Source organism: Gouania willdenowi, chromosome 17, assembly GCF_900634775.1.
Source record: "Gouania willdenowi chromosome 17, fGouWil2.1, whole genome shotgun sequence".
Classification (NCBI taxonomy): Eukaryota; Metazoa; Chordata; class Actinopteri; order Blenniiformes; family Gobiesocidae; genus Gouania; species Gouania willdenowi.
In genome coordinates this window covers 31,268,800-31,412,978 of record NC_041060.1, presented here as the reverse complement: position 1 = coordinate 31,412,978, position 144,179 = coordinate 31,268,800, and the positions used below count along the sequence as shown (strand labels likewise).

Below are 144,179 nucleotides of genomic sequence, written 5' to 3'. Positions count from 1 at the left end.
GAAGCAAGCTCTTAAGTGCAGCAAGTCTGTCAAAGACACAGTGGTGAGGTTAACTCCACACAGCATGGCCTGACCCCATCTTTGCTGTTCATACAAAGCTCATCAACCATGGCTGAAGAAACTACAAAAGCACCAAGTGATTTATTAAACCACAGTGAACTATTTTATTTAAATGGTGCCACGTTTATTCTGTCTAAGATTTGTCACATATAAAGAGTACAGTACGAGTACCGGGTGGGACATGCACACAATGCACTTCCCTACCACTACTACATTACCCATAAGCCACCACGCTTAAAGGAGCAGGCTCAGGCACAGCTCACATCCACCAATATTGTGATTTCCACGAGTGGAATTTTCTTATATTTGGTAATCCAGACATCACCAAAATGTAATCACCCGTTCCTTGTCCCAGTATCAACATTTACTGAAAAATTCATCCAAATCTGTTCATAACTTTTAAAGTTATCTTACTAACAGACAGACAGACAGACAGACAGACAGACAGACAGACAGACGCAGGGTAAAACACAAGTACAATGACTCAACTAAAAGTATTAGGCAGTACTTCAGCTGACTCAGCATAACCTGCACAGATTTATTTAGAACAGGCAATGTTGACATCAAACATGTTCTAATGTACCAGTAATCATCACTGTATCGTATGACTGATGACATCAACAGTGATGATATCAGAATTTTCCAGAAGTTCCACAGTGTGGATGGGAAAATGATATATATATATATTGCTAACTGACAGATAAACGCAGACAGATAAACGCAGGGTAAAACATAACTTTGCCGCTTCGCACCTGGCAGAGGTAATAAAAAGTATATTTGGACTGTCCTGAAATGATGTACCTCTGAGTGTAGGTTGAGTAAAGACCCTGCAGGCCTCCCAGTTTTTGGTTGATTATTTCTAGCTCAGAGCGGAGGAACTTGGCTTGCTCTGAATCTTGGGGTATTCCCTCCAGTTGCTTTATGATCTTCTCTCTTAGGCGCAAGTACTCATCATGGATAGAATCCAGATCTTGGTGCACACCCTGGAACAATATCAGATCTAACTTAATAAAGCCGTCACCATGTTTTATTCATTAACTAGAGTGACTCTTGCACTTTCCTTTCTAGTTTACCAGAACATAAAACACTTGATACCTGCAGTTTCTGGATGTGCACTGAGCACTCGTGCACAGAGTTATCCCCCAGACGAATGTGGAGATGGTTGGTGAGCCCAGACTCAGCCAGTTCCAGCCTGCGGCGAAGCTCCTGCAGACTAGTAAGGAGTGTAAGGCTGAGGGTGGAAGTGGGAGGCTGGGCGCTGCTGACTTTGGTCACAGTGGTCTTCGTGACCTTGGAGGTCTTGCTGGAAGTATCCTGTTTCGGAGGTTCAGATTTGACCGTTTCTTCCACTTTAGTGGTGGCTGAAAAGGTTGGGAACAAATAGAAGTTTTCATGTGACTTTTTTAGGACTCAGTTATGGAGATTTAGGAGGAAAAATGCAAAAAGTGTTTTTACAATTAAAGATTCATGACTTTTTCTTTACAGGCTACTGTCAGAGCCGTATAGAGAGAGAGTTGCAACAACAAAGTCCAAAATGCTTGACCGTCATGTGATTCATGTTAGACTAAATTTGGTCCCACAAGTTAGTGGTGGCCCATTCCAATCCATTGATTCCTTGCGACATAACTGGGATTTTTGATAATTTGTCATCAATAACTGCATTGATTGACAATATTTATACAGTACGCCGTCATATGTATATATGTTTATGTCATTCCATAGATGGTTCTTTTTCCCTAACGTAAATTCGTATTAATGATTAGTGTAAACAGCTAACTTACCTGCTTTTAGTTAAGGCCAATATTAATTTGGTTAAAAAATGTAATATGTATTATATGCAGTATGTATTGCTTTGAATTTTCTTTTTAATTGTGAGTCATTTTGTCTGTTTATGTGGTATTTCCTTATTTCTATGTGTTTTTGGAGTTATTTTAAGTGTTTTTGTTGTTATTTTGTGAGTTTTTGAAGTCATTTTCTGTGTATTTAAGGGAGCTTAATAATTGATGTCATCATTTAGGTTGTTCCATATTCCGACACCCTGAACTGAAATGCACCTTTCTTTTGTAACTGTTCTCAATTTTGTGTTTTTTTTTTAAATATCTGTATTCCTCACTATAGAAGCTAGCGCACCTGCTTTTATGATGTAGTTAAGGCCAACATTCATTTGGTTAAAAAATGTGTTAATAAGTATTGTATACAGTATGTACTGATTTGAATTTTCTTTAATTTTCTTTAAAAAAAAAAAGAAGTCATTAAAAAACACCACACGTTAAAGTTTAGATACACGGATAATAATAATAATAATAATAATAATAATAATAATAATAATAATAATAATATCAAATATGATTATTTAAACATCTTAAAGTTCAAAAGTGCATCACAAACTGTCTCATCCGCTATAGCTTCAATGCGCTACACTCCAGAAGTGAGCAGTAAACTGATTCTGGGACAAAATGTGAGGCTAGTGCTCAGGGCACTACACTAACGTTTCCAGTGGTGGCACTGGTGCGACTAACTTTCTCAGTTGGTCGCACCAGCACAGAATTTGGTCGCACCTTTTTTTCCTTTTTTTTGAACGGGGGTGGGGAGAGTGTACATAGTCATGCATGCTAATGAACAGTTGACTTAACTGGCGTAACACAGTTTTGTATGAAGTAAAGATTGACAATGACTCAAGATATATTTGCTAAATGTTTTCAGGTTTTAGTGTCAATATTAAGTTTTTTCTGCAACAAGCAGTGGCTGAAATAACAGGTCATTTATTTTATATAATTTTAAAAGAAGACGTAACAATTTTTTTTAAATAACAGCAAAGCATAACAACAGGTTATATGTATTCTGTTTTTTTATTTTGCAGAAATGCTGTACTTGAATTAACTTAACAGTAGCATAACCAACTTAGCATCTGCATTGCTTTACTGCATGGAATTAAATTCAGAGGGTCCAGTTCTTATAGTGGGGTCTCCTAACCCTCTTCCCCTGGTCAGGGGTCTGCAACCTTTACTCTACAAGGAAACATTTAACCTCACCTGGATAACGTCACCCTATACGAACTCGCACGAATGTGACCAGATAAAATTTTCACTCACTCACACACCCACTGAAAAAATACTCGCATATGCGACCATTTTGGTCGCAGTCTCGAGCCCTGTTGCTGTAAAAAAAACAAACCATTGGAGTGAGCGGAGATGTCGCAACTCTCTCTCTCTCTCTCTATATATATATATATATATATATATATATATATATATATATATATATACGGCTCTGGCTACTGTATCTTTAAAAATCTGTTGCACCCCTTAAAATAAGACATCCAGACATATACCGCACTTATATCCACACTTACCGTAAGTCGGTAGCTGCACTATCAGTGTATCATAGTGAGTTTGGGCTTGATCAATATGACCCTGAATGACTTTTTTCTCTTCATCGCCAAACATTTCAGAGCCCTGACTGTGGCGCAGGAACTCCTGGTAGTGGGTCTCCAGCCTTTTGAGGATACTGCGGTACTCATCAGGACGCATCTTTGACAGCTGTAACACAGTAGAGAGAGTTTAGATTCAATAAATGACTCAGCAGATAGTTCAGATGAAAAAACTAATAACTCATGCGTTATTTTCTGTGGTTTTATTGCATCTTACCATGCTCATAGTTAAAGTATTGATGTAATTGATGTCTTTGACACAATACTGCCATGAGATCAGACTCTTGATGTTGATGAAGAGCTGATTCCAAATACCCATGATGGCTTCGTAATACTGCTCATTCCTAGAAGGCAATACAAGCCTCGGATTAATTTCCACAACATACAACATTTCTGGGAAAAAGTCCACTAAAGGCTTAGTAGATTACGTCAAATATTTGAAGACAAATTCTACCCCACAGCACGAGCACACTGAACATTTACTAATATTTACTGATATTGATCCACTTGAGTGTTTCTTACTTGTTGGCGAGGCCGATGCTGAGTGGGTTTGGTGGTGGGATGAGCAGACACACAGAGGGAATGGACATGTCCAGACCTCCAGGTCCTGTCACAAGCCACTTGCTGCGTTGCGAGTTGTCCTTCAGGATGCCATCGTCCCCTTTCAGAATACCTTTCTGCAACACACAACAAAAGATACATTTAAAGGACAAACTCAGATATAGTTCTACATTTCCCCTAACACTGTGAATGATTTTACAGTTTCTGTAACCGTGTTTTGCGTGAGCATGCTAAGTATAGATTTATGAAAAAGTCACTTTATAATGGTTTTGCTACAGTGATATACATTCAGCTCCAAACGGGCAAGTTGGATTTTTCTCACGTTATGACATCATAACGGGGAAACTCCTCCTGACAATCCTGGCTCCTCCTACCCTACATAAGAATGTGAGAATGTGAGCTCCCCCCTCCCTAACAACTTCACAGGTAAAACAAACATAATGAAGGCAGGTTGATATTACAATTAATATCACAGTTAATATTTTTACAGTCAGTATATAGATAATCCAGTATATAGATTAACCAAAGAGCTCTCACAATCATTTTCACTTTTAGTAGCCGTTACACCACCTCATATCGCCTTTATGGGAAGATCTGATGTGTTTGTGACTTAATGCGAATCAGCGGTTGGACAAAACAATGGACTATTGTCTTAAATGAAGTATTTCTGTGGTCAGAAGCGGTGAGGATGACAAGAAAGCGACGTAGCAGCTCATGTGCGTGTTTGAAACAGATGACTCAGCTGATAGTTGAGCGTTTACTTCGCGGCGCAGAGCAAGCACTCACAATCAGTTCCACTTTTAGTAGCCGTTATACCACCTTGTATCACTTTATGGGACAATCTGACGTGTTTGTGACCCAATGTGAAGTAGTGGTTGAACAAAACAATGGACTATCGTCTTAAAGGGACTATTTTTGTGGTTAGCCGAGGTGAGGAGGAGAAGGAAGACTGTTAATGATCTACTGCTGTGATAAACACACGCTGAAGCAACGTGTGTGTTTATACATGAAGGCCCAAAAAACAGCCTGTTTTAGGAGCGCTCTGAAAGTGACTTTTCAGAGGCTAAAACTCAAGAAAACAGGCGAGTTTGGGAAAATAAACCTCAAACACTATGTTGTTGGGGTTCTTAGAACAATTGGAGATGTATGAAAAATAGCATAATACTGGATCTTTAAGGGCAGCCTGATCCTAAGGTGATATTTAAGGGGGAGCATGTATCCCACCTGATCTTGTTTGAAGTCACATAGAGCCTCGACGATGACAGGGCTGCTGCTCTTCTCCTCAGGGTTGCGAGGTTTCAGCCTGACGACAGACTTGGACTTGTTGACCAGACTTTGGACGTTCCTCTTATTCTCCATGATTCGTGATTTTTCTTTCTGAGAACAAAGAACCAGAAGAGCTTTAAACAGGACATAAATATTCAAACAAAGGTCTGACTGTTGCCTCCTTCAGAGTTCAAAACTCCCCAGAAGAGACAAACAAGCCATGTGTTCGACCTCTTCGACAACCAGCATAACCAGTTCACAGCGTGCACCATTTGTTGACAATCATCTACATTTTCACACGTGTAAGCAGATGCTGAAAGATGAGAAACTTATAAGAATCTAATGAGTGATACCTCCAGGTTTTGAAGCAGCTCTAACAGGTTTTCCAACGAAGTGTTCTTATCACACTTGAACTTGCTTTGGATTGTTTCGTGCTCCTTCTGTAGCTTGGCGTAGGTCTCGTGGGCATCCTTGAAAAACTAAGAGAACACTTTTGACTTAGTGTTTGCCTTTAAAATAAAAAAGCACAATGTTTTTGACTGAGCACAGAGGACCTACTTGGCTGTAGGCACAATTTTCCTTCAAATGTACGTGGATGCATTTTGTGATTTGAAGAAGCCAGCTCCACTGTGTCTGCAGGGTTTCTGTATAAGCCTGTGGGAGCAGAAAATACCATCAGCCACCGGGAAACCTATACATACGACCTTTCAAATGAAAAGGAAATGGAATTTTAGCATTTTATGTTAAATAAAATGGGGGGTTACACCAAGAATGTACACAAAATGTGTTTATCACATGTTGATACTTTGCGGAAAACATAAAAATCCTGCAACGTGAAAAGGAGAAAGCGAATCAGAAAAGGGATGGATGGCAATGAAAAAAAATCGTTAAAGGCTATAAACCAATGTTTTTCAACCTTGGAGTCGTAAAACCCATGTGGGGTCTTTTATTCTTTTTCAAATCAACACATTACACACACAATATCAAACAACTGTATTTTATGCTTCAACGTCAACAAATCTAGTTTAAATAAAATGCAGTATAAAAATATCTGAGGTGGCGCATCTTTGTGCACTAATCCTGGCTACTCTGTATTTGTGACATCATAACAAACATGATCAAAAAAACTAGTTCTAGAAAAAAAACATGTCTCTGGGGTCTCCAGAAATTCATGATATCAAAATGGGGTCGTGACCAGAAAAGGGTTGGGAACCTCTGCTATAAACAATGATGCCCTTACATAGACTGCCACATTGGATAAACTCATCACAGATAAACATGACTTATCTTAATCAAGCACAAGTTTGATGACTCAGCTCTTCTCTGTCTGGCAAAAGAGCAGGTGATTTGAATTCTAAACTTAAAGCAGTAACATTTAATTGAAAACTATCATTATACAGGTTGTTAGGGCCACTTATAGTAAGCCTGTGTTAACATACTGTATTTCCAAGTATTACTACTAATAATTATATAAATTTGGGTGTTCGAATCCCACTCTATCCAAGTCTTTGCCGTTGTGTTGTTGTGTCCTTGGGCAAGGCACTTTACACACATTGCCTAGTATGAATGTGGTGTGTGAGTTATTGTTGGTGGTGGTCGGAGGGACCGGCGGCGCACTATGGCAGCCTCACTTCTGTCAGTCTGCCCGATGGCAGCTGTGGCTACAATAGTAGCTTACCACCACTGTGTGTGGAGTGAAAGAATAATGCACATCAATAGCTTGGTTTACATTACAGATTTTCGCAAAATAAAAAGCGATATTTCTAAATGTTGACAAAGTGTAATTTCCCGTGAAATGTCATCCCGCGAGACTTCGCTGCAGGAAGACGTACGCTCCAAACCTCCTTATAACACACTTAACGTATAATGCTAAGTAATGTCCCGGTCTCCTTTTCTGTCTATACGTACTGCGTCTTATTTTCTCGGAGAGAAGTGGTCATGTGACCAGGTACGTCACGTTCTGTGACGTGTATTTGCGGAAAAAGTGTTTCCATAGCGCTTTTGCGACAAATTTCAACATCGAAACGTCTGAAATTCCTCCTCATGAAAGCGTCAAAACTTTTTAGCGATATTTGAGTGATTTTTAGAAATCCAGGTGTTTCCATCACCAGTTTTTATTGCTCTATTTAGAGTTTGCACATTCCCAAGGGTATTGGAAACGCAGCTAGTGTAAAGCGCTTTGAGTGTCGATGAAAATCGCTATATAAAATTCAATGTATTATTATTACTATGATTAATACTTCATTATTGCTTATTAGCCATGAGAAATAAAAAGACCCTTTTCAGAGCTTTACATTGACCATTTGTATGATCTTAAACGTTATGGTAATATGATTGATTTGCCTCTGTAAGGTTTTGATGACTCATGAAAGATATTGTAGGTTTAGAAAACAAAGCCATGGGGGCCTAGAAAGCAGTACAATCTTGCATGTACAGTATACTAAGGCTGAATAGTGAGCGAATACTTCACCATAATCTTATCTTTAGCAGGATGATTGTTGCTCAACAGACTGTCTGCCTTGACCTTCAGCTTGCTGAGCTCCTTCTCCTTCTCCTCCAGGTCCCTCATCAGCCTCTGTTCAACCAAACACAAAGTGAGCATTCAAATAGCTCGTGGAAACACCTAAAGTGGGACAAAGCTTTTCAGAGTGGGACTCCTACAGAATAGGCTTCCTGCTTCTTGGGGATGTAGTGGTCGATGTTCTTGTCTCCCCAGTCAAACACAAGCTCCTCCTCCTCCTTCTCATTCACCCACATGATGGCCCGGGAGATCTCCTCAATGATGTTCTGCAGGTCACGCAGCTGACTCACACGCTGGTGAGACATTTTCTGCAACAAACCAAAGTTGTTGTTTTTGGGAAGGTTAAATGGAGCAAATGATGCAAAATAATCTAGATTTTGACGTCAGAGCAGCTTTACCTGGAGGCTGTCCCATTCTTGCTCAAGAATGGAAAGGTTGTACTTATCACCTCTCCCATTCTAAAGAAGCACATGGTTTCCCATTAGTTTTGACATGAAGCTGAAAACATCACAAGTGAAAGAGAAACAAAGAAGGAAAGTGCTTTCAAAAGAAGAAAATGACGTACGAGTTCGTCCCTGGCGCGGTCCACCTCTGAACTCCTCTGGATGGAGCTGTGATGTTTGTTGTGGCTCATGATTTGCTTTTCAATGGTTTCAGGGTCGTCTCCCCACGGGGCCGTCTCGATCATGCGCTGGAATATGCAGAGCAATGGGTTGAATAAATGACCACTAAGAATAGTCCCAGGGAACCAACTCACTACAACTAACCAAGTACAGTTTGGCACATTTTATTTGTGTTTAACAGTTATTTTAAGATTACTGCTCGTCCACAAATGTGATGTTTTTGATTATACAATTTTTCATTTCATTTTACTTCATTCTATGCTGTCAAAAGATGGATGACAACCATCTGCAGAGTCCGATCAACCAAATGATTTCACATATTTTAAGATATTTCACTTCAGTGCTGTGACATCACTTATCCATCCATAATAACGTACAGAGTTCCTGTTTTCTGGGTCGCAGGGTGAGTAGAAGTCATTTTTAGTAAACTTCCATTTAGAAAACACATCGAACAAAAATAAAGTCCTGGTTTTTAAATTATAAATATTTAGCAAACTTTAGTTTTATAGTATGTAATAATACACCATGCAGGGTTGGAGCCAGTTACATTTTTTAATTATCCATGTTCAATTCCAATACAATTATGATTACGGTAACCAGCATTTTTTTTCAATTACAAATAAATTAGAATGATCATTTTTCCCCTGAATGTCAATTACAATTATGTTCTCAATAACGAAAGATCATATACAATTTTACTAACTTTTATTTATATAGTGTTGTGATGATTGTATGTGTGTACTGTCGTTTTATCATCTTTACATTTTTTATGCATTAATTATGATATCTTATGTAAAAGCCCAACTAGAGACAAGAGTTGGAATACTATAAAGTCTTTATACGTAACATTAGTTACATTTACAGTATTGTTACTCTGTATAATTGTATCGTCCCTATTTAAAATAAATTATATTATATCCTAACTTTAACCCCAAACTCATCTAACCCGAACCACCTGTTTGAGTGTGAAGACACTGACACATAGTGAGAATGAAACACATTTTATTATTTAACTACTATGTGTACGCCATAAAACTGTTTTGCATTTAATCAAATTATAACAGAATTTTTATTGTAATTACAATTACAAAGTCGATTATCTTAACTCAAATTTCAATTTAAATATGATTACAAAAGCAACAGATTCTTTCAGTTACAATTACAATTATAATGACGTTATAACTGTGATTAATTATCAATTACGCAACTACAATTATAATTGGGCTCAACCATGACTGCAGATGAATTAGAGTTGCACAATTAATCGAAATCACAATTTTGGTTACCGCAATTAAACACATTTGATCGTCTGCAATATTTATATTTAAAATATGGGCTCTGTAGTAATGTGTTTATTTCATCAGCCTTTGGTTCATTTCAAATTCTTGGTTAAATTGTTTTTATTTTTGTACAATACTTAAAGCTTCATTTTGCAACGTAAACCATACACATATTGTTTGTTTAAACGTAGTGTAATAAAAACAGATTTTTTTCCCTAACATAGTAATAATAATTGTGATTATAATCGTGATAACAATATTGATCAAAATAATTGTATCATTTTTGCCACAATCGTGTAGCCCTAATAAAATGAATGAACATTATTGGATAATTGTGACCATCACCAGCCCCCCCTAAGGAAGGGTAACAAACACTTTATTAAAGGGTGAATATAAAAAGAGAGGGCAGTGTTACACCGAGGTGAAGGGGGAAGGGAACAGGGAAGAGGGAGTCAGGGTAGAAAAAATGACCGTTTTAAAGTGAGTGAAATGTGATGTTATAGTTGTGCATATTGTGTGCAAGCGCAACTTAAAAAAACAATCTGTGTGTAATTTTCCACCTTGTCCTCTAGATGTCACTCTATCACCATGAGGTTTAATGTGGCGTAAGATGCTATTCCAGCTATTCCATCTCTTGTTCAAAGCCCTGAGTGTGAGATAAGAGCTGTGCCTGCAGACTAACTCAGCTACCCCCTAGCTCTCTATTCCCTCTGAGGGCTTTTGTTCACCCACCCACCCACCCCCTCCCTTTCCCCCCTGAATACCTAACTAAAGCTGCACACAAACACGTCAAACTGTCAGTTATAAAACTCATACATGACAGCAAAAGTCAGAGTGGATCTTTACAGTGAAACACTGATACAGGATATAAAAGCATGACCAACAGCACAAAGAAACTGTCTAACAAACACAGGTGATTCAGGAAAGGATGGTATGAGGTGGAGAAAGAGCCGTTTAAACATGACGGGCTGAGACTGAAAGTGATAAAAGTATGGCAGGGTGTGGATGGGAGGGCTGGGGAGAAAGGGCAGGGCGTTTTCCCATGAGCGTGTCAGAGGTCGACTCAACTTCCCGGTTGCATATTAACTGACTCAGGGGAGTGTCACATATCACACTGCATTCGTTTTTCTTCGCATTTTTTTGCTTCACTGCTCCTTTAACAGCGTCACCACAACACGCCTCGTTACACACTCTACTTCCCTCCACTTTCAGCTCACTGGCCACAGTTACATGATGTTTTTCAATTCAGAATTAGTTATTACGAATTAAATTATTAAAAATTGAAGTGTTCTGCTTCGTGTTTACATGGAAATAAAAATTCCGAATGGAGGTTTACATGGAAAACCTGTTTATTCGGCTTTATTCAATTCCTCTTTAGGTCTGGGGGTTGGGAAGGGTTCTGATTGGACAGAGGGCGAACGTGAAGTATTCATGTCTATCAGTAAAAACACACAATAAAAACTAGGGTTGAACGATTAATTGCATTTGCGATATTATCTCAATATCAACAAACCTTTTCTTTGTGGCTACAACACAGAAGACCACACACGAGAACTATTTTCACTTTTATTTTGTAGTTTTGAAGCAGCAGCTGGACAATAACACACAGTTTCACTTTGGTCCACTGAGCAGGAGAAGGAGCTAGAAGTCGTACTTTGGTCAATCAGAGATGCTCTACCTCCACTATACAGGACGGTGAGTGAAAAATGAACTTTATAATGATCCACGCGTCATTAGTGAAGCTCTGGTGAAGCCTGTTCTGTTTGCTGAGGTCCGCGTGTGTGTGTGTAATAAGTCTGTGTGTGTGTGAATGTCCCCATATTATCCATATCTTTTAAGGCTCTTATTAAACAACAAGACATAGTCATCAACATCCCCCACCAGATTGGTTGTCATTATAACTCATAACCTTTTCCTAAATCTCCTAAATCTAAGAACTTAAATGTATACATAAAAAAATATTATCACATCAGAATCTATCTTAAACAGTTTCTAAGAAAAGCTGTCTCCTTTGAAGATACCTCAAACAGAGTAAAGAAAAACGAAACAAGGGCTAAAACTCCAGAAAAAATAATTGCGCGCTTCTCATTTTCGAACTCCATCAAGGTACTGATACCATGAAGCCACACACTGAATTTGGTTATCATATCTAAGAAAAGCTGTCCCCTTTAACTCAGACGGATGGAGAGACGGAGCTCAAACCTATATGACCCTTCCACATTTGTGGCGGGGGATAATACAAAACCTCGGCTGGAGTCCGGGCGGCCATCTTGGATAATCTCGTCACCATTGCGTCATTGCGGCAAGTCGAGCATGCACAGAACGACCGGAACTAACTTAAAGGGGAATTAAGTGTTTACAAGATAGAGCAATTATTTAATTTGGAATTAAAATCGGAAAAAAACAGCCACCCATTTCGGATTTTTAATTCAGAATTCTGGTGATGGTCACAATTACGCAATAAAATAAATTCATTTATTTAATTGCAATAACAAAACATGCATTGCTGTCTTAAAAAAAGTGCACTTCTTGTAATGTTGAGCTTTGACAGCATGTGCAGACAAAGAGAAAAAAAAAGTTTGATTTGGAATTAGATTTGCATTGAACTTTTATTCTGAATTAAAGAGGACTTAAAGCTCCCATGTAAACGTGGACATTATCTGTTTGAAAAAGCAGCTCAGACGTGTTCTTTGTTTCAGTCGCTCTGCTTCTCTCACTCACGGATCAGGTTTTGGGAACAGGTCCAGATGGTTTCAGTTACAGGGGGTCAGACTAAGGGATATGTTGAGAGCATCCCCTCCTCTACCTTCTCCTCCTCTCACTACACAATAAACAGTGCACCCACATGTGCAGGAATATGTTGCACCTTTTATTATTATTATTATTTCACTCTGAGAAACAACTATCAGGGTGGTTCCCACACTTTTTCACAATGATTTTTCAAAACCTTTGCAAAAATTGTTACTAAATTTCCACGACTCAGTTCTGAACCGCTAAGATCTATTCAAAGACCATTAGAGTGCAAAAATAAGTGGACCTTTCCAGTGTACTAGTGTAACAGAGGTAACTAACTACCTGGAGAGTGAATTCACACTTTCACTTAGAGATAATGCTGAACATATTTGGGGTTTAATATGTTTTAAACAATAAAATGAAATAGGCTGTATTTCTTTTCTAAAACTTACATTATTATTCCATTTTTTTTTTCAATTTCCATAACTTTTCCAGGAATTTCATGACCGTGGGGACCATGAACTATTTCAATGGCTTAATACAGAGTGCTGGGCACTTTTGGATTGAATTTTTTCCAAAACAGAAAATCATATTGCACTGTTTAACAGAATACCATTTGATTTAATCAGCAGATCAGTCCCATAATGCTTTGCTTTTGGTTTCTGGCTGCGTGTTACATGATCTCACATCATTCTATCCTGCTCCTCTATCTGACATCACGTACACGCATACAAAGCTCCAATAGTGGAGATCACTTCAGAACTTCCACCAACTGATCGGATCTGATTGGAATTTCAATCAGTGATGCTTCATTTGGAAAATCCAGCTGTTTTGGCACATCATAGAGTAAGAAATTAACAAAATCCTACATATTAATACATATGGTGGCCCGAAATCAATTACTTCTTGGTATATCTGATACTTTTATTACTGACAGATATAAAAGGGAGCTCTATACTGAAAGTATTCTTTTAAACTGGATCATGAACAAGGCCCCTTCCAAGGTACAAATACAAAGAGTCATAATTGATTATGTTCCACTGGACTACTCAACATGAAAACTACACTATAAAGATGATGTCTTCCGCAGAACATGGGAACCCTTTCTGGCATATATAGGACTAAATATTTCCACTATTCTTACAAGAGGCTTTGTGCAATAAACACAAACTGTTGTTCTTTATTTTTTTCTATTAACTAACTCTCTTTCTTTACTGATGCAGTTGTATAGTACATGATACTGTATATATAATGTATATAACCTGAGCCTGACAGCTGGTTGATTTTGAATGTCTATCATAATGTATCAGCCAAGTGTGTGTGTTTTGTTAAGCTGTTAAAAACCTAATAAATATACAGTATAATAAAAAAGAAAGAAAGAAAAAAAAGAGAGAAGCTTAATTTAATCAGATCAAAGTGGTTACATGACAAAACTTTATGTCTGTGTAAAGCAGAAATAAATGTGTGTTATGAGTTTGTCACACCACAGAAACATGTGTCATTGACCACTGAGCCAAATTAGAAAGATGAAAAAAATCACTAAGTATATAAACATAGGTCTCAAGATCATGGAAAAACAAGCACTTCTCTCAGCTAGGACTGTGTCAGTTAGAGACGCTGGACCCACGCGTGGGAAGGAAGGCGCCGCCTCCGTGTATTAACCCTAACCCTATGGGAGAGAGCAGTGTGAAGACCAAAGAAAAACTTGTGAAAAATCAAAAAATGCTCAAATCGAGCCAAACGAGGTGTCAGAGGAAAGGTATGCTCCGCCCGAGTCCGAATATGTGCATCCCTCCCGGGTAGATTCAAAACCCGCTAGAGGCGAAAAACTAAATCGCGGTGCACAAACGCGCTCATTTCATAGAAAATGTTGCACCAGCTGACGCGTTTAATTCACGAGTCTGAATGTGTGGTTTATTTTTGGCTAGGGGTCAAAATGCGCCCGCTGCAGGCCACGGAAGTTTGGTGTGCTTCAGCAGCAGGGTCGGGTTAATGCTAATGATGTCTCCGTTACGTAACGCGGCTATGATTTCTGACCCGCCCATTAAATCCTGAACACTGAAATTTGAAACACAGTTTGTGAAACCCAGCTCCACAATTACATTCTAAATGGTTGAATGGCTTTTTACATGTTTTAATGAATACATTTATGACCTATTTAATGTGTTTAGAAGAAAATGTCAGAATGTGCTTTAAATGGTCTTTAACATAATTACATATTTTCTTTTAAAATGCAGGCAGTAGAATTGTTTTCACAGTATCCCAAACTCACCTTCTGCTGGGCAATCCAGGACATGGCATCATTAAACACCCTCCCTCCATCCAGGGAGCCCACACTGCCTCTGCTTCTTCTCATGCTTACAGTACCCATAAGTTGCTGTTGGATACCAGCGTGCATGTGCTGAAACTGCTCCACACTATGGAGATGGACATAAAAGGAGAGATTTATTGGTTCATCTTCTAAAGGAGCGTAGATCAAACGCACCAGCTGGGAAAGAAGGGAAGGCGGGGTCGTAAACTGGCATTTTTCCAAATGTGTTTCCCTTTCAACTGTTTTTGTTCAGGTGCTTATTCATGAATACAAGCATGCATATTCACTTTAGGGTCACCTGCAGCTTGCACACTCATTGTTCTTACTTTCGGTAAACATCGTTCGGGATGCGCATTTGCTGCAGATCTCTCCCGCAGGCTTTCAGCTGCTCCATGCTTTCTGCGTTCATCATCAACAACCTCTCCACCTCCAGTTGTGGACCCCCCTAAAACAATTCAAAGAGATGACACTGATGAGGTGCTGCAACATGCAAACTGATAAAACACCAAACAACGTAAGGTGGATTTATTAGTTGCCTACACACATTTAATCTTACTATCAATATAAAAAAAAAAAAAAAATACCATTTTAAAAAGCAAAATGTCTATGAGAATCAATGCCTTTTTCTTTTCCCGGTCCCTAGAACTTTTACCAAGTGTGTGTAAAGTATGTGAGTTGAACTTACACTCTGTGAGATCATCTTAGCTCTCTGCAGGAACTCCTGACACTGGTTCATGAGGAGAACCGTTTTCTGTTGAATAGCATGCGCACTGCAAAAGAAAACAGTGACATCAACCAAAACAATAAGTAGGCATTAACAAAGATTATTAATTCATTTATTTCAGTTATTAGTTGAATGTGTAAGTTGTTCACATTTCTCAAACAGCAAATCAGCCTTACATTTTGATTTTAGAAACATTTGATCCAAGTAGAGCTGGGCAATATATCGAGATTAAATATATAGAGAATTTTCTGTTTTGGCAATATACAAAATTACAATATCACCTACAGTATAATGGTAGATATTTATTTTAAAGCTTATTTTGTATTAACATACTTGTTTCCTATTCCCCTAAACAAGCCACACTAGAAAACTCACTCACACGTGCTGTCCCTTACAGGAGACAAAGCTAAAAGTGGCACATATTGAACAGCTATTTGTTAATAAATGTGTCTGTGTGGGATTTTACATCAGCAAATTTAACCCAAAATTTGTTTGAATCGAAAATATTGAGATTTATATCATATATCATCATTTTGAGAAAAAAATATTGAGATACGAGTTTTGGTCCATATCGCCCAGCCCTAGCTCCTAGGTTGGTTGACTAGTTACCCAACTGTTATAAACACTGGTAAATGTTTGTAAAGGTCCGACAAAAAGGAATAGCAATATTGTATTTCTCAAAGAGAGAGAATTGTGAAGTTTAAAGTAGGGATGTCCTGATACAACATCTTCACTTCTGATACGATGCCGATATTGCAGCCTTGAGTAATGTCCGATATCGATCCGATACAATATCAGCACAAATCATAAATACTTTTATTACTTATTTTGTAGTGTGGAATATTAGAAAAGACTTGATCAAGTGATGTTACTCAAACAGAGAACAGTAGTCAGCAACAGCAGCGATGAGAATAACTGACCTATTTATTATTAACTAATTGGTTACATACATTTTAACCCTTTAAGACAATATCTACAGTATTCTACAATTGAATTAATAAAATATAATATATATATATCGGAGATTTTAGATTCAGGCCGATAAAGTCCGATACTCGTTTTCTGGCTGATATCGAACCGATATCCGATATCAATATCGGATCGGGACACCCTGGTTTAAAGTGGTGGAAGAAGTCTACATGTAAGAGAAAAGATGCAAACATGGAGAATTTAAATATTAATAATAAAATAAATACACAGTATAAATATGGATGTGGTGTGGTAACAATGGGAAGAAGTAGGGATGTCCCGATACAACTTATTCACTTCCGATATGATACAGATATAACATTAGAAAAGGCCTGATTAAGTGATGGTACTCGAACATAGAACAGCATCAGCAACAGTAGGTTACATTGTTGGAGTGTGAACCACGGTCACCTATGGATAGAAGTGTTGGAGCTTAACATTTTATCGGAGAGCTTATATCGGTGATTTTAGATGCAGGCCGATAAAATCCGATATTCGTTTTCTAGCTGATATCGGACTGATATCCGATATCAATATCGGATCGGGACACCTCTATTAAGAAGTGTGCATTGGTTTTAGGAGGGGGGGGGAGCTATTATGTCAAGGTCAACTGACTGTATCTGTGCATTATTCAATCATCTTATTGAATGTTTGTAATGTTTATTATCATAACGCACACATTTGTTTTTAGAGGAGATGTATGTGAAACTGTGATTCTTTCCTTTGCTCATTAGTTCAACATCAACTTTCTCTTTCTGTTTGCATGTATTTCTTCAGTTTCTGGGTCACCACTATTAAAAAAATGTAATCAGTCTCGATCATCTGTTGCAATGAACTTCACCAGGACACACAGAATAACATCCTGGCTTTAATTACAGCTGTTTAAACTGCTTTGTGACAACAAAGCAGATAGAAAGGAAAGGATACCAGTGCACATAGAGAACTTGGAAAGGCTATAAAGGCTTTTTTTAATCAGGAAAAGGAGGTGAAAGCAGCATCTGGAAACATTACTGTAGGCCTGAAAACACGGTCGGACTGAGCTATGGCGGTGCTGAGCTAGCAGAAATAGCACTCAAACCTGTTTGGAGACATTTTCCAGTTTAATAGTTGCTGTCAACTCATCTCTAAAAGTCATTCTCACCTGCTCTGGTTTCAGGATCAAACATTATCTTTATATAACAAACCATGATCTGAACTAAGAAAACTTCCACTTTAATATAACTATCAATATACAGGACGGTTTATACCTGACAGTCAGAGGTGGCAAAAGTACTAGTCCTCAATACGCAAGTAAAAGTATAAATACTTGAATGAAAAATGACTCTGGTAAAAGTAAAAGTATTGAAGTTGCTCACTTACTTGAGTAAAAGTAAAAAGCTACATGCTACTAAATGTACTTAAGTAAAAAAACAAACAAATGCCCCTTCAATAATAAGACTGTATTTAAACCAGCAAATGCCATATATTTTATTTTTTTTAAGAAATTGTAGAAAACTGGTGAAACAAGTTAAATCTGTTACCTTTGAACGCCTGGAGAATTTAGCACTCATAATAAACACAATTTCTGAATAAAATGTGTCAAGAAAAAAAATATGCAAATGTTCAATTAAACCCAGATTTAACATTTTCAAAAACGTGATAATGTTTGCGTCTTTTTACATGGTGGCGTCGTATAAAAGCTCTTTTTTAAATGTACAAAGTAGAAAGTAGAGATATTTTTTTTAAAAGGTAAAGAGTAAAAGTTAAAAGTTGCCAAAAAGAATAAGGCTGTGGCTATTGATATGGAAACGTATGAATAGACTGCCACTCTATGCATATGCAGCGCCCTTCATTGGCCAGTTTAGGTCACGTGATAGGTGCACCACGTGACTTAAAGTTCCGTCAGTTTTACTTTAGCTCATATTTATTTTTAGCTACCCTGCTAACCCTTTTATTTGAGCCCTAACACTATCCCTAACCCAGTAAATACCCTAAAATGTTTATTTTCTTTCATAAATGTATTTTTAAAGGTGGAATTTGCCGTGTTAAATATGTTAAAATGAAAAAATATATATGACAAAAGTGAGATTTGAACCAACGGCAAAGTACGGATAGCAGAAAAAACTACTTAAGTGCAGTAACTAAGTATTTGTACTTTGTTACTTATCTCCTCTGCTGAGATGTCACAGCAGGAGAACAGAACATAAGTCGACTCATCAACACTTTCATGAATTTATGGCAAAAATAATAAAGAAAATCTGGAAAAAGTGCAATTAAAAAAAGAGAAAACAATGGAAATGTTCTATAAATTGGTTACTAAACACTTAACCTCAACTGTAATAAGTGTGAAGAAACGTTATAAACCAGACACACTGAAAAAGGGCTCGCGACCAAAATTTGGGCCCCAATCCACAAGTTAAGAACTATTAGTCTGGCCCCAGAACAAGCTCTGCAGCCTCGACACAACCATTACAGCAATAGGGCAGACATAAGCAACTAGCGGCCCGGGGGCCATATGCGGTCCTCAGTCTAGTTTTACGCGACCCCCAAAGTAAATACACAAAATGACAGAAAAATGCACAAAATAAAACCTAGACTACATTCAAAAACACAAAGAATTACAACATTGCAAGAAAATGCAGTAAAAGACCAGATAAAAACACCAAAAATACTCCAAAAACACAAAACTACTACAAAAATGAACAAAACGACAACAGTAATACCAAAAATTACTCAGAAAAATATACAAAACTATAGAAATTGACAACTAAAGTACACAAAAACACAAGAAAAACACAAAAAATGACTCAGCAAAACCACAGTACTCATAAACACTCCATAAATACACAATATGACTAAAAAAAACAAATATTTAACAGGAATAAAGCATTAAAGGACAACAGAAATGCACAAAATGCCTCACAGCGAAACATAAACATAATGACAGTGTTGTTATTTCCTGTATTAATGCTCAGATCGCTCTTTATTCTAAATGCTGACATGAATGTTGATCACTTGTCCCTCAGATCAAATAAACGCATTTTGTGGCCCTGCTGTGGTAATAGTTAACGACCTCTGCTGTAGCTACATTCATAGTTTTATTTTTCTACCTGTAGCTTATGAAAGAAAGAAAAACGCGTTCCTTTAATGATGAAGTAAAAGTAAAGGCAACCGGTGTGAGTAAAGGACCATCCTCACCTCATTCCAACACCACCACCGCCACCTGCAACCATGCTGTGAGCCTTCGGTGGAGCTCCAAGGCCGCCGCCGTGCATGGAGCTCCTGGTGAAGGTGGAGGAGTAGTGGACTCCGTCTCCTCCGTACTCCCCGTGGAAGCCGTTTCCACTGGTGAACACGTCGTTCCTATAGGTCGCCAGGTCCGGCCTGGAGCTGCTCCTCTGACCCATGGAGGCCAGTTTAGGGTTAGAGCCGTACATACTCATGTTGGCCCGAGATGTTTGATGTTTTGGGATAAAGTCAGAAAGTTCCGTTCCGGGCCGGGCCGGGCCGGGCCGTGCTGCTCTGACAGCGGACGGACTGTGCGCCTCTCCCCGCTCCGCCTCCCCCTGCCTCTCTGCCTGTCTGTCTGTAGCACTGGGAGCTGTGGGAGCTGTGGTACCTGGGACTGTTGGTGCTGCTGGTACCGCTGGTGCCGCTGGTGCCGCTGTGCAGTGAATAGGCGGAAGCCGCTGCTTCAGGGAAGGAAAACCACACCTTGTTTTGTTTACGAAACACTAACGAGTCCTGTCCTGTGTGGGAAGAACGAGGCTGTCACTAGTTTAAACTGGTTCGTTCAGCAGCATATCATTCAAATAAACACCTTTCATGAGGAAGAAGATGAAAAGTACCATAACATTTCTGATAAAAAAAAACAATCATATCTGTCAAGTTTTTGGATTTCAAAACAAGAGAAGTTTTCAGTCCCACCACCACAACCAAGCTCCATTATTCCTTATATTTAAAACAAGTGTACAATAAATCTAAAATAACCACTTACTAAATATAATGATGTGATTAGAGTCTGATAGGTCGACCTTTATTAACATTAAAATGCTGTGAACATTCCTACTAGGGCTGGTGATATGGACCAAAACTCATATCTCAATATATTTTCTCAAAATGGTGATATATACGTTATTAATCTTAATAAATTTATTTCAAATGAAGTCTGACCAGAAAGACAATTCTGCCACACAGGCTCATTTATTAACAAACAGCTGCACACTATGTGTCACTTTTGGCTTTTTCACCTCTAAGGGACAGCACGTGTGAGTGAGTTCTGTAGTGTAGCTTGTTATGGGGAAGGTCTGGATTAGGACACACTCAATAATCCATCTAACTGAGCTTTACATGTTGATCTGAGAAGTAAAAGCAGCGACTCCTAAAACAATTTTTTTTTTTTTTTTACAAAATACAATATATAACAATATATGTGATATTGTAGTTTTCTATATCGGCAAAATAGAAAACTCGATAAATCTTGAATCTTGATATATCACCCTAATTCCTAAATTATAATACATGTAGCCTAAATAAAAACATAAATGTGTATATGAAGCACATGTGTTTATTTAATATCCTTACATTTCATATACAAGTCAACACGTATATTTACGGTTAATTTCACATTGCTTGTCTTTAAGTTAGACATTAACATTTTATTTTCATTACATATTTTCTGATAATTTCTCATGCTCACTCGTGGTTCTCTGGTATTCACTAATGACTTATTAGACACATTTGTTGCAGACTTTACATCCTTTAACACTTTTTTAAAACAGTGTATATTTGTGGCGCTTGTGATTGGCTGGTTTTTCTTGGTGACTGATGTGGTTCCTTTTCCCGTGGGAGACGCTAAAATATCACAAAAGGTCACTTCAGTTGACAGTTCTCACAAGACTAGTGACAGCATTCAGTTTAGAGAGAGACAGAAACGTTTTTATTCATTTATCTTTTTATTATGATTACATTAAAATACGAGATATTTACGAGAAAATACTAATGGGGGAAAGAGGGGTAAAATATGGGAATTTCACGGCCAAAACGGGATACTTGACAGGTATGAAAACAATTAATCAAAAACAATCATCAACTACCCCAGTGGTTCCCAAATAGGGGTACGCATACCCCTAGAGGTACAGGTGCACATAGAGGGTTTTCACCTACGTCACGTTCTGGGCAGTAACCTGGATCCGCGGCCATATTAGAGGCACTCGGAGGTAAACACTGCGATGGATAAATGTCCGAAACCACAAAAAAGCTCCTCAAAATGCGTGACAGATGCAAAGGCATACAGAGAAGAACTCGGACCACAGGAAAGCGCACAATATTTGGAAAAGTTATGGTTTATTGGTGGTGCAGATCCATTCCAGTTGGCTCCCTCGCCTTGTATCAATGACGACCAGTGACGTGCAGTCAGGGTAGGCAAGATAGGCAGTGCCTACACAAGCGTGAATTGATATTTTGATTATTTGTTTAAATTATAATATAATTATAAATTATTATTGTTTCTATTTTCAATAGCCTACAGTACCTATAAGTTTGAAAGTGTAAGTATTTTGTGCATTTCATAGCCCAAATTACTAAACTGCGCTATTTCCTGGAACGGCTGCACAGTCTCACTCCACTGTAAGGCAGGAGGAGGCCACGCCCCCTCCCAAAAGCACATTGCTGCTTTGCCTCTGTTCTCATTATGTATTTTTATGTGTTTGCGCATGTGCAGTCAGTTCCCCAAGATGAAAACCATTTACGTCCAATGCTATGCTAAATGCTATACCTAAGTTCACAGTGCATTAGTGAATTGATCCCATGTGACCGCTGCTGCTACGTTCTCTCTCGCTCTAGCTAGTGGGCGGGATAACACTACAGGCAGGATGACAGGGCTAGAGATGATAGAGAAACTTTTTTTTGAGGAAAAACGACAGCTTTTAAAAGATGGAGACCAACACCTGAGCTACTAGACCAGGGATCTGCAACCTTTACTCTCAAAGGAGCCATTTTACCTCATCTCACCTGGATTAAAGTCCTCCTGGAGCCGGAAAAAAAACCTTCTCAATGAAGACAATACAGTGAATTAAATTCTATACAGTTAAAATGACATAGAATAATGTTTGATTTCATGATTTGATTTATATTGATCATGTAAATGGCAACTTAATAACAGATTGAAATATAATGAAATAAATTAACATCAAGAAATAACAACTAAACAGTATCTTGCATCTTCAAATTCTTACACATCTCAGTTTACATAAACACAATGTTATAGAAAGAAGATTATTTTTAGTTAATGTATTTAAAGGGCTACAAAGAGTAACTTGAAGTTTGATAACACATGATCATGTGATCAACATATGCTAATTTCTCATTTCTTGCCACACATAAAACATGCACCTGTACATTGGTGGTTAAATGAATCTGTCTCCACACAATTAAAATATCTATTTTCTTCCAGAATAGTGTTTTTGTTGGTTTAGTTATTTACCAGGGATTTAAAACTTAAGGTTAGTCACAGGTGGAGGAAAGTTGATGATCTGTAGATGTTGTAGGAGGTGAAGTAGGAAAGTGCTGAGTCATTGCACAATGTGATTTATTTTTAGGTTAACAAATTGTTATATCTTGATTTTATTTGTCATTGATCAATAATAGCCTCTGTTGGAAAATAACAACTCTTTATTTCAATAGGTTTTTTTTTAAAGCTATAGGGAGCCATTGCAAAAGAGTCAAAGAGCCACATGAGGCTCCAGAGCCGCAGGTTGCAGACCCCTGTACTAGACCTTCAGCAAAAGGTAAGGTCAGAAAATACTTGTATTTTCTACTGTGAAAGGTAGGATTGGCTTAGTGGATGCTCCTCACTGAGGCTGTTCTGAGTTGTTGTTGTCTTTTTCTCCATGTTTCTGTTTCCAACACAAACAACAGATGTGCTGCCGTGTCATGAGATATATCTTGTTGGGAGAGTATGGAGGCTATATTAAATAATTGTTCATGTTTCTTTAATTGTGTTTTACGATGTTGATTTTGTTAGATGGCTAAATGCTTGTTCATGTGGATCTTGTTGGGTTTTTTCTTACTTATTATGAATTTTATATTTTGATAAGCGAATTGAGATGACTTTGTTGTAAATTGCTTTATACAAAAAAAGTTGATTTGAATTGAATTAACACTTCACAGCAGAAACACATTTGCAAAACTCTGCCTACCCAACCCTAGTGGTCACGGCACGTCACTGATGACGACCCGGAGAGTCTGATATCATCCACTACCTGGTTTTAACCCTAACTCAATCTGGGTTTGATAAAGATCTGACCTTTTACCTGGAATACAGTGAGAAATACAGCACATTTTAGCTCTACATTTTAACAACTGTGTTGCTACTGTAGCAGGCTATTAAATGTGATTATATTAAGTCAATAATGCTACATGCAGTAGCTTGATATGAATTATATTATTATCATCACACTAGAAAATGAGTTAAAAGCCGCTGCTGTCAACAATTCAGTTACCTGACAAGAAATGGGCCCAACATATTTAAATGTTTGCCTCGTAGATCCTGGTTTAGCTTCGCTAACCACAAGCTCCTCCTTTCCTCTGATAACTTTTGACATTGTTTGTTATAACTTTTGGACGTCTATAAAACTCCTAATGTTTTTCACGGTCTGACCGATTGGTACAGCCAAAAACACGGCAATAATTCACCATTTCCTTTCATTTGATGTTCGGGATCTGCTCTGTTTATCTGCTGAGTACCTCCAATATGGCCACTTCTGGTTTGATGACGTGCCATGAAAGCCCCCTATTGCAGGGGGTACTCAGAAAGATCTAACAATGTGTTTAAAAATAATTTGGAAATGTTTATAGCTCCTTCTTAGGCTAAACTAACAGTACTATTGCTCAATGACAAACGATATTTCCTGTCATTTATTAAAACAGAATATTTTATGCTCTAGAGGCTATTTTATCACACTTTTGACAATAGGAGACAGTAATTAGCCACATTTTACACAGGAGACCGTGTTTACTTATACTATTGAAATAATCACATAAAAGTAGCATTTCTTTAAAATAAATTTCACTCATTGTATTTAGAATGTGTGGATTAAGCCTGAGGATACCAATGCTCCAGACACAGTTAGGGGTTTAGGAGGTTCTGTTTGCTTTGTGTTTAGCCCTTTTGTTCTGAGTCTTTGTTTATTCTGTTTTCTAGTGTAACTCTTGTCTCTGTGTTCCAGGGATTCCTGCTTGTGGCTCCACCTCCAACCTGGTTTGTGACTGATTAGCTCCCTCAAGTTTCCATTCAGGTGAGCCCTTGAACACTGAAGGTGTGCTGGTTCATTGTGTGTTGTCAACCCTCCTCCTGTCCTGTTGTGTTTTGTTCCCTGTACCTCCTTGTGTATTTTGTATTTTTGGTTACGTTGTTAAAGTATGGATTACTACCAACGCTACAGCTGCCTGCTTCCTCCATCGCTCTCTGCATTTGGGTCCACACTTACATCAAACCATGACACGCTGTTTCACAAATAAAGAAATATATATAGAAAACCAGAATGTTTTGCTTTTTGAAAAGTGTGGGGCTAGTTAGAGAAAGACGGAATAATAATAAAGTTTGCATATGCCATGCCCCCTTACTAATTATGGAGAGGGTACTTATGATATAAAGAGGGGGCACACATGATTTGACAACATTTGTGAAGGGAGTACAAGGGGCAAAAATGACTGGGAACAACTGAAGTAGCCAATTTAACTTGACTGGAGGAAACAGAACCACCGAGGAGTTCAATCGATACGTAACAACGACCCGAAATGTTATTTTGAAAAAAAGTTTAAAAAAAATAATAATAATAAAACCCATAATGTAAAAACTGGTCAATAAGAACAATGTTATTACATCATAGAGTGAGTCAATGATTTATGGATTAAAAGGGTTATTACAAAGAAGAAGAAGAAAAAAAAGGTATATACATATAAAGGTTAAAAAAAAATAAAATATTTATGTAGTGATACATTATGGACCGGTTATTACATTTCTTTTTATAACAATTAGGGTCTTGTTACATTTCAGGCTCTAACATTATTGTACATCAACTTTTTAGTGTTTTTCTGGGGACTCAAAGTCACTATACAATAAAGGCAGCAGTGTTGGGGTTTGGTGCCTTTCTCAAGGGCACCTCGGCAGTGCCCTGGCACTTCTCCAGCTACCAGAACAACTTCCGTTTTTTTTGGTCTGAGCCAGGGCCAATATCTGTCCAAACTCAGTCCTGGATAGACGCTGTTCTGTAGGCTTATTATGATCTGATTGACAAAGTTATCCTGTGTAAAGTGTGAACATATAGTCCCTTCCATTTTTTACATATCAGATAATTATCAAAGTAGGGGAAGTAGTTCTCCTAATATTAATAATATATGAATATCATTGTTTTTCTTGACAATCACATTGTTATTAATATAAATTCTTGCTATTATTTGATCAACACGCACAATCACTTCATCTTAAGAAATTTCAAAGAGATGTTTTTTTTCACTTTTTACATGATTTAGAGAAATCAACATGAATAATGTATTTCTTAATTAATTGACTTGTTTATTTAACAATTTTTAATTGATTAATTCTAGTTAATTTACACTTATTTATGTATCCATTTACCCCTGGATAAACAGAACATCCCTTTCCCACAGAAGTGAACAGAGATAGTGTGTGCACAAAGAATTTATCTGATTGAGTTCAACATTCTTGAGGTCTGAGTGGATTAATTTAAAATGTCAGCCACACATAAAGTCTATGACTAAAGAGCCTGAAACTGTTTTTTTTTATTTTTTTTTATTGTATACTGTTGTTTTTGTTTGCTATCACTTGCCCAATAGGGGAGTGGAAAAATTAAGAGGAATGAGATGATGAAATGGAAAAGGGAGTGTCACACACACACGCATACACACACTTGTGTCAGTATGAGGTCATGTTGAATAAACGTGCTGATAAAAACCGTCCGTAGTGAAACTGCAGAGATCAGCAGTTGTGTATGAATATGTTCCTGACAGATGAAGTATTTGGCCTGTGAAATGTTGTCCTCTGTTAATAAATGAGGTCAACCAGTTGCTCCGACTGTGGAGGCCTTGTTTGTTTGGCTGACGGACATACGAGCCCTCTGGTGTTTTGGCTCTGACCTGTATCCGCACAAATACTTCACCTCTCACAGAGGTGTGAGAGTGGAGAGAAAGAGACAAGAAAGAGAAGAGGAAGGCATGATCATGGGTAAAAAACCTACCCGGTGACTCCAGCAAACAACGCCCTGACTTGGAATCTTTAAGCTCATTAAGTTTTTAACTCCTTTTGTTTCTATGTGTTTGCTAAATATGGATCAAGTTGTCTGTACTGAGGTCATCATTTCACTCTTTTCTGCTAAATGACAGTCAGTTTGTAATAATGACAGGTTGTACATTTTTTTTTTTTTTTACTATAATCTCAAATACCAACTGCACCTTCGGTCACACCCCACATATTTTCCTCAGGTTTGGGTGGGTTTGCTTTGTGTGCTTCTGTTTATAACTCCCTCCTGGGACACACGCTTTTAAAACAGCAAGATTGAACACGCACAGCTTTCCAAACTTTCAGTTTTAGAGCCAAAACAGTTGGACTGAGCAGCAGGACAGTGACCTTAAGAGATTCATCAAAACCAGTCACTAGTAAACTTCCTCCAACGAGAAGAATCTCCCTTATCTTGTAAAAACACTGACAACTTAAATGAAACTTTTCTCTTACACTGCCATTCATTTCCTATGATAGAACTTTCTGAAATTGTTGTTTTTGCAGGTATTTAGCTGTGTCCGGGAACCACCCATCATTCTTTTGTCTCTTTTTCAGGCTTTCTCAGAACAGTTTGAAAAGAAAGTGTCGGCCTTGGACACACACAGACTCCCTTTGTGCTGTAAATCAGACAGGCAACTGGCGGCCCCCAAATGTACAAAATGACAGAAAAATACACAAAACAAAAGCAAGGGTAAATTAAAAAAAAAAATCATAGAATTACAACATTGCAGGAAAATACAGTAAAAGACAAGGTAAAAACACAGAAAATATACCAAAAAACACACAAAACTACTGCAAAAATGAACAAAACGACAACAGTAACATCCAAAAATGACAGAAAATGATGACAAAAGCACATAAGACACACATGAAAAATGACTTCACAAACCCACAGTACTAATAACAAGAAATACACAATATGGCTCCAAAAAACATATTTTACAGGAAAAATACACGTAAGGACAACGGAAATGCTTAAAATGCCTCATAATGAGCAAGACAACAACAATATAAAAAGACACAAAATTACCATAAAAACATTTTTTAACCCTCAGACTGCTCACTATTCTAAATGCTAACATGAATGTTGAACATGTGACCCTCTGATCAAACAAACACATTTTTTGTGGCCCTGCTGTGATAAAAGTTGCTTTAATGATTAACTTGAAGTTTGATCTCTTCACTCAAATGCAGTGAGAGTTCAATTGTGTTTCCCGCTTATGAAGAAGAAAAAAAGGATTAAGTGCAAAGGTGACTTAGTTACACAAACACAGAGTCATCAAAAAGAAAAGAAAAATCAATCAAATGACTAAGCGCGCAAAACAAAAAAAGTACAAGGAAAAAACATTCATCAAAATATGAAATATTTGTCAAAATGAGTGTTAACGGATTCCAGTTTCTTAGCTTATGCTATGATACATGATAAATCACCAACCTGTTGTTACTGGCCTGTCTATAAACATATTTATGATATCAATATCACAAAGTGATGCCAACATGATTCACTGAGTACACAATGAACCAAAACATCCACAGCTGGTTTAAGAAGCAGCAGACGTTTCACACAGACATGATTATTAACGTCATACCTGTGAACGTATTAGTCACACTTTCACTGCACTGCAGAGCACAGTGGAGTCAAAATGTTCAAGCAAGTCAATCAGGGTTGGGGTCAATTATCATTATATAATTATTATTAGAATTGTAATTTTAAACATCTGTTGCTGTTGTTATCGTAATGAAATTGTAATTGAGTTCAGACAATTGACTTTGTAATTGTAATTGCCATGAAAACCCTAAAAAAAAAAAACATTGTCATTTATAATTTAACGCAAAACCAGTTCTATGTAGTTTTCACTTCCGATACAATACCGACATTGCAGCCTTGAGTATTGGTCGATACCGATGTTGGTCCGATACGATATCAGCACGAATCATGCATACTTTTATTACTAATTTTATAGTGTGCAATGTTAGAAAAGGCTTGATTATTAAAAAAAAAAAAAAAAAAAACTGACTAATTTATTATAAACTAATGGATTATATATAATTAACCTTGTAGAATAACAATATTCTATGATTGAAAAAATAAATAAAATAGAAGATATTGAAAAAAACAAACAAAAACAAAACAATATATATTATATCGGAGATTTTAGATACAGTCCGATAAAATCCGATATTCGGTTTCGGATATCGGACCAATGGGCGACCGTGGCTCAGGTGGTAGTGGGTCGTCTTCTGATCGAGAGGTTGGGGGTTCGATCCCAGTACCTGACTATGTGTCGAAGTGTCCTTGGGCAAGACACTGAACCCTAAGTTGCTCCCAGTGGTCGACTAGCGCCTTGCATGGCAGTCCTGTCCCACTGGTGTGTGAATGAGCTGATACGTAAAGTGCTTTGAGACTGCTTCAGTGTGGTGATAAAGCTCTATATAAAATCAAGTCCATTTACCATTTACCAATATCCGATATCAATATTGGATCGGGACACCTCTAGTAGTTAACAATTATTAAAATAGGTTTCATATCAAGCTTTCCCACATTTTGCCCGTTAAAAAAAATTGAAATTGAGGGGTATACTGAGATAAAAAAGGTTCAGACACCTACATCAAAAATATTAAAACCTATATTTTTATTGCTAAGGAAGACTAATAATGTAATGAATACATAGGAAAGATGATAGATATATGTTTTTAGTGTATTTTACAGCTGATTTATGACTCGTTATCCTAAGGTTAACTTTCATTAGGTTATTCATTTTAGGCTCAGTAATTGTCATTAATTGTAATTGAACTTTAGCAATTGAGAACATAATTGTAATTGACTTTCTGAGGATAAGAAATAATTGTTATTTAATTGTAATTGGAAAAAAATGCTGGTAACTGTAATCGTATTTGAATTGTAATTGAACATGGGTAATTGAAAACGTAATTGTTACTGGAAAATGTAATCGACCCCAACCCTGAAGTCAATGAAACCAGTTACTGTACGTAGTCATTTTGCATGAGTTGCTGATATTTTTTCGTCAAAACATATCATGAAACATGTAAAGTCTTTAACCCTTTACATGAATATCGTCTTATTTTGTTTTATTCAGGTGAAAAATGCAGTAAACTAAAACTGGTATGAAAGTGATTAGTCATCGAATACAAAACTGTGGAACTGTGTTCTGCTTTTGACCTTTTTTAAACTATTAAAAGTTTTTTTTCCACAAAAACAGCAGAATTCTCTGAACACCAGACAAGGGGAGCTTTTGGTCTGAAACTCCTCCTTTGGTCATTAAAACTTTCCCAAATTCCTTCAGACTGTTCTGGAGAACATGACCTTGGCCTTCCAGTGGGAAACAAGCCCTTTGTAGCTTTTGTCCATCAGTGTTGTCTCATCTGCACGAACATGAACTCAGAGCATTTGACTGGATGGATGTGTGTCATGAAGTGCTTATGTTGGTGGTGTGGTTAATGAGATTTACAGCCTCTGTCTCAGCCAGTATCTACATAGATACTATCTTCAGTGCAATAAATGCCTTTTTATTATCTGTTGGACTTTGAGACATAGATTACACATACGTATAGTAACAATTATCAAAATATTATAATTAACATCCAGCTTACCTGTTCGTTCTTTTGACAAAGATTTAAGAATAATAATCATTTAAATCGAGGGGTATACTGACACAAAAAAGGCTTAGAGGTCCACACAAAACATATTAAAATTAATATTTAAATAGATTAGGAAGCCTAACAACCCTGGTGAAAAATAAATGTTTTCAGTGTACTTAAATTTAGCATACTTTTGTGTACTTGAAGCCACACTAATCATTGTTATACTTTAAGTGTGTCAATGGTTAGTTAACTTAAACCATGCTATTTAGGAACAACTCATTTTGCACTAAATATATTTGAATTGCAGTTAAATTATATATAAAATAAGTTCAACTTGAAGTGTTTTGTGTATTTTTACGTGCTAAAATGTATTTAGTATGACTTAAAAATGTACTAATTTCTACTAAATTAAGGGTTGAAATGCATGTTTACAGTAATACTGTTAAACACTTTCCAAATACATTTCTTAAGGTACAAGATAACTTCTTAATTAGACTCAAATGTAACTTAAAATACGTTCAAACCTATTATCAGAGTATTAATATTAAAATGTGTACTTCTGAAATATGCTCTCAGTGTATGATCAAATGACAGTTTTAAGCATCAATTTTAATAGTATAAAAATGTGTAAAACTAAGTAAATAAGTACACTTTAAAATGTACACATAATGTATATTTTAGTAGAATACATTTTTTTAAAAGTGTGATAAAGTACTTTTTTTTTAAACTTTGGTAAAAGTGTTTTTGCGAAAGTGTGACGTTAGTATACTTTTTATATATTTACATAAAAGTACAATTTGTGTAAGTGCATTTTCAATATACTAGTGCAAATGTTAACATACTTAAAATACAATAAAGTAGTGTTTTTTTTTTTCTTCTGTTAAACCACACCTTAGGTCAGGTATAGTGACACTATCAGTCTGTGTGGGAGTGTCAGTGTGTGTTTTCTCACAAAAGAACAAGTGAAAACTTTGGCACACCTCATTTTTTAGACGCTTTACACCTCGTGTGTAACCAGTCCAGACACACACACACACACACACACACACACACACACACACACACACACACACACACACACACACACACACACACACACACACACACACACACACACACACACACACACACACACACCTACCTGGTGACTCACATGAGGCACACCTGTGGTTGGTTGCCAGGGAGGATAATAAGCAAGTTTGAATGATAACAAAGTGTGTGAGATAGTGTGAGAGCACAGTGATCCACTGGTTTCTGTTGGCCTTCAGCCTTTGAATTAAACTCCATACAATGGAAAGCACTGTTAGTGATCACTGCAGAAAGGAGGCGGTTACTGTCTAATGATTCATTATATAATCTAACTTAAATAACAAAACAAAAGCAAGTCTACCACTTAAAATACATTTCATACCAATTTATTTAAGGAGCAAGTTTCCAGATATTTGTTCATTCATTACAGTACTATGAATACTGATTTAGTAGAGATTAGTGTTTTGTTTTGTTAAATCGCTGCAAATAAATCCTACAAACACTACATTAAAGTTTTCATAAAAATGTTTACTATTTAAGTTGTCAAATAAAATTGAAAAAAAAAAAAAAACATCTAAATTTAAATATATTTATTTTAAGGACAAAACAACAAAGCTGAGAAATGGATTTTATTCAAATCAATGCACTCACCCACTTCTGCCTCTAGGAGGCAGTAGTGTAAAGCAAATGAAAACAGGCCACTGTATTATTATCATTGATGGCAGACATTTCAGATTTCCACATAAAGGAACCTTAATGAATGCAAACCCTTCAATAAACACGACTCTGTTCGATATCCCTTAAAAATCACGAGTCATAGAGTAAATGTAAATAAATAAATATACATGCAATCTCCAAACTTACCATTGTGTGCAACATTGCTTTACATTTATATATATATACACTTTAATAAGGCATTAATAAGTACTTAATAATGACTAATGAATGGTTAATAGCGTTAATGGACTTACAATTGGAGCAGAGATCTAAGAATCTAAGAATCTTTTTAATCCCAGTAATTCTATTCCAAAATAGCCAAACTTGTACTAACACATGGTGGCCTGCAGGGTGAAGCATCACTAAACACTGGTTTGTTTTACACAGGGGTCACATGGTCAGATAAATGAGCTTCTGTCAGCAAATCAAATTTGAACAACATTAAGTCACTGGGATCATTTATTTTTCCCTGGCTGATTTCATTAGACGTCAGTGACTAATAAAATGTGTATTAGATCATATATTATATATGTACAGTGGGTCATCAGGTCTGAGAAGTGTATTTAAACAACCGTATCAGCTATTTCAACACACGTGTGTATTTAGTTTAAGATGCTCTACATGTCTCTTTTTTTAAAACGAATAGAATAGAATAGAATAGAATAGAATAGAATAAAGTGTAGTCACTGACTAAAGTGCATCACACAATAAGAAGAAATGAGTCGTCGTCTTGAAATAAGAATGGATTGGGAAACAGAGGTTTGTGTCCATGGATCTATGGGATTGGGGGAATTTAAAATAAATGAATGAATGTGATGGTTCCCTCCACAAACTTTAACTTCAAATAAATATGCAAAGTTGCATTTAATTTGTATACATAAGCAAGCAATAAGTGATCACAAAATGTGTTGTTTTACTTATAAAATGCAATGATTTCAACTCAACTTTATTGTTCGAGCACTTGAAAAGGAACCACAGCTGAACCACTAAACATAGTTTTAGTTTGAGTCGCTATATAAAACGGATTTATAACCATTAAATATTTTAAGTAGCAAGAACACATTCACATAAAAGTGTAACTCATGCAGTGCCAAAAGCCATAGATCAGATCCAAGGTGCAGGCTTGGAGATGGTCCTGCACAGGGGTCAACCCTAACCCTAAACTGATCTACATCATAGATACTGTATATAATCTGAACAGCTACCAATTAGAAAAGCACTTTTTCAAAACTACATTTTCACGGTTTCACTTTAATTTGAGGTTATGATAATAAAAAAGACTAGCAGTAACTTAAAAAGGACGGAAAAGTTGAGGTTTCAACATGAAACACTTTATTTCTCCTAATTTTTGCAATAGTTTCATTTTCATTACATTTAATAGAAAATCCACCTTGCTTTTTAAAAAATATATATCTTATATACAGTGTTGGCTAAGTTACTCTAAACTTGTAATATATTTATATCACTAGTTACTGGGATAAAAATGTAATATATTTGTATTACAATACTACTGTTTTTTTTTAAATGTAACTACTTTACGTTACTTTTGGTCCAGAACACTTATTATATCACACTGATAGTGTTTGAATAACCTCGCTCTAAGTTTTGTTTCAAATACTTCTGCTGTTTCAGGAGCACAAAGCTCTTTTTTGTTCCCCATAAGTTATATTTAACTATAATAATCATCTTTTTTTCCTCAAATAATTGCAAACAGTGAGAAAACAAAGCAAATATGCAACTTGAGTTACTTTAATTGTAACTAGTAGTAATATACAACACTACTGAGTTACTTCAAAAAGTAATATATATCTGTAATACATTACAAAAATAACTAGTTACTCCCAACACTGCTTATATATCATACTATACAGTATATAACATACCACTGACCAGACACCAGATCTGTATTTACTGCTGATAGTAGTACTAAATCTCTCATACGTATTCATCTTTGTGAGTTTGAAACTATTGGAAAGTAAATCAGACTTTAGATGGAGCTCATTGGTGACTAGAGGGCCCCTCACATGGTCCATGCGGGCTCCCTGGGGCCCACAGGCACCGTGTTGGTGACCCTGGTCCAGCACATAGTGACAGCTTCCAGAATGAAAAACTGCTGGACATAGTCATTACAGCTGACAGCAACATCTAGTATCGAGGGGTATACTGACACAAAAAAGGCTTAGAGGTCCACACAAAACATATTAAAATTAATATTTAAATAGATTAGGAAGCCTAACAACCCTGGTGAAAAATAAATGTTTTAAGTGTACTTAAATTTAGCATACTTTTGTGTACTTGAAGCCACACTAATCATCATTATACTTCAAGCGTGTCAATGATTAGTTAACTTAAACCATGCTATTTAGGAACAACTCATTTTGCACTGAATTGAATTGCTAAAGTGTATTTAGTATGCGTTAAGTATATGACTTAAAAATATTAAGGGTTGAAATGCATGTTTACAGTAATACTGTTAAACACTTTTCAAATACATTTCTTAAGGTACTAGATAACTTCTTAATTAGACTACAATGTAACTTAAAATACGTTCAAACCTAATATCAGAGTATTAATATTAAAATGTGTACTTCTGTAATATGCTCTCAGTGTATGATCAAATGACAGTTTTAAGCATCAATTTTAATGTATGTAAAAATATATATGTGTAAAACTAATTTCAAATAAGTACACTTTAAAATGTACACATAATGTGTATTTTAGTAAAATACATATTTTTTAAAAGTGTAATAAAGTACAATTGTTTTGAACTCTGTTAAAAGTGTTTCCGTGAAAGTGTGACGTTAGTATACTTTTTATATATTTACATAAAAGCACAATTTGTGTAAGTGCATTTTCAATATACTAGTACAAATGTCAACATACTTAAAATACAATAAAGTAGTGTTTTTTTTTCTGTTAAGCCACACCTTAGGTCAGGTATAGTGACACTATCAGTCTGTGTGGGAGTGTCAGTGTGTGTTTATACAGTGTAGGGTAAATTACTCTAAACTTGTAATATATTTATATTACTAGTTACTGGGATAAAAATGTAATGTATTTGTATTACAATACTACTGTTTTTTTAAAATGTAACTGAGTTACACTAGTTTACGCTACTTTTGGTCCAGAACACTAATTATATCACACTGATAGTGTTTGAACAACATCGCTCTAAGTTTGGTTTCAAATACTTCTGCTGGAGGAGGGAATTCAAGTAGTGGAGAAAGAACAACTGGAGCAGATGTGTTGGTCCCCATGGCGATAGGAGCACTCGAGGCAATGACCCCCAAACTGGTAGAGTGGCCCCAACAGATTCCTTACATAATCATTTGATGAACTGCTTCTTCTTGCTGTTTTGTAAAATATGATCTACAGTAGACATCACTGCCTTTTTTGGAATGACTTACTACAAACCACTGAAAACGTTGGTCCTCAAACACCTGTAAAACCTTCCAGCATCGTTATCAGATCTGAAGGCATCTTTGTAATGTGATAATTAGCTCTAAACAGGATAAGTGGGTAGAGAAGACAGTACATTTACCCTGGAATGATTGTCCATTTTAGAATCTACCCTGGAAATAAACTGATCAACAGTTAGATTATTCACTTTTTTCCTTGGGCCTCAAAGTCTTAATCTTAACCTATATGTAACATGTCTGTGGTGTACGTGTAATGTGTAATGTCCTGTGATGTATGTATTATTTGTATTGTGTCTTGTTGAATGTCTACTGTACTAACCTGCCTTAGGACAATGGATGAAAATTAGCCGTTGTGCTAACTCTGGCATATTTACGTTGTTGCTCTATGCTGACATGTTGATGAATATGCATTGTCCTAATTCAAATAAATAAATAAAAAAAATGAAAAAATAAATGTTGTTAGTAGCATCAGTAGTGCCACCATGTATGTACCCTAAGAGGTAAACATCCAAGGAATCACTAGTCGATAAAAGATAACCTGATTAATGCTGTCCAAATTACTGATAGAAAATGCTTATAATTTTCCCCATCTAAAGAATGATGGGAAACTTTCTTTATTTGTGTATTTATTTATTTTTAGACTTTTAAAGGTTAAATATTTAAGGTGGGATGGTATATGGCGTGACAAGATATTGTGTAATTAAAAGGGGGAGGGCCTTATAATTCCACTTGATCTATTACACACCATGGAAGATTTCTGTTAAACTTTGGAGGGGATCCGGATCAATATACTGATTCTGGATCAGTAAAAAAAAAAAATCCTTATTTCTCATCTTTGGTAAAATTTCAAAAATGATTTGATTGATCTTTATGAATTTTGACTCAGTTTGGCCAGGTTAGTTCCTCAATTACCCCCAGTGAATATCTAGAAAAGAGAATATTTGGCACTTAAAGGAGCTTTGAGCTCTCTCAGTGCTCTTGTTTTTATTTTTAATATTCCTATTGAGTTGAAAGGTCATACCCAGTGTCAATATGGAAGTACAGTATGTCCAGTTTTTTTTTACTTTTTACAAATATTGGAAACCATGTGTATCTGTACAAAAATGATGAGCCAACATAATCCATTTCTTTTTCTGTTTGTATTGATTGCACAGGAAGTTGCACCACTAATCAGGAAGTAGCAGCTCCAGGAAAAGGTTGATATGTAGTAAATTAATTCTTCACCCAGTTGTTTCAGTATCTTTTTTAAAGGGGTTGTAGTGCAGTTTATATTTTTCATTTTAAGATACACTTTAAACTGGAAGGAGTAAAGTTTTGCAGAAAAGGGGGTGTGTTTATCTGGAACCAATCTTGATATATTAAAGATGACAGAGGTGATAAGTAATGAAGTACAAATACTTTGTTACAGTAATTAAGTAATCTTGTCTGGTTTCTGTACTTTACTTGAGTATTTATTTTTAAACAAATATCTGTAATTTCTGCTCCGTACATTTTAAAAATGAGCTCGTTACTTTTAGGACCTTCGAAGATGACGCCACAATGTAAAAACAACGCAAACATTTTCAAGTTTTAGAAAATGTTAAATTCAAAGTTGCTCTGGGTTTTATTAAGCATTTGTACTTGTTTTTCTTGACACATTTTATTTAGAAAGTGTCTATTTGTACGGTTGCCGAAGTACACATACGTAGCGTCTTGGGTTTAGGGGTAAGGTTAGGGTTAAGGTTTAAGGTTAGGGTCAGGGTTAGGTTATAACCCAATATCGCAGCAATTTTTTGGACTTGGGTTAGGTTTACGATTAGGTTTAGTCTTAGTCATGTGACCTAAACTGGCCAATGAGGGGCGCTGCGTAAGGATAGAATGCCGGTATATTGGTATGGCAACCGTATGGATAGCCACTATTTGTACGGTTGGCGTACGGACAACCCCCGGTGCTATTGGTACGGTTACCAAAGTACATGTATGTAGCGTCTTAGAGTTAGGGTTAGGATTAGGTTTAGGGTTAGGTTATAATCCATTATCCAGAGCCGGATTAAATAAATGGACCACACTGTATTTTTTGGGCCCCCCTCCATTGATGCTATTTATGAGATTAAATCTGAAACTTACCAAAGTTACTAGTAAGAAGTGAATTCACATTTTATACAACATAGTCTTTGGTTACAAGTTGGTTCTTTGTGTGGCAAAATAAGTCACGTTGCATATTAAACAGACAATTTAAAACTATATATATTTATTTAGATGTTATTACCCGGCTCTATTAAATGCTATTAAAATATCCTTAACTAATCCATTGTAAGTGTCATTGTTAAGGCAGTAGTAGCAGTAAATCAACAATAGGTATCAGCAGTGCTATGTAAACAGAGCAAATTAGATACACATTTTAATTAAATGTGTTGATTAAATTGAATAGTTAAATAAGTTGTCAAATATACAAATATACTTGATTTATTTATTTCTTTAAATGTAGTTTTACAACAAAAACAATAATTGATCAAAGTCAATGGAGAAAAATGCCACGAAGACCCTTTTATTTATCATTAGCAGCTCAATATCAATATTTTGTCATTTTTGACTTTTTTCTTCATTAAGGCTTCATAAATGTGAGATTGCATTCTGTAGTATTTTTTTTAAACCACATTAAGGACGCTGTCCCTTTAAGAAAGTCAGCTGAGCTGCGCAGTGGAGCAGCGAGTTAAAGTAGTTACAACAGAGAAACACATGGCTGATTGCTCAAACCACGCCCAGTGCTTCCAACACTTTCTACAGAACTGAAGGAGTTTTCTAGAGAACAGACACACACAAAGGAAGCAATGTGACGTAACATAACGTGAAGATAAAAAACAACGTCACTATTTTTAGTCAATTAATAAATATTGTTATATTAACACTGAAATTAATCATAGATAGGATGTTTGTATATTTTAATTCATGTTTTTTTTTTTTTTTTGTCCCTGTGTCTGCCCACCCCCCTGCACGTGCCTAGTTTGCTTTTGCGTTAATCCGGCCTTTGCCAATATCGCAAAAATTTTAAGGGTAAGATTTAGTCTTAGTCACGTGACTTAAACTGGCCAATGACTGACCTATCACGTGACTGAAACTGGCCACATAGGGGTGCTACGTACGGATAGAATTTGGGTATATTGATACGGCAACCGTACGGATAGCCACTGCCTTGTATTTATTATGAGTGCTAAATTATCCAGGAGTTCAAAGGTAACACATTTAACTGTTTGCATGTACAAGTTCTTAAAAAAATAAAGTATATGGAATTTGCTGTTTTAAAAACTCTGTCTTTTTAAGGGACATTTAAGTGTCAGGTAAAACAATTGTTTTATTATTATTATTATTTATTGATTTTAAACTTAAGTACATTTAGTAATTTTTTTTTTTAACTTACTCAAGTAAGAGATCAACTTCAATACTTTTACTTTTTCATTCAAGTATCTATACTTTTAATAGTACTTTTTCCACCTCTGGCAACCAATGTTTATATATTATATATATATTAATATTAAAGATGATATTGATTTCCTCTTCAGGGTGGTTTCCTGCGGTGACAGGTGGCCATGTTAGGGTGGGTAGGGCCTGAAACTTTCTGCCTGCGCAGGTGTGTTACCTGTGGCTCCGACAGGAAGCCGCTGCCCACCGCCCGTCAGCGGCTGCAGACGTGCTCGTCGGGTGGGAGTCCTGACCGTCTCCCAGCTGGTGTGGTGTCCCACAGACAGACAGACACAGACAGAGAGGGGAGTGCGTTCTGACGGAGAGGAGTGGAGCCTTATTTCCATTGGGCTGAGTGAGTGAGTGAGTGAGTGAGTGAGTCCGCGCGGCGTCCACCGGGAGCTGAAGCTACTGACGCATTGTGGACCGACAGGGGGGAGCGCCGCAAACATCACAGGCATCTATCGCTGAAAGCCACGATGGCCGTGGTGCAGCTGGACACGGGGGACCATCAACCGGAGAACGGCTTCGTATCTCTAGAAACCCCTTCCCCCGGGCTGCTGACGCGCATCGACGGCTCGGTTCTACCGTTTCTCGGAGGTTTTGGGAAGTACCAGAAACAGCTGATCGTGCTGACATGGATCCCGGCGTTATTCATTGGATTTAGCCATTACTCAGACAATTTTCTCCTGGCCCAGCCGAACACTACATGCATCCACCCTGCGGTGAACCTGAGTCTGAACCAGAGCTCGGCTCCGTCGTCGCTGCTGGAGCGTCCGCGGAACGGCAGCGGTGTGCGGCCGGCGGCTCTTCATGCCAATGGAAGTTCCAGCAGCCTCAATGACACCACCATGCAGTGTCGGTGCAGAGAGTGGACGTTTGAGCTGCACACTGGGCTGGTGCAAAACGTGGTCACCAAGGTGAGAGGTCCATTCATTCCTATTTAAATTCACATCCTGTGCAGAATAAGTTAGCCACTAAAATCCTGTCAGATTTCCCACACACTACTTGAATTAAGGTGTCACTCACTGTAGTTGAGGGGGGGGGGGACCTTTAACCTACTTCATTTGGGCTAATTATACCATTGGCATGTTTCTAACAATGACAATGTCTACAATAATAGATATAATCTAAACAGATCCTGCAGAATCTGCTCAGTCACAAGTGGAAGTAAACTGTCATTTTGCACAAAAATCTACGTTTTTTCGTTTTCTTTAATTTAAACTTGGTGCTAAGTCATGTTTAGGCCTTGATCAAATGCTATGAAGTAGGGCTGGGCAAAATGGACCAAAACTCATATCTTGATTTTTTTTTTTTTTTTTTTTTTCTTCTCAAAACGGTGATATACGATATAAATTTCAATATTTTTAACTCAATAAAGTCTTAACAGAAATACAATTCTGGGTTACACTTGCTGATGAAAAATGCCACACAGACACATTTATTAACAAACAGCTGCACAATATGTGCCACTTTAGGCATTTTCTCCTCGAAGGGACAGCACGTGTGAGTGAGTTCTGTTGTGTGGCTCATTTAGGTGAAGGTCTGGGTTAGGACGCACTCAGAAATCCATTTAACTGAGCTTTTCACGCTGTTCTGAGAAGTAGAGAAAGCAGCGACTCCTAAAACAACTATTTTAATACAAAATAAGCGATAAAATATATATCTCAGAAATATGAAAAAAAATGTGAACTTGAAATGAAGGACACTGTTTGACTGTACTCTAAAAATAATAATAAATACTTGTATGATGTTATTCGTACTGTGATTGTATAAATAAAAACTAGTAAAAAATAAGGCTGAACGACTAATTGCATGTACGATATTATCGCAAACTTATTAAATGGGATTTTCTAATCACAAAGGCTTCAATTTTTTTTAAAGTAATAATTTATTTTAAATTTGTTGGGAGTTTGATTTACCAAAAAAAAAAAAAAAGTCCAATTGGTTAAAGCAGATATTTGTTCTCCTTACTTTTCCTGCACTTTAGTATGTTACTGACTGGATATTAGTACGCTTTATCATTATTTTCTCAAGCTGTTTATGTTGATTTATTATTTATCGACTGTCCTGTTAAGTTCAGAGAGTTTAAGATGTGCATTTCACATGTTTCATGAAACGTGAAGTTAGTTAGATATGTTGAAGAAGTAAATCCGCAGATTTGTTTGCTTTATTGTTGTAATATGTGCTTTAAAATTTACATTTTATATTTATTTAAAGTTTTAATAAATCTGAAATGGTTTATTATGAAATAGATTGATTTATTGATTGTGGTCATTGAAAAACAAAAAGAAGCCCTTGAAAAAAATAATGGCATATTAAATCGCAATATTGAGGAAAAATATTGCAATGAGATTATTTTCCAAAATCGTTCAGCCCTAGTAAAAAAAAAACATACATCTCAATATAGGCGATATTGTAATTTTCTATATCGCTAAAATAGAAAACTTGATATATCTTGAATCTCTATATATTACCCAGCTCTACTATGAAGGACCAAATTAGCCCACAGGTCATACGTTGGACACATGCTTCACCCAAAGACGAAGAGCACTCCAAACTAAGTGGCAGGATTTCCCCCTCATGTATCAGTCTACCACATTAAGTGTGTGACCCTTAGACAGAGACGTCCCCATTGGCTCACTGGGCAGCGCTGCCAGGGCTGGAGGAATCCACCGGTTGTTGTAAAACACGTAATAGACATGGAGCCTTTTGATATGGAGCAAAGGTCATTAGTGCCCTCTAGAATAATAGTGCAACCCTCTCCCTGGCCAAACATCACCTGTGCCTTAAACAAACACCATGGATTCTTGTGGCTTTGATAGTGGACACTGTTTGTCTGGGTGTTGGTGTGTGATTCTCTGCACTGCTATCTTTTATTGTCTAATCATACGCTATACCAGCACAGACTAGACTGAAGAGATGGTATGTACTATATTTGCTCAGTCACAATGAAGATGTGGATGCATTGTCGTGTGCCTTTTGATTCAGCAAATCAACTCATGTTTATCCAGAAGACAAATGTTCCATTGTGAAACTCAGGATGGGATTCAGAGTGATGCATGTGAAACTATGACTGAGATCTTATTTTAGTGCTCATTGCAGAATTTGGCACGTGTGCTGTAATGAAAAGGTGTGTGTGGTGGAGTTTGATACCATATCTCAAAAGGGCCTTATTTGGGGGGATACCCCTCCCCATGGTTGAACAAAACACAACTGTGCTTTTTTTTTTTTTAAAGTGGGATATACTGTATAAGAAGTAAGAAAATGATTCTTGTGGTCGCTGGAATTGGTGGCAGGGAAGTTTTTGAGCACATAATAATGATATAGCCTACCCCGTGGAAGATTTTAGCGATTAATCGCAAATGCATAATTATCAAATACATTTACTTCCAAAAATTTGTTTGTCACATTTGGTATCAAAATGTCAACAATAGGGATACACCGAAATGGAAATTTGAGGCCAAAGCCGAATAAAATATAATCGCTTGGCCGAATATCAAATGTGGTTAAGTTTTTCACTATTTTTTTAAATAGTGCATAAATAGCCTAGATTAAATTTTTAGACATTTTTTAAATATTCCATTAGCCTTTGCTTTTCATAAAAAGCACAACAAAGTTTTTCATTTATATTAGTCCTTCAAATAAAACAAAACATGCATTCCAAAAAAAAAGCTAAAGTGCATTAAAGAGGAGGTATGATGAAAGAAATCATTTTATAATGGTTATAATGGTACAGTGATATACATCCTTTAGCCTCATTCAGAGGGACAAAGTTAAAAAAGTTATGTTTCCTCCCTCCCTTGTTATTCCACATTTTGTAAAAAGTCAGCTTTAAACGGCACAGTTGGATTTTGCCCACGGTGGTAGGTGACGTCACCTAACACGCCTCCTAGAATGTGAGCTCCTCCCTCTCCAACTATCTAACAGCTAAAACAACACTGCTGTTTAATATAGAATATATATTATACTTTATTGCCATATATGTAAATGCAAACTGCACTACTTTTTCTGCTGCCGATTGTGTTGGGAGTCACTGCTTGGAGCCACGGACCCATTGTTTACACACATCAGCTGTTAGCACTCCGTGCTAATGCTACACCAGCCTATGCAATGATACCTGATGTAGTGTAAGGAGGAAACAATGGTAATACTTACGGATTCATGGCTGACAGCGCTAACAACGGACTCGGTTGTGGAGTTGGACAGTTTACGCAGTGACGGATGACGGAGAGAGTCTAAATGTGTTTGTGTGCGTAAAGGAGGAGCTGCGCGAACACACTTTTTCTATCTGCACGTTGTTTGATTGCGTCACACGCTTTAGCCTTGCTTTTAACTCACAAAACCGAAGGCCGAATGTTGCTCTTTTTGCAATATTCGGTGGCCGAATATTCGGTGCATCCCTAGTCAACAATGATGAGACACAACTTCAACAAATCAATTTGTGTCGCCTCTAAATCTATTTTGGCCATCAGATGACAAAAAGTGACAAGATTGTCCATAACATTGTTAATATACACAGCAGAGTATTATTTGAGGTCTTAAAATAATTCCAGTCCTTTCCCCAAGCTCATAAAATAATACTTTTGGCAAGAAGAAATATGAATATAGTCCCTAACTAACATTTCTCCCTAATTTTCCGTCAAAATTGAAAACGCGAAAATTAACTGAAATTTGGAATGGAGTGGGATGATTTTAAGACTTTAAACAATATTCTGCTGTGTATTTTGACGATGTTATGGGCAATCTCGTGCAACATTAATTTCAAAATCAAAATGTTTTTGACTCTTGTCACTTTTTGTCATCTGATGACCAAAATAGATTAAGAAGCGACTGAAATTGTTTTATTGAATGTGTCATCATTGTCGTCATTTTGGTTCCAAATATGACATAAAATATATTTATTTGATAATTACGGGTTTTTGGTAAATCGTCGGGTATACTGTATCACTAAAATGTGCTCAAAAACACACCTGCCACCAATTCCGGCAACCACAAGAATAATTTTCTTATTTCCTGCACACTGTGTAACTTTTGGCCACTAGGGGCGCTAGACCGGTAACTTTCACATTAAGCGCCCCTAGTGGCCACAAGCGCCGCAGCACTGTCGCAAAAATCAACAGTCAGTCTGTCGGGCCAGCCTCCTTGTCTTTATGCAGACAGTAGTTGACTTGTAACTTCGGAATAAAAATTGTCTCTAAGGGCTGGGCTTGCTCTGCGGCTACAGTCTATGGGCTGGAGGAGCAGCCGCGACCGCTGCACTCTTCTCTCCGCCGCCGCAAACGCGGTGCGTGCGGGGTTGCCCGTCGTGCCGACGATCGGCAAAGGGGGCCGACGACTGCGGCGAGGCCTGGGAGTAGGGGGTAGCACCACCGATTCGGCGAGGAAGGCCGAGCGCCGAGACTCCAGCTGCGGGGAGAGGGGGGTGGCGGCCCATACGGCCCATAGACTGTAGCTGCGGCGCTAGCCCAGCCCTGAGAGCCAATCTGTATCCCAAAGTTACGGATCTGACTTTTTGACTTCCCTTACTAAAAAATCCGCATTTAACTGAACTATCGTGGCGATTAGTGCACCATTAACCTAACACGAAACTACCATATTGTGCTCTTTTGGCTGTAAACAGAGGCTATCCAAGCCTGTGGTCACGTTACTGCCGTAAAGTGAAACTTCTCCAGGTATTTTCCAGGTCACATGACCTGGCTAAAGACGGTCCGTCTGTCCAAACTTCCATAGTCGGTATTTCAAGAGGGAAGCCCCGCTCTGAGCATTGATACTGTCAAGTGCTGTAAGTGCTGGAATCATTTAGAATAACTCATATGGGTCAACTCTTTAGATCAAAAAGTCTACGCTGTGCCTTTAAAAAAAAAAAAAAAAAAAAAAAAAATGCAGTTTTGTTCTACCATGAGGAGGGGTATCCATTTTTTCTGGTGCTGATCACAGACCTATAAAGCCTTTTAGCACACTAATGCCAACAGTCCACCTGCTTATCACTGATAATGTGTTATCCATATTTAACAATTAACTGCAGTGGCATTTTATTTCAGCTGGAAGCACAGGGAAATTGCAATTGTTGGTGTAATTTATTGTCCACAGGGTAATTTGAGGGCGAGGATGCTGTGAGAAAAAAATGATCAGTCAGTGACTCGGTGTGACCTTATCAGGAATAATCCAAATATGATGGTGGTCTCCACTGTGACCACCAGGGACTTTAAAGCATCCCTGATTCCTCTGTCATGCCGGCATTGTAGCTTGTGGATATCAACACAGTGAGAATGTCATGTTGATACTAACCACCACTGCAGATCAGTGGCAGGTCTGTTGCTGACTTGTCCTTCCTGACCTCTGTCTACCTGCTGACAAGGTTATTAAAAAGAGCAACTGAAACAATTGCCTCCCACAACCTCTGGACCAGGGGTCATCAACTTTTCTGAAACGGTGAGCTACTTCATAGGTACTGCATAGTCCCAAGGGCTACCAGTTTCAAAAGCACTTCTTAATAACACATTTTTGTGGTTTTACTGTACTAGAGAGTAAGATCATTTAAACAGGTAGGAAATTATTCCAGTTCTTTTCGTCTTCTTTTTTAATAATATTTTAAGGTTTGATTTTCTCAGGCTGTTTTTCACATCAAAGCGATCAGCCGCAGATGCCTCTGAGGAAGGCTGTTGACAGTCGAAACATGTCAAGACATCAAAGTAAATTTCCTGAAAAACAGTTGTCTGAATAAATGAAACCATAACATATTAAGAATAGGAAATGCTGAGGTTTCAACTTGAAACACTTTATTTCTCCTGATTTATACAATTGTTTCATTTTCAATAAATTTGATTGAAAATCCACCCAATGTGTTTTTTAAAATTATATCTTATATATATCATATTTTATATAACATAGTACTGAGTCTGACCATGCAACAGATCTGCAACATTTAAAAACAATTGTCACAATGTTTCAGTGAAAATAAACATTTAAAGATGGTTAATTTAATACTAAAACTTTATCAGCAGTATTTAACTTTACTAAGTACTAAATACAGTACATCTCTCATATGTATTTATCTTTGTGAGTTTGAATCCTGGAAATTAAATCAGATTTCAGATGGAGCTCATTGCTGAGGGCCCCTCACATGGTTCCCCACGTTGGTGACCCCTGCTCTAGATTCAGCTACGTTATGTCCCTTTGTGTCTTTTGACAACTTGTCCTTAAGTTCAGTCTTCCAGGTTCCTCCTTTTCTACTACAATGCTTAACCAGGATGTGACGTGACCACAGTCTAGCAGCAGGATATGATGACCTGGCATTTTTTTTCTTGTGTTTGGCTGACATAGATATAACTGCACATGACTAGGATTGGCTGTCAGAGACACTTGATCCCATAACGGCAGCACAGAATGCCACCACGACCAAATGTTGCAGTCATCCTGTCAAATTTCACGACTCATTGACTCATTCCAGGCACATGATCTACTACTGATCCACGTCACATGAGGTCAACGTTTTAGAGCCTCACTAATGTGTTTCACACATGGTTGATGCCAGTAGTTCATTAAGCACAATTAAAATGTCTCAGTTCAGGCAGATGGAGAAAAAGAGCACGATGGAGAAAGTGGAGTTTGAGGTGATGGTGAAGGATTGTAATTTGAAGACTTGGCCTGGTTTAGTCTACGGTCTCCTCTGGGTCTCTCCTAATTGAGCTGAGCTTTGTAGAAGGTTAATATATCATCACTCAGGGAGGGAATAGCAATGCAACATCCAAACAATATAGAAAGTTCACTGTCACAAGACAAAAGTGTATCACAAAAATTGTATTTAATGTGGTCCTCAAAGTTTTAGAAGTTGTTTTTTGTCTACCAAACTCCAAAGAACACTAAATCACATGTGAGTGATTGTGTACAGATATTAAGTATAACCAAGATATGAAAAGTGAAATTCTTTATTGATTTTCCTTTTTATTCAAAAGTCAAAAGAATCCTTAATCAGGTGAGAGGGCGTATTCACACATGCCTGTTTGTTCCAACCCAGAGTTCGTTTTTCTCCACAGATCGATTTGTTTGGACATAAGTGAAGACAGAATTCTTTCTCTGTAGCGATATAAAACAAGCGGTCCCAGATCACCTAGAAAAAGTGATCCCACCTCACTTCCATTCGACATCTGAAGTGGTTGGTTTGAGAGTGAAACCATCACAACTGACTCATCACTGTGGTTCATCCATCAATAAAGAGGCGTAGCGATAAACACGGCTCCAGCTGTCAACCAAAACAAACAAAATGGTGGAAGAAAGAGGTCAGACTCCTAATCTAAATGTGCGTAGGTGAGCTCATCTGGTGCACCATCTATAGTGTGTGTGTGAATACGGGATGTGCAGAAAGTCGGCCATCACAGCTCATCTTTGTCAGTTCGGCGGCCCGTCTTTTCGCATTAGATAGATTAAGTCGTTATTTCATTGTTTAGTCGGGATTCTGGTAGGATAATAATAGAACGCTCAAAAACAAACTATCCACACACTCAATAGAGCTCCGGACGTCCCGTGACTGGTTCTGTTTACACTGCCATGTTGGCAGGGGAAGCAGAAGCTCTAATGAATGACGTCCGCTTTAAGCCTTTAGAATTCACTGCACATTTTAATCGCATTGATATTGAATGATATCACATAAAACTTCATAGGTTAAACATAAATGACCCGTTTATTGCACCTGTAATGAATTCTAGATCTACAATATCCAGACATATAGAACTAGGGATGTCCCGATACAACTTTTTCATTTCTGATATGATCAGATTATTGCAGCCTTGCGTATCGGCAGATACCGATATCAGATACCGATATTGATCCGATATCAGCATGAACCGTACATACTTTTTTTTTCTTTCTTTAAGGGCCCATGTTACGCTATATCTACTTTACTGTGCTTTAAACATCATAAAGGTCTATTAGGGCTTCGTACACATGGCCAAAGTGTTTTTTCATTGATTCCCTCCATCGTTAGTTAGAGGGTGATTTGCTCCTTTCTTACTACAGGGTGAACACAAACACCTCACTCCAATTAGATGATGCATTCCCACTTTGATGACGAATTTGACTCGGCACTGAGCTGGAGAAGCCGCGCCTCCAGGAAGCTCTCTGCCGTGATTGACATGTAAACAGACCGATGAAGATGAGCATTTCAGCGTCCTTCACACAGTGCCATGTACAGTATGTGTTTTCTACAGTCTGTCTGTACCAGTGAACGCCCCGCCCCCACGCTCTGTCTCGTGTTTATAAAGCAGCATGAGCTCAGCTACGGAGTGGGTGGGAGGAGGGCGGGCCAACAATAGTCAGCAACAGTAGGTATGAGAAAAACTGACCATTTATTAGTAATCAATTGGTTACATGAATTTTAACCTTCAACATAATATCTACTGTATTCTACAATTGAATAAAATAAATAAAAAATGAATAATACAAATCGGAGAATCCGGAAATTTGAATCCAATATTTGTTTTCAGGCTAATATTGGGCCGATATCGAATCAGGACACCCCTATGTAGAACTACATCATTGACTTTCCATCGTCCTACTGTGGAGAATCCTGAGTTACATGGCATTTTGTCTTCCGGGATGTTTGACCAATGAAAGAACTGCACTTTTTTACAATGAGCCACAGGAGTGAATAGTGCTAGATTCCTTTCAGGGACACCTATGTTGATTTTATTTTTTTAAACCTAACCAAAAAACATGAATTGTGAGAGCCTCATTGTATGACGAAACTGTGGACTCGAGTTCTGTCACGTAATGTGGAAAGATTCAGTGTCAGCTAAAGACTAATCCAGATTAAAAGAGCTGAGTAAGCAAAGGCAGTGTTTGCTAACTCAGTCTGGATAGAACAGACCAAGAGCAGAGCTGAGTTAAAAAATCATTGTATCAGTTTTATTGAATTTTTCCAAAATTGATTCATAGGTGTTGAAATTGATTATTTTTTCTTTTAACTCCAGTAGTCTCTCACTATAGTCTGGCATTAGGAAAGTCGTCTTCTGCTCCTGGTCAACGCCAGAGTGCGTTCAGTTCAGTGCAAACATGGTAGACAAAGCTCTGCTAAGTGAGACGCCCCAACTCAAGTCAGAAGTTTGGAACAATCTTCATAATATCCAAGTAAATTTTGAAAAATCAATCGATGCTGAGTCGAAATTGAATCATGATTAATCAATTCAAAACCTTATTCATCGAAATTGAATCAATTCAGGAAAATGGCCACGATACCCAGCGCTAACCAAGAGACTAAGTTCTGAGTTCTGGGAATGTAGGTTTTAACCTCTCTGGTTAACTTGAAATGTATGAGTGGGAATAGTTTTAAAATAGAACCATCGTAAAAAGATCAAGGCTATTTGTTAACAGGGTCCTCGTGGTCTTGAAATTCCTGGAAAAGTTATGGAATTTGAAAAATCATTTTTCCAGTCTTGAAAAGTCATGAAATATTTGAACTGTTATGGAATTTTTTGGGAAATACAGCATGTTTTACTTTAATGTTTGAGAAAATGCTGAACATCTTTGGGGATTTATTATATTTTAAAGTGAAAGTGTTGCGTACCAGCAGCGTCATTCAGCGGGAATCACAAGATCTCACAAATTCATGCAAATTCACTCTCTGACCACAATTAATTTAAAGTAGTGTTTGTGTCGCCACCTTAAAAATGACAACTTTTCATCAGACTGCTCCACGCTCGCCATCTCTGCTGCTTCATCAAATCTGTAGCAGTTGTGTGTGACGCGTGCGCTGGCACATGTGTAAAAACACTGGCTGTGATTGGCTACCATGAATCATGACGCCGCCTTAGCCAATCAAAATCGCTCACCTTGTTTTTAACCCACCTCTTCACTACAGCTGCGTATGAAGCCAGGGATGCTTTCAGATAATAGTTTATTCAATCAATGCATGTAACGCACGTTAACGGCATTGTAACGCACGTTAACGCCGTTGTAACGCACGTTTACGCCATTGTTACGGCGTAAAAAGTAATTAGTTGGATTACCTCGTTACTGAAAAAAAAGCTGTTACTTTAAATGCTGTTATTTTAAACACTGTTCAGAACTAAGTCATGGAAATGTGGTAAAATATTTTGGGAATGTTTTGAAAAATCATTGTGAAGAAAGTGTGGGTAGAGAGGTAGTGTGTGAGTTTTACAGACAAATACTGTGTTTTTAAGAGGATTTAAAAACAAAAAAACAACTGAACTTTTGGTTATTTAAAACTCGAGCCTCTGTTGAAGGATGGTCCAAAAAAAAAAAAAGAAGTCCCAAAACGGATCTTTCTGGCACACAATTAACTAAATCTTAAAGGCAGGACAAGGACGTGTGAATATTTTGATTTCAAGTGAAACGTAGGATTTCACAGCAACATATTTAAGACTGAATAAATATAGATTTTTCTCTCCTTTAATTGTCTCAGGCAATAAACTTGGCACCTAGATATAGCAACATGCACACCTTTCTATCACTAAACGTTTGTGTTTCTCAGAATGTATTTTTAAATATTGTGTGAACATGATAAGAAAGATATGTAGATGCTTTACTGGGTGCACCCAGGACCAGTATCTGTGCTGAAAGTTGCACACCCAAAGATGTGAAAATGGATACTGTAGTCAAACACCCACACAGGCCTCTTCTGCTCTGTGTCCCGTCGTACTGTTTACCCAGCTGGTTGGCTTCTTCCACTGACCCTGGATCAGTGCGTGACACTTTGAAATGGCCCTAACTGCTGAAGGGTGACGAGCCCCGTGCAGACGCACAGTCAGAGCATAGTCAGGCTGTCACAGGGAGGTAAGGACGTCTGTGTGACCAGGAGATAACTTTCTGTGTGTGTGCCTGATAAGTGGTTCTGTAACAGGGAGGGGTGAACATTGAGGGGCCATCATGTAAACTGGTTTTGAGGTAGTGATGGAATTCAGTTTGAAGGTTGGAGACGAGAGGATTGTGTATTCAAAAGAAAAATAACTGCCAACTTTTTCTCCTCCTTCGTTGCCGATTGCTGGAAAAGGGCGTACTAAAAAACAGCCAATTAGTCACACCTGTGAGTCCCATGTGATGATGAGGTAAATCTGGATGCTGCAGTAGTACAAAAGCTATTTAAGACTTGGTCACACTGGGATCATGTTCTCCTGTGGCTGATCTCTGTGGCTACAGCTTGTTTCATACGTGTATTGTTGTTCTTCCACCATTCTGTTGCAGAACTATCTTTTCGCTTTCCCACTTTATTCCCTTCTTACATCACCTATGATATCATCACATAACAGGGTTTTAAACTGGTGTCAAAATCCCACTTGGAAGAAGCAGGCAGTCAGATACCCTCAGTGAGGGTCTGTTGCTAGGCAGTAACTATGCAGCAGTCTCCCCACGTGTTTTGCTACATACTCCTCACAAGTGCTTTAAGCTCCCACTTTCTTTTCTTTTCTTTGTCTTTCTTAATATCGCATTGCACAATGTGCCACGTCCAGTGTTCATTCTTCTTTTATCCCCCGACAACCCTCTCCCTCCCCTTCCCCTTTCCTTCACCCTACACCCCCCCCCCGCCCCACCATGTAGTTCACCGAGTGCAGAAATGTGCAGCTGGGGCTGATGAGAGCATCCTCTGAGCCTCACCGCTGTAGACTGAGCATTGGTGGTCAGCCATTTATGAAGTCAAGAGACTCCTGAGGGAGTGATTTAATCTCGGCTGTTTTTGATTTGGTAAGATATTCATACAAGTCAGATGACTGACTAGGTAAAGACTAAAGACACATGTCATTCATTAAATACTCTTAAATGAGTTGAGCAACATCTTGGGAGAATTGCTAATAGGGTTTTAGATTTCAGTTCCACTGTTTCTTAAGTGTATTGTGAGAAAATGTTCCTAATGAGAGAAAGAAGTGGTCCAAAAGGAAAACAAGGAAGTAAAAGCATCTGCTGTCTAACTGGTGCTGTCAGACACTCATTACCTTTGTGTGAAAAAAGGTCACATTTAGTTTAATGTTCAAACTTAATAAAAACAACAATTTTGTTTCCAATCATTAATCTCTTTGTTGCCGTCTTTGTCCACATTTTGTTGCACTTTACGAACATTTTCTGTCTACACGTAACTTTTTTTTTAGGAATAGACCGATATGGATTGTTTAGGGCCGATACCGTATCAGCCTTCGCCGATGATCGATACAAAATTTTTTTGTGCCGATAATTGGACACGATGCTACTTTTGCTTTCTCAATTTACATCATAAAAATTACACAATGATTATATCAAATGGTACAAGTCTCAATTTTTTTAAAAAAAAGAAACATTTATTGAAATTAACAAAGGTGAGGTAGAACGACGAGTAATTTTTTTTTTTTAACAAATATTAATGATGTAGAACAAGAACAAATAAGAAATATTTCTGCTCTCTGTAAATTATGCGGATCGGCGAATGCAGCAGTCCGCATCGGCCGATGCCGATACATGTAAAAACACAAAAATCTGTTTTTCTTTGTATATCAAGTTGCAAATTCCCATTGCTATAGCGCCCAGCTTAAATGCTGTCGCTGCCGTTCTCATTCAGAAAACACCCACAAAACATTCACACACGTGTCAATCGCTGAAGCTATAGGTTAACATGGGAAATACTGTCTTTATGGAACTATATGAATACACTGATGACTTAACACTGAGTCATTTAATGTGATGGTATTCATTTCTTAGAAATATTGTGATATTTTTTGCTCTTGTTTTGATCTAATAGTATTACCTCTGCCAAGGAGGTTGTGTTTTTGCCAAGTCTAACACAAAAAACTTCCAGGAAAATATATGAAAAAATAACAAGGGATTAGATTGTGGGGGCCCCGCGACCCTGTTAAACGGGAAATAAGCGGGTAAGAAAATGGATGGATGGATGGATGGATAGATTGTGGGGATGATCTGGATCAATATCCTGGACAATGCATTATGGGGGATTGCAATGGCGTGGTGGAGGTCTGCGCTCTGTAAGTGCTTTCTAGTTATTTATTTGTTGGGCTTTGACTCCAATGTAAATAACAAACGTCAGTATTTTGGACCCTCTGAATTGATGTAGAATGTTTAATATATCACATCTTGTGCATGAAATCCTTTTTAAAAAACAATATTCAGTGTTTCTTGGTGTTATTCAGTGTTTCGTGATGTTAATGGAAACCATCAAGACTTTCTAGACACACATTTTATTTCCTGACTGTGTTGCCAGGAGGTTCTCGCTCCTGTTTGTTTTAGTAACTGTCTTGTGCGAACACACATTATTGCAGTCTTCAGATCCCAATGTGTTGGAACAGGTAGACTTCAAAATCCTGCTATGCAGCTCCCAAGCAGCAGTTTGCATGATAGGCAGTAGTTTAAAAAAGAAATATTGAAAGGAAAAAAAAGCCTAGAGAAGAACTCCAATGTAGGCCTGGGACGATAAACACTAAAACATTTATCGAACGAAAAATGAACTTGAGAACTTTTTTGGCCTTGATATATTACCAATGTGCATGCATGTTTATTTTCTTATTCTCCCGCCTCCAAACAGACTGGATGATGGCGGTCTAAGCACATGCACGCGCTAGCGGAAAGAACAGAGTTGAACTTTCTTGTCAGTTACCAATTGCTTTAGTCGCGGCCATGAAGCTTCTTAAAATGAGACTAGATCAGCCATTTTATTTAGACTGTTGCTATTGGTCTGGACCCGGACCTCAGACATACCTGACTATAGTTCCAGCACTTCCTGTGCGTCCACATGCACAGTAAGCTGAATGCCGGTAGTTCCGTCGCTGCTGGAACCGTCTCTGTAACTGCCGGACACGTGTCCTACCCCTATCCGTAACTCTAACCCTAACCCAGGAAATACCGTAAAATGTTTCTTTTTTTTTGTATATGCATTTTTAAAGGTGGAATTTGCTGTGTTAAATATATAAAAATAAAAAAAAAAATATGTGGGATTCGAACCCACACCAGCGGCAGGAAGAATTCTTGAGTCTCGCACCCTCGACCACAACACTGGTACATTACACGTATGTAGAAAAAGTCTGGCAGTGACGGAACTGTGCATGCACACAGGAAGTGCCGGAACTGTAGTCAGGTTTGTCTGAGGTCCGAATACGGAACTATAGATTTTAGAACATTAACAGGGTTTTGATGTTTTTAGTTGTGATTTTTATACAATTTTGTTCCAAACTACTGAGAGTCAATTTGATTTGTTTTTATTTAGGTTGTATTAATTTATGATAATTAAAGGAGCATAGGGCAGGATTTGTGAAAAAATAAACACGAATTTGAAGTCTTTCAATGATGTTGTGTTCAAAACCAAAAAGAATGAGCCCACGCACACTCACACTCACACGCACACGCACACGCACACGCACGCACACACACACACACACACACACACACACACACACACACACACACACACACACACACACACACACACACCTCTCTATTGCCTTAGACAGGCTGTGTGAGGCTTTATGTACTGCAGTTCATGTTCCTAATTTCCCACGTAGTCCTGCTGACGTGACGTCACATGACGCTGAATGCGCGTCCTCGATGGCTTGGAGACTGAAAGAAAACAAGCGCAGTAGACCAAACTGTTTGGTTTACGCGCAGGCATGCACTGATGTATTGTAGTAAACAGTCACGTGAACGGTGAATAAATAAATGACAGTGTCACAGTATCAGCTAACAGCTGCAGTTACATTAACGGCCGTCGTGTCACTATGGAGTTTAATTTCTTATACATGATACATGACAAAAGGCCCTTTTAATTGCATTATTGATGAAAAAAATTGCAATTACATTTTTTTCCAAAATAGTTCAGCCCTAGTTCCTGCAAATCCTTAAAAAGTCTTAATAGGCAATACAGTCATAAATCTAAAAACAAGGCCTTAATTGTCATTAAAATGTCTGAAATCAATGTTTCAAAAGTCTTGAATTTTAACACATAATTATGATTTTATAATTGTAATTTGTCTCACATTTGGTTTTATAAAAAAACAATGTAATTTACCGTAACATTGCACAGTCTCGACAGTGGAACAAACGTGTTTGCGCGTAATGCTTGTAACAACTTCCAACAACATGTGGAAAATGTAAATTTAACAAAAAATAGCCTCTCCAACAAAGATTTTTCTTAATGGTTTTGTTTTTTATGTTTTCGTTGTTGTTTATAGATTTCTGGCTATTTTTGTAGTCATCCTGTGTGTTTTGAGTGATTTTGATTATTTTAGTCTGTTTTTTTTGTTTATTTTACTGTCATTTTGTGTATTTTTGTGTGTTTACTTTGGGGGCCACCGGTTGCACGTCTGCACTAGACACTGAGAAAAAATGGATCCTAACCCTGTGTAATTGATGTGGTGTTTTTTCCCCCAATTGTGTTTACTGTGAAGTTGGTTTTAAATTTAATTTCAAATGGCCTTAAAAAGTCTTGAAATTAGTTTGACTGGAGCTGTAGGAACCCTGTTTAAAATAATTGTCAGTAATATTGTTTATCGTCAATGCTTTGTTGGGCAATATATCATTTAACCAAATGTGTTATCGACCCAGGCCTACTCCAAGATTCAACTATTATACAGTGATTAATTTACCAACCAATGCTCATCAGTGCTAATACTAAATATGACCACAAAGTGAATTTATCTGGAGATTGGGAAATGTGGTTTCATCTAATCTCAACCACCAACGGGGTTTGTTCTGTCGTCTATGGAACAATATCAGCAGTAAGCGACTGTTTCAGTTCAGTGTGTTGTCTTCTTATCACCGTCTCCACTTTCTGCTCATTCTCTTTCTGCACATCTTCCATCTTCCTGTATTCGTGCTCCTAGTGCAACAGGAATTTGTTTTCGCTCCTCTCATTCTCTCTGCTTACATTGATACTGAAACCATGAATGAGTCAGAGGCATGCCTCGGTCATGTGATGACTGTGTGTAATGCTGGAACGTTCCATTCTGAACGGGTCAGGTTATGAGGTGTTAGATATATGGAAGAAGTGCCCAGAGGATAAATCTATACATATACTGTAAATATACATATATCTGTATATTCTATTGTGTTGTTATTAGGGGTGTGTATTGCCTGTATCTGGTGATACATTTTCTTTTTTTTTTATTATATATATATATATGACTTAAGAAAACAACTAATCTGTAAATGTTTACACCTTCATGAGAACATTATGTATGAAATGTATTTTTTTTGGCATATTTTACATTCAGCTTCAACATTCCATGTGCCAACAACTTAAAATAAAAAATAACATACAATCTGCCTCTGGCTTTTAAACCAACTTAACTGAGATATTTATGCCTAGAACAACAAATAAATGCAAAAAGTTAGTCCTTTATTTTTAGATTTATTTGAAAAAACACAAGCTGGTCAACATGTTCAGGCACTTCTTTGTGCACTTACAATTAGGGCTGAACAATTATGGAAATTAATCTAATTGCAATTTTTTTTTTCCTTAATATTGCGATTGTGATTTAATATGCAACTAATTTTCAAGGGCGTCTTGTCATGTATTTTTCAATGAACACAAGCAATAAATCAATATGTTTTATTATAAACAATTTCAGATTTATTTAAATAAATATGAAATATAAATGTTAAAGCACAGATTACAACAATAAAGCAAACAAATCTGTGGATTTACCTCTTCAACATATCTAACTAACTTCACTTTTCATGAAACATGTAAACAGCCGAGCCGAGAATCGTGTGACGTAATATTGCGATATATCGCCAAATCAATTTTTTTCAACACCCCTAGTTGTTATAGTGTTATTGATCAGCTTCACTTAATACATTTTAGGTGTGTGAAAAAAAATAGGTTTCAAGATATATCACGATTTTTTGGGTGCTTATTTTAAATCAATTTTTTTATTTACAAAAACAACTTTTTAAAAAAAAAAATTAATTCATTAATTACTTAAAAACATTTTTTTTGTAATATTTAATCAATATTTTTGTGTTGTTTGTGCAATATTTCAATGGTTACAATGCTTTTAATGTGTTGCAATGGTTACTTGATTTTATGATGGCAGTGTGTAATGCCTGCAATATTTATGTATATAGGCATTTTATTTTCATATAATCAGAAGTTATTTTTTCTTATTTTTGTGCATTATCAGTAACTCAGGGTGATTTATTCTTAATGTTCTCACTTACAGTTGTTACAATGCTGTCATTATGTTGTCATGGTTACTTTGAGACTTCTACACAGTAGTTTCAGTGAAAAGAAACTTGTTGCACTTTATTTTATGATGGCAGTGTGTAACACTGTGTTTTCTTTTTTTTCAGTGAAAATGTACAAAAACACTAATTTGTCCTGTGAATGAGCAATATCTTCTGATGAACATATACAGCAACTTGATTTTTCATTTCTATGTTTAATTTTGATAGAATATTGCGATATTTCGCGATAATATTGTATCGTGATACGTATCGTATCCTTGCCAATACTCACCCCAAGTACTTTTCGCTTGCTACAGTGAACAATCTGTGCCTTTTTGCATCCTCCAGACCTCCTAAAACCAACCACCAATCCACAATGAGATGATAAGCTGCTATGCCTGATATTGTAACCTTTCATATTTGCTTCCCCATACATTACAAACTGATGCACTGTGTGTTTGATAACCTCTCAGAATTTATTTAGCTTTTTTCAACCATTTGTGCTACAGTGTTTCATTTGCTGTAATGGACCACATGGGTGAACCCTTCTCTACCATGTATTTAGGTTTATGGAGTTTTGCTTTTTTAAGATTTTTTTTTTTATCTTTTATTTGCTCAGTCATGGCTTTTTTATGTGTTTTCTTTGTGTGAATGCATACTGAGTATTGCTGCTAAATGTAATGTTCATGCGATATCTAGCAGGCTTTATTACGTTGGTTGTGTAAACCAGATCTGCCTAACCTGCCTTGTAGTAAACATTGCAGTGCTCACAGCTGGTGTACCACTAATAGTTTTTTATCAGAGCCAGGCAATGATTAGATTTTGTATTGTTATCTTAAATTATTATGTCCAAAATTAATCCTATGTCAAAACAATCAAGCTGCTAATAGAAGCTTTACTGTTTTACTTTGGTCCATTTGTTGACCATTGAGTCGACGAATCAATTTTGCACACAATTCATTTAAGTTGAGCTATTTCCACACATTAGCTTCATGTTGAGTCAGTGTCTCAGAAAGCTTCTCAATGGGTTATATGCACCGTGAAAGAATTTCTGGTTCCTAATCCTACTGTATTATGACAAATGACTATAGTTTTCATATTCATCTCACCCAACTCAACAACAGCAGTAAATAGCAGCGGACATCTTATACATTTGCATAAGCTACTGGCCTTTCACTGACTGTTTTTCCCATTTATTCAGAGTTGCTCCCCTTGTTGTATGTTTAGCTAGGCGCTAATGCTACTTTTATACCTACAGATATGTTTTGATAGCATTTCTTATCTTGTATAGAACCTTATGTCCTCATCTGAAGCAGCAAACCATGATGGCCATCTCCTCCATCTGTCACTGGGGCGCAGCGTTCTCCGCCCGGACCTTCTCTATAACACTGAGGGCTAAGTCCAATGTACCCGGCTCAGCAGACGAGCAGTAGTCGTGGTCAGGACATGGTACATCCATTTCCTCAGAGGGAAAGTCTGGTCGCTCTCTTCGCTCTCAACCCCCGGGACGAGGTGCAGGAAGGGAGTAATTATTCCATTCAAAAAGAATAGGGACAGCTCCTCCGTCGCCCTTGTGCATTTGATCGCTCCTTCATGTCAGGGTTAGGGTTTATCTCTCTGGATATTGATGATTTTTTTGCAGTTCATCCTGTTGTGGGATCGTAAAAAAAACTCAGCAGAACTACATCTAGCTGAAGCTGTACACTTAGGAAAGCAACAGTGGTATCTTGATGTGCTATCTCCTCTTGTTTGGAAGGTAAACTTCTTCCTTTTGGATGTCATTGTGTAGACACACAACCGCACAAACAGGCACAATAAAACAAAACTGTGAATGAGGAGACGTCCTTTCTACATGCTGTAGCTTCTTTGCTTCAATATATGCAATTCTATGGAAAGTAGGGATGTTGCTAACTGACTATTTTCCATTCCGACTACACTGATGTTTCCTTATTGACTAGTCGACTAGTCTATTACACAAGGTTTTTCTAAAATAGTTGAACATAATCCCAAATAATTTACAAGGTCAAGGCATTCTCTTTTTAAAAATATTGCGTGCATTTAATATTTATCTGAGAACACGCGACCCTGAAAAAGGAGAAAACGGGTCAGAAAATGGACGGATGACATCCTCTGTAGAACTACTACTTACAGTATTAGTTTAGAATTCAGGGGTGTCCAATTCCGGTCCTCGAGGGCCACTATCCAGCATGTTTTAGATGCTTCCCTCTTCCAACACACCTGATTGAAATGATCAACTCCTCATCCAGCTCTACAGAAGCCTGATAACGATCCTAATCATTTGAATCAGGTGTGTTGGAAGAGGGAAACATCTAAAACATGCTGGATAGTGGCCCTCGAGGACCGGAATTGGACACCCCTGGTTTAGATGCTAGTGAGGTGTGAGACAGACGAGCAGCTGAACTCTGCTGAACATGAAGGAATCTCCTCAGCGATGAATCAAAGGAAGTAAAACAAACTGAAAACAAACCAATGAGCTCTGGAATCAATTTGTGGCTTTTCCAAGCATTTCTTTGGTTTAACGCTTACAAATATTTGGACGATTGTGTGTTTTTTTTTTTTTTATTGTTTGATTCTTTATTTCGAACATGTTATGTACACAATCATTTCTCTGATCATAACGAAACTTATGTAAATAGAAGATAAAATACAATTCAATTCAATTCAATGTTTGAAATGGATTAGGAAGAAGTTAAGGTTTCTATACTTTGACATAACGTAACACATTCTTTGGTGTTTAACATGATTGGCCTGTCTATACATCACAATCATTCATCCATTAGAAACAGTAAATTACCATCCCTCCTTGCAAACAATAAATAGTCCAACAGGCAGAAGCAAGATTATTGATCAATAATCAATGTGATCAACAGCCACATTAAGCAATGGCAACTATACAAAAGGCAACACAATAAAAAATATCAGAATTACAGTTTAGCTGTCAATAACATTTTCAGGCATCACATTGTAATTCAATAAGGAAATGTAAAATGAGAAGTGTGTGATATCCTCCTGTTACTGAATACAAAGTAAAGCTTTGACTTCTTAACGATACAATGGAATCATTAGCAGTTAGCATCACGATACATTTACAAACATCTCCAATAAAATACACTCCTACCTTTTCACGAGTGCGTATGTACGCACGGGTGGACACACACACACACACACACACACACACATCTCCAGAGATATATCCCCTCTGCCCTGACATTACATAGTTCCCAAACAAAGATGAGATGCTAACGTTAGCTTGCCTAGCTGTGCGGTCTTTGCTAACAGTGATCAGTCACAATCCTTTCGCAGGCCTAGTCGTTACCAATCCTTATAACTGATGTGCGCTACGCGTCTACATCCGGTCGGCCTGCAACTTAAAAATGATTATTTTGAGTGAATTCCGATTTATTGTGGTTTTTATTTTCTGTTTGGTTTTTAGTTGTCAATGTTGTGTATTGTGTTTTTATCCATTAAAAAAGAACAATAAGAATGCACCGGATGATTTCCCTTATTTTGGGGCATCAGCGATTGGCCGATCCTTGCATTTGAAACCGATCTTTTCTACCTTCGTGCTGGTGTTGGTCACAGAACCTCCTCACGGACATTTTGGAGGATTTAGAGACTCCTAAGTGTTGCAAAGCTACAGATATCTCGGAATGTGTAACGCTTCACTTCCGGGTCACGTACTTTGGCAAATCGGTAATGGAGAAAACCAATAAAGGTGTTTGTTTTTCGTTTCTCATTTTCTGTAACGAAGCAAAAGAGCTTGAATTTGAAAAACAAATACCAAATAATGAGTGTTTTTTTTTGTTTTTCATGTTTTTGTTACATAATGAAAAACAAATGATACACGGATTCGAAAGGATTGGGCACTGACACTGATGTCGAGCTGCTGTTTAATAAAGCTCCGCCCAGTATGATTATAGTCTGAAAGTTTTGTGTTGAACAGTTTTCATTAAACTTTGTCACTTTTTAACTGAAAGTTTTCTTTAAGCCGTCATCGTCTCACTGCACAGCAGCTCAACGCAGGCGTGTCTCACACAAACATTTATCATTTCAAAAATATTCTTGTTGTGGGTGTGTTTTCATATGTTGCTTTATATTTATCACACTTAAATGTATATTAAAACACATACTGCTGATACGTTATTACGTTAAACATTAAAAACAACCAAAAAACGACTCGTTTTAGGGCAGTCGACTAGAATGCTGTCGACGAGTAACCGTTTACACGCCAACATTCCTAATGGAACACTATCTGCTTTTGTATCGGTGGCAACAGAAGTGAATCAATGCATTAATTATGATAAGCTAAAGAGCTGCCTGTTGTTGTGACGAGCTGTATTACATGACATAATATACTTTTTCACTGCTTGCGTCAGTCACTCATAACAGTTTTTGTTTCAAATGACTCTACAAAGGATTATAATCAGTATTTGTTTTAAAGGGGAAGTCATAACTGTAGGACTTTATGTACAATCTCAAAGGTAGACATACAGCCCAGTGAGTGCAACAGGTAGGACGAGTCCCAGGTGTGCTGTATGACGCTATAGGTATGTACACGTGTCTGTGTCAACAGAGAGAGGCTGTCATGTGTTTGTGTGTCTGTAAAATATGAGTTTTATTTTGCATTAACTAATTTGCATGCATGCAAATAAGGCTGAGGATTACTACCATGTCCTATTGTTTGAAGCGATAGTACTTCAGAAGATTTCAATATTTCATTGTCAAATGATAACTCTCAGCAAAATCTTTTCAATAAAAACGTAAAAATATGAATAAAATCAGAATCATTATTATTTGTGTAATTTTGAGCAAAATTATTGTCACTTGAACAAACCAGACAAATTCAGTGTTCCAAACTTATTTTATTGTTAATACCTGCTAATATTCTCTGTTAGGGGTGTCCCGATCCGATATTGATATCGGTCTGATATTAGCCTGAAAACAAATATTGGATTCAATTTTCTGGATTTTCTGTTTTTTTCTTAAATTTATTTTATTCAATTGTAGAATACTGTAGATATTATGTTGAAGGTTAAAATGTATGTAACCAATTGGTTCATAATAAATGAGTCAGTTTTTCTCATACCTACTGTTGCTGACTATTGTTCTCTGTTTGAGTAACATCACTTGATCCAGTGTTTTCTAATATTCCACACTACAAAATAAGTAATTATTTTTTATTAAGGAAAAAAATTAAAAATAATAATAATCTATGATTCATGCTGGATCAATTTCTGTAATATCTGCAATACCGGTATCATATCGTAAATGAAAAAGTTGTATCGGGACATCCCTATTTTCCATCTATTCATATCCTGAATGGTGTCAATGAGAAGAACTAAATCTTGCCGTGTTAAATTGTTCCATCGCTTTCTTAGGAATTGTTTGCATTATCAATATAGGACTCTTCTCTCTCACGCAGCTCATATTTAAAGCCAGAAGGTCTTTTTAATAAAGCTAAACTCTCCAGCCTATTTTTCTGCCTGCAGCGATCTGTTGATTGCTTATATTGTGCTTGACCTGCATTTGTCAGAACTTGTTGGTTCTGGTAGGGAAGGGAAAAGGCGATGGGTGTGTAATGCATGCGAATGCAGGAACACTGAGCATTGTTTGCACTGTAGGACTGGCTCTGCTGTGCAGGGAGTTCACCTTTAATGCTTTGACTTCCTCTATACGAGCAAAAGCACCAGTAGTATGATCAACAAATATTTGCCTATCCATTTTCCTCCCGTCTGACTTTGACCGATAGATCACGTTATCTCTGCCTTTTTAGCAATAAATGTAATAACTCTGCTGTTGACACAATGCACCATGTAAAACTGGTTATGCGTTTGTTTACATGTGTGGATTTGCTCATCAACAAGGCAGTATTTATGACAGAACATTATCACCATTTCTAAAATGGTGTTTTAGGATCATTTTGCCTCAGGACAAGGAGTTTATCTGAAAATACAGTAATCATAATACAACAAGGCATACTGTATCTTTAGCTATGCACTACGGCAGTGTTTCTCAAATGGGGGTACGTGATAGCACTACAGAGGGAGGGGGGGAGAGAGGGAGACAAATGACGCTGCAGGTTCACTGAGAAATTATTAGAACTAACTGAGTTATCTGCTGTTTAATATCTGTTGCTAACACTAGCCTCTGCAGCAGTCAGGCACATCGCTAAATATGGCAATATATCGAGGCCGGCAAACTTACCGAGTTAATTTTCATTTACCGTCCAGTTTATTGATTTATCGATTATCGGCCCAGGCCTACGTGAGAAGTCTGCAAATTATAAAAACAATAGAAGTAAATCTATTCAGGAGCCACTAAATCAGTGTTTTGGAATTTTGGGGTTAAGACTCCATGTGGGGTCGCCTTAAATTTCAGAAAAATTTAAATAGATTTGACTTTTTTTCATTTATTATTATTACTTTTTTATTATTACTAAAACAACACACGTTCTTAAACAACTGTATTTCTATATTTTCACTTTGTGAATCTAAACTAAACTAAATTGCTGTTAAAAAAAGAAAAAGCTCTGAGCTCAAACATGATCAAAAACTAATTCTAGAAAAAAATGTCCTTGGTGTCGCCAGAAATTCTTTATCAAAATGGGGGTCACAATCCAAAAAAATTGTGAACCTCTGCACTAAATAGTGTTTCGCTCCGTTTATTTACAAAATGAGATTCTTTAAAATGTGTGTAATGACTCGTTCATTCCATCATTACGCTATAGTTGTTTTTAAATAGTTTTCTTAGCAAAATGTTGTAGTCGGAGAAAGGGGGGACATGAATTCAGAAATGAGAGAAAGGGGGACTTGAGCCAAAAAGAGATTGAGAACCACTGCACTATGGTGATGGAATTGTGTGCTGACAGTTCTAATGGAATCATTTGTTGGTCAATAAAAGAGCCTCATGATTGAAAATGACTTAAACCCATGTTCTCCTGTCTCCACAGTGGAGCCTGGTGTGTGACTCAGCATGGAAAGTCCATATTGCAAAATTCTCCCTCTTGGTTGGATCCATCTTCGGATATCTAGTGTTGGGAATACTTGCAGACTGGTGAGACTTTTATACATCATTTATTTGCACACAATGACACTTTTTGTGGAGTAAATTTTTCCTTGTCTTTTAGGTTCGGTCGTCACCCAGTCTTGATCGTATCTGTGCTGTTCATGCTGGTGTTTGGGATGACTGTGGCATTCTCTGTCAATGTCCCCATGTTCAGCACTTTACGCTTTTTTGAAGGCTTCTGTCTGGCGGGCATCACTCTTTCTCTCTACGTCCTCAGTAAGTAACTCAATAGCTTTTGCTTTAAACCCCTGAAAAGCCTTGTGTTAAACACCTTTTTAGTGCTACGAGTTATTGTTACTGTTGGCAGATTTTCATCCAGAGTAAAACAAGAGCTGATTGTCCTACAAATATTTTGCCAGAATAATTGGAGAAACTCCAACTCTCCGCAAAGCAGTTTTAAAAGACAATCCTGTCTGTTTTCTTGTGTGATTGGGGACTTTTGTCTAAAAAAAAAAACCTTTAGGGGTTAAATTATAATGGATAGCTTTGCCAAATATGTGCACCTTCACTACATTCTGTTTTTTTTTTTTTTTTTTTTAAAGCACCAGAAGTCAAAACAAGACAAAGCTGCCTTTTTTTTTTTAACCATGAGCAGTAAGTAGCTGGCTGATAGTGAGCATAGACAGTTATGCAGAAATCTGAATTATTACTCAATAATGAGCTGTGCATGTGCAGACCCCCCCCCCCAAAAAAAAAAAAAAAAAACACACCATTTACCTTATTCCCTGGCTCCATGATTCCTTGAATGACCTTGGGGTGTCGATAAGGTTTTTGAACCAGAATTGCAGCAGTCAGTTCTGCTAATAAATTATGTTACGACATCTTTACATTTAAAACTAAAATTGCTAACCATGTTATTTTTATCAACTTTTGAATTACTATGCACAGGGTATGCTTAGGTGCAGCAGCCTTGAGCCCCCCCCCCCCCCCTTTTCTCTAAAATGCCTGCATGTTTTTACTTCTAGGGTTAGTTACCGTTTTTTTTGTTTTGTTTTGTATCAGCAGCAAACATACTGTATGTACTGGAACTCAATTTTCCGTTAGTACTGTATATGGAAACTTTTGTCTTATCGCATTCATATTATATAATAGTTGTCTGTGACGTCAAAAGTCTGGAGAAAGTGTTGGCTCAAGTTCACCTTTAGTGGTTCACCCTCGGTGTCCCTTTTTCATTCATTTATTTATTTGATTTAGGACATTACATATTAATCAATGTGTCAGCAAATGTTAGCAAAATGGCTACATTTCATTCATTGTCTGAAGGTAACTTCCTGGAGCCAGTGGGGTGCCCTCAGGGCCTGGGGGGCTCTGCAGGTGGGCTGGGCTGGTTTTGGCGAGGGCCTTCCGGGGAGGGTGTCGTGGGCTGGGCCCCAGCCCCAGTCCCCTGTTGGGTAGTGTCCTGCAGTGCAAGGGTCCATCCTTGGTGTTGCGCGCATCACGTACGGGTATGGCAGGCTGTCTAGGTCTGTGGGGGAACCTGACTTTGACGGTTGCTGAGCTCACCATGCTCAGGGTAGGAGATGGTTTCGGGCTCCATGGGGGGCTCGGCTGGTGTTCCTGGGTAACGGTGGGGTGCTGCTGCCTCTGAACTGGTTCCCCCTGGGTCTGGGGTCTGGCTTGTGCTTGCTCTGTGTTTATTGTATTTGAGATTGTGATGTTTCATATGTGGTTGAACAGATTGGTTGTTACCCTACAGCGCCCACACAACTTTACTACATTCTCTACATATGACCTGAAGTCCAGACTAGAGATGCTCAGTGCTAACCAATAACAGAAACTTAAACCGATTAATACGAAACAATTAATACTCGCGTATTTGGCAGCCACAGATTGTGTAAGTTGTCCTACTTAAGAAGATGAGGCAAGTCTGTAATTTTCATCATAGGTACACTTCAACTGTTTGAGACAGAATGTGAAAAAAATCCATGAAATCACATTATTTGATTTTTAAAGAATTTATTTGTAAATTGTTGTGTAAAATAAGTATTTGGCACCTACAAACAAGCAAGAATTCTGGCTTTCTCAGACCTGTTACTTCTTTAAGAAGCTCTTCTATCTCCACTCGTTACCTGTATTAATGGCACCTTTTTTTTATCTGTATAAAAGACACCTTTCCACACCTTTAAACAGTCAGACTCCAACTTCCACCATGGCCAAGACCAGAGAGTTGTCTCAAGGCTCGGATACACTGTGTGATTTTTTTCAGTTGTTGTACTCAGCTCCAGCTCAAACTGTGCAGAGCCCAAATGTACACAGCTCACGATTCATGTTCTTACACTGTCAGGACCGACACTCTGACATGATCTGACTGCTCACACTGTACGTTCATACGCGACACGTCGGGGTCTTGTTTCTGGAAATGCAACGTACAAATTAGAATAAGAAGAAGTACACTGAAGCGTCGCCATTAAAACAGACGAAGAAGAAAAACCCGGAAGTGCAGAGACGCTCGTAAATCTCAGCAAGAAGAACTTTAAAAAAGAAAAGACGGCGTTGTGATGGACCAGGAGCTGGTTGGACAGACGTGGGCATGACAGTCTGTCAATTTTACAGCGGTCCTACGGTGTTCACGCATGCGCAGTGTGAGCGTTTACGGTAAGCCGGTCCGTGGCACTGCTTCAACTGTGCGATACCGTCACGAGGAGCGACTGGATTTCAAACATGTTTGATTTTTTTACAACCATACGATTGCTGATTGGCAGCTGGTCGTGAGGTGTTCATCGCTTCTCGTGACTCCAAGTATACTACACGATGCGTGACACGTGATTTAGCAGAGACTCGCACGATCCCACAAAATAGAAGCACAAGTCGAAAATTGGCTCAAAATAAGTCAAAAATTGCAGTGTATGCCTTAAGGACACCAGGGACAAAATTGTAGACCTGCACAAGACTGGGATGAGCCAATCTACAATAGGCAAGCAGCTTGGTGAGAAGAGATCAACTGTTAGAGCTATTATAGAAAATGGAAGAAATACACTATCACTGACAATCTCCCTCGACCTGGGGCTCCATTAAAGATCTCACCTCATGGGGTACAAATGATCTTGAGAAAGGTGAGGAATCAGCCCAGAACTACGTGGAGGGAACTGGTCAATGACCTGAAGAGAGCTGGGAACACAGTAACAAAGGTTACCATTAGTAGCACACTACGTCATCATGGATTAAAATCCTGCAGCGCATTAAAGATCCAACTGCTTAATCCAGCACAGGTCCAGGCCCGTCTAAAGTTTGCCAGTGAACACAGTAGAACTTTTTGATATATATAAAAGGCACTCGCCGTGTTTAGGGGGTGGTAGAATGCTGACAACTTGATAGCCCCCAAAAGATGAGTCAGATTAGAGTAAACCCATATAACCTACCAGGAGAATAAGACTTTTTTTTATTAATTTACATTGTAAAGATCATTTAAACTACTTAAATAAACTCTCTTTCAGAGTACACAGGAGAATCGCTGAAAGTTTACTAAAGTTTGAATGCCTACAATCATTATTTTTTTGCTGAATTCAGGATTTGCCAACTTCCACACATGAATTATCACTGATAGAAGCCCGTGAAAGTACTAAGCTAGTATAACAAAAACCGCGTTATAAAATTTAACTGTATTTATTTAGAATACAAAAGAGACAAAAATCATCACTACCTTAAAGGACAGAAGCGTTATTAATTTATAAATTAAATACACCAGGGCTCTTCACTAACTTTTCCAGTTTTGGCACTGGTGCGACTAACTTTCTCAGTTGGTCGCACCAGCACAGAATTTGGTCGCACCCTTTTTTCCTTTTTTTTTTTTGAGCGGGAGTATGGCAAGGGGTATGGAGAGTGTACAGCAGTATAGTCAACTACTAATAGTTGACTTAATGCGGCCAGATTAAATTTTCACTCGCACACTGAAAAAATGGTTGCATATGCGACCAATTTGGTCACAGTTTCAAGCCCTGTACCCACGTCTTACTGATCTTAACCAGCGCTAAAAAGTAGTAAAACAATGAAATTGACCAAGAAGCAATTTGTACTGTCCACTGTGGCTGCATTATGGGGAGTCACGTGATCTAAGACATCTGAGAAAGGTCTACTCACTCGCACATACAGTATGTTTAAAAAAAGATGGACTGACATTTTTCTTTACTTATTGAGCTGTTCTTACCAAAGATCTCTACTTGTTAAGTAGTCAAAATGAACCATTTATTGGTTATGAATCAGTACCTTTGCATGTGCTGATAATAAACAGTTGATGATCCCTGAGTTTCCGTGACATGTAAAGAATGTATTCATGAATGAAGAATGGGTGCAGAAATGATTTATCTGTGTGGAACGTCTGCGCCTTCACCTTCCAAGGAGTGTATATTGTGTTTCTGTTTCACTGACGATACGAGTGAATCTGGAGAGACATTTGCAAGAATACAGCAGCAGATTGAAAACAAGGTATTTAGTCCCTGTTTGGTCAAACTGGTTTGTTTGCAACTTGACTCCATTTCTGGGAAGTCAGAGCAGTTCAAGTTTCAAGGCTCTCTCAGTGGTTTCTGAAGTATAGTTTAAAATGGTTTGAAATGTTTTAGTAATCTGAACCTTGTTTGATATATTGGAAAGAAGAAAGAAGGAACAACGTGAACTACACTAACATGAATAGGAGTTTTCGGTCATTTATAACATCATAAAATGATAAATAATAATTGTTGAGGCTATACTTATGTCTGGAATGTAGTTTTAGAGTTTTCCGTGTTATTTTCCTGAATGTGTTTATTGTCTCATGGGTTTATTTGAGGTGCTTTATCAACACAGTTTGGTTGGATACTCTAAAATTAAAGAAATGACTAAATGCCCTATAGTGATTAGATGCAAAATTAAATCTAAACTAATATCTCACAGTTTTGATTAATGCAACCATATGGTAATATGCCTGAAAAAATGCATTCAGCATACTCAATGATAGTCTATGTCTATGCTACAGCTTTTTAACACAATGTTAAACTGCTTCACTGTCATTGTCAAATCATTAATAACAATGATGTTATCAATAATTGCCATTTTCATCTATTGTATCGTGGTGCCCTAAAACAGCGGTTCTCAAACTTTTTTTGGCTCCTTCTCTGATTTTTTAATCATGTACCCCCGTATGTCTGACCACCACATTTTGCTCAGAATTCCGTAAAAAAACAACTATAGAGCATATTGATGGAATGAATGAGTGATAACACACATTTTAAAGAGTCTCATTTTGTAAATAAGTAGAATGAAACAGTGCCTCCTGAATAGATTTATTTCTCTAGTTTCTATTATTTCCTATCATCTCCCTGCTGATGTGGGACCAACACTAACCCTTGTATTTTCAGTTTACGTTCTAATCAAGATCAATTACATCATAATTTTGTGTGTTTTTTGTGTCATTTTGTGTATTTAGTTGTTAATTGTCTGTTCTTTTTATGATTCAGTATATTTTTGTGTTTTTGTTGTCGTTTTCGTGTTGGTATTATTATCCCACGCCACAAAGTGTGAAGGGGGATGTAGGTTTGAGCTCCGTCTGTCCGTCCGAGTTAAAGGGGACAGCGTTTCTCAGATAGGATAACCAAATTTGGTGTGTGGCTTCTGGGTATCAACACCTTGATGGAGTTCGAAAATGAGAAGTGCGCAAATATTTTTTCCAGAGTCATTGCCCTTGTGCTGTTTTTTTACTCTATTCGAGGTATCTTCAAAGGTTCACAGCTTTTCTTGGAAACCGTTTGAGATAGGTAGTAGGTTTATATTCTGATGTGTTAATATTTTCTTATGTATACATTTGAGTTCTTAGATTTAGGACATTTAGGAAAAGGTTGTGAGTTATAATAACCAATTTGGCGGGTGATGTTGATGACTGTCTTCTTATTGTCATTACAACGAAAGGTAAGGTGCAGACCATTCATTGCAAGAGACGGAAAAAAAAAAATATATATATATATATATATATAGCAACAATGAATCCAGAGATGATTCAGCACACTTGGGAATATTCATTGCGCTCAGTCTAACCTGTGAGGGTTTGAATAATGACCTCTTTAAAAGCGCTGTCCTCTTTTACACAAGGCGACTACAGGGACTTTTTGATAGCAGACCTAATTGGCGTCAGAGTTTAAGAACATAGTGGCCCTGGTGATGGATCTTTGAAAGCCTCTTTGGCCGTGGTAATTGACTGAAGCACAGGGAGGATGGTGGAAAAGTGCAGGGAAGCGAAGAATGGAGAATGATGAAGGAAGAGGCCTTCAGTGTCCTTGTCATCCTAATTTACTCCACACTGTATACCTTGAAAAGCATTGCTGCACACCAATAAAGGCCGGTCTGTTAGGTCTGTGCCTGGACAAAGGAGCAAAGGGCAGGACAGGAGGACGCTAACGGACAGGGGACACTTTGTAGAATGGTGCCGTGTCCAGTTTAGATGAATTTGATGCTTGCATTCATTGATTTTACAGCAGAGCGCTGCTCATGGGTCAGTTAAGGTCATTGTGGGTCTGGTGTTTGGAAAAGATGGGGTGAGCTTGTATAACTTTGTCTTTTGGGGTGAGTTAGTTTATCAGCTGCACAAACAATACAAAGTATTTCAGATTTTATGTTGTTTTTATAGTCTTTACCCAAGGTGGGGTACGTACGGGTACCCCCAGGGGTACACAAATTATTGTCATGGGGGTACGTGAATAAAAAAAATAGAAACTAGAATATAAATAGACCAGCAGTCAGGAGCCTCCATGCATTGCTACAGATTACACATCTCCTCAAAACGACGAGAGTGCTTTGTACTTGTATGAAAGTAGTTTTTCAGACAAAACATCAACTTACAGAGTATTGGCATTTTTATTAAATATTATTGTTGTTTTTTTTTTTAAGAATTTAATATTTTCATAATCACTTGGAGATCACTATTTGGGCTATATAAATAAAGTAAAACTCAGCAACAAATTTCACTGTAGGGCTAAATTGTTGGACATTACATTATGTTTTTTAAGTGCGCAGGAGGTACATGGCTTCAGGTTTACGCAGGCATACACTGTGCGATTTTTGGCCCATTTTGAGCCGATTTTCGACTCGTGCGACTATTTTGTGGGATCGTGCGAGTCTCTGCTAGATCGTGTGTCATGCATCGTGTAGTATACATGGGTCACGAGAAGCGATTAACACCTCACGACCAGCTCCCGATCAGCAATTGTAGGTCATAAGGATTTCAAACATGTTTGAAATCCAGTCGCTCCTCATGAGGGTATCGCACAGTTGAAGCAGTGGCACGGACCGGCTTACAGTAAATGCTCACACTGCGCTTTCGCGAACACCGACGGACTGTCGTGCCCATGTCTGTCCAGCCAGCTCCTGGTCCATCACATCATCATCTTTTCTTTTTTAAAGCTTTTTGCTGAGATTTGCGAGTGTCTCTCTCTAATGGCGATGCTTCAGAGTTCTTCTTCTTCTTCTTCTTCTAATTTGTACGTTGCATTTCCGGAAACAAGACCCCGACGTGTCATGTATGAACGTACAGTGTGAGCAGTCAGATCGTGTCAGAGTGTCGGTCCGTACAGTGTGAGAACATGCATCGTGAGCTGCGCACATTCTGCGTCCGAGTCACACAGTTTGAGCTGGAGCTGAGTGCAACGATTGAAAAAATTGCACCGTGTATCCCAGTCTTTAAAGGTTTGAAGGGGTATGGGACTGAAATGTTTAGGAACCTCTGGTCTATATGTTTTTCAGCTATTTGTTTTTTGCTATAATAGTAGTGTTACCAGATTGGGTGGTTGTGAGCTCATTTTAACAGGAAAAAGTGGGTGAATAGCTGAAATATTAATAAAATAAACCCCTTTGGGTTTGCAGTAAGCATTTTTTCTTAAAAAACACACTGGGTGCAAAGTAAAGTAAAGCTTATAATACACATTAGTACATACATCACAGCATTTAAATGTCTAACATGGATTGTACAGTTAGTGTTTCCAGTTTGGCTTCACTGCCATGAACGCAGTGTAGGATATTAGTCAGGTGAGACATTCTGTACATCTGTGTCAATGTCCCAAGTTACATTTCTTATATGCTGTACTGACAGGAGGCCGTTATCGATTATGAGTTGTCCCCTGAATTGATCATGGATACGTTTCCCACTGTGGAGCTTTACTGACCCTCGCTTTAAGCATTGGAATCAAGCACATGTGAAACTAAATGATGTTCTCAAAGAAAAACTGCAACAATGTTGTTATTCTTAACAAATGTTTAGAATAAAGGGACAGCAAGTTGAGACATAACATATCCATTATCTATAATGCCACTATGATTTTACTCTCAGATTACTCAACAACTTTATATGCTAATGAAACACTCAAAATAATCAACTCTACAGCATATATCTCAAGGCAAATGTATTTGTAGAGTACATTTCATTACACAAGGCAGTTCAACGTGCTTTACATGATTAAAAAATGCAATAGAAAACATTTAATAGTTTAAAAATAGGGATGCACCGAAATGAGAATTTGTGGCCGAAGCCGAATAAAATATAAATGAATACTGAATGCGGTTAAGTTTTTCCACTATTATTTTAATAGTGCATAGATAGCCTAGAATACATTTTTAGACATGTTTGAGTAAATGTTTATTGAATAATCTGACATTTTTTAAATATTCCAGTAGCCTTTGCTTTTCAAAAAAAAAGCACAACAAAGTTTTTCATTTATATTAGCCCTTCAAATAAAACAAAACATGCATTCCAAAAAAAGCTAAAGGGCATTAAAGTGGATAAACCCACGACAAATGCATTATTGTCTTTTTGGCACAAGTCTGCTTAGCCACAGTACATACAGTAGGCTAATAATGTAAACCTAAGGCCCTATAAAATCATTTTTATTTTTTTCTTTTCAAATTTCGTGTTTTTCACTCATTAGATTTTAACTCATGTGAGGAAACAAATAATTAAACATTAAACAATAATTAATTAAACAAAAATGCTTGTCAAAAATAAAGTAAGATACAATTAAAAGGTAGATATACAGTAAGTTGTAATGACATTGATTATTCTGACCTCTCCTTTTTAATTATTTATATGTCGTATAAAGATGTATGAGAACAGCATTAGTGTCACCTGATTTCCTCACAGGGATCAATGATTTACTGAATCTGATCAGGTTTATTGAAGTTTTGATCAACTTGGTTTAAATGAACCTAATTTAAATGATCCTATCTTCTGTAGCTCTGATGAGATGTTGTTAGAATGTAACATTCTAATAACGTTGCTCTAACTGACTTTTATTTTGTAAACCGGTTCAGTTCACACTGAAATGGTTGTACTTGAGGTAGCTTCTTAGTAAACCAGGCACAACAGTTCCAACACTGAGCAGGTGAAGATGATTAAAGCTGATCACGTTCTCACGGAGCGTCGCTGTGCTACACGAGAAACGGACGGAGCTTTACGGGCACAGCAAAGTTAAACGGGCACTAAGAAATTTGCATCGGACACTGCGTCATTGCGTCACATGCTACTATTCGACTCACTCCACCAAAGGTTGAATGTTGCATTTTTTTGCAATATTCGGCCTAATATATTTGGTTAAAGAATATATTCGGTGCATCCCTATTTAAAAATAAGTAAGAACATTAAAATCAGCAGTAAAAACATAAAATCAGCAGTAAAAACATAAAATCAGCAGTAAAAACATGAAATCAACAATAATATGATTAAAAATCTCCCTCTCAGTCATGCGCAGTAGAGAAAAAGTGCCTTTAACTCAGATTTTAAAAGCTTCACGTGATGCTGACCAGCTCTGGCGCCACTTCTTTGCAGCATAGCAACTAAAAGTAGCATCACCATGTTTTCTGTGCACTCTGGGCTCCACTATCTGACCTGTGTCCATAGATTTGAAAGACCTGCTGGGTTCATACCTGACTAACATGTCACTGATGGATTCTGGACCAAATCAAACCAGCAGCAGAACTTTAAAGTACATTCTGAGACTGACTGGGAGCCAGTGTAAAGACTTTAAAACTAGACCTCTTTGATCTCAGACCCCCAGCTAGTTTCAGAGCAGAAGGAACCTCTTGATGTAAGACGTTTTCAGACAATATTTCACGTCCAGTTGCTTCAACTAAGTTACCAGAATCAGAATTATAAGCACCTCCATGTATCAGTTTACTCATTCCCGTGTCATTTACCTGGGGGCCGCTGGGGGCACAGTCTGGGTGAGGCTGGGCCGCATCTATAGGGTTGGGTATCAGTTGGGTTTTTTCCAATATTTGGAAAATAAACACATTTATTGTTATAAATGAGCCCCCTGGGGGACTCATTTATAATCTGTATTAGAAGTGTATGTGCACTTAAAATATAAAAAATGTGCCGCACCAAAACATTTTTTGATCCAAATTGTGCTGAGCTCACCTGTACACACTTTTCCATTTCTACATCACAGCCCACGCTGAAGGTGATTTCACTTCATATCCTGCCTGCAACACACCCACATCCTACAATAAATGGTCAATGCAAAGTGGCTCATGAAAGCATCTTTTTATCAGAACGAGCTGCTGACTCATGGGTTTTTTTTTTGCTCAGTCATGGCAGGAAAATCAAGATAAAGGAAGAGGTGTTTGTTAGTGTGCAGGCCACAAAACATCTAATATTTATTTGGTGGTCACAGTAATGACATCACTATTAAATGAAAAGCAAGTTATTTACTTCTGTCGTCTCTGCAGTAATCAGTGTGAGTGCCATGAGGAGAAAGTGTCTGATCTGAAGGTCTCAGAGTTCCGTCAGTGTGTGTCTGCTACTAGTGGAGGACGGGGAATACATGAGCCCACACCTCATGTCATTTTAACAGTAGAAACTTCTCATGTCAGTGAGGTGTGACTCCCCAACAAAGTGCGTACGAGCGCAAGCATTAATGTAAAGCACGTGAGTTATGAAGCCAATGCACTGCATCAGGATGAATGAATCCTGTGTTGACGTCACCATGCACCACGTTTGTCTGATTGTAGATTGATTGTAGCGCGTTTTATGGGTCACTTCACGTACATGAATTCCGCACCTCAATCATACCTGTCAAGTTTTGGATTTAAAAATAAGGGACATTTTCAGGCGCGCGCTAGTAGACGTCCACCACCCCAACCAAGCTCCAGTATTTCTTATATTTTAAGACAAGTATACAGGAAATCTAAAATACACACTTGTCAACCACTTACTAAATAATATTATGTGATTAGAATCTGGTAGGCCTACCTTTGTTGACATTGAAATGCTGTGAACATTCCTTCTAGGGCTGGGTGATATAGACCAAAACTCATACCTAATGTGTTTTCCCAAATGGTGATATATAATATAAATCTAGATCATTATTTTCAAATAAAGTCTGACCAGAAAGACAATTCTGGGTTAAATTTGTTGATGCAAAATGCCACACAGGCATATATACTGTATATATAAAGTTGATACATCTTGAATCTCGATATATTGCCCAGCTCTAATTCCTGCATTATAAAACAGCCTAAATTAAAACATAAATGAGTATATGAAGCACATTTGTTTATTTCATATACTGTACTTACAGTTTATATACAAGTCAACATGTTGCATATTTACTGTTGATTTCATTGCTTGTCTTTAAGTTAAAAATTAACATTTTATTTTCATTACATATTTTCTGATAATGTTTCATGCTCACTCATGTGGTTCTCTGGTATTCACTAATGATTTATTATAGACACATTTGTTACAGACTTTACATTCTTGAACACTTTTTTAAAACAGTATATATTTGTGGAGCTTGTGATTGGCTGATTTTTCATGGTGACTTACGTCGTTCCTTCCACTGTGGTAGACGTTAAAATCTCAGTTATTAATCTAACAGAATGTGTAACTGTGTCCCATCCTGATGGTCTTTAGGAAGATAAACTCTTTGTCTCATTTCACAACATATTTACACCAGTAAATGTTGTTTTTTTTCACCGGAACATCTTCATTCATCATCTCTTTTCTGAGTTGTTTCCGAGTTTGTTGCCGCTGTCAGCACTAATCTCGCGAGAACTGTCACTCAGGCCATTTCAGGAGGCAGTTCTCACGAGATTAGTGACAGCATTCAGTTTACTAAGGCTTCTTTTAATTATTATTACATTAAATTACTTGATATTTATGGAAAAATACTAATACGGGACGATGGCTGGAAAGAGGGGTAAAATACGGGAGTTTTCCAGCCAAATCGGGATACTTGAGAGGTATGGTTTAATACCTGGGCCATCATTTCACTTTCAGTTTGTTTGTTTTAGTCTAACATAAAACATTCAAACATAAATCCCAATTTCACAATGTATAACAAGACTGAAACAGGCAGAAGCAAAAATGCTTATGTGCCAAGATCATTTATAACATCGAAGTTACCTTTTCCAATAATGCACATAAAAGAAATGCAAGCATTCAACAAGTATATTTAGAGTGGCCTTTTTTCAAATAATGCAAAAGATAAATATATATATGTCAGTCGCTACCTATGGAGATACCTGAGAAACAATTCAGACTATGGGACAAAACAATTTCAAGGTATATATGGAATGGTCACAGACCAAGAATAAAATTAAAAACGCTACAGATAGGGAAAGCTAAGGGAGGAATGTCGCTGCCAAACCTCAAAGAATATTTTCATGCAGCACAAATTAGACCTGTAATTTGTTGGTGTGATGAAAATTATGTAGCAAAATGGAAAAATTTAGAGAAATTTGTACAAGGAAGAGAAATCGGGGGCCTTATTGGAGACTGGGAAGAAGCACTAAGTATGATTAAACATGTGGACACTATCACCCAATTTACTTTAAAAATGTGGTTTAAGTTAGTTAAAAAATATAGATTGGAGAAAGAGCTGAGATTAATCCAATGGATAGCCTATGATAGGCGTTTCATCCCCAGTTCTCATGACCAGACATTTAAGCAATGGATTTCAAGTGGAATAACAGCCATGTGTACGCTAATTAAAAATGGGAATTTTATGAGTTTTCAGGAGATTAAAGAAAAATATAATTTAAACAATCAGGATCACCACAGGTATCTACAAATAAGGGACTACTTTGACAAAGAAATAAAGCATAATATAAATTTGGATAATAATGGAATAATCAGAACCATAATTGGAATATACAATACAAAGAAATATAGAATAATATCTACATTGTATCAAAATCTATTGGAGACAAGAGGGAATACAACTTCATATGTTAAACGTAAATGGGAGGGAGAGCTGGGGGTGAATATCTCTGAAGATGAATGGCTAGACATTTGGAGAACACAACAGTCAAGCACATCATCACGTGCATGGAGGCTATTTTGTTGGAAGAATATAATTAGATTTTTTATCACACCTAAAATCCAACACAAATACCTGTCAGTACCACAACCATGTTGGAGAAAGTGCGGGGCAACAAATGTAGACCATTCTCATGTCTTTTGGCTTTGCCCTAAAATTGTAAAATTTTGGGAGGATGTTCATTTGTTTATTGTCAGAATTCTGAACTATGACATACCCAACTCATGTTTATTACTGTACTTTGACAGAATGACAGGAAATGTGTTAAAAGAGGACAGATATTTGTTTAAAATTTTGTTAGCAGCTTGTAAAAAAGCAATTACGAGAAAATGGTACAAACCAGACCCACCAACACAAGATGACTGGCTCAAAATGGTGAAAGAGATTCACGTCATGGAGCTTTTGACCCATAAGTTAAGAACCCAAGAAGAAAAATGTCTGGAAAAATGGGAGAAATGGACTGTACACACATCACACTGACACTAACATCAGATCAAACTGTAGAGACACGGCAATGCAACATGTTCTTTTTCTGTTTTTGTTTGCTTTTGCTTTTTTTGTGTTTTTCACTTTTGTATGTAAAAAAAGAAATAAAAAATAAAGTATAAAAAAAAATATATATATATATATATACAGTGGGGCAAAAAAGTATTTAGTCAGCCACCAATTGTGCAAGTTCTCCCTCTTAAAATGATGACAGAGGTCTGTAATTTTCATCATAGGTACACTTCAACTGTGCGAGACAGAATGTGAAAAAAAAATCCAGGAATTCACATTGTAGGAATTTTAAAGAATTTATTTGTAAATTATGGTGGAAAATAAGTATTTGGTCAATAACAAAAATTCAACTCAATACTTTGTAATATAACCTTTGTTGGCAATAACAGAGGTCAAACGATTACTATAGGTCTTTACCAGGTTTGCACACACAGTAGCTGGTATTTTGGCCCATTCCTCCATGCAGATCTTCTCGAGAGCAGTGATGTTTTGGGGCTGTCGCCGAGCAACACGGACTTTCAACTCCCTCCACAGATTTTCTATGGGGTTGAGGTCTGGAGACTGGCTAGGCCACTCCAGGACTTTCAAATGCTTATACTCCTTCGTTGCCCGGGCGGTGTGTTTGGGATCATTGTCATGCTGAAAGACCCAGCCACGTTTCATCTTCAAAGCTCTCACTAATGGAAGGAGGTTTTGGCTCAAAATCTCACGATACATGGCCCCATTCATTCTTTCCTTAACACGGATCAGTCGTCCTGTCCCCTTAGCAGAAAAACAGCCCCAAAGCATGATGTTTCCACCCCCATGCTTCACAGTAGGTATGGTGTTCTTGGGATGCAACTCAGTATTCTTCTTCCTCCAAACATGACGAGTTGAGTTTATACCAAAAAGTTCTATTTTGGTTTCATCTGACCACATGACATTCTCCCAATCCTCTGCTGTATCATCCATGTGCTCTCTGGCAAACTTCAGATGGGCCTGGACATGCACTGGCTTAAGCAGGGGGACACGTCTGGCACTGCAGGATTTGATTCCCTGTCGGCGTAGTGTGTTACTGATGGTAACCTTTGTTACTTTGGTCCCAGCTCTCTGCAGGTCATTCACCAGGTCCCCCCGTGTGGTTCTGGGATTTTTGCTCACCGTTCTCATGATCATTTTGACCCCACGGGATGAGATCTTGTGTGGAGCCCCAGATCGAGGGAGATTATCAGTGGTCTTGTATGTCTTCCATTTTCTGATAATTGCTCCCACAGTTGATTTTTTCACACCAAGCTGCTTGCCTATTGTAGATTCACTCTTCCCAGTCTGGTGCAGGTCTACAATTCTTTTCCTGGTGTCCTTCGACAGCTCTTTGGTCTTGGCCATAGTGGAGTTTGGAGTCTGACTGTTTGAGGTTGTGGACAGGTGTCTTTTATACAGATAACGAGTTCAAACAGGTGCCATTAATACAGGTAACGAGTGGAGGACAGAAGAGCTTCTTAAAGAAGAAGTTACAGGTCTGTGAGAGCCAGAGATCTTTCTTGTTTGAAGTGACCAAATACTTATTTTCCACCATAATTTACAAATAAATTCTTTAAAATTCCTACAATGTGAATTCCTTAATTTTTTTTTCACATTCTGTCTCTCACAGTTGAAGTGTACCTATGATGAAAATTACAGACCTCTGTCATCATTTTAAGTGGGAGAACTTGCACAATTGGTGGCTGACTAAATACTTTTTTGCCCCACTGTATATATATATATATATATGTCAGATGTTTCATCAAATGTGACGTGTTACTCCTCCATGCATTCAAATGTCTCCATTCTTGAGGGTGAAATGAAGCCATGAAGAAGAAGGAAGGAAAGGGTGTGATTCATTTCACAATACACTTCAAACAGCTGTCAGACAGGGAAAAGTTTGATTGAGAGTGTGTGTGTCTGTCCGTTCAGCTCCAGCTGGTGCATCAAAGGGACCTTCCACTAGAAGTATGCCAATGCATCGATTAATAGAATAATCGCGATTCGACACATGACGATTCGATAACGATTCATACATTCATTTTCAAAATTGATTGTTTTCCATAATAACTGAATGACAGGAACACAACTGCTGCTCGTGGAATGAAAGTGAAAGTTGAGCTTGCCGCCCGCACACTTAAAGCTGATATCTGGAGTTTCTGAGAAACGTCTCGATGTCCCGCCCTAAACAGCCTCATTTCCTCCCACTGCCTCTGCAATCTACCAGAAGCCACGCCTCTACTTCCCTGCACGCGCATCGCGCAACATAACAAGGCCGGATTGGGTCACATCGATATAGGTCTATGGGTCAGGTAAGAGCCAAAATCATATTTACCAGTTTGTTGTTGTGACGCACAGCCTCGTTTCCATGCACAGTTCCACATTCACTTTGATGGACAGTCTCAAAAACAGGAAGTCAAAGCCTATTGGCTGGGCGCAGTCGGGGATCATTTCTATTTGTATAGGTGTCTATAGGACGAAGGAGGGACTTATAGACATTAATATATACAGTATGAATGACCACCGGCAGTAGACCATAGTAAAAGACTAGTTAGGTATTTGTTTGCATTTCAAAAGAATCATACATAAACATAGATTTCTTAGAAACTCCAGATATCAGCTTTAAAGGAACGGCGCATGTGAAGGTGGCGATGGTGGCAGCTAACTCTTTAGCTACAGTTACTGAGCTGAGATTCACTCATCTGTATTAAAAAATAGCGTTCCTGGCACTGGTGTCTTTGGGGAGAGATGCTTCTTCGTTGGGCGCATTTCCCTCATGGCGGTGCACCACGACCGGCTCCGGGTCGACCTGGAAGGGTCCGGCGGCAAAGGTGGCTCTCGGGCTCCGAGCTTTACCGCGTCGACCTGCTCCTAACTCCTGTTATGAGAGCTAATGTTGTCGACTTATGTTTCTAAAGCTGTTTAACTAATATTTTAGTTATTTTTACATTGTTTTATCTATTTTTTTTGTAATGGGATTATTGTTGGATTTGGTGATTTGACATAATTAAAAACAATGGTGATTCATCTGTTTGGTTACTTTAATAAATGGATACCAACACATACCTTGTTTAAAATTATGAAATAGTCTCAAAGTGAGGAAAAAAAAAGATGATGCATCAAAAATTGTGATAATTGTTGATTTATTGAATTGTATCGTTATCTTATCGATTCATCAGGTTCCTTAGATGGAACACCCCTACCTTTCGCACATAATGCCATTCACATAAAGCACGCGGGCCGCACTAACATTAAACTTTTTTTTTATCAAGGACGGGGCCACAAAATATCAACTTACAAGCCCCGAGTTTGAGTCCCATGGTTTACATATTCTATTTCATTGGCTTTCCCTAAGTAAAAGCCAATACAGGTTGTGAAACTTCACAGAATTGTACCTAACATGTTTAATGCGGTTAATTTAGTTAATTTCATAGTTAGACATTGCACAAATGTGCTGAAACAAGCACACGCTGAGACCACGCAAGATTTGACATATTTGCTACACTTACTAGAGCTAGACTTTAGAACACCCGTTTTACGTCCAAAAATGTCATGGAAAAGTGTGGCACTGTCCCACAAAATGTCATTGAGCTTCAAGTCTGTTTCATAGGTATTTCTATTTCAGACAATGACGTCTGTGTGAGATTTTACATTTCTGTCTCTCTGACCACTAGTTTACAATGTTAATGAGTGATATCTTCCCAAAGCATGCATGTGAGGGCATTTTCAGTGTCAAATTGCAATTTTCGCTTGAATAATATCTAACAATAAGCACAATATTGCTATTTCTATTTCACATTTCTCGTTCGTTTTCTCCGATCTCGGATAATCGGCGCCTCTATATGACCTTGATAACTGGGAACATTCACAGTCAAACAGGGAAAATCAAATGTAAAGGGAAAAATGTATCAACATAAGACTTAGTGGAAGTAAACAGTTGGCCTGGGTGGCCATGAACAGTGCTGCTTTTATTGTGGATGACGGTTTCACTGTTCAGTCTGTTACAGTGTCAGGCAGTGTATATGTGTTTCATTCTGCAGCAGAAACTGTTATTTTTCCAAGGATTTCCATTTGATCCGGATCGTTGCTCGTTTAGTTGCATCATATTGTAGCGTTTCATCCCAGTCTGTTTTGTTGTGCTGGAGCTTGCTGCTGCACCATAAACAGATTCATGCTCATAGGTTTTGTGTTGATCCTCGTTTCTAATCATGTGTGGGCTTGTCACATGATATTTGACCCACAGCGTTCTGTAGTGACAAAACTACCAGAGCTGCTTCCCAAGAGTTAGAGTGCAGTCATTTGAAAAGGCTTTCTGTTCACAGAATTAATGATATGCTAATGTTTATTACGGTTTGATTCCCTGTCAGTCACATGACATGTTGCCAGCGTTGCACGTCACACGTCTTTTGTGGTCAGCTTTGTTTGAGGAGAAAAGCTGGAACCAAATCCCAGCTTCAAGTGAGTTTGCACTGGATTCACCAACTAATCTCCTGTTTTGGCTCAAGTACTCCTTTTCTCATATTTCTGAATCCAAGTACTGTACCCCCTTTTTGCTTTGAAAACTATATAAAAACAACTATAGAGCATAATGATGGAATGAGTGATAACACATTTAAAAGAATCTCATTTTGTAAATAAGTGGAAAGAAACAGTATTTAGTGCAGTGGTTCACAACCTTATTTGGATCGTGACCCCATTTTAATATCAAGAAATTCTGGCGATTCCAGATACATTATTTTTTTCTAGAATTAGTTTTTGATCATGTTTGAGCTCAGATAATTTTTTTTAATTGGCATTTTAGTTGAAATAGATTTATATTTGACAAAGTGAAAGTATTCAATACAGTTGTTTAAGACTTGATTAAAAAAATAAATGAATAAAATATTTCAAAACTTTTCAGAGATTTCAGGCGAACCCAGAGGTTGAAAAACACTGATTTAGTGAATATATTAATTTCTATAGTTTTTATAATTTCTGGTCATCTCATGCCTTTTTTTGTTAATTTTCCTCTCTCTCTCTCTCTCTCTCTCTCTCTCTCTCTTAAGTACCCCCTGTAGTGCCATCGTGTACCTGTAGGGGTACATATACTGAAAATATTAACAGTATTGTTCAGCTGCTAAAAATCCCTTTCAAATTAAAACACAAGATCTATTTATTGTTTATAAAATGTGTTAGTGATCATGTTGCTCAAGGAAACTAGTGGCTACCGACTAAAAACTGCTCTGCAACTCACCTTTGGATCCATTTATAATCATTAAAACAATACATTTGTTTATTATGTTCTTCAGTTTTAAGTGTCTCAGGGCAAGGCAGTATTTGGCAGAATTATTGTGTTGGAATTGAGCTAGTGTTGCCCAGCCCGGTTGATGTGCAGTGATGCATATACCACTTCTACACAGATGAAAATAAATGAAAAAAGAAGATTGCCATCATGTTGGTTTTCTGGCAAGATGAGCACCAGTAAGTGGCATAGAAAGAATCAAATGGAACATAACGAGTAAGAGGCATGTGAAAATAGCACAGGGTGAAGGAGAAAGTGAGATTTTTCAGAGATGTCTAGAAAGGTGAGGCAATTACACCTCTGCCGCCAGTAAGCGTCAAGTGTTTCTGTACATCAAAGTCAAAGCAAGCTAATGCATCTCTATAGGCCAATGATCTATATGTTGGCTCCTGGCAATAGAAGAGCAAAGCTGCTGAAAGTCATCTGATGCTGTGCAGCTATTTATACCACAGTGCTCCATCAGTGGAGGCTCCGCTTTCCAGCATCGCAGCACAAGGCTCCCCGGGCCTATAGCTCAGCATTAGAGCACTGCTCACTAATGCATTTTTACAGTAAAAAAAACACACTGCACCAACACACAGCAGCTAGCTGAGTCAATGTAGCACATGTTTGTGTGTGAGTTTTAAGATCAGCTAAAAAAATGCTGGTTGTGCTTGGGCTAGTCAGTGTACAGACTGTACGCACGCACACATACACACACACGCACACACACACAGACGCACACACCGACTGACTCAGTACTTGGTCATTATACACCTTGACCTTCTTAATGTAAGTCCTTAAGGGTACCTGTAGTGAAAATGTACAGTATGTAATAAAAAAAGTTTAATGTATTACCAATGAACAAAATATATGCACCTTTTTATTAAAAAAAACACATTAAAAGGACTTTTTAGAATGATTTTATACCTTCGGGCTTCAACTATGGAGAAGTTGCCATTTTGGACAGGATGTGATGCTCATTTGTTGATTCCTGTTAGCTGTTGCTAGGTAACAGTGTTCCGTTGGTCTATAGTTTCTTAACAATGGTGGAGTGTAAAGCCAATGGTTTTGCATCTTTAAGCCAAATAATGACACGAAGTCAGAGTTAAACAGACGTTGGCTCTATAATATCTGTACGGGATACACTTAAAACGTTTCCGTTTGGACAAAATTTGGTGGTATGCGAGGACCGCTTCAAGCTGAGCTGCTCTGAGAGGGACCTGCGGGCTAAGCTAATGACCTATGGTAATGGGCTAAGCTAATGGGCTAAGCTAATGGGCTAAGCTAATGGGCTAAGCTAATGGGCTAAGTTAATGGGCTAAGCTAATGGCCTATGTTAATGGGCTAAGCTAATGGGCTAAGTTAATAGACTAAGCTAATGGCCTATGTTAATGGGCTAAGCTAATGGGCACCAAGCTAAAGTTATATCTGAAATCAGATGCGGTCGCGACAGAATTTCTTTACAGAAAATCTCAAAGCATCTTGTAAACGTACCTGTTCAGAGCACTACTACATTTCTGCTTACATGGGCGGGTGCCATGGCACTAACCACGCCCCCACCAGATTGTTCCCTCTTACTTCCTTGTAGCTAAATGTTGAGCTTTTACCTTTTCTTTAAGGCGCCTCAGGTGCTGATCCTCGGCGCATCCTCCCTCCCGTCAATGAACAGATACCCTTTCACGCAGCTTTCATCACAGTTCATCACCATAATGTTACATTTCTAACACAGCCTCGTTTCTGCTGGTAACAACAGCTGTGTCCGTTAGCCTAATTCTGATGCTGAGTCAGCACAGAAGCATACAAGAAGCAGGTAGTTGGTGAGATAAGATAAGATAAGATAATCCTTCATTGATCCCACAATGGAGAAATTTACTTGTTACATTTGGCATTCAGTAAGATCACTCAGGGTGTGCAGAATAGACAAGAAATGTGCAGACAGTTACTGTAAATAGTAAAAAGAGGTATCTTATGTGGTGATGGTTAACATACAACCTGGATGGTGCACTTTTATCATACACACTGCTGCTTAGCGCTGAGAGCTAACAGAAAAACTACATTTCCCACAACGTTATTTAAAGTGACAGGCCGGGCCGATGAACGCAACTGTATCATATCTTATGAAATGGCGGCTCTCCATATTTGATGCCCGACGACATAAAATTGTTCCAAAAAGTCCTTTCAATGTGTTCTCATATTTTCTTTATTGGTAATACATTAAACACATTTTTTGTTATACACATTTTCACTATAGATACCCTAAAATAGGGGTGTCCCGATCCGATATTGATATCGAATATCGGTCCAATATCAGCCAGAAAACCAATATCGGATTTTATCGAACTGCATCTAAAATCTCCAATATATATTATATTTATTCAATTGTAGAATACTGTAGATATTATCTTAAACGTTAAAATGTATGTAACCAAGTGGTTAATAATAAATAGGTCAGTTTTTCTCATCCCTACTGTTGTTGACTATTGTTCTCTGTTTGAGTAACATCACTTGATCAAGCTTGTTTTAACATTCCACACTACAAAATAAGTAATAAAAGTATGTATAATTTCTGCTGATGTTGTATCGGATTGATATTGGTGTCGCCCAACACTCAGGGTTGCAATATCGGTATTGTATTGGAAGTGAAAAAGTTGTATTGGGACGTCTCTAGGTTAAAGTGTAGACACTTATTTTACTTTACATTGAACAAGCAAAGGCGTCTTAGCTCACCTCATGCAGACTACAGGCCATATGAAGCTCTGAGTCTAGCACTAGCATGTCTGTACTCGCTCTGTGTGTGTGTGGAGCGAGTTCTCTAACTGTGGGATTCAGTGCACACACACACAAGGAAAGGGAAACGTAAACGCTGGGGATCGAAACACCACATGATTCCGTGTTAGTCATATATGGTGAGGGCTTTATGACGTCTGTATTTATTACCATTGTTAACAGCTGCTCAATGTGATGAGTAAACAACCTGTTTAAAGCCACTTTAAAGCTCTCGCAGACAGTCAGCACAGAGTTTTATTGGCCATTTTCTGCATATTGATGCAACAACTGGGTCACATTTAAACAACCTCTAACACTTTCATTGCTTGTTGTTGCACTTCTATGTTAGTTGTTTGTCTATACTTGAGGTCAACGCCACTGACACATTCACAATGTTTTTACACACCCTGGCAAAGTTAATAGGGTTAGGGTATAAATGAAAATAAAAGATAAATATTATAATATAATACAATTAATTCACCCATATAAATCACACTAATTCACATTAACTTTTCCCGTTAGTAGGCTGTTAAAATATCTTGGGATCACTGCTTATTACAATAGTGACAATACTATTTTAAAGCCTATAAAAACTGTAAAAAATAGGTATACAGTACCTTCAAATATTTAGATTTGTAGACACATGTTTGAGGACATTTTTATGAGCATTATCATGATCGCTAATGATCAGAGTCTCAAATTTTATTCTAGTGTTCAAAATGATTCTGGTACATTTGTAACGCTGTGTAGTGATAAAGTATCGATACTGATGGACAATTGCACAATTAAGAAAGCGACGTAGCAGCTCATGTGAGTGTTTGAAACAGCTGAGTGTTAAGAGTTTACTTCCCTGCAGCGCAGTGTGAGGACTCACAATCAGTTTCACTTTTAGTAGCCGTTACACCACCTCGTAACGCTTTTATGGGATGATCTGACGTGTTTGTGACCCAATGCAAGTCTTAATTATTCACCGCTGAGCATAAACATAACTCAATGAGTAAAATGAGTCCACAAGTCAAGTGGCTATTGGCTTAGGATAATAAATTTACCTCATTTTTTATCATTATCACACAACGTTAGCCAGTTGTTTAATTTTACCTGCTGTGCTAGTGCTAGCACTGGTGCTGCTAAGTGCGTTAAAGACACAACATTGCGTTATTGAGTATAATGCCGTCTTGTGTGGCCAAATGTTTGGATATATTTGTTGTGTTACCGCTTTTGGCGCACAGATCCCTCTTACAGGAATTACAAGTGACGATCCCCGAGGTGTCAGCCTTCTGTGTGAAATGCAGCAGCACAGCTCACCTCTGCTCTTTTGTAGTTTTGGCGTACAGTGATCTGTAGCGTCTGCTGGAGGGGAGGAGTTTAAACAGGTTGTGTGTAGGGTGTGAGGGGTCTGCAGTGATGCTACCTGCAGTTTCCTGACCCTGGACAGGTATAAGTCTTGGATGGAGGGCAGATCAACACCAATGATCTTTTCTGCAGTCCTGATTGTCCTTTGTAGTCTGTGTCTGTCTAGTTTGGTTGTAGATCCAAACCAGGCAGTGATGGAGGTGCACAGAACAGACTGAATGATGGAGGTGTAGAACATGATCAGCAGCTCCTGGGGCAGGTTGAACTTCCTCAGCTGACGCAGGAAGTACATCCTCTGCTGTGCCTTTTTCCTGGTTGTGTCTATGTGGGAGGTCCACTTCAGGTCCTGTGAGATTGTAGATCCCAGGAACCTGAAGGAGTCCACGGTAGCCACTTTGCTATTCAGAATGGTAAGGGGGGTAGTCGGGGGGGATTTCTCCTGAAGTCCACTGTCATCTCCACAGTCTTGAGCGGGTTCAGTTCCAGATGGTTCTGACTGCACCAGAGAGCCAGCTGTTCCACCTCCCGTCTGAAGGCAGACTCGTCCCCATCCCTGATGAGACCGATGGTGTCGTCTGCAAACTTCAGGAGTTTCACAGAGGGGTCCCCTGAGGTGCAGTCATTGGTGTAGAGGGAGAATAGAAGAGGGGAGAGAACACACCCCTGAGGGGCGCCAGTGCTGAGTGACCGGGTGCTGAATGTGATGCTTCCCAGCCTTACTTGCTGCTTCCTGTCAGCCAGGAAGTTGGTGATCCACTGACAGGTGGAGGCTGGCACTGTGAGCTGGGTGAGTTTCTGGTGAAGGATGTCCGGGATGATGGTGTTGAACGCAGAGCTGAAATCCACAAACAGGATCCTAGCGTAGGTCCCTGGGGAGTCGAGGTGATGCAGGATGTAGTTAAGTCCCATGTTGACTGCATCCTCGACCGACCTGTTTGCCCGATAGGCAAACTGCAGGGGGTCCAGCAGGGGTCTTGTGATGTCCTTCAGGTGGCTCAGTACCAGCCTCTCAAAGGACTTCATGACTACGGACGTCAGGGCAATGGGTCGATAGTCATTGAGTCCTGTGATGGCAGGTTTCTTTGGGACTGGGATGATGCTGGAGCTTTTGAAGCAGGAAGGTACTACAGACAGCTCCAGTGATGTATTGAAGATCCGTGTGAAGATGGGGGCCAGCTGTTCAGCACAGGCTTTCAGGCAGGAGGGAGATACTCCGTCTGGTCCTGGAGCCTTTTTGATCTTTTGTTTCTTGAATAGCTGGCACACATCTCTTTCATTGATCTTCAGGGCAGGTGGGGGGTCAGAGGGTGAGGTGGGGGGGAAGTGGGGGGAGCAGGAAGGGCAGAGTCCAGGTGATGGGCTGATGCTAATGAGCTGTGGAGTGGGTGTGAAAACCTGCAGTAAAAGCTATTCAGGTCTTCTGCCAGTCTTTTGTTACCTGCAGGGTGGGGGGAGGGTTTCCTGTAGTTGGAAACCTCACGCAGGCCTTTCCACACTTCTGAAGGGACTTTGTTTGAGAAGCTTTGTTTTAGCTTCTCAGTGTAGCACCTCTTGGCTACTCTGATCTCCTTGGTTAGTGTGTACTTAGCCTGCTTAAACAGGACCCAGTCCCCACTCGTGTAGGCTTCCTCCTTAGCCTGACGCAGCATCCTAAGTTGAGGTGTGAACCAGGGTTTGTTGTTGTTGTTGTTGTATGTGCAGAAAGTCTTGGTCTGCACACACATGTCCTCACAGAAGCTGATGTAAGATGTCACAGTGTCAGTCAGTTCATCTAGGTTGTCTGATGCAGCTTCAAAAACACTCCAATCAGTACAGTCAAAGCAGTCCTGTAACTCCTGCTTTGACTCCTCTGTCCACCTCTTTACAGTCCTTACTACAGGTTTAGCAGATTTAAACTTATGCCTGTAGGTCGGGATGAGGTGAATCAGACAGTGATCAGAGAGCCCCAAAGCTGCACGGGGAACAGAGTGATATGAATCCTTTATTGCAGTGTAGCAGTGGTCCAGTGTGTTAGCCCCCCTGGTGGGGCACTTTATTCTGTCTGTATTTAGGGAGTTCGTGGGTTAGATTTGCTCTGTTAAAATCCCTGGGAATGTTAAGCAAAGAGTCAGGATGTTTTTTCTCCACGTCTGCTATCTGGTCGACCAGGTGCTGTAACGCCTCTGTTACACAAGCCTGAGGTGGGATGTAAACACCGACCATGAAAACGAGGAGAACTCCCGCGGAGAATAAAACGGTTTACAGTTTATGAAAAAACTCTCCAGATTAGGGCTACACGTCTGCTTCAACACTGTGACATCTGTACACCAACCTTGGTTAATGTAAAAGCATATACCGCCTCCCCTCGTCTTCCCAGAGAGCTCTTTTACGCGGTCCGCTCTGAGGCGGCGGATCTGCAAAAGTCCGAGTTTCTGGTGTTTAGGAGCAGCCGTTCATCTATTTTATTTGCCAGAGAGCGGACATTCGCCAGGTGAATGGATGGAAGCGCAGTGCGTAATCCCCACTGCCTCAGTTTGACGAGCGCGCCTGCTCGTTTACCCCGTCTGTGGCGTCTCCTGCAAATTCCATAGAGAGCTGCTGCTCTCTATGGAATTTGCATAACTTTCTGGTTCAATGAGAACCGGTGAAAAAAGATCAGCAGAGGACTGTCCTACTTTTAATAGTTCTTCTCTGGTGAAAGAGACCAGAGAAGGGGAGCAAGAAACTACAAAAAAAAAGAAAAACGCAACAACAACGAGAGAGCGCAGTACCGAGGCAACCATCCGCGGCGCCATCAATATCCCTTCATAGCGCCATTTTTGGCCTCGTTCCTGGCTTTCCCTCCGCAGCAATGGTGATAATCATGGCAAATCTATCCTCCAATGGTGCACTGCTGCCACCTACATGGCATTAGTTGGTCACTACATTATAGTACAAGCCTGATATTCATGAGAACTCCGTCACACTGTCTCCTAGCAACCCCCGGTGAAAAACGCAGTTGACGTATTTTTACATCAATGGCAGCGAGCGTTTGGATTTGAAATGACTGATTGAAATGATTTACTCTCCTGCTGCTGTGATAAACACACACACGCTGAAGCAGTGTGTGTGTGTTTATCAAGGCCCAAAAAACAGCCTGTTTTTGGGAGCAGTCTGAAAGTGACTTTTCAGAGGCTAAAATCCAGAAAACAGCCGAGTTTGGGAAATTAAACCTCAAATTCTATGTAGTTTGGGTTCTTAGAACAATTGAAGATAAATGAAAAACAGCATTTTACTGGACCTTTAAACTAAAGTCTCTAAAATACAATATATAAACAATATTTGAGTCATATGTATGCATTCACTATTCATTGATGTGATGCAAAATTGTATTTATTTATTCATAACAATCCTTGTAATAACTTAAATGTAGGTTAATTATAGCTATAGGTTTCTAGCCCTGTATAACTAGGTTTAGCCCATCTATGAGGAGGTTGTTTACATCATTCTGTTTATGAAGTTATGACATACCTTCCCCTACATGTCTCTGCACATTATATCAGTTTTAGATCCCTCCATGCATCCGCAAGCGTTTATACACATTGTTGATTATTTAGCCCAGTTTGGACAGATACAGATCAATGCTGACAGGGAGCACCGAGCTTCTGCAGTTCAGGTGATGATCATTGTGTTATATTAATGCTAGAATGTATTTAAAGCTTTCATTTTAGAGTCTGTTAAACTTTGCAAAAACTTACCTCTGAGGAGTGTATCTGTGTAAATGTTTTGCTTAGTTTTACATTCTGATTGGTTTATATAGCCAACAACATTCCTGTTTTCTCCACTTCCTCTGCTTACCTGTTGTGCAACATTTTAAAACTGCTTCAGTATGTCTTTGTTCCATTGTTTGACCTGCAGTGTTGGGAACGTTCCTTTAAAGAAGTAATTAGTTATAGTTAATCACTACTTGTTCAAAAAAGTAACTGCATTAGTAACTAAATTACTAATAATAAAAGTAACTCATTACCAAGGAAAGTAACTATTTGCGTTACTATTAAAAAAAAAAAAAGTTGCTCGATGTCAAATAATTCACATTTTTTAGATGTGTGTGTCGTGAGGTGCTTCATTAATTTTGAGTTGCTCACAACGGATGTCGACAAAGTCTGAACACTTCACATGTACGTTCTTCCCTTTGACCACAATTAATTTAAAGTTGTGTGTGTGTGTGTGTGTGTGTGTGTGTGTGTGTGTGTGCACGTGTGTGTGTGCACGTGTGTGCTGGCACGTCGCCTTAGCTAATCATAATCGCTCACCTTGTTTTTAACCCACCTCCTCACAACAGCTGAGTCAGAAGCCGGGGATACTTCCGGATAACATTTTATTCAATCAATGCATGTAACGCAGCGCATTTAACGTTCAGTATCGATAACGGCATAACGGCGTAAAAAGTAATTAGTTAGATTACCCCGTTACTGAAAAACAAACGCCGTTACATAACGCTATTATTTTAAACGCCGTTATTCCAAACACTGTTGACCTGTAATGAGAGGGTTTTATTTTTCGAGACATTTTTTGTACTTTTGGAGTCATTTCGTTTTTTCTTTTAAGTCGTCCTGTGTCTTTGGTGTCCCGTTGTGTATTTTTGTTTTATTTTATGTATTTGTTTGTGTTTTTGGAGTAATTTTGTTGTTTTGTGTAACTTTCAGTTTTTTGTTATCAATTTGTACAATTACGGCAACAGAAATGTTTAATGAGGCATGAAACGAGCCACATGTGGACCCCTGGCCGCCCATGTGTTTTCTATAGCAATGGCATGCTGTTTTTAGACGTATTATTGATTTAGCCGATCACTATCATCCACAGAGGCTGAGTAGGGCTTAGATTTTGTGCTGTGCACAACACTTTCTCCTGATAAATGTGTTACGGTGCACGTGGGGTTAAAGATCCCTCTAGGGCAGAAGGTTCTTTTCACTTTCCCTCCGAGCTTCTTCGACTAACCTCGACTGCACAGGAAGATGTAACTTCTCTGCACTTGTGCTGCTTCTAACCTTGTTTTTTAAACACTGTCTTGCTTTTATGCAGAATTTAAAAATGATTTAATTGTGGATGATTGTCAGCCACAGTGTGTGATGTAATCTCAGGTTATCGCCCTCCCACCACGGACCCCAGAGCGAAGTCCTGTGATTATCTGAAACAACATTGGTGACCTTTGTACACTTCAACTTCTCACTCATTCAAAGGAGCTGATGTTTAGAATGTTTATCAGCTCACATTCTGTGCTGTCTTCATTTTTGTGTGTGTGGGAGGTGAAGGTTGGTTGTGGCACGCACACACATTATCAGAGGAACACATTTTCTTTATTGTGGGCTCTGATGTGGTTGTTGTGCACACGCTGATCAAAGGGAAGAGCCGAGGGATTGATGGGATTCTGTGCAGCTCCAGATAAGAGTCTGACCTTCTTATTAGTTTCTAATCGTGTCTTTGTACTACGCTGGTACATGGGAAGCACATGCTCATGCTGTTTTAGACCCAAAACAATACATTCCATAACTTTATTGTCATATCAGTTTGTTGGTTCACTGACATACTTTATTTTTATCCAAATATCTACAATTAATAGAACCCAAACTAAATTTTGGGTGACCGTGGCTCAGTGGTAGAGTGGGTCATCCAATAACCAAAGGGTTGGGGGTTCAAATCCCGCTCTAGCTAAGTCATTGCCGTTGTGTCTTTGGGCAAGGCACTTTACTTTCATTGGCTAGAATGAATGTTTTGTGAGTGAGTGAGTGTTGGATGGTGCACTATGGCAGCCTGGCTTCCGTCAGTCTGCCCAAGGGCAGCTGTGGCTACTATAGTAGTCTACCACCACTAAGTGTGGAGAGAAAGAATAATGCCATGTAAAGTGCTTCGAGTGAGCAAAATAAGGGGCTTTATGAAGTCAATGCATTATTATTATTATTATGATAAATTTAAACCAATGAACAGACTCTGCCTTTGATTGAGCAAACCAAAAGTCTTTAACCTTGCCATTGTTGAGCATTTCCACCCTTCGTCAGTGCATTGGCTTTCTGCCATGACTTCTCTGATAAATGCATTGAAAGCTTCAAGTAAAGGGAGAGTTATTTCTTTTTTTCTCATGAAGATCTGTAATACAGTGTATATATGCCAGATTATAGCAAAAAAGCTCATTTCTATCTATTGTCCCTCCATGGCTCTGCCACTGATGATGTCAGAGTTTAAGACTTGCTATGAACCTGGTCCCAGTCTCAGATCTGTGTGACGTCTGTTAGATGTTCCTCAGTGTGAGACCACGTTTTTGCAGTCAGGGATTCTAAAATGTAAAACTTCCATCCCTCAAGATATTTCATGGTCATTGACTAAGTCATTGACTTTGTATAAAGCTGCTTTAACAGATAAAGACACAATCTATGTGCAGACAGCAGGTCTTAATGCACAATTCAGATTTTTTGGGAGAAATCCAATATTTTCTGTTACATTGTTCATTCACATTACACATGAAATAAGGGTGGAGAAAAAAAACTGATTCACAATATACTGTATCATGATTTTTTTTTGGTGACATTGTTAAAAATAGATTTTTCTTTTTAGAATCGATAACCGTGACATCTTTTTCACTTCCAGAAAGTTGCTCCTGAGCTGTGAGACTTCATGAATGAATGAAAACAGGGGCAGGAACTAGTGCACCAGTCTGTTGATTTACAACCTCCAATAAAAAAGCATAAGATGACGCTCAAAGCTTAGAGCCTCAGCTGTAGACTAAACATGCTATAAGAGTAAGGAAGCTGGAGTTCTTCTGAAGATCAAAGTGAGCTACAAACACTGAAACTGGGACCGCTGTATATCTATATATAAAGCAAGGAGAGTCTGTGTGTCTGTCTGTGTGTGTGTGTGCCTCAAATATCTCTGTGGTTCAGGATCAGACTGACCTGAGAGTTTCAACATGGCTGCTGCTCGGTTCAAGGGTGTGCAACGTCGGATTTGTTTGGACGCCCCACTCCCACGCCCCACCTCTTGAGTCGACTAATTCAGTGATGATGTCATCAGTCCTAGCTCTACAGTGATGATGTAATCATTTAGAACATTAGAAATTGGTCCTACCAGTACCTAGCTAATCACTGCACACTGTAGCCATGTGAGCTCCAGAGCCAATCACTGGAGAGCCCGCCCCCACGCCCCACCCATTTTGGAACATTGGTCCTACGTCTACAGTGATGATGTCATCAGTCCTACCTCAACAGTGACTGTTGCTTGCGGAACGTGCGCGTAGCTGCTGCTTGGTTCAACGGTGTGCGACATATCCTTGCAAAAAGCCAAAATATATGAAAACACAATAGTTATAACTCTAGACATTTCACAACAGACCTAAATGTCCTTGGCATCCCACCTTCAAATACAACCTCATTTGGTCATCCATGAAAAAAGCTTAACCTCCCACTTTTCTACGTCAATACATACTTCCTACGGGCACTGCACTAATGGATTTAATTGTGGCTTTATCCGCCGCAGACTTACCTGCTCTAAAGCCGCATAATAAGCCACTGTCAAACTGCTACCAGGGCTCTGTCAATGTCAACACCTGTGTCAACATGATCGTTTGATTAGTCCCTTTAAGGTGATAATTATTTGTTTTGTCCGACTGCTGCATCGCATTGTTCACAAACACGTTAAATCTTGTCGCAGGCGATACGAGGCGGTATAATAGCTACTAAAAGTGGAAATGATTGTGAGCGCTCACACTTTGCTTTGGATTATCTACATACTGGATTATTTATATACTGAACATAAATATATTAGCTGTGGATAAATGTATGTAGCTTTACATATATGACAATAAAGTATAATGTATATTCTGTATTAAACCGCAGTGTTTGTTAGGTAGTTTGAGAGGGAGGAGCTCACGTTTTCACATTTTTGTAGGGTAGGAGGAGCCAGGATTGTCAGGAGGAGGAGATTCCACATTGTGACATCACAACGTGAGAAAAAGCCTGGCCCTTTAATCCTATCATTGAGAAAATAACAAATAACAAAAAAAAAAATGCTAGAAAGTCGATAGTTTTGAAACTCAAACTCACCTAGCACTGATTTACTTCCATATATATATATATTACAGTTTATACTATCTATACCTATGTTTTGAAGGAATAATTACATTTTTCAGATTACTAAAGGTTTGGTGAATGCACTGATAAAGCTTGCAGGGTTCAGTCCCTCCAATAAGGGTAAGAACCACTGTTCTAGGGGGTTCCATATCCTAAGGTTACAATGGGCAAAACCATTCTGCAGTTCTGGTCACATGACCATTTGTCAACAAACCAATTGTTTACGGTGGTGATCACAATAAATGTTTACGCTGCAATTTCAACTTTCTCCTTTTGTTTGTGAGTAATTTATCTTCAATTTGTTGATTTAAGAGGAGAACATCATGTATTTATCTGTTAAGAAATTATTGTTGCCAGCAGCTTTAAATCTACTTTTAAACTAAAGAAATGTTTTTATTTATTTTTGCTTCACTTTTAATTTAAATTTATGATTTCAGCTACTTTTTTGTAATTATTATCATTTTATTTTCTTACAGTAACTGTTATTCAGAATCTTGCTTTTTTGTTATGTGACCTATGAATAACTTATTCAAAAAATGTTGAAGCACTTTGTAGGACTGGACAGTATGAAACTAAAATCATTCTCCCTGACTTCCTCATGTTCCACTGTAAGTTGACCTTTTTACTGTGTACACCTTGACATTTCTTTTAACCAGTGGATGTTCTTGAAGCATTTCAACACAATGTTTACCCTACTAATATCAATATTTTTATCAGGGTGCACCACCCACCACAGATACCCTTACCTTAAAGAAGGACAAATTCCATCCATCCATTATCCAACCCGCTTGCTCCTTATCAGGGTCATAAGGGTCTGCTGGTACCTACAGCGGGGGGTGCACCCTGGACAGGGTCAAGTGAATGCCAAATTCATTTTTTTAATTTATCATTGTCATTTTCATGAAGTTTTAAAGGTTCTCTTTCACATACAAGAAGAGATGCATTGCTTTGCAGAAGAGATGCATTGCTTTGCAGAAGAGATGCATTGCTTTGCAGAAGAGATGCATTGCTTTGCAGAAGAGATGCAGTGTTTTGCAGAAGAGATGCAGTGTTTTGCAGGACACTGACTGCACGATGAGAACTTTAGCCAAACTAAAACAATGATTGTGCTTCTGTCTGTAAGGAAGGACACCCTAGACAAGGTGCTTACAAAGCATCAGCATAAATCACATTACTTTCAAACAGAGCAAATATTTTCCATTTAGCAGTGACATGATCAAAAATCATCACATGGTCTGCAAACTTTAGAGAGAATTAAAACTGTATTAAATGACACTTGTATCACAATCTTCATCATACAGTTTACTGTGTAGTCACCAATCCCTTTTCAACACATTCAATATAAAATGTTCTTGTTTTATATAGTAGATATCAGGATTGCGGTTAATTACATTTTTCAGTTACAGTTGTGTTTTAAATTTCCGAGGGTCAATTACAATTCAATTACAATTACAGTGACCGGCATTTTTTCCAATTACAATAAATTCCAATATTTTTTTATCCTCAGAAAGTTCATTACAATTAAATTTTCAATTATGAAAGTTCTATTACAGTTAACCACAATTACTGAGCCTAAAATAAATAACGTAATAAAAGTTAACCTTCCTCTTGTGTTAGCATTCTGTTAGCATCTCTAATGATAACAGGTCCTAAATCAGCTGTAAAATACACTAATAACAAATATTTATCATCATCTGATTTCACTCCTATCTATTGGTTACCTTGTTAGGCTTCATAATCAATGAAGACCAATGTTTTAATATTTTTGGTTTGAACATCTCAGCCTTTTTATTTTTTTTCACAGTACCCCTTGATTTTAATTTCTGCAATATGTAAGTTTTTTTTATTTTTTTTATTTGGACTAAAGTCCATAATCATCTTATTATATGTATTTTGTATTGTAATCCAATCTGGGCCTGTAAATGAGATTTAAAAATACTTTCTACCAACAGGGCAATCTCATGAGCTGTTTTAAACATTACTATTGGCTGCTCGAGCAGCTCGTCATAAGTCGATGCGCGTTCTCAATCTGAGAATAGGGACAGTCACATGGCTTTGTATTCAAGCTGAAGTCTCTAACGTGGTTTTTATCACAGCAGTTACACGGCAAAGCAAGAGGAATAAGAAAGACAGAGGTGGAGAAGCAACAGAATAAAGGCACAAACGTGTTCAGGTGGAACGCTGTCTGCGGAGGTTCCTCGGTGTGCGGCGGACTGCGAGCAATCCGCTTTCAGTTTGTGCGCTGCCTGACCAGAGTCAGAGAGAGAGCGGCTGTGAGCTTCTTACTGTCCTCACAGCAGCAAGTGATACATGTTAACAATTCATGTCTCTAAAACATCAGAAAACTCTCCAATAACACAAGATAAAGTCCCTACATTTGTTACTAGTCTCTATGGAGAAAACGGTCGCAAAGAGTTCCACAGTTGTGCGCAAGCGTTCCCAAGGAGACCGGTGAGTTTTTCAGGAGGGGAGTGTGGCACACCTCACGATTCTACATATTGCAGCTTTAAATGGTCAATTGTGGGAAAGCTTGATATGAAACACATTTGAATAATTGTTAACTACTACTACTGGAACTGTATTATGGTTCCCCAGTTTTTGCATTAAATTACAATTGACAATTTTCATTGAAATTTCCCGGCAATTACAATTACAAAGTCAATTATCTAAACTCAATTACGATTACAACAGCAACAGATTTTTAAAATTACAATTGTAATTATGCCATAATTGTAGTTAATTATCAATTACACGATTACAATTATGATTGAACCCAAACCTGGTAGATACTTACAGTATGTCTATAGTTTATTATCCTCAGGTAAATTACTATTTCCTCTTGAAAATAGTAATAAATGTGTCTGAAATTTTAAAGGGGATTTTCTGTTATTGTTCCAATCTGTAAGTCTTCTTCTAGTCCCGCCCACAGGAGATAAATATCATGAGTTGCCGTGATTTGGGCTAAAGGTTCTTGGAATTATAATGCTGCGCTACATTCAGTGTGTTTTGAAAAAGCATAGGTGTTTTTGTAAAATTAGGAATATAATATTTCACCCCTTACCAACTACACACCTAAATAATAGTCTCCACTCTGCTCTGTACCTGACTAAGGCCCAGTGACCTACTATGACATCAACTACAGCGGAGTTCGTATTTCCATCCTATCAAAGTCAGCAAAGTTGCCAAAGCTTCTTTGGGGATTAGCATCCACTTATTGGTACTTCATGTTATCATTTCTACAATCATTAATATCAGTTTCGGTAAGAAGGTAATATTGTTTTATGAATCATGTGTGAATCAGTTTTTGATCAGAGAAAACCTGGATATCAACGAGTGTCTTACATGTAGCATTAAAGTAAGTGGTTACTAGGGAACAGATTGCTGGAGGCCATTAGGAGAATGCTGATCTTAAGTGTTGGGCAGGATTAGGGTCAGTAGAAGTAAGAAGCTCAGACCTCCTTTGTTCCACTTGTTGTTCTCATTTATCATTCAGCCTAGGGCTGGGCCGTATGACCAAATATGTACTGTATATCACGGTTTCACGATATATGACAGTACTTTTTTGTTTCATGCATAATCAAATGTTCACAGCAATTTTTACTGGTTGAGAGAGGAATTATTGCAGTAGATTGACTTAGGATGGTCATGATGAGTGAATATTTAGCTTTAGCATTAGCTTGATTTCTAGCTTTAAATGCTGCATACTCAGTGGTGTGGTGGTTTCTTATGGTGAATAAGGTGCGTTTTTTTGCAGGACTTATTTCCGCATTATAGGAATTACAAATTGCGATGCTTTGCTCTTTTTTTTTTGTGTATTACTGTCGAACTGCCAACATGCTAAGCTAACCATGCCTCTGTGTCTGTAAATGTTGTTCTCCTGTAGCAGAGGCATGCGCACGCAGGCAGCTTCAGAGCTTTCAGTTGTGTCTTTCTTATCTATTTACACGTATGATTTACACCATAACTAACACCAGAGCGCTACTGTTTACCTTCCTATTTAGAAGTGCAACGTGTAATCAAATACACCGGTGCAGCGGTATATTAAAAATTCATGTCATAATGAAAATATATACCGGTATTTGGTATGAACCGGTATATCGCCCAGCCCTAATTCAGCCTTAAAGGTCCCATGTCATGCTATTTTTCACCCATCTCCATTTGTTCTAAGAACTCCAAAAACATAGTGTTTGAGGTTTATTTTCCCAAACTCGCCTGTTTTCCAGAGTTTTAGCCTCTGAAAAGTCACTTTCTGAGCAACTCTACATAAACAGGCTGATTTGTGTCCTACTTATGCATATTCCTGAGTGGGCGTGTCTATAGAGTGAGACACTGACTTCCTCCTCCCTGCACGGTGACATAGGGCCAGAGGACGGCCCGCCCTCCTCCCACCTACTCCGTAGCCGAGCTCATGCTGCTTTATAAACACGAGTGCATGGGGGAGGGGCATTCACCGGTACATACATAGACTGTAGAAAACACATACATAGCACTGTGTGAAGGACGCTGGTATAAAGCCCAAATAACACTTTTATGACGTTTAAAGCACAGAAAAGTCGATTTAGTGTAACATGGGCCCTTTAATGATTCTTTATTGGTCAGTGACTTGACTACCCTGCAAAAGAAACATTTCCAACCTGAGATGATTTAATAGTGTTCAGACGTGCTAGATGATGGTGGGTTCAGGCCCCATTTTCTCTGAGCAGAGTTGACTGTAGCAGAGAATTAGTGTGTTGGCCTGTGATGAACAACCTGACCATAATGAACCAGGACCTGTTCCCTGAGTCAGCTAGGCAAGAGTTTCAGTGGCCAGTCAACCTAATCAGGGTAATGAGGAAGTAAAGGATGACTAGCTAGCTCAATGAGATGCTGACAAGTAAACAATAAAGAAGTAATATATGCTTATGTTTTGCCATCTTTGCTAGAAAAAGTCAATTCTAATCAGCTACAAAGTAATTGAAAACATGTTGAAGAGACATCAGTCTTTAGCTTTTTTTCATTCTTGCTAATAGAATGCCATTTGTTTAGAAATTACATGCTTCTTTATTTACAGATAATGATTGAATGCCCTGTTAGCAAAGTTGGAATTACTCTGCACGCTGTTCAAGCCTGAGATCAGTCTAAGAGACGGAGTCAGAGGAAATGTTTTTTTTAATTGACATTTGAATATTAATTAGGGATAAATATATAGATATTGGCCGATTTTTGCGTTTTTTACGTGTATCGTCATCAGCCGATGTGGGCTGCTGCGTTCGCTGATCCGCATTATTTACAGGGAGCAGAAATATTTTTTAGTAGTTCTTGTTCTACGTCACCTTTTTTTTAATGAGGGATGTCCCGATACAACTTTTTCACTTCCGATACGATACCGATATTGCAGCCTTGAGTATTGGCTGATATTGATCCGATGCAATATCAGCATGAATCATACATACTTTTATTACTTATTTTGTAGTGTGGAATGTTAGAAAAGGCTTGATCATGTGATGTTACTCAAACAAAGAACAATAGTCAACAACAGTAGGTATGAGGAAAAACTGACCCATTTATTATTAACCAATTGGTTACATACATTTTAACCTTCAACAATATTATCTACAGCATTCAACAATTGAATAAATATCATATATATAGGAGATTTTAGATGCAGTCCAATAAAATCCAATAATCGTTTTCTGGCTGATATCGATCCGATATCAATATCGGATCAGGACAACTCCTTTTTTTAATATTTGTTAATTTTTTTTTTTCACTTGTTGTTTTACCTCTCCTTTGTTAATTTCAAAAAATTTTCCTTTTTTTTTAAATTTGAGGGGCAACATGGACTAAAAAAATAATCTTGATAAATTCTGGTATTTATCACGATAACGATAAACAATACAATATTTTTTATCATCAGAAAGTCACTTACCATTACATTCTCAATTATTGCATTTCAATTACAAACACAATTGCTGAGCCTGAAATAAATAACCTAATTAAAGTTAATCAGCTGTATAATACACTAAAAACATTTATGTATCATGTAATTCCTTTCCTATCTATTGGTTACCTTGTTAGGCTTCATAATCAATGAAAATATAGGTTTTCATATTTTTAGTGTGGACATCTGAGCCTTTTTTGTGTCGGTATACCCCTCAATGTCAATTTTTTTAAATGGTAAAATGTGAAAAAGGTTGATATGAAACATATTTTAATAAATGTTAACTACATATGTGTAGAACTGTAACATGGTTCCCCAGTTTTGCATTGAATTATAATTGACAATTTTTTTCATGGCAATTACAAATTACAATTTAATTATGATTACGACAATAACAGACTTTTAATAGTTAATTTTCTTTCAACACAAACATTTGCCCTGTTGAGATATTTTTGGGGGCAGATGTAATGTTGCTGTCCTATCTGTTATTGCGGTCACAATGCACAGGCCTGTTCAGTGCACGTGATGCCTCGCACAAAACCAAAGAATTCAAATCCCATTCAGTCCTTAAGTGGTGAACTGGCCCTGTTCTCCCAGCAGCAGAAAAGAGAGGGAGATCAGAAGTTAGTTGGTTCAAACTCAGAAAGGCTTTACAAGCATCGCCCTGCTGTCTGCACATTGGCTTTGTCATTCCAGCTGCGATAGTGTCTGTGAACAGAGATCATTATTCATGCCCTCGGGGGGGAGGAGGGGGGGCAATCCTATTTGAAATTCCAAGCTTTTCCACAAGAATGAAGCAGGCCCTCTGACCCCCGCTGTGTTATGCTGGTCTCGTCACCTTGAAAGGCCCATCTGGAGACTGCTCACATTCCTGGGGGTCAGAACAGACCAATCGGAGAAAAGCTAGTGATGATCAACAAAGAAGAGATGAATGGACAGCACATGAATGGCACCTACAGCAGCACCGTAGGGTCCACTTTGTGTGGTTGGACGTGAAGTTGTTTTTCTAAGCGACAGAAACTAAAAGGCTGGACTGCCTGTGGTCGCTCGCTGCATGTGTGGCGTGCATGCTAATGACCGGGTGAATGAATCCATGCCATTATGACGAGTACAAAGAATGTCTTTATCCTTCATAGCAGTGTACAGTCTTTGTCTGTACAGTCTCTCCTTCTTTTTGTTGTGTTTGCCAGAAAACCCTTTTTTTTTAATTTTTTTTTTTTTACAAACATTTTTTAACTAAAACTAAACATTATAAAACTCCATATTTTTTATTTTTTCATTTTTAATTTTCTACACTCTCTCTCTCGCTTAAGTACCCCCTGTAGTGCCGTTGCGTACCCCCATTTGAGAAACACTGTTATAGTCGTCATAGTCATCTTCTCTGCAGAGATTTCTCTTGGACCTGTACGCCTCCATGACACAAAGGCAGTGATGGAACTGCTCTCTGGCTAGAGGCTGTGAACCATCAGGACAAAAATCTCACGCTACAAAAACAGCTTTTATCCCCCTGCAGTCCCCAACAGCCCCACCCTGAACCAGGATTTGGGTCAGTTATAATTGTATTCACGTAATTGATAATTAATTACAATTGACATAACTGTAAGTAGAAAATGTATTGTTGTTGTAATCGTAATTGACTTGTAACTGAGTTCAGATAATTGACTTTCCAATCCAACTTTATTTATAAAGCACTTCAAAAAAAAACAGGAAAAGTGCTGTTATAAGATAATAGAACGTATATACACTACAAGACAAACAATATAAATAAAACAAAATATAAAATGACAGTGCACATAAAATCAATGCAATTTAAAAACCATGCCAAAGTAAAACAGGCAAAGATGAAGCCTCTCGGACCTGCAACTGCAAAAGTTCTGTCGCCTCTGAGCTTTAGTCTGGTGTCTGGGCACCCTTAGCAGTCACTGGTCAGCTGATCTAAGTGCCCGAGCAGGGACATGGGGTGAAGAAGGTCTTCCAGGTTTTTAGGTGCGAGGCCATGCAGTGATTTAAAAACAAATAAAAGGAGTTTAAAATCTATCCTAAAATGAACTGGCAGCCAGTGTAAAGTGCTCAGGACAGTGGAAATGTGCTCAAATTTCCTTGTGCCAGTTAAAAGCCACGTAGCAGCATTTTGTACCATCTGGAGACGGGAGATGGAGGATTTAATAATTCCCACATAGAGTGTGTTACAGTAGCCCAGTCGTGAGGTAATAAAATCATGGATCACTGTCTCAAAATGTTGCTGAGTAAGCGTTGGTTTAATTTTGGCCAGTTGCCAGAAATGAAAAAAGCTTGATTTGACAACAGCTGTGATCTGGCTATCAAAAGTTAGGGTGTCATCTAGCCTAAACCCAAGGTTTGTGACACTTGTTTTCACATGAGGACCAAAGGACACAGTCAGCGGTACATTAAAAGCAATGACTTCTGTTTTCCTTTGATTAAAATGTAGAAAATATAGGGACCTCCAAGTCCTTATGTCCACCAAACAGTCTGTTATAGGCTTTCGAAACACTGGGAGGTTTTTGTAACAGGGAGATATACTTGCGTGTCGTCCGCATAACAATGAAAAGGTATGTTATGTTTTCTAAATATCGAGCCCAGGGGCAGGAGGTAGAGGGAAAATAGAAGCGGGCCCAAAACTGAACTCTGGGGGACGCCACATGATAAACTTTGTAATTGTAATTGCATTGTAAATTATAGAAAACATGTCAATTACAATTACGCTAACCTGGCGAACCATGTTACAGTTCTACTGTTTACACATACTTAGTTATCAATCATTGAAATATGCCTCCATGCCTCCGTGTCTGTAAATGTTGTTCTCCTGTAGCAGAGGCATGCGCACGCAGGCAGCTTCAGAGCTTTCAGTTGTGTCTTTCTTATCTATTTACACGTACAGTGGTATGCAAAAGTTTGGGCACCCTTGTAAATGTTCATGATTTTCCTTAATAAATAATTGGTTGTTTGGATAACAAATTCCAGTGAAATTTATCATATAGGAGACAAACACAGTGATATTTGAGAAGTGAAATAAAGTTTATTCGATTTACAGAAAGTGTGCTAGAATTATTTAAACAGAATTAGGCATGTGCATAAGTTTAGGCACCCTTGCATCTTATTGATTTTAATACTCTTAGCACTAATTATTGGAACTCAAAATTGTTTTGGTAACCTCAGTGATCCTTGATCTTAGGGTCTGGATTCTGGTGGGAGGTATTTTGGACCATTCTTCTCTGCAGATCATCTCTAGTTCAGTCAGGTTTGATGGTTTCCGAGCATGGACCGCCCGTTTTAAAGCACACCATACATTTTCAATAATATTCAGGTCTGGGGACTGAGACGGCCATTCCAGGATGTTGTACTTGTTCCTCTGCATGAATGCCTTAGTAGATTTTGAGCAGTGTTTAGGATCATTGTCTTGTTGAAAGATCCAGCCCCGGCGCAACTTCAACTTTGTCACTGATTCCTGGACATTGTTCTCCAGAATCTGCTGATATTGAGAGGAATCCATGCGCCCCTCAACTTTAACAAGATTCCCAGTGCCTGCACTGGACACACAGCCCCACAGCATGATGGAACCACCACCAAACTTTACTGTAGGTAGCAAGTGCTTTTCTTGGAATGCTGTGTTCTTTTTCCGCCATGCATAACGCCCCTGGTTATGCCCAAATAACTCTATTTTAGTTTCATCAGTCCACAGCACCTTGTTCCAAAATGAAGCTGGCTTGTCCAAATGTGCTTTAGCATACCTCAAGCGACCCCGTTTGTGGCGTGTGCAGAGAAAAGGCTTTTTCCGCATTACTCTTCCATACAGCATCTCCTTGTGTAAAGTGCGCTGAATAGTGGAACGATGCACAGTGACACCATCTGCAGCAAGCTGATGTTGTAGGTCTTTGGAGCTGGTCTGCGGGTTGACTGTGACTGTTCTCACCATCCTGCGCCGCTGCCTTTCGGAGATCTTTCTTGGTCTTCCACTTCGGGCCTTAACTAGAACTGTGCCTGTGGTCTTCCAATTCCTCACAATGTTCCTCACAGTTGAAACTGAAAGCTTAAATCGCTGGGATAGCTTTTTGTATCCCTCCCCTAAACCATGATGTTGAATTATCTTTGTTTTCAGGTCATTTGAGAGGTGTTTTGAGGCTCCCATGTTGCCACTAATCAGAGAAGATGCAAAGAGGAAACACCTAGAATTTTCCTACTTAAATACCCTGACTCATGATTGGATTCACCTGTGTATGGAGATCAAGGATCACTGAGGTTACCAAAACAATTTTGAGTTCCAATAATTAGTGCTAAGAGTATTAAAATCAATAAGATGCAAGGGTGCCTAAACTTATGCACATACCTAATTCTGTTTAAATAATTCTAGCACACTTTCTGTAAATCGAATGAACTTTATTTCACTTCTCAAATATCACTGTGTTTGTCTCCTATATGATAAATTTAACTGGAATTTGTTATCCAAACAACCAATTATTTATTAAGGAAAATCATGAACATTTACAAGGGTGCCCAAACTTTTGCATACCACTGTACGATTTACACCATAACTAACACCAGAGCGCTACTGTTTACCTTCCTATTTAGAAGTGCAACGTGTAATCAAATACACCGGTGCAGCGGTATATTAAAAATTCATGTCATAATGAAAATATATACCGGTATTTGGTATGAACCGGTATATCGCCCAGCCCTAATTCAGCCTTAAAGGTCCCATGTCATGCTATTTTTCACCCATCTCCATTTGTTCTAAGAACTCCAAAAACATAGTGTTTGAGGTTTATTTTCCCAAACTCGCCTGTTTTCCAGAGTTTTAGCCTCTGAAAAGTCACTTTCTGAGCAACTCTACATAAACAGGCTGATTTGTGTCCTACTTATGCATATTCCTGAGTGGGCGTGTCTATAGACGGGACACTGACTTCCTCCTCCCTGCACGGTGACATAGGGCCAGAGGACGGCCCGCCCTCCTCCCACCTACTCCGTAGCCGAGCTCATGCTGCTTTATAAACACGAGTGCATGGGGGAGGGGCATTCACCGGTACATACATAGACTGTAGAAAACACATACATAGCACTGTGTGAAGGACGCTGGTATAAAGCCCAAATAACACTTTTATGACGTTTAAAGCACAGAAAAGTCGATTTAGTGTAACATGGGCCCTTTAATGATTCTTTATTGGTCAGTGACTTGACTACCCTGCAAAAGAAACATTTCCAACCTGAGATGATTTAATAGTGTTCAGATGTGCTAGATGATGGTGGGTTCAGGCCCCATTTTCTCTGAGCAGAGTTGACTGTAGCAGAGAATTAGTGTGTTGGCCTGTGATGAACAACCTGACCATAATGAACCAGGACCTGTTCCCTGAGTCAGCTAGGCAAGAGTTTCAGTGGCCAGTCAACCTAATCAGGGTAATGAGGAAGTAAAGGATGACTAGCTAGCTCAATGAGATGCTAACAAGTAAACAATAAAGAAGTAATATATGCTTATGTTTTGCCATCTTTGCTAGAAAAAGTCAATTCTAATCAGCTACAAAGTAATTGAAAACATGTTGAAGAGACATCAGTCTTTAGCTTTTTTTCATTCTTGCTAATAGAATGCCATTTGTTTAGAAATTACATGCTTCTTTATTTACAGATAATGATTGAATGCCCTGTTAGCAAAGTTGGAATTACTCTGCACCCTGTTCAAGCCTGAGATCAGTCTAAGAGACGGAGTCAGAGGAAATGTTTTCTTTAATTGACATTTGAAACTGGTGCCCGAGCAGGGACATGGGGTGAAGAAGGTCTTCCAGGTTTTTAGGTGCGAGGCCATGCAATGATTTAAAAACAAATAAAAGGAGTTTAAAATCTATCCTAAAATGAACTGGCAGCCAGTGTAAAGCGCTCAGGACAGTGGAAATGTGCTCAAATTTCCTAAATCTCTAAATCTTGGAGAAGCTGAATGCTCGGGTGTTGGTTTAAGGCCCAATTATTGGACTTACTGCAAGAGAGCAAAGACTTCAAGGCTACTGAAATCAGTGCTAGCCTGAAACAAAAACAAATCGTCTTATCACCATTGGCCCCCCTCACACACCAGCTCAAGGTTGTGACTCTACTTTCATCATGGATAAATGGGCAAATCTGACGCTCCAGTCCCCCCCTCCTCTCCCCCTCTACTCCCCTTATTGTCACCTGGACTTTCTGTCTTCTGAACCAGACCTACCAAGGGCGTCACACGTCATCTGACTGTATCAGATGGAAGTAAAGGGTTAGGCCCCCCACCCTTACGAGCTGCAGAAAGGTGCGAGAAGAGTCCAGAGGCTGCATGCTCGTGCCGCCCAACGGCTGAAAATCCTCTCCCCCTCTCTACCCTGCCCCTGCCCCCTACACCCCTCCGACTCACCACCCACCACCACCTGCCCACATGCTATGGTCTTTGCTGTCGTCGGTGTTGTGCCGAGGTGGTTTTTTCCTAGTGTTAAACTGTACTTCCCATAGGAAATTTAGTCTAAGACCTGCCTTTTCCCCTCACCCCCTCCCTCTCCTCCTGTTTTTGTCCCACTTCTCATCTAAACATGATGGTGCCGAAAATGGCAGCAGCGATGTGTTGTGTGTTCTTTCTGCTGCAACTACCAAGTTCAATTCCTTGTACTGTTCTAAACTGTACCTATAATAAAATTCTTTCTGATTCTGATTCTATTGCTGTAAATAGCATAGATGGCAATACAAATTTTCTGAATCTGATACATAAGCTCCTGCTAGTGTATGCTGATATTATAGGATTATCATCGTAACTATCACACGCAGCTGTGGTACAAATTGAGATAAACTTCAGAACCCAGGGCCATTGCTAAACCTCAATTATGTTCCCAAAAATCTTGAGAATAATTTTACTATTGTTTGCTCTAGTCTAACTGGTAAAAAGTAGCCAAAAAGTAAGAAATAAAGAAAAGTCCTGAGCGAGAACAGACGCTACTCACAGCGAACATGTTGTGACTAATGTGAAGATAATAAGCACATTTTGTCCTTGGGACCAAAAAGTTGGAGAACCTCTCGGCTGGGGCACTGGGTCAAAAATGTTCCGACACTTTACATTTAGTGAGTTGCTTACAATCTGCAGTATCTATCAAAAAGTGGGATTCTTCTTCTTTCAGTGTTTTCCTTTATGGTGTTGATACAGTGGGTCATGTTCTTCAATGCACTCCTTCATTAAACCAAAGACCTGCATGTCACCCATCACTGCATTGATTTTGAAACATGAATTTTCTGTTGTGAAAATTGTGTTCAACAGCAAATATTAACTCAGCTTTTCTTTTGCAGATTTCTGAGACAAATTTACATTTTGCTCATATCTAATGTACTTTGTGCCTTAGACCAGTATGTCTCAAAAATGTGAACAACCTCTTGTGTGGAAAAAAACTAAAAAACAACTTCATTACTAGCTCAGTTAACAAGGTTGGGGTCATTCATCATAATTGTAATCACATAATTGATAGTTAATTACAATTATGGCGTAATTATAATTATAATTTTCATTTTTAAAAATTTGTTCCTGTCATAATTGTAATTGAATTGTAATTGAGTTTATATAATTGACTTTGTAATTGTAATTGCCATGAAAATTCTATAAAAAATGTCCAATTCTAACTGACAAATGTAATTGACCATAACTCTGTCTATTACTAAAGTAGGATTAATGCTATATTGTAAGAAAATAGACGTACAAAATAACTACTAGTCAAAGTTGCTTTCTAATACTGAGTTATTTTAATGTGTTCATTTATCGATCAGAACTGTTGTTAGGTTTTTATCTTGTTTTGTTGCCCTGAGTGCCAATTTGTAGTTTTTTTCTTCCTAACAAACGGCAAACCTTTAATGTCTGTTCCTTTCCTTTCTGCCAGGGATCGAGCTGTGCCTGCCAAGATGGCGATTTTCCATGACCATGGTGGCAAGTTTTGTGGCTTTGTGTGGTCAGCTGCTGATGCCAGGAATGGCGTACCTTTGTCGTGACTGGCAGGTCCTTCAAGCTGTCATCATCTGTCCCCTGCTGCTTATGCTGTCCTACATCTGGTAAGGAAAAGACTCTTAGCCTCTGCTGCTACAAACGTATCTTCATTTTGATGTGAAAGAAGAAGCATCTTTGGTCTCTTGAAAGGTGCTAAAATTAAAGAATTATTATTCTTTATTACTTAGCATTTGGCATTTTAAAGATTAGGACTTGTTTGAAGTTGATGTTTAAAGTTGAGAGAAGAATAGGTGAAAACTTTGCTTTGAAGGAACATTTCTCAAATTGAATTTCCAAGCTGAAATCAGCGAACTACTAAGACTGCTTTGACCTATTCATTTTCACTAGTGCCATTCTCTAAAAACACTATTTGGTAACACTTAATTTGAAGAGGTATAGTTAAGGCTGACATTACGCTGTCATTATTATGACACAACGTCATTAGCATTAATAGAGTGTCATGAAGGCTGTCATTAAGTGTTGTTCGCTAAATGATGATATCTTTGGAGCCATGTTTGCATTCTTGGGAAAGCATTGCCATGACAACTTGTCATTAAGAGCGTACAAAATAACCAACAATTTGTCATGACAACTTCACAATTGTTGGTCATTTTGTACACTCTTAACTCATTGAATGCCAAAGACGTCTAAAGACGTCAATTGTGTTTTTTGGCTGGGGTTGCTAGGAGACAGTGTGACGAAGCTCTCCCGTGAATATCAAGCTTCTACCATGATGTTTGGATGAGAGATCACCCATGATGGGCAGAGCTCAGAGGGAGAGGAAAAGAGTTTACAAGACAGAAAATGGCGCTACGTGAGTTGATGCTGAAGTTCCCAGCAGCTCACACACGACCAGAGCATGTGTGGAATTCAGTGGACTATTGAGTGTTGCTATGGTGAGAGAAAACAATAAAAAAAAAACAGGGCAAGCGGTGACACTTGGCATGTACGAGAGAAAGAGGAATTTGCATATGGGGAGAATGACGGGGGAGAGACTTGGAGGACGGCCAAAATGCAGTAAGCAAACCATTCACCTCTGACCCAGATAGCAAAATAATATTGTTGCCATCAAAAGCCTGGTCTCAGTGTTGCCTTTGTAGTTTTATAGAAGGAAACCAACATTGAGGTGTCACTAAAGCAAAAAAAAATTGTAAAATAGATTTTTTCAGAAAAAGACATTTTTATCAGCTTTTTGTCACAAACTGGCAATTTGTGAGAAACTTGCCTCTATTCAACTGCTGATTACGGAAGAACGAAACAAGCTAGAAACAAAATTATTTTTTCAGATTGTCATAGTACAAAATATTCTGTAGGTTTTGAAAGATCAGTGAAAATAATCTGAAACGCCTGGCAATATGGAGTTGGCTGCTCTGAAAATGGCTGGCAGTGAATAAGTTAATGACAAGTTTTCATGACAATGTTCTCCCAGGAGTGCAAACATGGCTCCAAAGGTGTCATAATTTAACAAACGACACTTAATGATTGCCTTCATGACACCTCATTAATGCTAATGACAGGTGTTGTCATTATATTGACAGCGTAATGCCAGCCTTATGTATACTGTGTTACCCACTGTTTATAAGGTGTTGGTTTCTAAAACAACAAATGTGTATATATGGATTCTTTTGGTTGTTTTCTAACTTTAATATTTATCAAGATTATGTTAGACTTTAGAGAGACACATTAGAGAGATAAAGCCCTGTGAGGGACTGGCGTCCTATCCATGGGGGGTTTACTCCTTTCCTTGTTACCCACTGTTTATAAGGTGTTGGTTTCTAAAACAACAAATGTGTATATATGGATTCTTTTGGTTGTTTTCTAACTTTAATATTTATCAAGATTATGTTAGACTTTAGAGAGACACATTAGAGAGATAAAGCCCTGTGAGGGACTGGCGTCCTATCCATGGGGGGTTTACTCCTTCTTACACACTATGGGGCGGATTCACTTAAAACATGACGAAGATCTCCCAAATCACGTAGATCGTAGAACCGTCTGTAGTTCACATTTTAACCCTCACGGTGCCATGTCTGTCATATGTCTGTGGTCCATACACAGCACATCCAATGGTTTTTTTTTCTCTGCCACATCACACCATTTGCTAGTCAGCATGTCAGCGTTACAGACACCGAAGAATTATTAAGCGCTTAAACAGGGCAGAGGTACGCTCCGCTCCCCCTCCCCACTAGTGCACGGACACTCAGAGTTAGCTGTGCTGCTTCCTCTGTGTTAGCGACTGTCTGTCACAGGTTCAGTACAGGTGTCTCTGTCTGTCTGTTAAACTCTATCAATTGTGAGTGTTGAAGCACTTTGAGGAAACACTGCATGTATTTATCATCTGTAACTAACAGCAGCAGAGAGCTGCTGCTGCGGCTCACAAGGCTGTTTACACATTCTTAAAGAGACAGTGTCCCGAATGTGATTTATTTTTTATTTTAAACTACTTTCAGCAACTCAGAGCTGCCCTGAAAAAAGCAACACTACAGAATTTAATCACATTTCAGCCTTAATGAAGGAAAAAGTCAAAAGTGATACAAAATGTTGATATTGTGCTGCTTGTGATTAATAAAAGGGTCTTTGTGACATTTTTCTCCACTGACTTTGACCCATAATTTTTTTTCATGTAAAACTATTGAAAAATAAATAAATAAATAAATAAATGGAGTTTATATCACCTATTGCCATTTTAAGGAAAAATAGAGATACGAATATTGGTCCATATCACCCAGGCCTAATGTAACCAAAGCAGTAACGTTTTTATCTTGTAAAGGATATGATTGTCCAAACTGTGTGAAATAAGGCGTTCAAACACTGATATATAACAAATAGAAATCACTAGACAGATATGCTGCTTTGTTATGTAGCAAGTGATGCTAATGCTACACTACTTTAGTTAAAGTAAAAAGCATTTGTAACTAAAATAACATGTCAACCCTTTTGTTTGATGTTAAATGTTCTTGGAACCAGTTTGATGAATTGCTTACAACAATTTTAAAAATGATTTGAAAATTACCTTGTCTTAAATGATCTTTTAATCCTTTTTTCCATTTAGGGCGATGATTTTAAGTAGAATTGTATTGAATTGGGTTGTTTTATTGGTAAATGGCTTTAAAATAGTCTAAATGATTTGAATGAAAAAAATCTGGAACGTGATTTTACAAAGAAAAAATTGTGATATGATTTTTTTTCTCATAACGCCCACCCCACGCCCACCCGTGGCGGAGGGTGTTTTGCGCAGAGCTCCTTTGATGTAGTTATGGACACACCGCTCCAGGGAGCTCCTGTGTCCTCCTCTTCATGTTTTGACCCTAAAACTCTCGTGTCGCGTTGATGACAGGCCAGAATCAGCTGATCAGCTGCACAACTTACACAGTGATGGCACAATGTTCACAAATGAGTGTGCGTGACGAGCACTATTCAGGAGCTCAAACCTGCTGGATGATGGGCAGTAGATCATTTTCAAATGGTGCTGATCGACTGATTGACAGACTCTATTGCTGCATTAATTCAGATCAGTGGCATCAACAGATCAATAGAACGGTTTCTGTCCAAATCTGCCAGTTTTAAGAGCAAAGTTACAGGACCTAGTGGAGCACCCACATTAAATTAAGGGGAGAAAATATAGGTTTTTAGGTTAGGTTTTAAAGTTGTTTTTTTTGTTTTTTGTAAAAAAAAAAACATTTTTATTTGTTTATGTAGTTTTCTACATTATTAAATGTTTGTGCAGCAGACAGAGAAGTCCACCAGCCTCCAATTTACCTTCTTCAAATGTCATTGTGTGCTTCTGTGCACTCACAGGGGCGGTCACAGGGGCGGTCTCAACCACGTCCTTACGCACAGCTATTAGTGCCGCAATGTTAGGGAATTCCCCACAGCAAGTGAAAAAACAGCACCACCAAAAGAATCTTAGTGAATCCGCCCCTATGTCTGCTTGGATAGGCTCCGCCCATCCCTGAGGTCCTGTACAGGAAAAAGCAGGTATAGAAGATGAGACTTTAGAGGAAGATAGCAAATACTAATTTCTACAGTTCATATACAATAAGTATAATATTACACTAATTTTATTTCGTGGGGTCATTTCATTTAATTTCAACAGATTTCCAGGACATCTCATGCAATTTGGTCTCCAAAAAATCTGAAATGTTTACCAATTGTTCTGTGATTATTGTATAGGCACACTGAAAATTTGTAGTTTGATTGGATGAATTCTTTTGACGATATGGCCAATTTAAGAGGGGGGCATCTGTTGATTTTCATTCATCTTTATTTTCTTCCATTTTCTGCTGTACTGTAGTAATACAGCTCCACCTACACTCTCGGAATATACAAAAAGATCTGCTAGACATCCTATCTAGTGGACATGTCAGCCCCTCAAAAAGGTTTCTGGTGCCAGCATGCAAAGGGCACGCATTAAAATCGACACACTAAATTGGCCATATCTCAAAAAGGATTATTCCGATCAAACTAAAAAGTTTCAGAGTGAATAATGACACAGAACAATTGGTAAAAAAAATACAGAATTTTTTTCGACCAAAACGCATGTGGGCCATTTCGGTAGGAAAATTCTGAGTCGGCAGGAGAGTTCAGCGCTGCAGGTGATGCATGTTGACTGGTTTGTGGAAACTACTGCAATGCACACAATAACAAAATGACTAAATACACAATCAGATGCAGAAATGTAGATGCGTTGTCACTCTTCTGGTTTTAAAAATACCATCCACTCATTGTAAAAGTAAATACCTGACTGCACAGAGAAATGTTTGCAACTTGGTGCAATACAAATACCAGATAATGGATTGTACCAAATGACACTGATACGGGGGTGAAACAGTGAAATAGCAACTCTTGCATGTGAGGCATTGCATTGAATCGGGGAATATGCTGTAAATATGATTTCTTTGTAATAAAGGGGGGAAGTGTTCAAATATTGCACTGCTGTGTTGTTTCTAACCAGGTTAATGTGCTATGGGCACTTTATCGGGGAATGAGGGGACTCCTATTTCTCTGGCTCGTTCTCATAACATTAACATGGACATTCCCCATCCTTTTTCAGGATCTTCCCCGAGTCACTGCGTTGGCTGCTGGCCACTCAGCAGTACTGCCGCTCCAAGTGGTACATGGGACACATTGCAAAGAAAAATCGAGCCAACACTGAGCTGGACATGGATAACATTCTCACAGGTAGTTACAAACAACTAAGTGAATATTTACTAAACACTTTGTTTTCTCTGTTTTTTTCCTGCAAATCAAACTGTTCCACATTTTTAAAAATCAGTCAGCCTGCTGCTTTTCCCTGCTGGCAATAACTTATTGACCGAGTTATTACCTTATCCTGTTTCCATGGTAACGTGCCACTGATACCAGTTCCTTTTCTGGCCAGTGGTGGCCTAAAGGTAAAGGCAGCAGGCTTGTAACCAGAGGGTCAGGGGTTTGAATCCAACGTGGGCCATTACTGTGGGACAATGAGCAAGTCCCTTAACCCCGGGTGCTACACCATGGCTGCTCACTGCTACTCAGGGACGGGTTAGAAGCACAGAACTCATTTTGTGTATGTACCTACCTGTACATATATGACAATAAAGTATATTCTATTCTAAAACGTATTTTAACAAACTTCCAGGATTATTGTGCAAAGCTTCAAAGAGGTGGCAGGGGTTTGAGATGTTCGTTTAAAGCTGCTGGACGGACATTTTTGATCAGATAAAGACTTATTTTAGCATCTTAAAACATGGCTTTATGCTACATTATTACGACAGCGTTTGATTTGTCAGACTAGTGCACAGGTTACTAACCTTTCCGAAACTATGAGTTACTTCATAGGTACTGAATAGTCCAAAGGTTTACCAGTTTGAAAAGCACTTTATAAAGACTTTAATGGTTACTAGATAATTAGAAAGACTAGCAGTAACTTCAAAAAGTAGGAAATGTTTGTTTCAACACTTCTTCTGATTTATGCAGTTTCATTTTCCAATTTTACTAACTACTAACAAACAACTTTTAACCAATTGTATAAAACATGTAACATTTGTAAAATGTTACAATTATGAATGTTACTTTTATGAAAATCCACCTCAGTTTTTAGAAAAACATTTGATCATATTATACTGTATGTAACATATAACCCATACACCAGATCTGCAACACTCAAAAACATTTGTCACAATGTTTCAGTGAAAATAAACATTTAAAGGTTGTTAATTTAATATTAAAGCATTATCACCTGCAGCAGTATTTAATTCTATAAAGTACTATCTACATCATCTGTCTTATGTATTTATATATTTGTGAGTTTGAATCTTGGGAAGTAAATCAGATTTTAGATGCAGCGGGCATCGTGTTGGTGACCCCTGGACTAGTGCTTTGCTCCCCATGTTGCCAGGTGTGACCCTAAGGTGTGATTTTGCAGCACAGTCTAGTTAGAGGACAGCACGGTGCTCCATGTGCTATGATGAGGGATTAGAAAATATTCCATGGAAGAAGGAGTTTTACATCACAGACAGGGTCCAGTGCTGATTACTGACACAATGCTAGTGTTCACCTGTAGACACAGGTTTTCAGAGGGGGCACAAGTACTAGTCCTCAGTACTAGTAAAAGTATAGATGCTTGAATAAAAAATGATTCTGGTCAAAATATTGAATTTGCTCCATTGACTATAAGTAAAAAAGTACATGCTACTAAATGTACTTAAGTAAAAAGTAAAACAAATGTCCCTTCAATAATAAGCATATCCCATATATTCTTAATTAAATCTGTTACCTTTGAACACCTGGAGTTTAGCACTGATAATAAATACAATCTGTGAGTACAGGTAAAATGTGTCAAAAACAAAAAAGTGCAAATGTTCAATAAAACCCAGAGCAGATTTGATCTAGGGATGTCCCGATACAACTTTTTCATTTCCAATGTGATACCGATATTGCAGCCTTGCATATCAGCCGATACCGATATTGATCCGATATCAGCATGAATCATACATACTCTTAGTACTTTTTTTTCTTTAATAAAAAAATAATTATTACTTATTTTGTAGTGTAAAATGTTATAAAAGGCTTGATCAAGTGATGTCACTCAAACAGAGAACAATAGTCAGCAACAGTAGGGATGAGAAAAACTGACCCATTTATTATCAGGCTGATATCGGACCAGGACACCAATACTTTGATTTTACATTTTTAAGAACTTGTAGAAAACTGGTTCATGGAAATCAATTAAAATATATTACCCTTTATGAACACCTGGAGGATTTAGCACTCATAATAAATACAATTTATAAGTAATATGTAACGAGCTCATTTTGAAAATGTAAGAAGTAGAAAGTACAGATTATTGTTTAAAAAAGTGAGAAGGAAAAGTAAAAAGTTACCAAAAACAGAAATACTCAAGTAAAGTACAGATACAAAAAAACTACTCAAGTACAGTAACAAAGTATTTTGTACTTAGTTACTTGTCACCTCTGCAGGTTTTAAAACATCTGTGTTTTACCACACAGAGGGTAAATAGTGCACGGTGCAGTGTGTAAGTGGCTCAGCTGTGTCCCTCCTATCTCCTTTCCTATCCACTTTTCCTTAACCCCGTGGATGACGTCAAAAGGTCAAGGAAATGAGTTAGGATACTTCTTAAAGGAGTTAGGAAAAGGCCATCACGTTGTTTTGACAATCAGACACACTTCCACTAGGTGACATAATGATATGACAGCGGTGAAGGTTAGTCTGCAGTGGTGAAAAAACTACAAATTTTGGAAAATGGACTAAAAGCACATTTATTACACTTTGCACTGTGCCTCTAACCGCTGATATAATCTCAAAAATCACATGGTTTGAATGTAAATCACAGGAAAAGAGGCTACCAGGCTAAATGGAACAAAAGTGAAACTAAATGAACGTTGAGAATGGTTGCTCACACTTACCTTCCACTTAGAAATATGAATTATGTTGATTAAAATATAATGTGGCTAAAATGTTGATCAACAGTGTCTGTTTTATGTCAGTTATATTCTGATAATATGCCTTACATATCATAAGATATGGGTTTTAGCTGATTTAAAGCTGTTCCAGGAATATTATTGCATTGGTAACTTACATAATCTGCATCCCTTTTCAAACTTTGTGAGTTTCCATTAAGGCCTCGATGAGCGTTCCTTTAAATGTTGTGGCCGCAAGGAATTGTGGGGCAGCTTTTGATTAATGATGCATCAGTGTTTTCTAGGCTAAAGGAGGTTATAAAGGAAGCATTGAGCCTCCTTTCCTTAGCTTAAAGATAATTTAAATGCTCCTTACAATGGCCACCACTTAAACACTTTTGGGGATTAAGGAAAAGTGAATAGGAAAGGAGATAGGAGCCCAAGAACTTCCCCTCTCAGCTGATTCAAAATAACAATTATCAAAGGAATTAATTAAGTTTACGCACAATAAGCCTTTTCACACTCTGTATCTTCTGATCGAGAGGTTGGGGGTTCGATCCCAGTCTATACCTGTCTATGCGTCGAAGTGTCCTTGGGCAAAACACTGAACCCTAAATTGCTCCCTGTGGTTGACGAGCGCCTTGCATGGCAGCTCATTCATATTTGTGTGTGAGTGTGAATGTGTGAATGAGCTGATAGTGTAAAGCGCTTTATTCCTACACTTAAGTAGTCTCAAAGCGCTATATAAATCTAGTCCATTTACCATTTACCATATTCAGACTCGAGGGGGTGACCAGGGTTTTCCGCTGATGTCACTTACGGCCCATCCAAGCACTTTTAAAAACCAATGGGAGCAGCTCAGCAGCAGTATGGAAGCAAGGGCAGTCCCCTCGCTTCCACACAGGTGACCTCTGGTTGACAAAAACACCGACTACCTGGGTCTCCAGCGGGCAGATTTTGGACTCTACCCAGGAATGATGCACACATCCGAGCACTTTTGTTAAACCAATGGGAGAAGCAGTATTAAAGCAACCAACCTCCTCTACTTCTTACTCCTTTATTTTCTCTATTTGCCTTTATTGTTTTGACTTGTGTAATTGTTTTAACAACTGTAAAGTGTTTTTGAAAACTGATGATATATAAAAATGTATTGTTATTATTGATGGTAAAGCGAGATTTCCTAGTGTGAAAAGGACAGTATGAGTTCTCACTTTGAAAATGTAAATTTACGACGTCCACCATTCACTGACCAGGTCCATTATTATTTTTATTAAGCTTTTATTTAGCAAATTTGAAGGAGGTGCACAAGATGAACAGGCTGATAAGTGAAGCAGCTCTGTTTAGCTGATTGGTCACTGTTGAAAAGCCAGGAAAAACCTGCATTTTTAGCTCGTGTGCAGCATTACACTGTAAAGAATTTACTGGAGATTTTACAGTAAACACCTGGCAACAAAAATTGCCAGTAAACAGCTGTAACTTCACATTTTTTACAGTTAATTCTATTTTCAATCTGCAGCTTTTAAAAGATATGCATATTGTGAAGCTCTGTATGCATTAGATTCCCTTCACCTGTTAAATAAAACCAGAGTCAGAGCTGTAAAAAACAATATTTATTAAAAACATACAGTTTTACCGTAAACCTTTAGAACCTGAGGAATCAGCAGGCAGTGCAGCCTGGGTCGGCGTGATGAGGGCGTCATCCTCCTCTTCCTCTCCCGATACGTGGAGGTCAGAGGAGGCGTCGTCATCATCCCCGCAGTCCAACACGTGGACGTCCTCCTCATGTAGGGGGATAGCGGCCAGTCCAGCTGTAATACACACTCTACAGGGAGAACACAGATTTCCTGTAGTTTTATAATATATCTCTGTAGAAAATTCATGCTAATTACTGTAATTATTTTTTTACCCATGATGCACTGCAGTACACAGTTAAACTTTGTAAAACACAAAAACAAGAAGTTACTGTATATACTTACTGTAGAAACTACAGCAATCGGTTACACTGTAGCTTTAGCAGCTGACGGCATTTCTACCTTGGAGACCGATGCCCAACGGGGAAAAATAATCTAAATCTCTGACTCACTGTTTACACCATCAGCTATGGTAAGTTTATATCTCTTAACTGAACGAGAGTGCGTGTGAGAAAAGGCTACAGGCTATAGCTGCAGCATGTTGTGTGTAAGATGTGAATATGAGGAAAAAAAAACAGCATAAAGGAGTGATTATTGTTTGAGAGTCAACATTACAGGCACCACAGTATCATGGGACCAGTCCCCAGGCTGAGCGGTAGAGGCACGCTGAGTCAAAAAGACACGCTCACACCAACACCCCACGCTGCACACACAGCTAAACGGCTCCACAGTACGCAACCCACGCTACACAGCACAGAGAACACAGCGTGTTCAGGTGCACACAGCCAAATCACACACGGTCATTTGCTCGAAAAAAAAAGGTTGTAAAATGTTCAAATTGATGCTGGAAAATTTGTTTTGATCTCCACTGCAAACACTCGGTTTATTGATATTGTTTGAAAAGTTTTGCACATTGCATTTTGGGATGTGAAATCCCAGAGACGTGTGTGTATACTTCTGATTGTATATTCTAAAAATGTCTTGTATTCATTTATTCCCATATTTTCTTCTTCTACTGTAAATAATATTGTTAGGGCCAAAATAGAATTTTCTAAAATTCATTTATCCACCTCTACAGAGCTGGTTTCATTTAAGTCGGAAAATAAATCGACACTACACTTAAAGGGGACATATCATGCTAAATCCACTTTTTTAGCCCTTAAATGCATTTTGTTGTATATTTAGAATGTTTAGAAGTACAGAAAAGTTCAAATTAATCTCTTCAGGTGCTCCGTAGATATCTTTATATTCTGTTTTGCTCATATTTTTCAATCTGTTTAAATTTTTCTATTCTCTATTACGTTTTTTGAACTATTACATCACAGTATTTGCAGCGGAACTGCCAAATTAGTACTTCAACTCCAGGTCCAACACTTCGAGCTATCCGCCATTTTTATTTCTCGCTTTTATTTTGTAGTCCAAGCTCAAGGATGCCGAAGTTACGAGAGGATAAGTCAAAATGTTTGGTTGTTGGATGTAGTAACCCACACGCTTCATTACACCGTCTCCCAGCATCAGAACCTTTTCAAAGGGCCTGGTTGAGTTTTATTTTTCACGGAAATGTACCCACATCTGTGGGTAAGGTCATTTTTGTGTGCGAAGCACTTCAAGGTTGACTGCTTCATCAACCTCCACCAGTATAAAGAAGGATTTGCTGAAAGACTTTGTCTGATTGAGGGTTCAATTCCTTCTATCTTTGAAGACGACGAACAGAGCACTTCGGTAAGCTGTAAATAACGCTAAATAGTGTGATGATAAAACGTCCCTGTCATTGTTTTGTTAGCATTAGCAGTTGCACCGTCTTCAGACTTCATATGTTAGCGCTGTGTGCTCATTTTAGATCCTTGATGATATGGCCTACATGATTTAATTTAAGTCTAAAGTTTTCATTAGTCATTTCATTTTGCCGTTTTTGTCTCCGAAAAGACTGTATTAAAATGCATTTCGTGACGTTAGCTTGGCGCTAGCGTTAGCTCGGTGCTTGTGTTAGCTCACTTGTTAGGGTTCTGCAGGTTCATCATCATCATTTTCATCTCGCTCCGCTGGGTCAGACTCTGGCTCCAACATGTAAAGCTGGATGGACAAGTCTTCTGTTGTTGACATTTTGTAAATAACCTCTGAATAAAAAGTTTATGCGCCGCTACATAGCCGTATCTCTTCTATCAAACTACAAAAATGGCCGAGCAGGGTGGAGTTGAACCGAGTGTCACCTGAAGAAGGGGCGGGGTATGAAGTGTCTCATTTGCATTTAAAGAGACCGCACCAAAACGAGTTGCTCTCAGAAGCACATCAGAAAAGGGGTAGAAAAAGGGGTCTGTGGAGCTATAACAATGAGGAATTCAGACCCAAGCATTGCAGTTCCACTTTATTTAGACCATAACTGTATGATTTATATCTAAAAAGGAAGGATTTAAAACCATGATATGTCCCCTTTAACACACATCTCCATAGTTGATGCATCATAACACTTCCATCTCCCTGAGTCACTGAGCAGGTGGGACGATTTAAACTGTGAGCAGTGAACAAATATCATTCTGGTACAAGTACAGTAGATCTGTGTCTCATCTGAATGAAGGATGTTTCACTTTGACACAGTTTATTACCTGCTGTAGAATGTTCTTGTTCTGGTCCTGGTTTTCAAGAGGTTGTTGATTTTATTATTCTATTTGATCCTTTAAATGAGTAAAAGGCAGTTATAATATGTATAACTGTTTTAAATAAGTGGGTTTTGAGTCCATGTCCCTGAGATCCAGAACCAGGGAGCTCTGGTAAGGCGGGCTGGTGGAGTGGTCAGGTGAATGGAGGAAGAGGATCTGAGGGAGTGAGATGGAGTGTGAACATGGATGAGGTCAGTCAGGTAAGGAGGGGCAGTGTGGTGAATGACCTTAAAAAGTTAACAGAAGGATCTAGAAGTGGATGGGGAGCCAATGGAGAACAGGAGTGATGTGGGAGATAGAGGGGGTTTTGGTGGTGATGTGGGCAGCTGAGTTCTGGACTAACTGGAGTTTATGGAGCGATTTGCTGGGGAGACCAAAGAGAAGGGAATTGCAGTAATGAAGCTGGGAAGTGACGAGACTGTGGACAAGGATAGCAGCAGTGTGAGGGGTGAGGGATTAATGTTACGGAGGTGGAAATATGTGGATGGTGATATTATTGATGTTGGATTTGTAGGATAGAGACACCCAGACTCTTAACCTGTGGGGAGGGGGAGACCAAGGAGTTGTTGATGTGGATTCAATTCCCCATATTTCATTTAAGACCCCTCATGGCAGTGCACTTACACAGAATCCTGCACAAAGTGAAAATATCAGTTATGTATTACTACTAGCAAATAAGCATTTTATTTTGATGGGGAGACAAGAGACCATTTTTTTGTTGGATTTGAAATTTAACACAAACTGCTCTGTTAAAGCTCAGAATATTTGAGATATGCAACAATTTTTTTAAATTGTCTGAATACATTAGAGAGTTTAGAGGTGAAATAACTTTAAGTCCAGTTGCCATAACTAAGCTACTTGAATCAACACAACCTGGATGACTGAGAACCTTCACAGACACAATTTTATTTACCAGCTTGTGCACAATGACAGGACAAGAGTTGAGGCATTATTATATTTAAAAAATGTATGTATATATATCATACATCATACAATTCTTGTTTGTGAGAATGCAAAGTGCACTTTTATTTTCTGTTTTCTTTATTATTATTTTTCTTATTTTTCCGACCTTAATTTTGGCCTTCCACTACTACCGCTCTACACTATCAAATGTCTAAATGCTCTGCTGCTTTGTGGCAATGCTGCTGTCCAATTTGTAAAATGCTAACACTTTTACTTTTATGTAATACTATGTTATATTTTTACTGTAAACTGCTATATCCTGCTAGAGTGAGTCAGCTGCTCCTCATTTACTTTTAGGAAAACTGCTGTTAAAGCTTAAATCCTGCAGCTACGGCAACATTTTATAGCTTAATATGTTGCTACAGTTTTTTTTCTTTCTTGTAATCATACTTTTAGTAGAAATGCTTAGCATGTACTACTAACATTGCTTCCACAAGTAGGACTTTTACCCTCAGCCTGCTTCTACCTTCCTTTGAGCAATCATCACGAGGAAGCTGGTTCCAATCTTGCCCTGCACAGTCTAAAAAACTGTCTGTTAAATTCTTAATGACTTAACATAGTGCTGTTAGTTCCCTGTGAATACTGGCTACAAATGTCTAAGCTTTTGGTAATGTGTACAAACTTGTGTTCATTGACAATAACTACATAGAGCCTAAAGAGTTGGCAATCCTTTTTCACATTCTCACACGGCAATACAAATTTGTCTAGTTATATATAGTTCTACTACATTTCTATTTCCTATTTTTAATTCTGTTTTTGTTGTTGTTGTTTGCAGAATTGCAAAGAGCCCTTCAGAAGAAGCCTAAAAAGACTTGCATAGTGAAAATGGTGGGAACGAGGAACCTTTGGAAGAACATTGTTGTGCTCTGTGTCAACTCGTAAGTGCCTCTTTTTATAATGAGCATTAAAGACCTGTTGAGAGAGGTGAAGAGGAAATGTATAAATGTTGAGTGCATGTAGAGCAGCAATGCTAGCATAGATGCTACTGTTTGCCCAGAGGACTGTTAGCGCATCGATCTGCCTCTTTTGCCTCTTTGCTCGTCTCTTGTGGTGTTGCCTCTTTTTTCATCTCTCCTCTCTGTCTGAAATCTCATCTCTCATTTCTGGCAAGTGGAGTTTTACCTCTGCCTTAGTGCACGGTGTCCCTGACGCCCTGAGTCAGCATTAATTTTACATGAGCCTTGTCCTTCTGATACATTAGCCCAACAGGAGGGAGAGTCTGAGTGTTTGCTTGTATTTCCTTTGTGTGCTTGTGGGGTGTGTTCCTTTGATTTAGCAAAACTATTTCAATGAAAGATTTTTCCTTCTTCTGTTATTTTCTGGTGGATATCTTCTAATAAACTTAACATGGTCATTCTTTTGCCCCCGCATCCCATTTTGAGTCCAATTCCAGCTACCTTCTCCTCATTGTGCTATCTGCTGTCTTTTCTGCCCAGGCTCACAGGCTATGGGATCCATCATTGCTTTGCCCGCAGCATGATGGACCAGGACGCCCAGGAAACCACCATGTTCCATAACTTCTATGCAGACTATTACACAATGGCGGGCATTGCAGTGGCGTCCTGCATTGCACTGTGTCCTGCCGTAGGCCTGATGGGCCGACGGGGCGGCCTTCTGATGTTTATGATCATCACTGCCTTGGCCTCGTTGCTTCAGCTGGGTCTGCTCAACTGTGAGTTCTGCATATCTGATACTTGTGGTTGAATGGGAGATTCAATGACTGGAAGCTGATGGGTGCCATTATGAAGTAGCAGAACAGGATGAATAGAGCATATCATTTCAAAAGCTTTTATCTGATGAAGTGGTTCTTAAAATAGGCTACATTAAGTTCAGGTGCGACTTTTAAGGTTGAAATTTGAATGTTAAATTCAAGTATTACGAAATCCTGTTTTGGGTCTAACAGAACCACTGATGAAGAAGGGCTGGGCGATATGGACCAAAACTCATATCCCAATATTTTTTCTCGAAATTTGGGCTGAGCGATATATCGAAAGTCAAGATATATCGAGTTTTCTATTTTGGCGATATAGGAAATTACAATATCCGCTATATCGATATATATATATATATATTTCATAGCTTATTTTGAAACACGTGTTTTAGGAGTCGCTGCAATCGTTACTTCTCATAATAGCATGAAAAGCACAGTTAAATGGATTGTGTCCTAACCCAGAACTTCCTCTAAACAATCTTAAGAACTAAGAACTCACTCACATGTGCTGTCCTTTATGAGAGAAAACACCAAAAGTGGCATGATTTGTGCAACTATTTGTTTATAAATGTGCCTGTGTGGCATTTCTCATCAGCAACTCTGAATTATCTTTCTGGTCAGACTTTATTTGAATTAAAATTACAGAGATTTATTGCGTACATTGCCATTTTGAGAAAAAGTATTGAGATATGAGTTTAGGTCTGTATTGCCCAGCCCTAATATAAATCTTGATAATTTTTATTTCAAATGAAGTCTTAACAGAAAGCTCTATGATGAAGTGGATTTAAAGTGGAACACAAGCAGCAGAACGAGCAAACGTGTTGAACACAAACATTGGTTGACTGAATCAATTTATCAGCATCATCGTCATGATTCCTGGTGTCTGAACCATTTGTGCATCTATTACCTGACAGTCCTCCATTATAGGTCTTGCCTTGTATAGCTGAAGTGATTACACCATGTTCAGTCAATGTGTAGCACACACACGCTCCAGAAGATCACCACAGAACATGCCAGTTTATTCAGTTACAAACCAGTTCCACGTAATGTTTAACCTGAGTCAACACACCCAGGTTGTGCTTGTTGAGCTGTTTTTATAGGCTCTGCTTTATAGGTTAACGACCATATCTCAAAAGGGCCTTATTTGCGGGGATACCCCTCCCCATGGTAGAAAAATAAAACACAACTGTACTTTCTTCAAATTACGATGTATAAGAAATAAGAAAATTATTTTTGTGGTTGCCGGAATTGGTGGCAGGGGTGTTTTAGTGTGTTTTAGGGACGTACCCTGAGGAAGATTTTTACAATTTATCGAAAACGCATAATTGTCAAATACAATCCGTGTATCATTTGTTCATTCGTTTTTCATTATGTAACAAAAACATGAAAAACAAAAAAAGTCTCTAAATCCTCCAAAATGTCCGTGAGGAGGTTCTGTGCCCAACACCAGCTAAAGAGAAAAAGACAGGTTTCTGGTGCACAGTTGGAAGCAGCGATCTTGTCATGTCGAACTGCCGTTAGCTTAGCCGTTAGCATCGGATGAGAGTACACTTCCGGGTCACGTACTTTGGCCAATTGGTAATGGAGAAAACTAATAAAGGTGTTCGTTTTTAATTTTTTGTTTTCTGTACCGAAGCAAAAGAGCTTGAATTGGAAAAACAAGACGTTTTCCGTTTTTTCATTTTGGTTTTGGAAACAAATATCAAATAATGAGTGTTTTTTTTTCGTTTTTCATGTTTTTGTTACATAATGAAAAACGAATGATACACGGATTAAATACATTTCCTTAAAAACATTTTTATCATATTTGGTACCAAAATGTCAAAACAATTTGGGTCGCTTCTAAATCTATTTTGGCCTTCAAATGACAAAAAGTGACACATTTTGAGTCATTTTGCACAAGATTGTCCATAACATCGTTAATATACACGGCATAGATTTATTTGAGGTCTTAATTCCAGTTCATTCCCCAAGCTCATAAAATAATACTTTTGGCAACAATAAATATCATTATAGTCCCCTAACTAGGGCTGTGCAAAAAAATCTATTTAACTGATTTATCGAATTTGTAGATAAAAACTATTTAATTCAAGTTTAAAAGAAAAAAAAAAAATGTATTTTTTTATTTGTTTTTTTCGACTTTTTTGCGTTCCATCCTTGTGGGTTACCGTAGTAGCACGATGTGAGCCCGCCCCCTCTTTGTTTACGTGTGTTTACTCTTTGAGGAGGCTATATGTGTGCCACAGGCATGTTTAATGTTTTATTCACACTTTGCTGAGATGCTAAGGGAACAGTTTATTATTTTTTAATTGTAATGTTATAAAAAATGGAGTTATCTGATTTCTTAATCAGAAAATTTAAGCTACTGTGAAGTTGCTGTTACACTTTTGTTTAAACCTGAGTTAAAGCTTGAAATAGTTGAATAACGGAGCCTCATTTACTTTTTATTTTGGGATTGTTTAATGCGTTTTAACTCTTGAGGACAATCACAGCAATAAAGTTGCACTTTTGACAATATATCTGATGTCTACAGTTAGTTTTAAGTGCATTGAGAAAAAAAAATCGAAACTCAAATTTTTCTTTAAAAAATCTGAGATTTTTTTTAAGGCAAAATCTCCCAGCTCTACCTCTAACTAACATGTTATGGATAATCTTGCGTGACATTAATTGCAAAATTTTAATGTTTTTGACTGTTAATTTGTCACTTTTTGTCATCTGATTGCCAAATAGATTTAGAAGCGACTCAAATTGTTTTATTGAATATGTGTCTCATCATTGTTGACATTTTGGTTCCAAATAAGACATAAAACACATTTATTTGATGATCATGGGTTTTTGCTAAATCACGTAAAATTGTCACCAGGGTATATCACTAAAATGTGATCAAAAACACCCCATCCACCAATCCTAGTGACCACAAGAGCTTCTTATATATCATACATGTTTTGTTCTACCATGGGGAGGGGTATCCCATGTTTTTCTGATGCTGACCACAGACATATTAAATTATTTTGTTTGCAGTGTTTGTTTTAATATTAATGCTTCCAATGACCTCTCACTCATTAGTGTTCTCCTTTATTACAGTGCTGGGGAAGTACAGCGTCCATCTGAATATCGGTAAGATCGTGGTTTTTTTTTCTCATACTGGGGGGAGGAGATAAACCAGGAACCAGCTGACACTGAACTATTACTGGTCACACCACTATCTGAATAACCAGTACAGTACAGTACAGTACAGTAGCAGGCCTTAAACCCAGACGTATAAACTCACTACAGTCAGCTCTGCACTAATCACCCTGAGGGATCAGAGACTTAATCCTCCTCAACAGCATCATCAAAGTGTCTGATTCATTAAAACCCAGACTCACAAACATCTAAGAGAGGACATGAGAGTCAGCATTAGTGCTGAGTCACTGGTTTGCTCTGACCCATTCTAGTTATTTGTGTTGAGAAACCAGTTGTAATCATAGCTTATAAACCTTCCTGCCATATTGTTCCCACTTAGCCATGTGGTTTCACCTGTTTGTGATTTACTGTAGACCAGGGTTGGGGTCAATTACATTTTTTAGTTACAATTCCATTTGCAATTACCTATGATCAATTACAATGAAATTATGATTACATTTTTTCAATTACAATTACATTACAATCATTTTCTATCCTCAGAAAATCAATTACAATTACGTTCTCAATTACTAAAGTTCAATTACAATTCATCACAATTGCTGAGTCTGAAATAAATAACCTAATAATAAAATTAACCTTCCACTTGTGTTGGCTTTCTGTTAGCATCTCTTATGAGAACATGTCATAAATCAGCTGTAAAATACAGTAAAACATTCATCGATACCATCTAGTTTATTTCCTATCTATTGGTTACATTGTTAGGCTTCATAATCAATGAAAATATAGTTTTTAATATTTTTGGTGTGGGCGTCTGAGCCTTTTCTGTGTGAGTATACCCCTCAATTTCAATTTATTTTAACTGGTAAAATGTGGTAAAGCTTTCTGTGAAACACATTTTAATAATTAATTACATATGTGTAGAACTGTACATAGAACTGTAACATGGTTCCCCAGTTTAGCGTTAAATTATACAGTAATTGACAGTTTTTATGGAATTTTCATGGCAATTACAATTACAAAGTCAATTATCTAAACTCAATTATAATTTAATTTTGATTATGACAGCACAGCAGATTTTTAAAATTAGAATTACAATTATAATTACAGCATAATTGTAATCAATTATCATTTACACAATTACAATTATAATTGACCCCAACCCTGCTATAGAACTGTAAATTCATCCTACGTTTGTAATGGCCTCACTATGCCATTGGTTGTCTTTGTTATACGAGCTAAATGATGGCTTTATTGTTATATAGTTATAGTTATAGTTATATGGTGTCTTTATACTAAGGCTGATGCACTGTTTAGACACATGTTTTTTCACTCAAGCTGTAAGAAAATAATATACAGCCGGGCTCAAATTGCAGATTTTTATACGAGTATTTAAATCATATTATTGGTTCAGGATTAAAACACGTTTTATTTTGAGAACCTGTTTTTTATTTTTATTTTTACAGAATTCACCACCAGGTGTAAAGCAGTGGTTGCCAACCTTTTTTGAATCTTGACCCCCATTTTGATAACAAGAATTTCTTGCAACCCCAAAAACGTTTGTCTTTCTAGAATTAGTTTTAAATGATGTTTGTTGTACAGTGTTACAAATGCAGAGTAGCCATGGTTAGTGACAAGTTACGACAGCGCAGATATTTTTATCCCGCATTGCATTTTATTCCAACAAGATTTAGGAAGTGAAAGTACAGAATACAGTTGTTTAAGATTTTCTGTTGTGTTTTAATTTGAAAAGGAATTATAATTTAAAGCATGAGCACCTTTGCTCTTCCAAGACAGTAGCAACCGATCACTGAAAAATCCAACAGTGACACTAAGGGTGCTTTCACACATATAGTCCCATGTGACCATGTGAACAGTATGAGGAAGAGAGACCAGTAAAATAAATGAATGACGTAGGAGTAATACGGAAGGGAGTGTGTAAATGTGTGTGATGTGTTTGTGTGCTGACAAAGCAGCTCTGAAAATGGATGGATGGACAGATGGATATTTGTGTGTGTGCTGCCTGATGGAGCGCTGCCTGTTGCCACGATGACAGTGTGCATTAGAGGTGAGCATTGGCAAGGATGTTGCAATATGATACGTATCACGATAGTTGGGTCACAATACGATATTATCGCGATATCGTGATATGTCCTCTGAATGAGATCGAAGATATTGATCGTTCAGAGGACAAATTAAGTCAAAACTATTTGCTTCAAAACATCCTATTTATTATTTATCATTAGTGTTTTTGTACATTTTCACTGAAAAAAAGAAAACACAGTGTTACACACTGCCATCATAAAATAAAGTACAAGTTTCTTTTCACTGAAACTACTTTGTAGAAGTCTCCAAGTAACCATGACAACATAATGACGGCATTGTAACAACTGTAAGTGAGAACATTAATGATAAATCACCCTGACTTACTGATAATGCACAAAAATAAGAAAAAATAATTTATCCTATTGTGTCATTTTAAACACTGATCTGAACAGATTATATTAAAATAAAATGTATACATAAATATTGCAGACATTACACACTGCCATCATAAAATCTAGTGCATCACCATTGCAACACATCTAATGCATTGTAACCACTGAAATATTGCACAAATACACAAATATATTGATTAAATATATATATTAAAAAAAATTTAATTAAATTAAAAAATTGTTTAAAATCGGCACCCAAAAAATCGTGACATATTGTGAAATCAATATTTTTTCACATCCCTAGTGTGAGTTGCTCCTGGCTCTGCTATGATACAAGTTTGAGAAAAGTGAATTTGTAGACAACTGTGTGCATAATCTAGCATTAGTTTGTATTGGGCTGCCGTAAAGCAGTACGTCTTGCTACCGGGTCGGAGGCAGAAAAGTTGCAAGTGCGGTTTTCTGACCAGAGACTGCAGGGAGAGACGGAAGACCCCCCAATCACCCCATGAACAATTGTATTACCCTCACAGGGACTACGAGAAGGATTTATTAAGGTGAAAAAGTGACTTAGTTCTGATTTAAAACACAGGGGTCTGCAGCCTTTCCTCTCAGAGGAGCCATTTTGCCTCATCTCACATCGATTAAAATCCTTCCAGAGCAGAAAACAATACCTTCTAAATGAAGACAATATAGTGTATGAAATTCTACACAGTTAAAATTATATTAAATAATGTTATGGAAAGAAGATTTTTTTAGTTAGTTTAGTTTAGCTCATTTCTTGCCACATATCAAGCATGCTTTTTAATCCGGCACGTTGGCAGTTAAATAAATCTGTCCTCGCACAATTAAAATATTTATGTTGGTTTAGTTATGTTACCAGAGATTTAAAACTTAAGGTTAGCCACAGGTGCAGGAAAGTTGATGATCTGTAGATGTTGCAGGTGGTGAAATAAGAAGGTGGCAGAGTTACTGCACAATGTGATTTATTTTCAAGTTGACAAATTATATCATGATTTTATTTTATAATTAATACCCTCTGTAAGAAAATAACAAATATTTGTTTTAATATTTTTTCAAAAGCTATAGAAAGCCATTGCAAAAAAAAAAAAGAGTCAAAGAGCCACATGAGGCTCCAGACCCCTGATTTGAAATATATATTTTTTTAAACACTGATGTTAACGGTTTAAAAAGCAGGACAAATATGATAGTCAGAGACAGCTTAGATAGTGGTTCTCAAACCTTTTAGCTCTAGTCCCCCCTTACTTCTGAATCTAACTATTACTTAGAAAACAATTTAAAAACAAGTATAGAACATAAAGATAGAATAAATGAATGAAAACACACATTTTAAAGAAAATAAGTGGAAAGATACACTATTTAGTGCACAGAATTTTCTGGCGCACCTAGAATTATTTTTTGAACATGTTTGAGCTCAGATTTTACTGCTTTTTAGTAAATGTATATATCATAGAGTGAAAGTATAGGAATACAGTTGTTTAAGATTGTGTTATTGTTTTAATTAAGTAATAAAAATAATTATAAAAAAATTTAAAAATCAATTTTCATTTTTCAGAAATTTCAAGCGACCCCATTTAAACTCCATGCGACCCCACATGGGGTCCTGACCCCATGGTTGAAAAACAGTGATTTAGAGGCTCCTGAATAGATTTATTTTCATCTCACACCAGGTGTGGAACCAAGACTGACACTTAATTTGTTAATTTTCCATTCCCTGTCTCTCTCTCTCAAGTGCCCCCTGTAGCGCCATTGCGTACCCCTAGGTGTACACATACCCCCATTTGAGAAACACTTGCTTAGACAAAGGTCATACTGCATTACAAGTGTGGTGGTGGTGGTGGTGGATGGAAAAAAGCAGCAGGACTGTTTATTCTGATCTTGTTTAACCAAATGTTTTAGCGCTCATTGAATGAGTACAGAACACACTGCTGTGAGAACAACCAACGCACTGGACTGTTGAGCAACGACTGAGTCAGGCATCTGACCTGAATGCAATCGAGAACACGTTTCCTCACTGAGGTCAAACTGAGGAAAAAGCAGGAACTGAAGACAGCTGCTGCAGACGTCTGAAAACGCTTCAGTGGGGGCGGAGCTCAGTGTCTGACAGAGAATTATCTACAACCACTTCTTTTAATGTGACTATAAATGTTAGAATTCTCCAAATCATTTTGGTGGTAAGGTGAGGAACGTAAACTGTGTGTTGCATTCCCTGCAGTGTTCACCTGGTTACGTAGACCAGTGTTTGTCAAATGGGGGTACGTGTACCCTTAGGGGTACGCAGTGGCACTCCAGGGGGAGAGAGTGGAGGAGGAGGAAAGCATTCAAAATATGGGGTTTTATCATGTTTATTTATTTTTTAACAAAAAATATAACAATCATACTAAATGTTACCAGTAACCCACAAAAAGACAACAAAAACGCACAAAATAAGAGAAAAATTTACAGAATGATAAAAAGAATAAACAACAAAACACACAATAAAACACAGTGAGAGAAAAATCTTAACAATACCAGCAACACACGAAACAAAAACACACTAAATGAGAGGAAAATACATAAGGACACTACAAAATACAGAAAAATAACAACACCAAAAACACACACACTGAGAGAGATTAATTGATATAATATCAACAACTCACAAAAACGACAAAAAAAACACAAAATAAGAGAAAAATATACTGAATAATTAAAAGAACACACAAAAACCATAACAAAAACACTAAATAACACATAATATATTTAGGAATAAAATGAACACACAAAAACACTAACACTAAATAAAATACAAATATGCTGAATAATAAAAAAAACAAACAACACAACACACAATGATGATAGAAATGATTAGAACATTAACTGATAAAACAAGGATCAGTCTCTTGGTCCCACATCAGGAAGGAAATTACCGTAAATTATAAAAACTACAGAAATAAATCTATTCAGGAGGCACTAAATATGTGTGTTTTCACTCATTCTGCTTTATAGTTGTTTTTTCACAAAATTCTGATTCAGAAATAAGAGAAAATGGTACTAGATCCAAAAGGTTTGAGAACCACTGACTTAGATGATATCATAATGGTTTTATTCATAATCAATAAGCCCAGTGTGTTCCCATCATTATAAACTGGTGACTATTTTCCCAGAGCACTGAGAAGAAAGATTTATTTGTTTATTCTACAGACAGTTCTGATACGCTGAACAAGAACTTCTCCATCGCCTTCTCCATCATCGGAATGTTCTCATCCCACGCCGTCAGCAACCTGAGCATCTTCTTCTGTGCTGAAATCACACCCACTGTGATCAGGTAAAAGAAAGATACTGTCACTACGCTGAGTCATGCTTTTATTACAACTGCAAATTATACTTTTCAGTATTTCATAACTGAAATTCTTACTTGATCCCCTTTAGTAATAAATGAAAACAGTGAAACCCCCTTTTATAATATTCTAAAACCTATTACGAATAATATAATGCAGCATGTAATAAACAAATGCAAAGTCACATGCATTATATTTTATATAAATATTATAAATAATACTAATATCTAACTACATGCATACATACATACATAACTTTGATATAACTACATGCATACCTGCTTACTTATATACATACATACGTACATATATATGTATACATACACACATGATATCTAACTACATGCATATACACATACATACATACAAACATACGTACATACCTGCATACATACGTATGTACATATATACATACATACATGATATCTAACTACAAGCATACCTGCTTACATATATACATACATATGTATATATATATATATATATATACATACATACATACATACATAATATCTAACTACATGCATACTTGCTAACATACATACATACTGTACATACATACATATTATCTAATTACATGCATACCTGCTAACATATATACATATATACATGTATGTGCATTGTGTAGCTTTTTACTATGTAAAGTCCTTACACATGCCAAATATCTTACTTACTTCTTTGAATTAATCTGATCATAATTGGTTAGCAGTTTGACCGTTAATTATTGGTTGATTGTTATTATTATTATTATTATTGTTATTATTATTATTATTATTATTATTATTATTATTATTAGCAGAGTCTGTCCTTCAGACAGATTATCTGCTCCAAACCCAGTTCAGTGCCTGGATTGAATGACTCAGCAGTATCCTCAGTGTAATAATGTCAAATGTAATCCACACATTAGCTGTTGGTGTTGAATATATGACACTGCACTTTATGAATAACTACACAGTCACTGGTCACTTACCTGAGATAGTGCTGGAGTTTCCTTTTTTGCCTGTTTTCATTCTTAAGGCTACTTTAGATAAATGCTGTATTTAACAGGTTTTTAGTCTCGTTTACTGTGAAGTTGGTCTTAAATTTTATTTCAAATGGCATTAAAAAGTCTTTGAATTGAATTTGACTGAAGCTGTAGGAAACCTTTGTAACCATGGTGATGTTTCTTCTTCATCTTATCTGTCATTATAAACTAGTTGAAGTTAATGTTGTTGGCAAAAACAAAAGCTCTGGTGGAACACTTTTGACCTTCAGACCACATGTTTAACAACCCAGTTCTAACTCTGAACTGTTAATGGCAACATATGCTGTCACCCACTAAAAGATGCCATCGTAGAAACTGGTCCAAATGTTGTGGCTGTGAAGGCCTTTGGTTGTTGTGCTTTACTCCTGCCACCTGGTGGTACACTCTAGTAATAACATGAGATGCATTGAATGCAGGTCAGTGTGTTTAATGGAGCTGCAGCACTCTCTGCTGCTGCTGGGCCAAACATACATATGGGTGGCTTTCCCATCAGGGTTGGGGTCAATTACATTCTTTGGTTACAGTTACGTTTTCAATTACTATTTCATTATGATTACAGTGGTCAGCTTTTTTTTTTTACAATTACAGTTAAATTACAATATATATATATATATATATATATATATATATATATATTATCATCAGAAAGTCAATTACAATCACATTCTCAGTTGTTACATTTCACTTACAATTAATTACAATTACTGAGCCTGAAATAAATAACTTTATAAAAGTTAACCTTCCTCTTGTGTTAGCATCTCTTATGATAACGGGTGCGAAACCAGCTGTAAAATACAGTGAAAACAAATATTTATCATCTCGTTTATTTCACATCTATTGTTAGGCTTCTTGATCAATGAAATCATAGGTTTTCATATTTTGAGTTTGGACGTCAGAGCTTTTTTTGTGTCAGTGTACCCCTTGAGTTCATTTTTTAAATGGTATAATGTGGTATAACTTGATATGAAACATATTTTAATAACTGTTAACTACATATGTGTAGAACTGTACATAGAACTCTAACATAGTTCCCCAGTTTTGCATTTAATTATAATTCACAATTTTAATAGAATTTTCATGGCAATTACAATTACAAAGTCAATTATCTAAATTCAATTACAAATTAATTATGATTGAGAGAAACAGATTTTTAAAATCACAATTATGCCATAATTGTAATTAATGATCAATTATGTGATTACAATTATAATTGACTCCAACCCTGTTTCTCATATCTATGTGACTGAAAAAGAAAATGTTTCAGGGTTTATATCAGTTCTCAGGACATGCATTGTTTAATTTACACTATAATTGTGTGGTTTTTTATTTTTCTTTCCTCCCCCAGGGGTGGGGGTGTAGGCCTGGTCCTGGCCAGCGCTGGCTTCGGCATGCTGACTGCACCCATCATGGAGCTCCACAATCAGAAGGGCTATTTCCTCCACCACATCATTTTTGCCTGCTGCACGCTCATCTGCATCATCTGTATCCTCCTGCTGCCAGAAACGCGCTACCAGCCCCTCCCTGAGACTCTGGCTGATGGAGAGAGCTACACCAGGCAGCCCCTGCTCCCCCCGAGGAAACCAGGAGAACAGCGCCTCCTGCTGGCCCAGTCTGAGAGCAGCCGGGACTACACCAGGGTCCACGACACCCCCCTCCATGAAGCAGCTGCCACTGCAGTGTCCACCATGGACTCCACTGCCTCTTCAGCTGTGGACCTGACTGCTGCAGCATCCGGGGATGCGACAGCAACCGTTTTTATGGAGATGCAGCCGAGCAGCCTTGAACCTAAAGAACCCAACGGCCACTCGGCTGCATCTACAGCAATGAATCCCATCATAGCAGATGGTAAGGATGGAGTCCTACAGGCCAGCACGGAGTACCTGCTGTCTTCCACTCCTATGCACAAAGCTCCCTGTGTCACAGACCCACTTTTAGCCGACCCAGGGGAACTCGCTCCTATTGTCCTGGAATCATTGGAGCTGCAGAATGTGTCTAGCTTTACAGAAACCAACGACTCGGGTGCATCCGCTGAAAAAGAAAGTGATGAGCTCAAAGCTCCAGTGGACTCCACCAAACACGCCCTCACTGAAACTGTGCCTGCTTCCTTAATAATCTGCACCACCCCCATCATCGAGCCCCCACCGAGCTCCACACTGGACTCCCCAGAACCAGCTGGAGACGAAGAGGATCCCAGCGCTGATATAAGCCACTCCCCTGTTCTACCAGTGCATGATCCATCACCTGCTTACTCCACTGGCTCTGTGACAGACTGCAACATGCCCTCTACTCCTCCACCCACCCCCGCCCCACACATTCCTATTCAGTTTGAAAAGGGTGACGAAGTCACATCCACTCCCTCCATAGAAGACTTCCACCCTCCCCAGGCTGAGTCTACCTCACCTAATACTAAAGACGAACCTGGATGTCCCTCAGTTCCACCCTCAGCCACTCCTCCTCCTCCTTCTCCACCTCCACCACCTGTAGACTCATCAGACCATGTACCTACACCTACACAGGACTCCTCCACCCCTCCTGTCAACACTCCAGCTCCTCCTCCTCTTCCAACCATCCTCCCAGTCACAGACATTCCACAGATAGACCTGTTACCAGACTCCACTGCATCTGTGCAAACTTGCATCACAGATCCAACTTCCACAGAAGCAACTCCACTTTCTTTAATCGATTGCACCGTGTCTTCCCCCATCGACTCAGGTGTGCACTCCATCCTAGAGAGGGACAACACAGAAAACACCATCAGTGGCATAGAGTCGTCATGATTACGTGCTGCTGAGAGGAGAAAGAAGCTTTAAGAGTTGCACTAGGAAGCAGCCAGCGACGGAAGCAGGATGAGAGAAAAGCTCAGGCTTCAGTCACATGATGAGGACAGGAGTTGAGCTGCTGTGTGCTCATCAGTAACCAACGAGAGCGCAGTGCCACAGGCTGGTTGGTGAAGTATGACAGCAACTCCTGTTTTTGTGAACGTCACTGGGAATCACCAGCGTATGGTCGACTCTGACGCTAACAAGTCAGAGAGCAGCGTGTCCTTTTTAACTAACTCCATGCTCTGCAATCATGAAAACTAGTCATCAGCACTGGATTGGAGATGCTAAACAAAACAACTGTTTGCTCAATGACATGTTTCAAATTTTATGAAGATGATGCCTTACCTGTACAGATAATAGAACACCTGAATGTTACACTACACAATGTTTTGCCATCACAGAAAAAACAATCAGAATTCCAGTGATTCTTCCAGATGTAATGCCAAAACTTCCTCTGACCAAAATGAAGTAAAGATTTAGTGCCAAAAACATGAACGGCAACACAGTGAGCAGTTTGGTACTATCACTTTCCTAACCTGCATGTGGATTGTAAATTGGGTGAATATAGAAAAAAGAGTTAAAAATCTTCAAAAAAAAAAAAAAGAAAAGTTGTTTTCAAAAATGTAATTAAACCATATTTTCTTTGAAGACTTTTTTAGTTTTCCAATTGGAGAAATGGACTGAGCCCCTAAAGGGACACGGACATTTTTTTTTAAATTGCGTGCTCACATAAAGGTTCCATGTGACTGCGTGAAACTAATACGTGAGCGCGTAAAGGTAGTTCTAATGCTGCGTTCACACCGGATGCATCACAAAATGTCTGCACGTCCACATTACATACAATGGATAGACGCGGCCCAGATGCGAAATCTTTCCTGTGCGGTCCGCACGTCACAATTGTTGGCCGTGAGAGCACGCTCCTGATTTTACGCAAATCCGCACATTCGCAAGAGTTGAAAATATTGAAATCCTGCAACTGTTTTGCATGACGAAAGACAATCAGTCTTTGTTGACGATGACGTCAGGCCCTCAACACGGATATAGGTTTGTTCACTCATTCAACCATGGAGTAGAAGCTGTGTGTGACCACATGGAGCTGTATGACACAACCTTTATAACCTGGACCAGGCTAGGAAGGCGTAGGCGTGGAGGAGAATCAGCGAGGAGGTGGTAGTAGCAGGTAAAAGTTCTCTCGGTAGTTTTCATCTTTGAAAGTCTGCACTGAGCTAGGATAGCATTAGCCGCTAATCACACTGGCTTTTTTCACTGGTGATTTATGTTTATGAGGAGAAAAAGGAGCACAGCTCCTCACTTCAGCAGGCAGTGAAACTCACCAAGTTGGATGTGTCGCTGGTGGGCGGTGCTTCGCTTCAGACGTGCGTATGTAAAATGTTTTACGTGCGCGCTTACAAACGTCAGTCATCAGGCCTCATGCTCTGCTCGTCAGGAGTTAATTATGTTTGAGGATCTCGTAAAGCTTTATTTCAGCCTTAGGGTTAACAATTACCTTTACATGCTCGCTTACGCAATACTAGTATCAAGTGCTCGTGTGTAACTTTTACGTGAGCACGCAATTTAAAAAAAACATTACCTGTGTCCCTTTAGGGTCTGTGTAGAAATGTGTTCTACGAATGATTTTTTTTGTGTGAACGCACCAATGTAAATGATTAGTCATAGTTATTTCATTTTTTTTATTTTTTTTAAGTTTAAGTACAGTATTATTTCTAAGGACCCTTCCATGGCACCCCCTCTCAGCCTCGATCTTTAAGTATTCATGGCTTAATTTTTATGCATTTGGGACAAAGTGTGACTTTTATTGTGAAAGTGTCTAATGGTTTTAAACTTGTCATTCACCTTAAATGCAGCAAACTCCCGCTTGCTGTGATGATTACACAGACAGAACAGAGTTTACCTTAAACAAAATGCATAACTTGTTACTTTTGTTGTAATTACATTTTAAAAGTACAGGTCACAGCTTTATAGGGAATTCTTTTGGTGACGGAATCCTGACGAAGGCAGCCATTCTTCTGATGCTCCTCAGTGTACAGCTTTATACTTGACGTGTGTGTCTTCACAGCTGTAGACCTACATGCATTGGAGGTGATATTGCCGCTTTTTTTAAAAATAAAAAGAATGTGTAATGGTGGATGTACTGCTGTTTACAACAATCTTTGTGGAACAAATATTATTAATAATAAATATAATGTATTGTAAAAGTTAAAAAAAAAGCCAACCCAATGATGTCTGTAATTTCAAATGTGATTTTAAAAGCACAGCGTGTTGTGACATCGTACATGATCAGAGACGTTCAGTAAACACTCAATTTAATACGAAATAATGAAAGACGTCACATGCTCTGGTTACATGGTACTGTACGTTGTAATGTTGTAACTGGTTGAACTAACCTACTTGAGACCAGGGTTGGGGTCAATTACATTTTTCAGGTGCAATTACGTTTTCAATTATCCATGTTAATTTACAATTATATTGACCAGCATTTTTTTTTCAATTACAATAAATTAAAATAATTTTTTATCCTCAAAGTCAAGTACAGTTACGTTCTCAATTACGAAATTTCAATTACAATTAATCACAATTACTGAGCATGAAATAAATAACTTAATAAAAGTTAACCTTCCTCTTGTGTTAGCTTTCTGTTAGCGTCTCTTATGATAACGGGTCCTAAATCAGCTGTTAAAATACATTAAAAACCAATATCTATCATCTAATTTCTTTCTTATCTATTGGTTGCCTCGTTAGGCTTCATAATCAATGAAAAAATAAATTTCAATATTAGTGGTGTGGGCGTCTGAGCTGTTTTTTGTGTGTCAGTATATCCCTAGGTTCAAATTTCTAATACATGGTAAAATGTGGGAAAGCTTTATATGAATATTTTAATAATTGTTAATATGTGTAGAACTGTACATAGAACTTTAACATGGTTCCTTAGTTTTGCGTAAAATTATTTTTTTAATAGAGTTTTCATGACAATTACAGTAATAATCAAATTACAATATAATTATGGTTACGACAGCGACATAATTTTAAAATTACAATTATATCCAAGCCATAAATCAATTATGCAATTACAATTATAATTGACCCCAACCCTGCTTGAGACTAATTAGACTTTAAAGCTCCATAAGGAAGATTCATTCTTTGGGGTTTTTTTATAGATCCTAAATCCCTTGTTGTAGAATTGACTCCTGTAATCATGGATTGTCACATTTATGCCTCAAAGCACAATGACCCACAGCTATGTGATGTTATTGGTTATTTTGGGTGTATAAGGGAATCACTGCAGCTGTGTAACAACAACAGCCCATACAGAAAGGAGCCGATGCATGCTCGCTAACAATTGCAATTCCCATGTGATCAGCTTTGTGTGAAAACAGCAGGATTTACTGTCGTTGGCAGTGACTGAGCCAGTAGCTTCTCATCTCTCCTCCCTGTTGTCTGCGTCTCTATCTCAGTGTGTGTGTACATGACATTGTGTATCACCTAAATAACCCCAAGTGAAGGACACAGCACAATAAAACCAGTGTCATCTATGAGATCTGTTGTCTCTGTGTAGGGGGAGTCTGTTTTTATCATGAAGTTGGTTTGGAATGAAGCAGCGTGCGTGCGTGTGTGCGTGCGTGTGTGTGTCTGTGTGTGTGTGTGTTTTGAAGGATTATAGATTGTAACATGAACTGTTGAGACTTGTTTCAAACTTGGCAAATAAGTCTTACACTCATTTAGCCATGGGAGACTTTCATCTTTTTCTACTCACGGCCGTGTGACTCAAAAGCTTGAGATGAGATTTAAAATGAATGTTTTAAAAAAAAAAAAGAAACTGGAATGTACAATTTATACCTTCCATCTGTTTAATTTCCTTTTGTTTTTACAGACATGACAAACTTGTACATAAGCCATACCTGTTGTTAAAATAAACCACTATTTATTGATCAACCCTAAATATGGACGCCCGTGTGTTTTTATCCCCCGACATGAAGTGGAAGGGGGATATAGAGGGTTTTCACGGAGCGTCATCAACCGCATCATCAACCTGGAAGTCGCCATTTTGGAGATAAAGCATCAGGTCTACAAACAGCACGCAGACAAGAAAATCCCCAATTTCGAGATGAAATGGTGAACTATTGCCGTGTTTTTAGCTGTATCCAATGGTCAAACAGGGAGACAAATTTGGATTTTTATAGATTTCCAAAAATCATAACAAATCAGGGAGAACAATCTCACAAGTTATCAAAGGAAAGGAGGGGCTTGTGGCTAAAAAAGCTAAACCAGGATCTATGAGGTAAAAACCTGGACAACATCCGAATATTGCAACAAACCATGATCAGAGGGGTATTCCACAAAAGAGGGTTAACAAACTCTGAGTCTATCTATAAACTCTGTGTCAACATACCCAGCGATGGGAAACTCTGGGTATCTGATTCCATTACAGCTGGTATGAAGTGGGTTAATCAATCCTGAGTATGTAAACCTTGGGTTACTTACATGTACGCGCACAATAAAAAGCCATCATCAACGAATCAGAGATTACTGGAGCTGCCATGGCATGAGTGATTTATTCACCCTGATGGGTGAAATAAGCAGGCGTTTGGAATATGAGCCTGTTCTAAAGGTGTGTTAGTGGCTTAAATCACCCGTGATTAGTCACGCTTTTTGGTCCCTTCATCACTTTATCGCTTCAGTGACGAGCGGGGAATAATATGTTTAACCTTCTCTTTAATGTTCTAAAGGCATGTGAGAAATCAATATTAATTTCTGGCCCTCTTCGTACATTAAATAGGGGTATAGAACAATTTAGTCGCTTATTACAGCAGCACAACTTTTTACAATCCTGCTGCAAACTCCATAATTTCACATTTATTGATAACTTTGACCTCTTTTGAAAACGTGCTGATCGATTCAAAAAATACGGCATCCACCCTAATTTACATGGAGCACAAATGATAGAATTAAATCTACAGTCTGTGATTCACATCTCCACACGCGCATAACTAGATGAGAATAAACCTGAAGTTACAACAAACACTTCCATAGATAAGTCCCTTTCTCAAAACATAGGGCAATTATACCCCATAAACACTGTGCTGAGCAGTACAGAGCAACATGCAATACAAACTAAAGCCCACAATAGAGGAGTCAACAACAAAAATCCCATCAAAATTAAAACTACAAACAGAACACAAAATAAAGAAAAAACCATTAAATGTGGACTATTAAATATTAGATCGCTTTCATCTAAATCACTCTGAGTGAGGGATCTTTTAACTGACCATCAATTAAGTGTATTATGCCTCACAGAGACTTAGCTCAAAAATGAAGATTTTATTACTCTTAATGAAGCCAGCCCTCCCAATTGTGGTAATCACCATATTTCCCGTGAGTATGGTCGGGGAGGAGGAGTGGCAGCAGTTTTACACTCAAGCTTATCAGTTACCCCAAAAACCAAACTTAACCAAAATTCATTCGAAAGCCTCTCCCTTGAAATTTGTACTCCCAAAAACAAGATAGAAAACCCCACTTTATTGATTATAGTTTACCGTCCTCCTGGTCCATATTCATATCTCACTATTAGATTCAATCGGCTTTACACAACATGTAAACAAACCAACTCATTATCTTAATCATGCCCTGGACCTTGTTCTAACATATGGTTTAGATATTGACCATCTGACAATATATCCTCAAAATCCTATTCTTTCAGATCACTTCTTGTTATCCTTTGAATTCAAAATATTGGCCTGCTTAAATTCTGAGATGAGTACACTATAGTAGATCACTATCTGAGAAAGCTGTAACTAGATTTAAAGATTTAGTTCCATCATTGCTTACCTCTGATCCATATGATATCTCAACAGAGAGTAGCTATCAATGTCTAATGACAGAGAAAATAGATCATCTTGTCAACAGTGCAATGTTGTCACTGCACACAGCTCTGGATGCTGTTGCCCCGCTTAAAAAGAAGAAGATATTTCATAAAAAGGTTGCCCCCTGGTATAAATCTGAATTGCGTCTTCTAAAACAGGCATCACGAAAATTAGAAAGGAAGTGGCTCTCCTTAAACATGGTAGAAGTTCATACTGCCTGGAGAGAAAGTTTGTCAGCTTATAAAAAAGCTCTCTGCAAAGCTAGAACCTCCTATATTCAACTTTAATAGAGGAAAACAAAAACAATCCTGTAGCCAGGCTCACCAAAAGCCACAGCTCTGTTGAACCCTCTATTCCAGTCAACCTGAGCAGTGACGACTTCATCAACTTCTGTACTGATAAAATTCTAACAATTAGAACAAAGCTATTGTCCCCCCTGCAGGAGTGCTCAATAATTTATTAAACAAAGCAGCTCCTGAAATGACCCCAACATGCAGCTTTTATTTACAGTTTCACTCCAATTGGTCCATCTGAACTGACCTCAATAGCTAGTGCTTCTAAACCAACAACCTGTCTTTTAGATCCAATCCCAACTCCACTATTTAAAGATGTTCTTCCACTAATCAGCACTAATATGATGAACTGGATTAACACATCTCTAGTAACAGGTTATGTACCACAGGCCTTTAAAACCGCTGTAATCAAACCTCTCCTTAAAAAACCAACCCTTGATCCAAGTGAGTCAAATTTCAGACCAATATCCAATCTCCCTTTTATTTCCAAAATTCTTGAAAAAGTCATTGCAGGTCAACTATGTGATCACCTACATACTGTAGGAACAATTTATACGAGAGCTTTCAGTCTGGCTTTAGAGCCCATCACAGCACAGAGGGACTGCCTCAGTAAAAGTAACCAATGATCTCCTCTTAGCCTCAGACAGAGGGTTGGTCTCAGTTCTGGTGCTCTTAGATCTCAGTGCAGCCTTCGATACAGAGGATCATCATCTACTGCTGCAGAGACTGGAAAGTGTTTTTGGGATTGAAGAAACAGCACTGGGTTGGTTTAAATCCTACCTATCAGACAGAACCCACTTTGTTCATGTTAATAATCTCTCCTCAGCCCACGCCAGAGTTAATCATGGAGTTCCACAAGGTTCAGTTCTGGGACCAATACTCTTTACATTATATATGCTTCCACTAGGTAACATTATCAGAGAACATATTATAAATTTCCAATGCTATGCAGATGATACACAGCTTTATCTCTCAATTAAATCAGATGAAACTCATCAGTTATTAAAACTCCAGGCTTGTCTTAATGACATCACATCCTGGATGAACTGTAACTTTCT

General features: G+C 38.1%; 2 protein-coding genes across 3 annotated transcripts in view; one reads left to right on the top strand and one right to left on the bottom strand.

The window, feature by feature from the left end:
* dspa (desmoplakin a) overlaps positions 1–20,204 on the bottom strand; it is a 31,192-nt gene extending 10,988 nt beyond the window's left edge. The window contains exons 1-17 of one of the 2 annotated variants that reach the window (XM_028473383.1): positions 19,656–20,204; positions 15,471–15,555; positions 15,112–15,230; positions 14,747–14,891; positions 8,404–8,529; positions 8,237–8,296; positions 7,979–8,146; positions 7,788–7,892; positions 5,876–5,971; positions 5,671–5,796; positions 5,276–5,428; positions 4,013–4,167; positions 3,708–3,834; positions 3,413–3,599; positions 1,156–1,421; positions 862–1,043; positions 1–26 (exon numbers count right to left, since the gene is read on the bottom strand). The exon at positions 1–26 is cut by the window's left edge and continues 113 nt beyond it. In XM_028473383.1, the coding sequence (XP_028329184.1) occupies positions 1–26; positions 862–1,043; positions 1,156–1,421; positions 3,413–3,599; positions 3,708–3,834; positions 4,013–4,167; positions 5,276–5,428; positions 5,671–5,796; positions 5,876–5,971; positions 7,788–7,892; positions 7,979–8,146; positions 8,237–8,296; positions 8,404–8,529; positions 14,747–14,891; positions 15,112–15,230; positions 15,471–15,555; positions 19,656–19,900 (2,371 nt within the window). In that variant the 5' untranslated portion in view covers positions 19,901–20,204. The remainder of the gene's footprint in view (positions 27–861; positions 1,044–1,155; positions 1,422–3,412; positions 3,600–3,707; positions 3,835–4,012; positions 4,168–5,275; positions 5,429–5,670; positions 5,797–5,875; positions 5,972–7,787; positions 7,893–7,978; positions 8,147–8,236; positions 8,297–8,403; positions 8,530–14,746; positions 14,892–15,111; positions 15,231–15,470; positions 15,556–19,655) is intronic. The other variant, XM_028473382.1, reaches the window with a different exon arrangement.
* An 18,931-nt stretch (positions 20,205–39,135) lies between these two features.
* LOC114479621 (solute carrier family 22 member 23-like) lies at positions 39,136–137,552 on the top strand. Its single transcript, XM_028473384.1, has 10 exons — positions 39,136–39,883; positions 64,090–64,193; positions 64,267–64,421; positions 109,238–109,406; positions 114,395–114,522; positions 123,269–123,371; positions 123,930–124,165; positions 127,289–127,321; positions 132,967–133,090; positions 135,473–137,552. The coding sequence occupies exons 1-10, from the start codon at positions 39,443–39,445 to the stop codon at positions 136,902–136,904; spliced, it is 2,925 nt and encodes a 974-aa protein (XP_028329185.1). The 5' UTR covers positions 39,136–39,442; the 3' UTR covers positions 136,905–137,552.
* Positions 137,553–144,179: the final 6,627 nt, after the last annotated feature.

Excerpts from the sequence above, each read along its gene's own strand:
- LOC114479621 (XM_028473384.1), top strand. The coding sequence starts at position 39,443 with ATGGCCGTGGTGCAGCTGGACACGGGGGACCATCAACCGGAGAACGGC. Across the intron at positions 114,523-123,268 it reads CATGGATAACATTCTCACAG|AATTGCAAAGAGCCCTTCAG; the intron begins GTAGTTACAAAC and ends TGTTGTTTGCAG. Across the intron at positions 123,372-123,929 it reads GTTGTGCTCTGTGTCAACTC|GCTCACAGGCTATGGGATCC; the intron begins GTAAGTGCCTCT and ends TTTTCTGCCCAG.